The 144,179-nt window shown below is 32.8% G+C and overlaps 10 protein-coding genes across 13 annotated transcripts; 4 read left to right on the top strand and 6 right to left on the bottom strand.

Annotated features, from left to right (window-relative positions):
• Positions 1–58,538: 58,538 nt before the first annotated feature.
• Positions 58,539–61,516, bottom strand: LOC132716034 (hemagglutinin/amebocyte aggregation factor-like). The gene is made up of 5 exons (XM_060699178.1): positions 61,401–61,516; positions 60,724–60,955; positions 60,084–60,215; positions 59,185–59,314; positions 58,539–58,747 (listed from the first exon to the last, which is right to left on the bottom strand). Exons 1-5 carry the CDS (start codon positions 61,401–61,403, stop codon positions 58,645–58,647), a joined length of 600 nt encoding a protein of 199 aa, XP_060555161.1. The 5' UTR covers positions 61,404–61,516; the 3' UTR covers positions 58,539–58,644.
• Positions 61,517–70,249: 8,733 nt separating this feature from the next.
• On the bottom strand, positions 70,250–78,841 carry LOC132716032 (uncharacterized). Of its 2 annotated transcripts, none has more exons than XM_060699174.1 (3): positions 78,704–78,841; positions 71,363–73,044; positions 70,250–70,371 (listed from the first exon to the last, which is right to left on the bottom strand). In XM_060699174.1, the coding sequence occupies exons 1-3, from the start codon at positions 78,756–78,758 to the stop codon at positions 70,312–70,314; spliced, it is 1,797 nt and encodes a 598-aa protein (XP_060555157.1). In that variant the 5' UTR covers positions 78,759–78,841; the 3' UTR covers positions 70,250–70,311. The 2 variants fall into 2 exon arrangements, with proteins under 2 accessions (XP_060555157.1, XP_060555158.1); XM_060699175.1 differs by having other exon boundaries at positions 71,456–73,044.
• Positions 78,842–79,750: 909 nt separating this feature from the next.
• On the top strand, positions 79,751–86,036 carry LOC132716033 (protein lin-37 homolog). The gene is made up of 6 exons (XM_060699177.1): positions 79,751–79,906; positions 81,090–81,165; positions 81,698–81,882; positions 83,057–83,214; positions 83,654–83,782; positions 85,168–86,036. The coding sequence occupies exons 1-6, from the start codon at positions 79,858–79,860 to the stop codon at positions 85,348–85,350; spliced, it is 780 nt and encodes a 259-aa protein (XP_060555160.1). The 5' UTR covers positions 79,751–79,857; the 3' UTR covers positions 85,351–86,036.
• Positions 86,037–88,594: 2,558 nt separating this feature from the next.
• Positions 88,595–92,861, bottom strand: LOC132716040 (agrin-like). The gene is made up of 4 exons (XM_060699183.1): positions 92,724–92,861; positions 90,864–90,981; positions 90,252–90,464; positions 88,595–88,732 (listed from the first exon to the last, which is right to left on the bottom strand). Exons 1-4 carry the CDS (start codon positions 92,782–92,784, stop codon positions 88,660–88,662), a joined length of 465 nt encoding a protein of 154 aa, XP_060555166.1. The 5' UTR covers positions 92,785–92,861; the 3' UTR covers positions 88,595–88,659.
• A 2,093-nt stretch (positions 92,862–94,954) lies between these two features.
• On the bottom strand, positions 94,955–102,254 carry LOC132716039 (follistatin-like). Its single transcript, XM_060699181.1, has 4 exons — positions 102,118–102,254; positions 96,985–97,099; positions 95,601–95,813; positions 94,955–95,110 (listed from the first exon to the last, which is right to left on the bottom strand). The coding sequence occupies exons 1-4, from the start codon at positions 102,158–102,160 to the stop codon at positions 95,032–95,034; spliced, it is 450 nt and encodes a 149-aa protein (XP_060555164.1). The 5' UTR covers positions 102,161–102,254; the 3' UTR covers positions 94,955–95,031.
• A 1,670-nt stretch (positions 102,255–103,924) lies between these two features.
• LOC132716030 (follistatin-like) lies at positions 103,925–106,322 on the bottom strand. Its single transcript, XM_060699172.1, has 4 exons — positions 106,231–106,322; positions 105,452–105,566; positions 104,509–104,721; positions 103,925–104,083 (listed from the first exon to the last, which is right to left on the bottom strand). The coding sequence occupies exons 1-4, from the start codon at positions 106,271–106,273 to the stop codon at positions 104,020–104,022; spliced, it is 435 nt and encodes a 144-aa protein (XP_060555155.1). The 5' UTR covers positions 106,274–106,322; the 3' UTR covers positions 103,925–104,019.
• Positions 106,323–110,083: 3,761 nt separating this feature from the next.
• Positions 110,084–112,798, bottom strand: LOC132716031 (ovomucoid-like). The gene is made up of 4 exons (XM_060699173.1): positions 112,645–112,798; positions 111,265–111,379; positions 110,837–111,049; positions 110,084–110,247 (listed from the first exon to the last, which is right to left on the bottom strand). Exons 1-4 carry the CDS (start codon positions 112,685–112,687, stop codon positions 110,184–110,186), a joined length of 435 nt encoding a protein of 144 aa, XP_060555156.1. The 5' UTR covers positions 112,688–112,798; the 3' UTR covers positions 110,084–110,183.
• Positions 112,799–114,452: 1,654 nt separating this feature from the next.
• Positions 114,453–132,086, top strand: LOC132716029 (follistatin-like). 3 transcript variants are annotated; one of them, XM_060699171.1, is made up of 4 exons: positions 114,453–114,607; positions 116,680–116,785; positions 117,490–117,705; positions 131,935–132,086. In XM_060699171.1, the coding sequence occupies exons 1-4, from the start codon at positions 114,568–114,570 to the stop codon at positions 132,002–132,004; spliced, it is 432 nt and encodes a 143-aa protein (XP_060555154.1). In that variant the 5' UTR covers positions 114,453–114,567; the 3' UTR covers positions 132,005–132,086. The 3 variants fall into 3 exon arrangements, with proteins under 3 accessions (XP_060555154.1, XP_060555153.1, XP_060555152.1); XM_060699170.1 differs by lacking the exon at positions 131,935–132,086 and adding an exon at positions 118,198–118,353; XM_060699169.1 differs by lacking the exons at positions 114,453–114,607; positions 116,680–116,785; positions 117,490–117,705 and adding exons at positions 130,386–130,560; positions 131,270–131,485.
• LOC132716038 (ovomucoid-like) lies at positions 118,896–121,346 on the top strand. The gene is made up of 4 exons (XM_060699180.1): positions 118,896–119,056; positions 119,716–119,818; positions 120,399–120,614; positions 121,218–121,346. The coding sequence occupies exons 1-4, from the start codon at positions 119,017–119,019 to the stop codon at positions 121,285–121,287; spliced, it is 429 nt and encodes a 142-aa protein (XP_060555163.1). The 5' UTR covers positions 118,896–119,016; the 3' UTR covers positions 121,288–121,346.
• Positions 132,087–132,578: 492 nt separating the features above from the next.
• On the top strand, positions 132,579–134,993 carry LOC132716037 (ovomucoid-like). The gene is made up of 4 exons (XM_060699179.1): positions 132,579–132,739; positions 133,424–133,526; positions 134,097–134,312; positions 134,860–134,993. Exons 1-4 carry the CDS (start codon positions 132,700–132,702, stop codon positions 134,927–134,929), a joined length of 429 nt encoding a protein of 142 aa, XP_060555162.1. The 5' UTR covers positions 132,579–132,699; the 3' UTR covers positions 134,930–134,993.
• Positions 134,994–144,179: the final 9,186 nt, after the last annotated feature.

Genomic DNA, 144,179 nt, shown 5'->3' with positions numbered 1-144,179 from the left:
TTAGAAAAATGTAATTATAACACGTGTAACATTAAACTAGCAGTTATGTGCAAAAATGAAGATGAAGGAACACTTTGTAAAAGCAAGAATTACATATAAGAAAATATTGCCACAAGTTTACAGCGGTGCATTTGAAAAAAATCAGTTGGCGTAGGATTAAGTTTTACCGTAACGAGCACTGTGCCTTTTAATGATGGCATCTTGTAACTATAGCTTCTGTAGCATGCTACTTTCTACCTTAATTTTGTCTGGAATTCTCCTGTTAGATGTAATGGTTACAATTTTCAAAAGGAAATGTCAATTCAAATTAAAGTCATTCGTTTATTCAGTCTGTTTCTGTAAAGTACATTTTAAATTGATAACGAAATTAGTTTAAGTAACTTTGTCAGAAACAAATATTTTAAATGTGCTCTTGTTTTCGTTTTTATAATACCTTTTTGTTTGTTTGTGTTTTGTGACGATTGTTTTTTTTTTTTTTATTGTGTGTGTTTTGTTTTTTTGGGGGTTTTTTGTGTTTTTTTTTTTTGGGAGGGGGTGCTGTTGCTAATTCTATTTTAACAAAACAAACATATCATTTTTTTCGCAAAAAAATATAATAATTGAGAAAGATTATGAAAAGTTACAGATGTAATATACATACCAAAAAAGTATCACTTAAGTTTCAGTGTAAATTATAATTTCTATAAAATAAACAGTATAATTGTAATAGTAATTAGCCTTCAAATTGACAATTAAACAATTTCGGTTACACTGCAAGGAATTTATTGAAACACTCGACAATATTTTTTTCTGTTTGAAGACTCAACTGTACTAATAAACTTTGATTTTCGAATCACAATGGCACAATTGTTGCAGGCAAAATATTAAAATTGTTTGACTTGTGGTCGCATTCCAGGTACATGTGGCAAGTTTAATAGTGGGTATTTAGAACAATATAAATTGTGGTAAAATTAATTTTGATTTACGATAAGCATTTAAAGATAACTGTCACTTTCCTTTTCCAAAGTAGCTCATATTATATGGTGATTGCCACACGCAGTTACCAAATGCAAATGAGCGTTTCCAAATTTAGTCTGTAGCTATCGCACAGTTACACGACAGAGTTGTATTAGCCTAGAAAAGAAATTGATGTAAAAATGCGTTCATCAACGGTTACTATCGTATAAACATCATTTCATTCCCTTAACATTACTTTAGACAATCTATGGGAATAAAGCGCGCTTCAGTTCTAGATGTTTTGAGTAGAGAAAGGAGACTTTTACACCATATTGCTGTAACAATTACACCATGTTGCTTCATTATGTTGCATTTAGTACATTTCCTTCGAGTGGAATGTCATTCACTTCAAGTATCGTGCTCTTTCATACAGAATCCATCGTAATCGTGTTGTCTCAAGCAGTTTTATCAATCAAACGTATGCTTCAAACGTTCAATTCTAAGTTAACAAAGACAATTACGAGAACGGTAAATGTGCAATATAATGTCACAACTATCATAAAGTTGTCACAAAATGTCTTGCTGATATGTGTTTAAATGTGTGTTACTTACAACCATTGTTTGTTTGAAAATACGACACCTGAGACAACTGGAGTCTACAAAGCTTTAATATACGAACAAGAAAAATAATGCTGTACAATTTCCATACGTTCTTTCAAATGTCATCCGTGTAAGATAATGCTTATCAAGTAGCTATCAAGAAATGCAAATATCATCACTTCCTATCAGACAGTGACCTCTCTAGGCTCGTGGAAATGTCTTATGATTAATATGTTGCGACAGTAGATGTAATTATGCCATCAAATTACCATGTCATTATTCTTTTTGTGTTCTTATTACCCAGAGAATAAAACAATTTAAAATAGTCATATTTTTTAATCTATCAACATTTGAAGGCTTACATTGAATCCATTTGCAACCAAACTACTATTATTCAGTTATTTAAAACTCAATTTAATTTTTTAAGTGTAGAAAACATCTCAAATACACCATTTAATCAATATATAATTAACATCCTTATCTTTCTGTGATGCACTTCTTGTTTTAATGAACAAATGGAGATTTTTATTGTGCCAAATAACCAGTACAAACAGCTTAAAACTAGTGTGCCAAATATATGTTTGCATACAAAGTGTGATTATTAAAATAAACATTGCTTATATTATTCATATTGTAGCAGTATTTTTGAAAAAATAATATAACAACAAGTTGTCTCGTGAATGAATGAAACGTGTAAATATTTTGTAATGAAGTTTGCAACAGAAGAGTGGACGCCATTTCAGCCAAAATAACATAACTTGTTTCATTTCCTATCACGATATATACTAAAGGAATGGAAACACCAATTTTGATCGCATGTCAATTTGCTGACAGTACTTTGTTATTAATAATGTCAACAAGGTTGCGAACCACCAAATGGCCTTAATGTCTAAAATCTAGAAAATCTATATCTCTTGTATCTCTTGGATCTCGTGGAGCATCTAGGTAAAAGTTTAATTTCTCAACAAAATTGAAGACCTATTACATGTACATTAAATTGAACTGTATTCTATAAAATCAACACAATCTCACTCCATGTTAGGACATCAAACTTGATTTTTATGATGCTCGATTTATAATTAGAAACAAAAATTATGTTTATACGAAATATCAATCTGACTAAAGTTGAGACCAACTTATTTCATACATGCAGATCTGATTGTCATATGTTTCACTTGCATTCCCGAGAAAGCTATTTTAGCCAGCAATGAAAGCGTTCTTTACAGATGGGCATTAGAAGGATCAAAATATCGTTTTCCTTGGAAGTAAATAAAATGTTGTTTTAACAAGGTAACTGGACACAATACTCAATATTCAACGGGCAAGATCGTTTAGTCAGTTAATATGCCGGCTATATCAACAACTCGAAATCGTGAAAATAGCCTACTCAGTATTGGTTTTCCAGCGATTGAAATAAAAAACCGCATAGCTTTCAAAATTATTAAAGCTCGCCGATGATTGGTTGTTTGAAAGATCACGAGAAGGTTGCAATCTATTTTGGTAGTCAGATCCCAATGCATAACGTTATTTAGGAGCTGATTTTAATCAGATTGTACGAAATATGTACTTGGTTGCAAAAATCGAAATACTTAAAATTGCACTAATAGTACTTATGTGTTACCTTTTTTCGGTCATTACTTATTTCTGCTAGATAAGAATTATACACATTATGTATGCCAATAACTAAAAAACAAAGATTACAGGCTTCTTAAACATCTTATTGCTGAGAAATGTCTCTTTGTGTGCACGTTTGTTTGCTTAGAATGCTGTAACATATAGTGTAAAATAAAAACAAAATTAAAAAAAGCAAAGGCGATGCAAAAATGCCAAGTGGTTGAAAATACTTTATGCATTATCTCAGGTTAAAGTGGTTCAGTTTTATCTAATCTGAGATTTTTTCTTTACCCATTCAGCAATTATAAAGTAAAAACATTAAAACTATATGCTTTAACAGTGTCTATGGATTTCTTTAAAATAATGATTGTTACACTTGCAACAATTTGTTCTTAGAAATGCTGTATCCATCTGCCAAGGCTATTTAAAATCAATGTAGAAACACATTTAATCACGTTCATTTAATCCCTATAAACAATCTTACTCATGAGTGCCGATGTCCGTTCGGTTGGTTTTGTTTTAGAAATATGTCATATTCCAATGGATATTATAATATCGAATGACTTTTATATTTTGCTGAAGTATAAAAGTTATAAATTAATGATTGTATTATAATAATTATCTAGAAAATCTATATCTAATTATTGATTTTTTGTGGGGGATGTAAATTACCTGAATCTTAAACTGGCTTCCGGTGCAGACTGGAATATCTACCTCTCGGGTAACTGTTTAGCGGAAACCCGGCAGAGCCTCGTTACCAGAGTCACCCCAGAGCTAGATGTTCCGGTCTGTACCGGCAGCCGGTGTAGGATTCATATAATCTACAATACATTTTGCTAAGGTAAATGGGTAATCAGTGTCCTTCATAAAAGGGGCACTACTCGAATAAAAATATATCATAATTTCACACAAGGAACTATAGAACAAAGTCTGTTTCAAAGATTATTTCAATCGATAAAACAAGAATCATCTAATCATCACTGTATATATCGAAATATCGAAAAATATTACTATTAAGCACAAAATGTGCCGAATGCGCAATATAAGGCCGACACGAGCAACGTTGTAAGAAATCGTATCTATTCATTTTATAATAGATCAAATTAAAGGAAGGTAATTGGCGCATACGTCTGTTAAGGTAATATTTTTAACTCATACATAAACAAAATTCAGGAAGATGATTGCTTTTCTAATTCATATAGGGGGATAAAAACTAGCATCAAAAGGTAAAACGACTTGTGATTCGATGTTTGTTGATACAATAACGCCAATACTATTTTATAGTGTTTGGAATCTTCGATACATTTGCTTAACTACTTGTGTTTTATTATTCTGAAATATATAGACAACATGTCATTGAGTATTTTTGTAAATAACTATGATTACGCGTATGAACCACCGCAGTAGCACTTGCAGCTTCATTAAAAATCGACTTCACATTTTATCTGCTTCTTTCGAGTGTTATATGACACTTGAAGATCAATAAATGTCTCCGGTATACCGAATATTTAGAAACAATAACGCTTTAATGCCAAACCACAAACGATATGTTATTCCTTAATGTCGCGTTACAAAAGGGAAACATTACAAAAATGTCACTTTGCATTGTCGAGTGTCGCCGTCGCAATGTCAGTGTGTATTGTCGCTCTGTAACTTCGCGTTGTCGTGATGTCACTCTGCAATTTCGAGACAGTCAGTGTCGTGGTGTGTATTTGAGCCGCGTCACGACAAAACCAACATAATGGGTTTGCGACCCGCATGGATCCAGACCAGTCTGCACATCCGCGCAGTCTGATCAGGATCCATGCTGTTCGCTATCAGTTTCTCTACTTGTTATAGACTTCGTAAGCGAACAGCATGGATCCTGATCAGACTGCGCGGATGCGCAGGCTGGTCTGGATCCATGCTGGTCGCAAACCCATTATGTTGGTTTTGTCATGACGCGGCTCATTTCTGCTGCTAATACGATACGACACTCTACAAGGCCGACATTGTCACAATGTCAACTTAAATTTTGAAATTTTGTTCTTCATTCAATGCAACACCAGCCAATGCGAAGCGACGCTTGTAAATACGAAGCGGCACTTGATGATATAAAGCGACACTCAACAATGCGAAGTGACATTTTAGCAGTTCAAAAAATGTAGTGTAATGATAAAACACGATGTGTAATATTAGAATTGTAAAGAATTGAAGCCTTCTTTATTTCGCATGGATACGGCTTTTCAATGTTTTATTTTATTAAACCTTAACTATTAGAATTGTGTAGGAACTGTTTTAAGAATCATACATATATACATTATCTATACATTATTAGTTGTAATTAATAATTCAAATGACACAGGACATCGAACTACAATCCAGGATATTGATAGACTTTGTGCAAGAGTGAGTTATTATTTGTTTCCAAAGTATTATCTTTTTGTAGATGTGTTTTTAATTGGAACGAAAAACATTGACGCCATCATGTTATTTTTTTTCAGATTTTAATGAAAAATTATACCCACATTACCCTGGGTGCATTGTTTAAGACTTATTCAACCCTATGTCCATTGTTTGCATGCGTACGGATGCTTTGCGACAAGTTTATGTCATTGAAATTTTGTCTTTATATTTTCAGATGAAGGCTTATTGCCAATGTACTTTTTGTGGAAGGGAATTTAATTGTATTAGTCACTGACAAGTGACATATTCGAGCTTATGCTGGTGAGAGGTATCATCGATGTTCCGTGTGTGGAAAAGGATTTTAATTTAAATATGATGCTTTTAATCATATGAAAGTGTCTACAAGCGACAAGTCACACCTTTTCCCAACATGTGGTAATAAGTTTGATCACAGACATACACTTCTGAAACACCACATGACACAAAGTGTCGTCTATATCAAAAACAACTTCACAAGAAAAGACATACTGTAAATTAATTACACTTTTATTCTTTTTTTAACATTATTCCTGTTCCTCTTATATTCATTTTGGGAAGAAAAAGGTGTTTAGTTTTGATTATTTAATTAATGTAGGTTTTTATTGGCTGTATAATGCTAAAATTTATGACAAATATGGTACCTGTTGTTTTCAAAGTGCAATTAAATCAAAACTAGACAGTAAAAATATTCATATTAGTATACTTTTGAAAATAATTAGGAAAACTTTGAAAACTGGCACTCATTTTAGTAAATTAAGGGATTTTTTTAATCAGGCTCTCTTAGCAGGAAATAAATCAAACACGTGTTGAAATGGTTGGGTAAGGGTAACATTTTATAGATACTTCATAAATTTTAAAGTAGAAACAATAATTTTGCCTATGTGGATTGTTAGATGAATGTTACATTGTGTTTATACTAAAAACAAGTAACGGGAAAATATATTTCAGAAGGACGAAAAATCATTTATATGATATTTTAACTTATTCATTTTTTCTTCAAAAGAAAAAATTTTGTATTAAACCCGTTACAAATGAAAACTGTTGATTTATAACCCCACCAAATGTTAAAAATCAATCGATTGAAGTTTCTTAGTACTATATAACTCAGAGCAATAGAACGTTACTAAGCTCAAAAGAATAGCATTTGCAGTGCCAAGCATCAGGATATTTTTGAGGATGGATTTTCGTTGTTTCAACGCAGTAGAAGTCATACTGTTAAGGCAACTTTCCAGCTTTACTTGTCGTGGAAGACCTAAGATCCCACCTTGCAATATTTCAGACACAGGCAGGAGGGAACCTGCATCGAGCCATCTACGTTCCATAAGCTAGCTAGATGGCTTTCTAACTTTAAAAAATCCCATTTCCTGTAGTGATCTGAGCGGTCATGGGCAAGTGGTTAGAAGTCAACAAACTTAACCACTCTGCCATTGGACGTCCCGCATAAGGACATGCATTTGATAAACCGACACTTTTTACATTATTTTATGTTATTTGGTCTGTCATCTAATATAAATAGTTTACACCGTTAATTTTCTTCTTTGTTTATAGCGACAAATTCGCGAAGCATGTAAGAATTGTATATAAACCAAATGACGTAAGTCAACTGTAATTTAACTAGTGTTATATCGTTTTGATTAATGGTTTAATTAAAAACTTTTAAGTGAAAAATTGAGAAGCGTTGATAAAATTAAACACATATTCTAACTTAAACTGTAAAATACTCATTTTTCACTGCAGTAAACCATATTTTCCGTAATTTCAGTGGTATTTTGTTAATTACTTTCATCTTAATTCAACCATTTTTTTTTAATTATTCGGGTTTTAATTATCCTCTTGGAATGAAAATTTCAGACAATCATGAAATATCTATTTCCATACGACTCGATGACACTAATAACGACTTCTATTATTTAAAGTTGAAGGCCCTGTAACTGAGGGAATATCAATGTCTTGTCATTAACTGAAATTGTCAGCCGCCAGGTTGTTTACGTATTCCGTAGATATAAGCTTCTTATAAATAGAAATTTAATGAGTGTTTTTGCTTCTAAGAAATTGAACTGTTTGATAATATGAAACACTATATTTTTATTATTGAAAAACTGTTCTTGAAAAGAATTTATTTATGTTTTGATTAATTTTTTAATTATTGCACTTTGAAATTTGTCTGGAATATAACTCAGAAACTACAAGAGGTATACTTTTCTGTGTCTAAAACCTATTCGGGGAGTATCAACCGGCTTTTATCTAATTGGAAACCAATTGGTTGCATTGAAATTGGCAACCTAAAGGTTACATTGACAGAAAACATATTTTCAATTTATGCGATCACCAGAACCTAAATATATTTTGTTTCCATCAGAAGAAATCGTTTTCATTGGATTTTGAAATATGTAATAAATGGAATTTGTTATTTTTATTTTTGCATAAAATTAATGCCCAAATAAAGATAATTTCGAGATCAAAATTTTAAGCAAAACTGGCATCATTTAAAAAAAGTTTACCAATTTTTTTTGACATTTTATATAAAACAACAACAACAAATTCAGGCATTTTGAAAAACCATATGTATATGATGATAGAGCTAATATGAAATTAACACACACTGACAAGTGTTTTCACACCTTCATGGATAAAGCAGGTGACCATCAACTGGTAATCGATAGAACTATACGCTGACCTTTAATTTGAATAACAATAGATTTAACCACAAACATTGATATGTGCTCTTTTGATAACAAATATGTTGCTGTGAAATTCTTATTGTATCCACTTATCTGATAATTAGACAGGTCAGATATTTATATGTATTGAACATGTCATCTGTTTTGGGTATATCTTTGTCCACAACAAAAATACACAGAAAGTTGACACTTAAATTGCCGCCCGGTTTTCAGAGGATTTTTTTATATGCACGTTTTAGCATTAGCAGCCCATAGAAAATCGTCCGGTTTTCGGAATTCATAAGTTCCCGTATTTGGAGGATTGTTTTCAATGAACTCGTAAGGAAAAAATACGGTACTTTTAAAGTCGTCCGGTTTTCAGTCCTTCTACTGTACATGAGTTTACATGTAAAGAATGTGCGAGATACTTATACTAAATATATTAATGATGATATCAATAACATCCTGAGAAGGTGTGGCAATTTTATACAAAGGTAAAATTAATACCAAAGAATGTTTGTATTATTATATATAATATATATATATATATATAGTAGGATCATTATTGGTAAACTTGTTCGATTCTCGCGAATGTATCTGTGACATCTTATAGACATCGAGGACAATTTTTTAAAAATGATTAACGTATTTTTTCTAGGATTTTCCCCATTACTTTCAAATTGGTATGTTGTATATTGTTTGTAAATGTATATGTTTAGTTGTATGTTTTTAATTTTTCATGCGGAGAAGACAGTCAGTCTTACATGTTGGGTAATATTAGTGGTTGTTGTTGTCGTGTTTGTTTTTTATTTGTCTCAGTGTTTGTTTTTGTTTTTGCTTTTTGAGCTGTTTTTGTTTATCCTTGAGAAATAACCGCACATTTATTATTATTATTATTATTATTATTATTATTATTATTATCATCATCATCATCATCATCATCATTATTATTATTATTTTAAGCAGTGCCATTTCTTTTGTTTTATTTATTTCTTTTTTTTATTTTGGGTCGAGTTTTTCCTTTGAGTAATCACTATTACAAACACGTATAAAATTATTTTATTCATTGTTTTATTTTAAAGGGTAAAAAGGAATATTTCTATGAAATCTATAAACTGTGAAATTACGTTGTTACTATTTGTAATATAAAAATGTTTCTGTAATTAAATCCATATAAATATTTTTATTACACTGAATAAGATGAACAAAATATTTTTTTCTGTTATTTCAAATATGGCTTTTACTAAATTACGATGGTTTCGTGCATACTCTTAAACAAATAAACAAATATATATATTATTTTATACCGGTATTTTCAAATTGGAATAATTCTTTCTTTTTAAATCAGTACATTGTGTTTTTTGTTGTTGTTTTTTTTAACGAGTAAATCATAAATAGCAGATATATTGCTTTACATGATTTTAATATGTAAATTTTGATATTGCTAATTAACACGATGGACTTTATAGAAATTGGTTTATAATTAACAGCGTTTAAAACGTACATATTGTACATAAACTTTATATTCTGCTCCGTTTAGTTGTTTTCGGGCGAAATTATCATTTATATATAATCGAAATATGATCACGTTTACATGAGGATGATCATACGAGATTGCTTGTGCTTAAAAATACTAAATGTGGCCTTATGCTCATATTTTTATGTTTGTCAAGATGAAATGACTATATATTTAGAAACAAATCTGACTGTTATAATGGTGATAGATTGGAAAATGTTTAGTGTAAAAGAAAAAAGTATGTCTAGTATATAAATGAGCCGCGTCACGACAAAACCAACATAATGGGTTTACGACCAGCATTTGCATCCGCGCAGTCTGATCAGGATCAATGCTGTTCGCTACTTGTTATAGGGTTTGTAAGCGAACAGCATGGATCCTGATCAGACTGCGCGGATGCGCAGGCTTGTCTGAATCCATTCTGGTCGCAAACCCATTATGTTGGTTTTGTCATGACGCGGCTCAAATAGACTGCTCAGATTGAAAATTACAGGTAATTTCCGATGGATATTAATAGGAATGTTCATGGGTTATCATTCACGAGAAGTAAATTATAAAATTCAAAGGAATTGTAGCAAAATGTAAACTTATTTTAACTTTCACTTGTTTAATTACTATATACATAGTGTGCATTTAAGTCAGTTAAACTAACAAAACTTTGGATATTCGTACTCATTACTAAGTAACAAAGGTAGCGGGAAAGATGTCCTTACTTTAAACATATTTATTTCAATATTTTACATATATAGCATTTTATATATATATATAATTGATACATAAAATTGAAAGGGATTAGAACGAAAGAAAACTTATATAATTCCTCTCCCTAGATAACATATAACAAGTGATATTTACACAAGTATATATAGCATGAAGGCTATTTCATTTAAATTATAAAGTAAGAATATTGCAAGATTTATCGCTTCAGAAAGTTGTTGAAAAAAGCGTTAAGCTTTCGTAGCAATCAAGTTTAAACGGTTTAGAACAATATTTATGTTATTTTGCCTGGGCCCCAAATACTACCGGAATAAGTTAAAAATAAAATGTCTACTGTGTAGTTACCAGAACTAACAATACAACACTTGAAATGTGTAAACATTTCGTTACATACATTGTTTTAAAAAGTAAGTGTTGATTAGCATGATTAGCATTCTCCAGCTATATTAGCCGTGTCATGACCAAAATAATGGGTTTGCGACCAGCATGGATCCAAACCAGCATGCGCATCCGCGCAGTCTGATCAGGATCCATGCTGTTCGCTATCAGTTTCTCTACTTGTAATATGGTTTGTAAGCGAACAGCATGGATCCTGATCAGACTGCGCGGATGCGCAGGCTGGTCTGGATCCATGCTGGTCGCAAACGCACTATGTTGGTTTTGTCGTGACGCGGCTCATATCATTTCTTCTCTCTACGTACGGGGATAAAGTATGCTATGTTTCGTTTACATTGAAATTGTCACCACTCAATTGAACAATAGTAATAGTTTTTATTTTATGTTATAGAACCCTGTGTTGAAATAGATGAGCAGGACTGTTTGTAAATAAAAAGAGAAATATGTGTACAAATAGTTACCTATTAAATTTACCGGGTTTTTTGTGTTCCTTTTTTCCAGGTAACACCATATTTTTACACAAGAACCAACCAGGAAAGCATTAATGCAACCACGAAAACAGTTCAGTAAGTCGCGAAAAAAATTCAGCCAGTCACGATAATTGAATGCGGCATCAGTCCAGCCAACCACAATTGAAACAGTTCAACCCGATAATAGGTCAGCCATCCAGAGTAGACAGTTCAGCCTACGACGATATCAGTCTGAATATATCAGCCAATTACGATAACACCTCAACGTATACGATAACACTTCAACGTATACGATAACACCTCAACGCATACGATAACACTTTAATGCATACGATAAAACTTCAGTCCTTACAATAACAGTTCAACGCATATGATACACTTTCACTCAGACGATAACACATATGATAACAGTTCAACGCATAAGATAACACTTCAACGCATAAGATACCACTTCAATCCATACGATAACACTTTAACGCTTAAGATAACACTTCAACGCATAAGATAACACTTCAACTCATACGATAACACTTCAACGCATTTCAATACACACGACCACTTCAACCTATTCGATAACACCTCAATCCATACGATGATACTTAAACTGATACGATAACTCTTCAGTTGCCAACGGTAACGGATAAAGCAACAAGTAAAGAAAATAACGATGGAAAACACAAGCGAGATTCCATTGAACAGCTCTTTAAGAAGTGATGAAAACTCTTCTTTAGAGGCATATGACATGTCTATAAAAGTTTTGTTTGCTGTTTTAGGAGTCGTTTTTATGTTCTTCAGTAGTATTGCAATAGTTGCTTTAAACAGAACAAGACAGACGCCTCCAACATCGAGATTCCTTTCTAGTGGTTTAATTTCGTATGATATATTGGCAGTTGGAAGCTACACCATTCGGAAATTTATAGAGCACCACGATATCAACATATTTATACAAGTTTTTGGTACTGGATTTTGCGTTCTGGCTTATGTAACAGTTGGTATCATGTCTTTGGAAAGACTTATTATATTCTATTCGCCACATTTTTACCTGCGGCACATAACTCCGGAAAGAGTGAAGAAAATCGTAACGGCTGTTTGGATTGTCTTTAGTATCTCGTACTATTTCATCCGGTTCGGAGTTTGCTACCTGAACAGTGAAACCTTTTCCATGTATAATGTTGTCGGATCTTGTAACGGCGCGTCATTCTTGTTTTATGGGGCACTTATAGTATGCGTGGTCGCTATTTCCTTAGCTTGCTATATAAAGATTTTTATCATAGTCAAATATGAAAAATCCAACACTAATGAACCACAGTCTTTGAGCGCCGTTGCAAAAAGATTGCATGCCTATAAGTCGACGTCCTTAGTTTTTGTTTATATTTTAACGATAATAATAACGTCAGTAGCGTATGCTTTCATCATATTACTAAATTTGGACACTGTGCCTTTGCGACTCGTAAATGACGTCGTCAACACTTTTAACTGTATGATGGACCCGTGCATGTATATTCTGTGGTACAAGGAATGCCGACTAGAAATTTTAAAAATGCTCAGTGTTTGCACACCATCTCTTACTTTACGTATAGAACATATGAGGATGAAGGTTTTCGACATTGTCACTGTGGAGAATATACATAAATTTCGCTCTAATACAGTTCATCCGTTAGAATCTAGGGACATTTCTGTACAAAGGGTTTAGAATATTGATGGTCTGCAGATGGTTATACATTTGAGCCGCGCCATGACAAAACCAACATAGTGCGTTTGCAACCAGCATGGGTCCATACCAGCCTGCGCATCCGCGAAGTCTGATCAAGATCCATGCTGTTCGCTTACAAACCTTATTACAAGTAGAGAAACTGATAGCGTGTTTGAATGATAACGTAAAAACTGTGATTAAATAAAAGAATTGTAAGATTTTGTCTTACAGTCACACATTCCATAGGATTTCTTTGGCATGGAAATATAAAAACATATTTACTGCAACAATAAAAAGGTTTGAAATTTTACAGGTGAATGGGAAATGAATTATGAACAGCAATTTAAAATAATGAATGGAAGAACAAATAAGATATGTTATATAATCTCAAATTATATTCATAATGACAAAACTATAGTATGACTATATTTGATCTTATGACAGACTTGAGCAAAAAAAAATAATAATAATAATAATTCATTTAAAATGTCAAATTAAAGAAGAAAAAGAAAATTTACAGCCGACGCCATCTATATTATTTACAGAAAATGTACAGAGAAATTGTTTTAATTAGAAACAGTGCCTTTTACATTGACTATAATAATGTTTATTGATTTTTATAAACGTTTTTCGTGATAGTTTGTCTCTGTCTTCTATTAATTGTTGTAAAAGTTTAAAGCCGCTTTTCTTGTTTTGACATTAGAAACAGTTTTAACTGATGAAAACTTCCACTAATTTACTACATAAGCACTGCAATAACAGCAATGAGTGTCTTTTTTTCGTACTGCTTATCAAATAAGGGCATAATATTCTTTTTAACAGTGAGTTGATTACAAGCCAATGATGTTAAAATGTGATCACTTCTTTCAACAGTACGAAACACTAGTCTCATTGCTGAGTGAAGTTCAAAAATCGAATATATCGTATATATTTGCAATTAACTGATAAATGTGAAGGCGATTTGAGGATGGTTCTTCATTCTTTATCTAAAACACCAAGTTCCTATTTAATTTATGTTTAAACAGTAGATAATGTGAGTGGGAGGGGCGTTGGCGGTATCTTGCATTTATTAACAGTCCCAATCAAACCATTCTGTCAACATTTTGAGTGTTGAGGTTTTAAGTGTCCTTTAAGGATTCCCTGCGAATTGAAACAGGACGAACTTGTACCTTGCAAGCGCCTCTACCAATATAGTTTTGACAGCTGTGTAATAGCACAGGAGATTCAGTATATAGTTCTTAAAGATCCTGTATGTTGTTATTAAGGATGTTACCACACTTACGTGATATTTTATATATGTATATAATTATGTTTCTAAAACAACTTTCAAACATCGCGAAGAATATGTAAAATATGTACTGCAAATATTTGTCCACATTATATGTAATCATTAAAATACATGTATATGCATTCATTTCTTATTGGAAAAAAAATTGACTGAGTGTTTTTAAAAATGACTATCCTATTACCTCCTTTTATTGACATGAAATGTAAATTCGTAAATATATTTACAAATAATGATTTTTGGAACTTACAATATTGATAAATCTTCAATTGAGCATTATATTTATGATATAAGACCATAAAAAAATTGCGTTACAGGATCTTTCACAATGTTTAATAACTTCATATAATTTTGCATGTGGTAATAAAACTTCATGTACAAATGTGTGTGTGTTTTTAAGTTTGTTTATACTCGGCGCCGGAATAATCATATGTCCGAGATTATAGCATCCTTACCGGTCCACTACGGTAGTCACATAGGGGACGTCTTTTTCATGCCGAATCTTCTGGTTGCCCGTTCTTCGTTCAGTGGTGGTAAAGGAGACGACAATACTGTCAAGGCATCAGCTTCCTGACCGACGATAACAAAAACGGCCTTCGTTAGCGCCAACCCTCCAGAGTTAGTCACGACAGGTCAACCAATCATCTCTGGTACTTAAGGTGGCTTGACCTTGACCTGCCGTGTGCCTTCTCCGCGACGTGCACGCCTCTGAAGGGATTTGGAAAAGATTTTTAAATCTGTTATATCGGGTACTATGTACTAATCCACTGGTATTTTGGTAGCATGTATGTGAAAGATGTTTGCGGCAAGCTGCTTTAATTATTGCAATAAAATTCTAAAATCTTGCAAGAGTGAAAAAACAAATTCGCAGTTCAGTGTAACCTAGTTCTCTTAAATGAAATAGAAAATTGAACAAAAGACAAAATTAAACTGTGCATGTAATGAAATATTCCGTATCATTTACGTTTAGAAATAATAACTATGCAAAGGAAAAGGTGTCCAGATGTGTCCAGAAATTGTCTCCGCCAGAGTGATCAGTCTGATCGACAAACTGATTCTAATTGATAAGATATAAGTTTATATTTCATTTATTGGAATGACTCGTTTTTCTTTTGTTGTTGTGTACAAATATGAAAAATTAATAATAGATAAAGTGCGAACATAATTTCTCAGTTGTATACGATCATATAAAGGTTGTAGGATTCGACTTGCTAATTTTCTCGAGGCTTTGTTATCACGCAACAAAGAACTTTGAATAGATTTAAAAACATGGCATTTTGTTCAGATGATTCATGGTTAATAATAAGCTTCCACAAATATAAATAATAAACGTGGTAATATAATACCGCCCAAGCATTCTGATAATGATGATAATAACGAAGTGGTTTATGCCAAATTAGATGGGTTTTTTTAATTAACAAGTAGCATTTATATAAGAGTAGTAATTATGGGAAACACGTAATACTTAGCCGTGGCGCACGTGTTACTTAGCCGTAGCGGTGATAATGACCTCTACAACATTACAGATAGTACAATTATGTCTTTTTATAAAATAGTTAAAATACAAGTAAAAGATGCAAGGATTATTCTAAGTAAAACATCAAGATATACTGAAAGATATCATTATCATTATTATTATTATTATTATTATTATTATTATTATTATTATTATTATTATTATTATTATTATTATTATTATTATCATCATTATTATTATTTAATGTTACAAATAAACTTCACGCTTTGAAACTAATAGTTATGCTTTCGTAAACTTGTGGATCCAGCATCAATGAAATCCGCTGCCCTATTCTTTTAACAGATTTGTTAAGAAAAACGCAGTATAAAACAAATATGTAAACCCAAGTGAAGTAGTTTTTATTGAGAATTATTCAACTGAACAGATGTCTTAAACGTGTCCAAAAATGTTTAGCAAATTAAAATATGTGCGCATTATCGTCATACCTTTTATAGCCGGAAAGACAAAAACATCTGCCCTTTAAATATCTGAAAGAAATGGCCACTAAACATTACCCGCGGCTTAATATTTGCTTTTATACGCAGGGGTTATTGGAAAAAACAAAGCACTAACAACAAATTGCACACGAGTAAGCAAGTAAGCATTAACCTTTTACCCCATGGGCATATTGCGAAAAATGGCCATTTTCACTGAAAAGCCTCCTGTAACAAGTTCAAACTGCTATGAAAGTATGAAAAATGCTTCAATACTAATGAAACTTGGCACAAATGTTGACTACACCATAGCCTCTGTAACAGCATGCTCAATGGAAAATTTCCTGTTACCATGGCAACGGGGGGGGACGTCTCAAAATTGCCAAAAATCACTATTTGGCATTGTTTTTTTCCATCAAAACTGATTTCAAAGTGCTGCAACTTCTCAATGAATTGAGATAGAGTAAAAGGCTTTTCAGCGTCGGTTACTAGTTACCCTAAGATCGACCTGAGGCCATTTTTAGCCTGTCACATGTCCAAAATTTTCTTGGAGATGAGGGGGACTCCGCCCCCTTCAAACCCCCCAAACAGAAGGGGGCACATCCCCCTTCTGGCAACCCCCTGATGTAATATTTGGATGGGGAACGGCGCCGAAAAAGTGGTCACTTTTTTAAACAACATTTCTCAAACGAAAAACAGTGTTTGGGGCCTAAATAGGGCATTTTTCCACTGTTTGAGGCCTCAAAAAGGGGGGGGGGGGCAAAAAGCCGTCGAAACACGCTTATATAAGGGAAAAGGTTAATGTCCATTTTATTATTCAAATAAGTAAAGAAGACGATTAAATGTGCGTAGACTATTGATCTATCAGGTTTTGTACAAGGCAGAGTAGGTATTGAACGTGACAAAGGGAAAAACATATATGGCAATACCAGTAAGAGAATGTCAGTTTAATCTATAGTAATGTTTGTTCTAAACCGTGCAATGTAATTACAATGTATAAATCCTACTAAAGTAGAAGTGCGACTGTACGCATATGATTTTCGGCCGAAAGTTGTCTAAAATCAGTTTGACTTCCTGTGAAATTTACAAGGAAGAACGGAATGTAAAAAAATTATCATACAAATGTCATAGGTCATTTTAAATTACAAACTGAAATTGACAGTTCTTGCAATTATAAAATAAAATGTAAAGGATAGTTGTAATTATAAAAGGTACAGGAGAGGTCTTTAACTTTCTAGTTTAGTTTCTCAGATATTTTACCATACTTCCTCCGGCAAAACATTTTACACGGCGTTTAGAACTTATTACATATTCTAGTGTACAGTTTATTTTACACAAAAACTTACTGAGTTTATTTTACACATGAACTTACTTAGTTTTAAATTTTATCGACCAAAAATAACGTTCAGGATCCTGTAAGTTTACTCATGCACATGAATGTTCGAAAAAAAAACACAAAAATCCGAACATATCAGCTACCCTCAGTTAATGATGTTCAATAAGTGTCTCAAGTATATTGTATTAATAATTGATGTCCTCAATTTTTATGTTTATAATTTTCATATATTTTTTTATTTAATCAACTGTTGATAAATATAATTGCTCACCGACTGCGTTAATGTTGGTGTTAGAAATTCACTCACCGAAACACGGGTTTTATTAGGAAGAAATAGATCTTGTGTTCCATTTTTCAAGATTATTTACCAGAATGATTGTTACAAAGGTGTGTTTACATACGGGATTTTTTTCATATTTTCAGTGTTTTCAGTATTTCCCTCTGTACGTGATTTATCATGTTCTCATTTATAAACTTCCTCTTAAAATTTCGTTTTGATTAAACTTCAATTATTTTTTAAATCTAAAATGACATTCAGTTTACACTGAGAGTAAAAAATGAACTGTAACAAAAATATTGTGAACAAAAAAATAAACTGTTATATTTGTATATGGAGTTTAAATTTAGCTTCAGGCCCCAAACCTAGATTAGTTTGGTGGGTCGTGTTTATGAACCACTTTTAGGTCCATCTTTAGTTTGTATTAAATTAAAGTTAAAACGTTAATAAGAAGTTTTTTGATTTTATACTTTATCTATTATCCTTTTATTTCTATTTGCAATAGTTCATATGTGATTCTTGATAGTAACAATATAACATATGATTAATAAATTTATAAAGTCAATCGTAAAAACAAGTAATAGGGCCACCTGAATAAATACTGTAAAATAGAAGTTGTCCGACTTTGAAAAGACATCAATATCAATATGCTTATAATTTAATTTCTATCTTTACAAAATGGGTTGTTTTTATCTTGGCTACAAATTATGTCATTAGTATTCAAGCATTTCTAACATTTCTAATTGTATCGAAAAATTAGAAATAACATATGCAAGTTAACCAGTTTTATTTCGACCGAGTCTCTTTTTAAAAGATAATTCTTGCTTTAAATGTATGGAAAAAACGACAAGCAATGCAGCTTAAGTTCAAAACGGAAGCATATTGTGGTAGCCAATACGATCGTGCGTTGCTTAGTCTAAAGAACTTACAGCACCCTATCTCCATGGTGTGTGCATGTTGTATAATTTCAACACCCTATCTCCATTGTGGGTGTGCGTGTTGTAAACTTTCAGCACCCTTTTAACATAATGTCTGTGGGTGTTGTATACTTACAGCACCCTTTTAACATAATGTCTGTGGGTGTTGTATACTTTCAGCACCCTTTTAACATAGTGTGTGTGCTTGTTGTATACTTTCAGCACCCTTTAAACATAGTGTGTGTGCTTGTTGTATACTTTCAGTACCCTATCATCATGGTGTGTGTGCTTGTTGTATACTTACAGCACCCTATCATCATGGTGTGTGTGCTTGTTGTATACTTACAGCACCCTATCATCATGGTGTGTGTGTCGTGTTGTATACTTACAGCACCCTATCACCTTTGTATGTGTGCTTGTTGTATACTTACAGCACCCTATCATCATGGTGTGTGTGCTTGTTGTATACTTACAGCACCCTATCACCATGGTGTGTGTGTGCTTGTTGTATACTTACAGCACCCTATCATCATGGTGTGTGTGCTTGTTGTATACTTACAGCACCCTATCATCATGGTGTGTGTGCTTGTTGTATACTTACAGCACCCTATCATCATGGTGTGTGTGCTTGTTGTATACTTACAGCACCCTATCACCATGGTGTGTGTGCTTGTTGTATACTTACAGCACCCTATCATCATGGGCATGTGTGTGTGCTTGTTGTATACTTACAGCACCCTATCATCATGGTGTGTGTGCTGTGTTGTTGTATAATACTTACAGCACCCTATCATCACGGTGTGTGTGCTTGTGTATACTTACAGCACCCTATCATCACAGTGTGTGTGCTTGTTGTATACTTACAGCACCCTATCATCATGGTGTGTGTGTTTGTGTGTGTATACTTACAGCACCCTATCACCATTGTGTGTGTGCGTGTTGGTATACTTTCAGCACCCTATCATCACGGTGTGTGTGCTTGTTGTGTATACTTACAGCACCCTATCACAATTGTGTGTGTGCTTTGTTGTATACTTACATCACCCTATCATCATGGTGTGTTGGCTTATTGTATACTTACAGCACCCTATCATCATGGTGTGTGTGCTTGTTGTATACTTACAGCACCCTATCACCAGTGTGTGTGCTTGTTTGTATACTTTCAGCACCCTTTTAACATAGTGTTGTGTGTTTGTTGTATACTTACAGCACCCTATCATCATGGTGTGTGTGCTTGTTGTATACTTACAGCACCCTATCATCATGGTGTGGTGCTTGTTGTATACTTACAGCACCCTATCATCATAGTGTGTGTGCTTGTTGTATACTTACAGCACCCTATCATCATGGTGTGTGTGTCTTGTTTGTATACTTACAGCACCCTATCATCATGGTGTGTGTGTGCTTGTTGTATACTTACAGCACCCTATCATCATTGGTGTGTGTGCTTGTTGTATACATACAGCACCCTATCCATCATGGTGTGTGTGCTTGTTGTATACACAGCACCCTATCATCATGGTGTGTGTGCTTGTTGTATACTTACAGCACCCTATCATCATGGTGTGTGTGCTTGTTGTATACTTACAGCACCCTATCATCATGGTGTGTGTGCTTGTTGTATACTTACAGCACCCTATCATCACGGTGTGTGTGCTTGCTGTTATACTTACAGCACCCTATCATCACGGTGTGTGTGCTTGTTGTATACTTACAGCACCCTTATCAATCATGGTGTGTGTGTGCTTGTTGTATACTTACAGCACGCTAATCACCATTGTGTGTGTGTGCGTGTTGTATACTTTAAGCACCCTATCATCACGGTGTGTGTGCTTGTTGTAATACTTACAGCACCCTATCACAATTGTGTGTGTGCTTGTTGTATACTTACATCACCCTATCATCATGGTGTGTTGGCTTTATTGTATACTTACAAGCACCCTATCATCATGGTGTGTGTGCTTGTTGTATACTTACAGCACCTAATCATCACGGTGTGTGTGCTTGTGTATTACTTACACACCCTATCACAATTGTGTGTTGTTGTATACTTACATCACCTTATCATCATGGTGTGTTGCTTATTGTATACTTACAGCACCCTATCATCATGGTGTGTGTGCTTGTTGTATACTTACAGCACCCTATCACCATTGTTTGTGTGCTTGTTGTATACTTTCAGCACCCTTTTAACATAGTGTGTGTGCTTGTTGTATACTTACAGCACCCTATCATCATGGTGTGTGTGCTAGTTGTATATACTTACAGGCACCCTATCATCATGGTGTGTGTGCTTGTTGTATACTTACAGCACCCTATCATCATGGTGTGTGTGCGTGTTGTATACTTACAGCACCCTATCATCATGGTGTGTGTGCGTGTTGTATACTTACAGCACCCTATCATCATTATGTGTGTGCTTGTTGTATACTTACAGCACCCTATCACCATGGTGTGTGTGCTTGTTGTATACTTACAGCACCCTATCATCATGGTGTGTGTGCTTGTTGTATACTTACAGCACCCTATCATCATGGTGTGTGTGCTTGTTGTATACTTACAACACCCTATCACCATGGTGTATGTGCTTGTTGTATACTTACAGCACCCTATTACCAGAATGTTCGTCCTGAGGATTTGTACCAGCGATTAATTAATTTAGTTTTGCTAAAGACAACCTTCTAAAGACAGGTGGCAGTTTAATGCATCATGAGGATGTCCCAACTGACGATGAAGATCTTACACCATCAATGGAAAATTTCATTATTCTGACATGGCTTCGCTTGATTCACCCAAATCTTCCAGCCTTCTCAAACAACCCTATGGAGCTGACCTCCCGTCAGAGTCTTTCGCTTCAATCAAACACGCTATCTCTCAGGCGTTAGACAGTTTACTGGATTAAATCAAAATTACTAAATCAATGAATCAAAGGTTCAAAGAACTGCATTCAAATCCAAATTTCCGTCAAGTTCTAAACGCACACCAATCTTCCTACTCTGTAATAAAGCTTGCAGAACACTCTACCAACTTTTAACCTGACTCTAATAAACAGTTCTTGAATTCCAGGGTGAGGCAGACCACTGAAGATAATGATTTTATTAACAATCATTATCAAACCGATGACCAATATGATCATCATCATCTTCGCCTAGAGGAAGTACTACTTTATCGTTTACGATGAATGATTTTCATAAATATTAGGCGTCAATTGTCACGCTTGATACTGATGTATAAATTAGCATGACCAAGAGTTCTGTTGCTAAAAACATTGGAGCAACGATTTCAATTTACCAGTTCGGTGCATTAACGTACACCCGTGAAATGACTTTTGCAATCAATTTGCCAAGGTATCATGTTGTTTTCGTTTTCATTTCATGTTTGAACACCCACATTTTCTATGTATTATAGAACTAGTCTTTGTCATAATTTAACACATTTTATCTGAATAGAAAAAGCAATGGCAAATTACTAAATCTAATTAGCTTGCAAAAATATGTTTACTTGCACCTGTTGCCTGGTATTTTCTATGAGACTGTTATTTACGGAGATGCCGTGAATTATTTGACTTATTTCTCCTTTATTAACTGTAAATGATCACTTTACTTCTGACGTCCTTTTTTTTGCTCCACCTTCTCACCTGTTAATACCTATGTCTTGCTACTCGGCATTAATTTTCCATAATTGGCGATTAAATGAGCGCACGTGCAAAATGACGTAATTAACTTTCAGTGACTTTGAAGATGACTCTAGTCGATGAATGAACTGTATTCACTTGCACAAAAACTTTTGATGACATAATCAATCGCTTTCAACAAAGCATAATTTGAAGATCTATAAACTCAAAAATAAATCAATTAACTGTGCCCAAGCGCAAATTGTGACCCGTAAAAATTCCTAAATAACTTCAGAATGACGGTAGATCTACTGTGTAGACATAAAGACAGCATGATTTCTTAAACAATACTAAAACTAATGAATTTGCCATGTATAATTCTAGGTCAAGGGCTATATCTCCAGACAGATCAGACAATTTGCGACAAATGAAGTACTAGACCCATCAACAAGAAAGGGGCAAGATATAAGCTCGGGGCCATTTTTAGCTAAATTTGTGACTTGACAAGATCAGATCCGTTCTTGAAAACAAAGAATGTCTTAAAAAACTAGCACTAAAATTCATTCTCACAAATAAAGAACTCTTATCAATATTTCTATAACAACAATAAAATAACATATTCTCATCACTTTTTTATGTTTTTATCATGTTTTCTTAGTTAATCGATTAAGCGTTGTCCGTTGCTTTGTGGGCTAAGCAGTCCTCTAAGTTATCTTGGTGTGGATCTTTATAAAAATCATTTGTGCAATTCCAGTGATAAAGACGCCGAACATTAGTTTTTTAAACAAAATAATTTTCCGCGTAGACTGGTGCATATCCCAAAGAAATTGGTACAGAACTAAAATACTTACGGTTTTTTTTGCTCTTCCGAATCGAGAAATATTTGTCTTAGAAATGATGCCATAAATGGCATGATGGTCACGTGGTATTGCTACACTGCTTTAGAACGCCAGTAAGATTCTTCGAGAAATAATCTAAAGCAAATGGGTATTTCTTTTATTATTTTCATTAACAGAACCGACAAAATATTGAAAAGTTTAAGCAAAACATCAACATTGTTTTTAATTTATTTAATGTTTTGTTACATAGCAGTAATACTATTTTCGTGTGGTTTTTTTTGTGTGTGTGTGTGTTTCTTTAAGCTGGGATATTATACGTATATTCCAAATTAGAACCCAGACAAAAACGTGAAGGAATAATAATTTTGATTATCATTTATAATAATAATTCACGATTTGTGCATTTCGTGTTTATACATATTTACAATATTTATAAGATTGTAAAGATTTAGTTTATATTTTCGTGTAAAAAAACATGTGTTATATTGGTGATTAATATTTACACATTTCTTCTTAAGTAACGATATATTGAATTGACTTCTCTTTAGTTCAAAGTTGCAATTATTTCATTTTAATAACATTTTCATTATAAAAAAAAGAAACAAAAAAAACAATCAATTTATAACAGGTTGTAATTTGAAAAAGAAATCCTACATCATGTTTTGACTTGATACATGTATATTTTACAACTACATTGTCTATTATGATGATTATGTAGAATTGTGAAATTGATATTGTTTCAATTATTTCTTATATGATATTTTGACAATTAAATTCTCAAAATATTTATTGATAAGGTTTATATCTCGCATTTCAGACATACGAATTTTTTCTCTCATAATTTGGAAGCGATGGTGGTGCTAAAATAACCGTTTTTGTTTGTTGCCGTCAAGAAACATGATGTGTTGGCTGTATCGTCGTTCCTCCACTAACGAACGAAGAATAGGTTGATGAAGATCAGCATGAAAACGACGTCCCCAATGCTACTTCTAGATTGGATCAGCATGGACGCTGAGACCTCGGATACATGGAATTTCCGGCGCCGAGTATTAACAAAACTAAAACACACGCACATACACACACACACACACACACACACACATTCATTTTCAAAGGGGTTTGTGAGGAATTTTTATACGTATCATTACATTATTTATAGCGCATTCCTTTTGGTCATTTTATTACCTTTACCAATTATTTATATTACAGTTCACATAAATAATACAAATATCTCCGACTCGTGTAAGAAATGTTTTTTTATTCAATATAACTAAATTTTGAGACTACCATTTTTGAAAAAAAAAATCAATTATTACTACAAGTTATTTCATATCTGTATTTGAATGGTACATGCTCTGTAACGCGATAAATATTACCTTGTCTTATCTTATCTACTATCTAATATCATAATAGTGTTACTTTGTACGATGTACGAAATTCTATTTCTGATTGTCATCAAGAAAATATAATTTTTTTTATTTCATGTATAACAATACACATACATGTACTTTTTGTATTTTCATACATATTTTGTATACAATGTATATTGTAATTACTGTCATTTATTATTACATGTGTTCATAAATGCATAATATATTTTCTGTTCATTTGCAATGCCTGTGATTCTGTTTCTTATATAAAAGTTGCGACGTTCATTTCAAGTCAGTCACGTGTTTGTTCTTAAAACAGAGACTCCATAATCTCTGTTCTGTAACTAACAGCTTTCACTTCAAACGATAAATTTAGCACAGACAATTACGTCTGAGAGTGATTATAAAATTATTTGCAGTATTGTTGTACCTATTGTTAAGTTATAAAAAGTGTTTCTAATGCACTGACTTATTTTTACATGCATGTTTCCTTTGCTAAGTCCTATTTGCACTTTGATTAGATATAAATCAATTATCAATTAGCACAGCATATTTGATGACAAAAATATTGCTTGCAAAATTCACTATGTTTAAGTAAGTGAACATCGATTTATTATATTTTTGCGGTTTTTTTTTTGTGTGTGTAAAGGTATTTGAAATCTCCAACCACAATACGTTTGAAAGGGCGAGACCATTGCTAAAGGTTTGGAATATAATTATGACAATTCCACATTAGACATAATTAAGTTATATGCCTAATTTTTTAAGACAATGGAAATGAAATTAAAATGAACTAACTCTATAAAATGAATTTATTACAGCCAATATGTGATTCTAGGAGAAAAAAACTTTGAAATATTAACAAAATCTTAATTAACATTTAATATCTTAAATACGGCATTCCATAATAATAAACATAATCATGTTATATTCATAACAAATTAGACAATTTGTATCATTCAAAATTGTAACTATCAGTGGCTCTGTACATAAATATCATTATGTCTTTAAATCTTATCAGAGGAATAATTTGGATATTAAAAGAACAAGTAAAAATACTGTTGTTCTGAATAGTTTTCGTATCTTCTACGTGAAAGAAAATGTTTTTCAAGAAGCTATCTCAAGAAATGCAAAGAGTATCGTATACTTCTCCGTATCTATCAAACATTGAAATGTCTTCGAAGTGACTGGTATGGTTTCAAAGTGTCTTATGATTTTATATGTTGCGACAGTTGATGTTATTTTCACGTCAAATTATCATCACATTGCTATTTTACATATGTTTTAGTGTAATCTATCAACCAAGAAAAGCAAATAATTGGCAACAAATACGTTTTTATCAGTCAGAATTTGAAAGTTTTGAATGATTTATATGTCAGATGTGTACCTTTAAAGTGAATATAGTTTTAAAGATCTAAAGTGATAAGATTAGAATACAAATTGATGGTCACATGCATACACAAGTTTAATAAGGATATAATCATAGGGTTCAGATATATATGTGATTACATTTTATGTTTCATATAAAATGCTTCAAATCAGTATATTTTACTAGCCTATTTACATAGTTAACTGGTCTATGTCAGCCAACAGCAAGTTTCATATACCGAAATGTTCGTCAAGACATGTTGTTTCTGGAATGTATATTCTATTTAATCAACCCGGATGCGAAGCAGAGATATTTAAGATGGCGCCAAATATAACCGCCAAATCCCTAAAATTCTTGAACATTTTTGTTGGCCTATTTTTCAGTATTGTAAATCAATTGAAATTTTACACACACGTTCTTATTTTTAAAAACCCTCATGCATATAAATTTAACTTTGTTGCAATTTTTAAAGTTTTTATCGTCTAGTTGTAACGAAAGAAGAAAAATATGCTGCAAACTGGGTGTCCTTTCTTAACATGTCTAACTTGTTATATTTTTGTTTAAACTGAATAACATTCATGATTTCGTTTAATAATGCTTTGAAAATGTACATACATATTTTTTGAATAAGTGAACTATGCTATATATGTCTAACTGTATTGTTTTAATCTTAACCAATAAGAGTGGGTGGGGGGTATAACGAAAGGCACTCTCTGTTTTGTATTATAATGGAAAAAAAAGTTATATTAAAATAAACATGCATTTACAATACTTGGTCAGCAACGACACGTCTTGCCTTTCAAAGATAATGCCCTGTATGTGTGTCCAAATGTTGACATGTCTCTTTTTACTCGATTTTGCGCAGAATGAGAACTGCTTTACTCATCTCATACTCAGTATTTGCATTGGCCTTGTGCTCACAATTGGTTAAGGATTTGTTTGCAAGTTTCTTTCCCCATAAATTTCGTTGTTAGAATTTTGGATTCTACTTTTAGGTAACTCTACAGGGCCCATAACTCAAGCATGGGTTTGGAAATAATTATATCCCTTGATTAACTTAATGAATTTTTCGGATAAGATTTATCCCCAAAACCATTGAAGTAATCCACTTGAAACTGTATATATTTTGGTATCACTATTGTAGGTCACCTCCCTCTAATATGTTTTTCCAGTAAATTATACCACTGTGTGAAATAGGAGTATTCCTTTATTATGCAGGCTCTTGATTGTGGATATTCGACCGTGCTTTCCGACTTGCAGCTCTTGTTTTAAGGCAATGTGATAATTAAAAGAATATTTTGGAGTTTTGTCATTACGGATTTGCAAAGAAAATTACATCCAGGCAAGTCATATAATAGATACACTTATATACGAAAATGTAATTTGGCTAAACATTTGAAATGGGTAGGGAATTCATTTTACAGTAAGGTACTTGCCTGCTTGACCGGATCTGTATTATGAATAAAATAATGAGGGCAGTTTCATTTTTTATGATTTTGAGCAAATTTGTAAATCAATTTTCCAAGTTTGTTGAGCAATTGGACAACAATAGCTAAATTTTCCACGGTGCTTGCTGGTACATATAATACTATTTGTTTGTGGGGGCGTGGACGGTAACTTACACTTTCCATTACAGTCTATAAACAGGTCAATCAAACCGAGCGTGCAGCTGCATGTATCATGTACCGTGTGGCAGCCGTAAAAAGTTATAACTTACTTAATGTCAGTGTTATTACATGTTACAGGGCCTTCTGGATCATTGATTTCAAAACTTTTATAGTTGATGATTGAATAAGTACTAAGCCCGTGCTAAGAGGCGTGACAGATGTTTGAATTTACATTATTTCTCATTAATAGCGCAATCAAACCGAGTCTGCAATTGTCAACTTTGCCTTGTTTAATTGATCCAAAGGATATTCTCTTTTCTTCATTGTAATAATCATAATGCCAATGACATGTTAGTGTCACCCCTGATAGTTGATTTATTTTTTCATAACTACGACAGTACTGTGGCTTATTTGTATCATTCGTGTTTTCGCGCCGCGACCCCGCCAAAAGAAAGGTCGCCTTCCTACAGCACTGTGAAAAAATGGGCTGCTGAATTTAAGAGGAACAATGAGAGCATTGGAGATGATGAGCCGCCTCATAAGCGGCCTTATAACGATGAATCTGCCGAAGCTGTGCACGATCTGGTCATCTGCGACAGAAGGTGAGACCTGCGAAGCATTGCTAAGGAAGTAGATATAAGCTTTGGTTCAGTTCAGGCAATTCTGACTGATGTATATGGCATCTCAAAGGTTTCTGCCAGATGGATCCCCAGACAGTTGACTGACAAACAGAAACGGACCAGGCTTGTATTTCAAGGTATTTCAATATATCTTTTGCCTCGCAACTAGGATGAACCTGATTTTATCTACCGGATCGTTACTCGGGACGAAACTTGGGTCCATGACCGTCCATCACTTTGATCCATAATCCAAAAATAACAGAGTATGCAGTGGAAGCACGCTGGCACACCCCTTCGAAGAAATTCAAGAGAGGGAAGATGATAGCATCAATTGTTTGAGATAGTCAGGGGATAATCACGATTGACTATCTTGAGCAAGGTCATACCATAAACGGTACGTACTATGCAGACGAACTGAGACGTCTGCGTCAAGAAATCGCGCATAAAAGGAGGGACAAACTGACTCTGCTCCTGCACGACAATGTGCCAGCTCACACATCCCAAGTTACGGTGGCTGCTGCAACTGACTGTGACTTTGAAATTCTTCCCCATCCCCCATATTCTCCGGACTTGGCCCCCTCTGAATTCTACCTGTTTCCGAAACTAAAACCATTCTTCAAAGTAGACGTTTTGGAAGCAATGGAGGTGTCATGGAGGCGGTCAATGACTTCTTTGAGGACAAAAATAGAGAGTTCTATTTTGAAGGGTTAAACAAGTTGGATCACAGGTGGACAAAGTGTTCTGATGTAGAGGGCGATTTTATTGAAAAGTAAGACCATTAGTTGGGTTCTCTGAATACCGGAAGTACATCGGACCAAGAAAAGTTTGGTCAATTCTCGTACACACTATTGAACAAAGTTGTTTAATAAACTTCATTATCTTAAAGATGATAGATACATTAATCTAGATACGCATGCCATAAGGTATTTATTGCATTAAAGTGCAAAATGCTTATAAATATTATGTTAAATATGTTTATTCTAATATCTCAACACATACAAATAATTTCTTATTACTTGTAAAAGTTGAGAATGTTATTAATCTGAACCCATTCACTGTACAATTCATTACTTATGTCTTGAGTAGTTTAATTCAGCTGAAGAATTGCAGAATAGTTTTATCTGATATTTCTAACCAATATTGATAGGAGCAAAGTAATTTTTACATCAAATGTTACTGGATCATGTTTTCAGACATTATAAATATTTAGAACATTACACAATATTTTGTTTGGAAACGTCTGCTAAGAGAGGTATATATTGCATCATTTATACCTGGCCATCGTTTATCATTCCTAACTGTTTGTTAATATTTTACAACTTTCTTCTTTTCAAGATATAAACCTTGCAATGAAACAAATTACTTTAACTAGGATTTTCGACACTTATTTTATGTAAATCTTGCTTTAAAATTCTATTACAGTTATTGTTGTTGTTTTTTGTTTTTTTGTTTGTTTGTTTTTTTTGGGTTTTTTTTATAAATACTTTTTACTTTTTTTCTCAAATGAAAAATAAGCGAATACTTAAATAAAGAACAATCCAAATATAACAATTTTTCATTTTTCATTTAAATGCTGCTATATATTTGCAAAAACAATATATGTATTGAGGGTGTCTACGGTGCATTTGAAAGTATGTAACATAATTGGAAGTGACTTCGAAACGAACTTAACAAATTTATCTTATACCGTATTAAAATGTTAACATATTTTTTTTTTCTTTAAAACATCAAACGCATTTGCTGCTCTAACATTTTTGCTTCATTGTAATATTTTCATCTTATGAATTCAATGCTTTATGTTATAACCGACCTTGTATTTTAATCACTTAAAACTGTCATTAATTGTGTATAAACATTTTAACAAAATGTAAAAATACTTCTTGTAAGAATGCGCAATAAATTAACAGAGCAAAACAATGAAAACAATTTATATTTTATTAGTTTTGGCATATAATAACGAAAACAAACCAGTCTGTACAAATATTAAACAACAATATAAAGTATTTACGATACAAATACAAAATAACTACATTCATAAAATTTTCATTAATCTATTAAACTTTAATATGTGAAACAGATGCTGCTTTTAAAGTCTTAGCACGCTTTATTTAATATAAACGGCTTAAATTGTAATTGTGGTTTTGTTGTTAATTCTTAATGGTTAAATAAACCTATAAATATATGTTTAACATAGTTATACTTTTCAAGTTCAATTTTCGCACATCTGTATAGCATTGGCAAATCAAATAAAATGGTTCTCGTCTTCAATTTCCTACTTTTCGCAGTATTTACAATAACATTGATCTCTTTCGATTCTCTGTTCACCGTATCGACCAGTTTGAGTTTTCAAAGATTTTGAACAAAACATTTATTGTGTTAGATGATATCTTAAAATAACTTGGCAAAATATCCAAGTAATTGTCATACTCAAAAGTACATTTTACATTTCTATAAACTTCTAAAACGGAACTATTTTCTATATTACATATTACCATTGAATAAAACTACGTCTACTCTAAGTATAAAATACACGCTTAGGTATTTAAGTTTTGCGTGACAATTCGATGAATGTCGCGACATAAGCGTGCTGTGTGGCAACTTTGACATTCCAGATGAAATAAATTTACGTTGAATGTATGGATTCACTTAAATTCCATAGCATTTAATAGACAAATATTTTTAAAGCTACTAGCTGTCGTCAATACATATCTGATCAGATTATTCAGTGTCTACAATTTCTGTAGAAAATTTTCGTCTTGGTACATTATTCAGTAGAGATAAATTTCCATCGTCTGATAGTGTTGAATCATCCAGAAAATCAACGTTATTTTCACAGAAATCTTCTCAAACTTAAATAAAATTGTTTTTGTACATTTTGCGAGCGCAAGGGTGTGCGTGCATGCGCGTGAGTTATAATTTTGCGTCGCCATTTAGATATAAAATTGTGTTTCTTTGGCAGCATTCAAATGGTCATTGTGTGTTCATGTTTGCAATTGTAATTGTAACTATAATGTCAATTATCCATATACTAGTAATTAATAATAGTTCAACGCAAATTTTTATTTCAACTTTTTTTTTAATAAAAATAAATCAACATACAACAATAAAACCCAGTAATGTTTCTTGATAGAAATAAATCTACAGTTAACATACGATAAAACCAAGTGATAATTAATTAACACCGTAAACAGTTTGTTTATATTAAATTCATAGATTGAAAAAAATATTTATTTAGAGTGCGTTGTTGTAGAATAAAGCATGGTTATAGTGTTCAGAGGGTCCAGTAATATAAACACGAACGCCTAAGTGATTAACTAGAATGCAAAACAATAAGTATCCATTTTCATTCTATCGTAATAAAAGAAATAGCAGAGGGAAATTTCATGACGTCATTAAGGTTTCTTTTTGTCATATCTGGTGTGTAAATATCTCTCTTTTGTCGTGTGAAAAAAACACTATTGTACAGAAAATTACTGTGCTAGAATATTGCGGTGTATATTACAAAGGCTGGACAAAGTTGATCAGAAACTTAGTCAGTTAAATTCAATACAAAAATCGGTTCATGATATTACGTCACGTTTGAAATATTTTCAATCTCAAATAGATATACTTTAGTACAGATCACAAAATACCTTCATACATACATATGTGTAGTTTGACAGAAACTTAGAAAACCAAGCGCCATGTTTTATGCAATAATTTAACGAAAATATTGCTATTAAAAATAACAGTTAAGGTAGACCATGGGTAATGGGCACCATAAGGAACTGTAAAATTGACAACATAGGACAGTTATATGTCTTCAAGGTCAACTGTATGCAAAATTTAAATAACATTTATCGTGTGATTTATGAGCTATGGATATATTTCTAAACTAAGACTTTGCCATTAGAAGGGCTTATTTTCAGAAATGAAGAAACTCTAAATAATTTGTAATATCATCATTATAAAAAATGTTTTTCTATTACCCATTGTTAAGAAACAAAAAGTAACATTCAGGTAACAAATTACACAAGCAAAATGTTTGTTTCTAAACAAAATGTTCTAAATATGTATAAAAATGTTACCCTACCCCACCCACTTTAAACACTAATTTTACCATTTCCCTATCTAAAATGCCTTATTCAAAATATTCCTAAAATTTACCATAATGAGGGGCTGTTTTCAAAGTTTCCCTAAATTTTTTTAAAGGTATATTGGTTGATCCTGCGAAGTATAAAATACTTTTACCGTGTAGTTTTTATTTTATTAAACTTTAAAAATATCTGGTATCATATTTTCTATTAATTTTGTCATTATTTAGCAAATAAATACCTACAATAATTATATAATTTAAATCAAACCCTTTTTTCTTTCATATGGGATCAGAGACATACATAAAAAATGTTAAAAAGAAAATAAAGAAAGAAAAAAAGTTGCCCCTTCTGGGGCTTGAACCCACGCCCCTCAATTTCAATGTAGTTTGCAAGCGATTTTAGCCTATTTGAATACTCTTCAAAGTGGAGGTAATGCATTACCCATGGTCTACCTTAATATACTTTTTCTATACTCATACCAAAGTCTATACTTTTTGAAAAAAGAAATAAGTGAAATAAAACTGATTATCTCGAATTATTTGCATTTTCAGCACAATTTTACGTGAAAAAGGAATAATTCGTCTATAATTTGACAGTAAACTGACCAGAAACGGCCACAATATATAAATCATAAACAATGCTGAGAATCGTAAATGTCACTTAACTGCAACGTCTAGTCTTGATAGATAATAATTGCACCTGAATTACATTTCAATTTGTCTCATCTTTGTCTATCAATGAAATAAATCGTGACAAAGAAATGACAAAACTATAGGGAATACAAGTATTTTTGATATAAATTGAATGTGCATTACATCAGCTAACAAAATTTTCTGGATATTTTTTTTCTTCAAAAAATACTAAAATGGGATGTGCACAAAAATTCGAAAGGATGAGACACAAAAAAAAATATTGTAAATTTCCTAGCAATGCATATGTCTATCATTTATAATGTTTAATATTTCAAACCAGTATTTTAGCTTAATGTTTCTATAGTCAAAAAGTGTTGTTTTATGAAACTGGTACTGGTTTATTTAATGAAATATTTAAACAAACAATAACATACTGAATAATCATGTATTGTATCATTTTCTTACGTTCTATGAAATTTGCCATGGTATTTATATAAACATTTCGTTATCATATTTTGTTTTATTGTTATTGGTGAGAAGAAATATCTTTTGAAATGAGTTTGGTGTTGATTATATATAGTTGGTAAATTGTCATACAGATCGTGTTAGAAGGTTTGCCTGATTTGAGACTTATACATTATCATTCAGCTGCAAGTTGGATGTATCTACAAGTTAATTTTACAAATAATTATTTTTAGGCTAACTGGCATTTTCATATTCTGACACGAACTTTTGTGAGATTTACTCAAGATTATTACGAAATGGACGCATCTTTTATTTGTCATTGGTACTCATCGATTTGCCAATCAATCCGTCTTGCAAATTTAAATAAAAAACAAATTAGTTTAGTTGCAGACGACTCTTTTTCAAAAATGGGACGAACCTCCTATCCAAACGTCCTACCTTCTCAAAGAAATCAACATTATTAATTCCTTAAAATATACACGGATTAGATTTAGGAAAAATCTCAGAACAGGAAAAGAATGTTGAACCGTACCAAGGTATCAGTAATCCCGCGATAATTGCTCGTCAGACCAAGTAACACTGCCTGCATTGACATAATTATCACTATTTTACAATGATTGATAACTTCGACTACCCCTGAAACGTCAGTACACACCTTCATGCAAAAGGAGGGTTACAAATGCACAGTGGGATTAAATCATGTTTCATCAAGTAACACCAAGATAAATAGACTAGAAACAGAATTATACATACATGTATAAAACATTTAAAGACAATCACGCTTACAGTTTATTTCCCACATTCTTCTTAATTTTTGGTATCTTGTTACGACTTCAAAAAAGTTATTCATTTGCCACATAGATGAACTATATTTTCTCATTTTGCTCTTAAGCAATTGGTGTATACTTACAGTGATTTAATATTTTGTATGGAAGACAAAATACTTCTTTGTTTACATTTTTACTTTTATGACAATATCGCATATTCAAATCTACTTTTCTTGAGGTAATAACATCTAAAATTCCCCAAATCAAATATTAAAACATTATCAAACACAAGTCATGTTTGACTTTCCTAAAGAATAAAAGAAATGATTGTTCTTTGAGGCACAATGTGCCTTTAACAGCACAGAAAGTGTATAATGGTCGTAGAAAATATGTTTATTTCTTGCCTTTTTGTTGCTTTCATAAATTTCATCTCCGATGATGTCGATAACTTTGCATTTACCAAAAATGTGTTGTTATTACAGTACAGAATATTCAAATTATCAAATCACAATATCCTAGTGGTTAAAGTGTTTGATTATAAGCGGATATCTTCTGTGTGCGTCGGTTCAATCTATGTCAAAGACAGGCCCGTTGTTGCTAAGTATCGGTTGCGTCAGGGTGCCCCATATATTCATAATTACTACCCGTCTTTCTTTGTCTTTGTGTCATTCCCGTTTTTGTTTGGTGTCCTGCTGGGCTCCTTGGCGATGGTTCGATGTTGCTGCATTGTGTTTGGGAATGCGTTCATTGATTGTCGCCTTCCCTTGTTGATATTTGTTTCATATTTTATAAGCTTCTCAACACAATCGAACTTTAAAAATATGTTTAACCGAAATGATCAAATGTCAGATAGAGAAGATAGTTTACAGCATTGTAATCTTCCACGTTCGTTGCTTTCTCAAACTTTGGCCTTAAACCTATCACGTGTGTAAGAGTTCTAAATTTTCAAATCATAAAAAAGCAATGTTAAAAGTTTTTAAAATCATGATTCAATCTGATTATCAATCACTATTGAAAGATGAAGAGTAAAAATATTTCAACTGTTTATCTTGATACATATTTTAAAGACATTGAGAAGGAAATGCACGCATGAAACAATGTTTTGTTGGTATTGAATAGCGTATGTATGAGTTAAGAAAGGCATAGCATAATTTTTCTAAAGATCCAACCTGATAAAAATAAGATACTTCATTGTGTATGTTTCTATGTGTTTAAGTGTATTTTGTTGCCTTGGTTTACATTAAAAACTATTGAAGACATGTTTTAGATGTTTCAATAATTTTGACACATGAAAATTCTTACATATTGTATAAAGTATTTTATTTGTGACTATCTATTTTAATGATTTGTAAAACAAACAGACATTTATTTATTCCAATTCAGTTGCTATGTATACAAGACAATAAGTGTCCTTGCATGCCATGCATTTATGCAACTCCCGCACTCCTAAAATTTTGTCTCGATTATTTAATTTGTAATTATAAAAAGTTTAAAGTTTTGTATTTGTATGTTTTTCTTACGCTTGTTTCAAACGAAAATGATTGATAATTAACGATGTGCCTTTTTGCCTTTGCATTAGCAAACCGTTCGTTTTAGTAATTTCAGCAACGTCAATAAACCACAGGAAATTTTTGACACTTTTAATAGTGTCTCAGCAGACTTCGGGAAGAAAAACTACCAAAATAAGTAGCAGTGATGTTTTATTTATTTATTCTATCTAATTTATTTTTTATTTTTTATTTATTTAGAGATCTACTCATTTAAAGAATGGATGGCTTATTTTAAACTTTAATGGCCACAATAAATGTTCTTCAATTACATTGTAGTAAATCTAATTTTTGAGAAAAGTCGTCTATTAGGCTAATTCAATTTTAAGGATAATCTTCAATAGTATTATCACAGAATTAAGAGAATAGCATATCAAAGTAAGACATCCCAAAACAGATAATTAATAATCAAATTATGTCTCTCAATCGCTTACCTTTGACACATTCGTGAACTAATGGCGAGTCAGAGACGCTTTATTCTGTCAAATTAATTTGATATTTCAAAATTCTTCCCAGGACAATTAAGAAAAATTAAACTTCATACTTAGAGTGTATTATATCAAGTACTAGCTCGTATAAATAACTGCGGCGTACTTTATAATTGATTTTCACATTACCCCGGTAGTGTAAATCATATCTAAAGATCGTATTCGATTTTAAATTGAGAACTTCCTTAAATAAAATTAAAAACTTAGTATAAATAGAGAAAAACGAATATTATTACAATTCATACATTTGCTTCTTTGATAAAACGTTTTTTCTTTTCTGTTTTTGCACATTTTGTAAATAAATCTATAAATCTCATGAAATAGCCAAAAAGAGACTTCCCTAAAGAATGATCAAAACGGCAAAATTGATAATGTTGCATCTCGGTTTTTCTGACTGACTGACCGTGTTCGTATTTGCAAGCTTCCGTCCACGTCTATAGCAGAGGTTTAAGCAGTATTTAACATTAAAACAAGAAATGGTAAATTGTTTGTTAAGAAACATCCTCCACAGATGTGTTCATTCGGCGGTTATCATGAAACCTTTAATGTGACAATACGTGCTATTCAGTGAAAAAACGGCGCATGATCCGAAAGTGAAAAGAGTGCATATGCCCTAAATGAGAAAACATTCCGATAAACTAAAAGAAAGTAGAATTTTTGAAAGGTGATCAGAGGTAACGAAGGCCTGTATATTACGGTAGTTATTGGGTCTTTCTTTCCTTATAATATGATAACGATAAGTTGCATGCTTTTCTTCAATTTAAAAGTTAAAAATCAATTTAGAATACAAACATTAAAATGGAAATGGATAATGTTGTCTACAGTTATACGCTTTATAGCTTATTCATAATATTTTTGTTAATGCTAAACGTCTGAACACTATATATAATAGATAAATTGAATTGTTTTGAACAAGATTCACACACTTTGTTTCTAGTATATCACAATGATTATATACGGTTTACACCGAGGTTCTAAACTGTTTTATCTATACCCGTGTAAGAAAAATTGTGTGCTTTAAAACGACTTCATTTCCACAAAATTGCGTTCATATTGCTGTAAAGAAAGATGTAAATCATAAAAAAAAAACGTTTTGCACCGCATTTCTAAGTATTTTGTCAGAAAAAGTTTTGCGGGTTTTTTTAAAGTAAAAATTGCATTTTAAATTTCTTCGGGCCAGACAATTGTAATGATGATTTGATTGAGAAAAAAACGCCATTGTAACTGTCGTATTTTTTCTCTTGAATTTCCTTTCCATTGCATCGTTAAAAAGTATATCATGTCAGTTACCAAACAAATTTCAGACGAATTTAAATCATTCTTGACACGAGTGAATGGTATCGTCTCGAGACTTTGGAGACACTATTATCTTGATTATATCAGTAACATTGTGACCTTTTATAACAAAAAATGGATAGGAAAAGTATGATAAAAACTGTTGTTAATTTATCAAGACACTAAACACTGAGTAATAATGAAACAATACACATAGAAGAACATACAGGAGTTCTACAACATAACGGTGATACAATTTTGTTTTGGAGAATGACTTTATGATTATTTCAAATATATACCAAAATTAAGAAAGCTCATATCTCAAAACAAGAAGCATAATGAAAATGCTAATTTGACAGATATACATGTACATGTATACAAGAGGTTAAATAAGGAACCTTTTGTACATGTTTTTCGAAAGATTAAAGGACATTGACATTTCTTTTAAAAGAATACATACATTTGTATCATTTGTAGATCAAATTGTAGATCAAATTTAATATTCTTGTCGAAAAATGTTTGTTTTAAAAAAAAACACACACATTACAATTATTCGTTCATTAGTCTGTAAGCCTCAACGAAGATCCTAACATCCGGGGAAAAATCTGTATATATTGTTATGCACCTGGCTTGCAGTCCGCCCATCTGTCTGTCCCTCTGTCCGTCCTTCATTGAAACTACACTTCAGAATTGTTTACCATAATAAGACGATGTACAGAAAACAGTTTGACCTTCCTCGGGTCATGGTCAAGGTCACAATTAGCCATAATGTATAAATTTCAAAATTTCATGTCCGCTCTGTATTTTTTAAACCGATCGGAGTAAACTAAAAATATTGGATAACAATATCACTAGAACTGAGACGATATGTATAAGATTTTAGATAATAAAGGGAGATAACATTGTATGTATGAACATTATTGATATACTACCTCACTATGTATTTAATTTATATGTGTATTGGTATATTACGCCCCGTTTATTACCCTTTCTTTCTTTTAATAAACATAACAACAGACATCTTAAAAAAGCATGCAACAATTTTAACACACCTTGGTGTCACTAAACAAACCAAAAGCACGTCGGCTAACGGTTTGGGTACAGTATTTTCATCAGGTTACCAACAAACCTATGTGTTATTTATACAATGCTTATGAAATAACTAAAAGCTAGTAACTATTCGCAATAAAATGTGCATCATATTTCATATAATGCGTATAGACGATTTATGGAATAATAAAGAGTAATAATATTTCGCAAGATGCGATCTAGAAAAACTAATCTTTTATGTGTTTCAAAATGTGTAGTGTTATGGAGTTGTTAATATTTGATTACATTAAGATACTTTCAAATTAAAATTTTGCAAAAATTCAAAGTTTGAAAAATTCTTGGAATTGTGTTAATGTAATTTTACAATCAAACGCATATTCATTTGATTTCCTTGTTGCATTTAGTGTTGGTTTTAAAATTGTAATGGAACGATGAAGTGCCTTGTAAGCATATGTTTGCTTATTTTCAAACAGTAAATACAACGATTATCTAGAGAGCGTGTGCTTTAAAAGAGCTTCAATAAAGTGCAACATGTAGCGTCTGTTTTGTATATTCATTTTAGATATTTTTTTATGAGTTAAAACCAGTTGTTTAAAACAATTGTTTCTATAAATTTTACAAGAGTTGATCAAGTTTTACATGATGCGATTTTAGTATTCCAAATTACAATCAAGCAAATCGCACGGTTATATAGTATTTGTTTGATATGGCCATTTATTCATAACATTTCAGATGTCGGCTCGGCATTCTTTAACAAGTTCTAAATCTGTTTCCTTATAAATATACCAAATGCTTTTAGACATTTCAAGTTTCAAATTCAATCTGCGTAGATTTAGAACAGTAGTAAAGCCTTTATCTGATTTTGACAATCAATATCGAAAACTGAAATTGTTATTAATTTTTCAAATGCTTATCTTTATTCTCCATTGAAAACAATATATTATTTATAATGAATAGAATAAAATTCAAAATATGAATAGTATACATCATCGGATGTGTCTGATAAACTCAAAGATATCAAAGTTTTACTGAAAGAAGCAACGCTCCTATCTTGAATAAATCTAAGATAACAATGAGACGACATATTTCAAATACATGTCAAACAATAGAAAAAAGAATAAATGATATTGTAAACAAAGAAAAATATATGATATCGCAAACATTGGAAAAAATGAATGATATGATATTCTTAACAGTGGCAAAAAAATAATAAAACAAAAAATGAAAATTATACAAATTCAGACAAAGTATTATTTGAAATGATTTTTTTTCTAAAATTGTCTTGAGCTTTTATATTTTTATATTTGTTAAATTCTTAGACCTTTAGTTTCAAAGTTAATTCTCTATTAAACTTTTAATGTTTAATGTACAAGTGCCACATTTCACAGGTGTGGTCTTTTCAATCGAATCAAAAGGATCAGTTCTCAACACCCAAATGTAATGATTTTATATGATATTGTCAGTTACTATTAAAAGCTTAAGTGTAAACATTTCAACTGTTTTATCTTGATATTTATTTTAAGACATTTTGAATGAAGAGAAGTCTGTAATGAATGTTTAAAGCGGCATGCAATTAGATGAGTGAAATAGATCTTCCTAAAAAAACGAAATGATATGATAACACGCCCGTTTAACTCACAACGAGTGAAAAATGTCCATCGGTAAAAATGTTGTGAGCAACTTCCGTTCCTCGTTGTGAGCACCCATCTATGACGAGTGACACGATAAACAAGGTGAATTTTTCATAATTTTTGAAGATTACAGACATTTATGTAAAAATATCGGAATGCAGTTAGCTAGCGATGTGTTTTCCGAGTATGCACATGTAAAGATATTGCCTGTTGGTGGACAATTTGATGGAAATACCGTGCGACGCAGTCACTCGGGGTAGCTGGAAAACTGGAGACAACTTCTCTTTGGACCTAATTTAACATTGAAAACGTCGATTCTGGTGACGTTTTGTGCATTCTAACCTAAAACAGATGCCCACAAGTCTTCAGCGTAAATTATTATCTGAAAGTCTTCGTAGAAACGAAGATATACTCTTTTTTGCTTTAATCCTCGTTGTGAGCACCATAACCTCGTTGTGAGCAAGACAAGCGCAGTGCTTGTCTGGTTTTAATATGTAATTCAAATGGCAAGAATACAATTTTCAATCTACCAAAAGCAATCAAAACGTTTTTGTACAATGGTTTTTCTGTGCAATAGTTCTTCTTTTCTTTTTTGAAAATTATTCCTCATAACAGAAGAACTAATCAGTGGAGGTAAATCAGGTACATGTATTTTATTTCGTATACTCTAGTGTGGCACGAGTGAACATCACGGGGTGTTTATGAATATTTCAACAATTTCACAATCTGTGTGATACACACATACATGTGTTTATCCTGAGCTGAAGACTGACCAAGTTATGTAAAACAAGAACTATCACGGTAAGTTGACAATGCCCCTGAAATGGTGCTTTGTCCTTTGATTTATGGACTGCAGATAGATTATTGTTTTTGGACAATTAGATCTTCAATGTGAAGGTAATTCAAGGTCAAGGTGAAATAAATATAGGACAGTTGGAAGGTCTTGTCCAAAAGGGCATTGTGTCCAAATATGAATTAATTCCACTTACTTATAAAGAAGTTATGACCAATTTTAAAGTTTTTTGATGTTCTAAAAGGTCATTCACGGTACAAGGTAAAAAAAATACAGATCAGTTTGAAGGTCTTGCCTAAAGGGGTGGTGTTTCAAAATATGAGTAGAATCCGTATACTAATAAGGAAGTTATGACCAATTTCTAAGTTTTTGGACAATTTGACCTTCAAGGTGAAGCTCATTCAGGGGTCAAGGTCAAAAGAATATAGGATAGTTAAAGGCCTTGTCAAAAGATGTGTTGTGCCTAAACATTATGCCAGGACATTATGGCCAATCTTAAATGTTTTTGGACAATTTGACCTTCAAGGTAAAGGCCATTCAGGGGTCAAGGTAAAAAAATACAGGTCCGTAGGAAGGTGCTAAGGGGTGTTGTGTTCAAATATGAATCAAATCTGTTTACTAATAAGGAAGTTATGGCCAATGTTAAAGTTTTCGGACAGATTGACGGACTGACAGACGGACAGTCTAAAACTAATATGCCTCCCTTTGGGGTATGCACAACGTCTTGCAAAGAAATGCTGCTGTGCAAAAACGTTTTAATTGCTGTGGTAGATTGAAAATTATATTTTCACCATTAAAACCATACACGCACTGCGCTTGTCTTGCTCACAACGAGGTTATGGTGCTCACAACGAGGATTAAAGCAAAAAAGGGTATATCTTCGTTTCTATGAAGTCTTTCAGATAATAATTTACGCTGAAGACTTGTGGGCATCTGTTTAGGTTAGAATGCATATAACGTCACCAGAATCGACGTTTTCAATGTTAAATTGGGTCCAAAGAGAAGTTGTCTCCAGTTTTCCAGCTACCCCGAGTGACTGCGTCGCACGGTATTTCCATCAAATTGTCCACCAACAGGCAATATCTTTACATGTGCATACTCGGAAAACATGTCGCTAGCTAACTGCATTTCGATATTTTTACATAAATGTCTGTAATCTTCAAAAATTATGAAAAACTCACCTTGTTTATCGTGTCACACGTCAAAGATGGGTGCTCACAACGAGGAACGGAAGTTGCTCACAACATTTTTACCGATGGACATTTTTCACTCGTTGTGAGTTAAACGGGCGTGTGATAAGTAATTTTGTATTTAACGTGTATTGGTTCAAAATGGAATGTCTGTTTAAACATAAATAATTATCCTGATAGTATTTACGAGTATTAAAATTAACAACAAAGCATGAAATAATTATATACCGATGTTGTTGATAAGGTAGAGAAACACTATTCGTTATCATAGTTATGTTCTTAAATAGCTGCAATCTCATTAGTCAAAACAGAAGTCAACAGAACAAATTATACAATCAGATTCACCACGAGGACAATATGTCATTCTGCCGGTGAATATCAAATGAATATTCAATGGCTTAGTAGTCGATATTGTAAATATTTCAATGGCTCAATATTCAACAATTATTGTATAGTACTGTATATTTCTATATAGTAGATAATACTTTGCTCAAGAAACAAAATAATGATTTTTGTCACACCAATGCTCATTCTAAATGTCTTAGAACTATATCAACATTTTATTTTTCAAGAAATAATTCATAAGAATACCCAAACCATAAATTTCAGTTCAAAGCAATGATTTAATAATAGTTGAAATACCTTGTAGACCAATCCACTTTAAGAAATGTATAAATAATCACAACACAGGGTAAATTTGCTATCAAAGCAGCAATTTAGTGCAATACATTTTCATCAAGTCATTTGTTCTGCAAAAGTCTCAAGGGGGACAAAATGATTCAAATTCTAGACGAAAAATGTAATTGAATAGTCCGCATTTTTCATACTCAAAAGTACTTTTAACATTTAAATAAACTTTTAAAACGAAACCATTTTCTTTATTACATGTTATCACTGAATTAAACCACGTCTACTCTAAGTATAAAATACACGCTTAGGTTTTTAAGTTTTGCGTGACAATTTGATGAGTGTCGCGACATAAGCGTGCTGTGTGGCACCTTTGACATTCCAGATAAAGTAAATTTACGTTGAATGTATGAATTCACTTAAATTCCATTTTATGTAATAGACAAAAATGTTTAAAGTTTCTAGCTTTCGTCAATACTTATCTGATCAGATGATTCAGTGTCGTCTTGGTACATTATTCAGGAGATATAGATTTCTATCGTCTGATAAGTGTTGAATCATCCATGGAGGTGTATGAAAATAAACGTCATTTTCGTAGAAAAAAATTCTTAGAATTATATAAAAGTTTTAGGGGTTCTCTTTTACATTTTGCGCATGTGTGTGCGTGCATTTGCGTGCTTGCTTTTTCAGTTCATATTTTTTCGTAGCCATTTAAATCTAAAATGCGTTTATTTAGTACATTCAAATTATCATTGTGTGTTCATGTTAGACATTGTATTTGTAACTATAATGTCAAATGACATAAGAGTACTTTTAGTATAACGACATTTTTCGATAGAAATAAATCTATTTATAACAATATATCCAGAATCATTTTCTCGATAAAAATAAATCAACATACAAAAATAAAACCCAGTATTGTTTCTTGATAGAAATAAATCTTCAGTTAACATAACAATAAAACCAAGTGATAATTAGTAAACACCGTAAACAGTTTGTTTATATAAAATTCATTGGCTGAAAAAAGTGATTTGATATTTATTTAGAGTGCTTTGTTATAGAATAAAACAAGGTTCTGGTACATACGTGCAGTAATATGAATGCTAAATGATTAACTACAATGCAAAACATCTGGTATCCATTTCCATTCTATCGTACTTAAAGAAATAGCAGAGGGAAGTTTAATGACGTCATTAAGATTTCTTTTTGTCATACCTGGCGTGTATCATCTCTTTCCTCTTTTGTCGTGTGAAAAAATAATTGATTGTACAGTTCCTTCGATGGGAGAATAAATGTGCTAAAATTTCCTATTCAGTAATCGATACTTAAGCTTATAAAATATCTAATTATCAAAACCTTTGAAGTATCAAATATATCAGTAAAATGTATTGTTTGCCAATGTATATCATTCACATGTGAAACATTATATCGAATGCATATTTGTCAAGTAAATGTCTACATCGATGTCCTAAAGCTTAAAATATAATACAATGCTATTGAAATTCTTACATAGACCAACTAGGGCGCTTAAAGTAAAAAGATACCAAGTTTTTAAGAAAAACTTTCAACATGTGGCGCCTTATCTTGGAAAAATATTTAAAGTTCCCTCATGTCCAAAATAAATCAATGTATTCCCTTTAACATAATTGTCGTTTGTAAACGGTTTGTGTAAGGAACAAGGTTGAAATTTCCAAATTTTTGATCTGATTTTAATCTTGCAAATTAGAGGTAGGGTTGTTTTCCAAGGGTATCTAACTAGTATCCTGTGGACAAACTTCATATCATATTTAAGAAATGACAAACAGAGCCATTTGCACAATGTGACACAAAAATGTACATGTATGTATATATTGCTTTGCCGATTATTGTTATACCATTAATCAATATTATGCCAAAATTTATCGTACCAAGTATAAGGCCAATTTTAATTTTTAATCTCAAATAGATAGAATTTAGTACAGATCCCACAATACCGTCATACATACATAATTAGTCACCAATGTATAGGTTGTCATAGAGTTAGAAAACCAAGCAGCATGTTTTATGCAATAATTTAACGAAAATATTGCTATTCAAAAATAACAGTTAATATACTTTGTCTATACTTGTACCAACAAAGTCTATATTTTTTGAAAAACTACACGAGAAATAAAACCGATTACCCCGAATTATTGCATTTGCATTTTCAGCACAATGTTACGTGAACAAGGAATATTTCGTTGATAATTTGACGGGAAACTGAACAAAAAAGTTCCACAATATATAAATTATAAACAATGCTGAGAATCGTAAATGTCACTTAACTGCGACGTCTAGTCTTGATAGATAATACTTGCACCTGATATTACATTTCAATTTGTCTCTTCTTTGTCTATCAATGAAAAAAATCGTGACAAAGAAATGACAAAACTATAGGGTCAATAATAGTCTTTTTGGTATAAATTGTACGTGCATTTTATCAGCTAACAAAATTGTCTGAATATCTATGTTTCCATTAAATAGTTAAAAGGAGTAAGCCCAAAAAATCAAAAGAATGAGTCATAGAAAGTTACCAAATGTTTTTCCTTCATTTCTTATACCTCACTCAAACCTCATTCTTAACCATAAGACGAGACAGTATAAATAAAATGAATACTTGCTAAGTGAAAGTCTAACAAATGTCATGGTTATGTTAGACAAAATAAATAAAACACATAAAAGATCATGTAAATATGTACAAAGAGGTTCAACCTAATAACCATAACAAAAGTACTCGGTGCCTTAAAGGAAGACAGGGCAACAGGAAAATCACCACAAGGCCCGGACGAAGCCAGACAGGAGAAGAAAATTAAACAAATTCAGTCCAAAAGGCCTTAAAACTGTTCATCATAGAGTCAGTCTTCCACTTTGTCCTCAGATGCAATCAAAAGAGGAAAACATAGCGTCCAACTTAAAAGGTTTGAACACCGAGCATGCTGTATGCCTTAAAATATTTAAAAGTTATAACTGGTACTGGTTGACGTGTTGAAATATTAAGGCAAACAAGAAAACATTTAATTATCATGTTTATTATCATACTTACTTTGAACTATTTCGTGGTAATGGTAATTTAATGTAATCATCTTTTGACTCTTTGGAAATGATTTGGCGTTTATCGGGCATATAGTTGGTTAATTGCCTTACGGATCGTGTTGGAAGGTTTACTTGATTTGAAACTTGTACATTATCACCTGAAATCCGGATTTATCTACAACAAGTAAACTATACAAATAATTATTTTTAGGCTATCTGGCATTTTTATATTCTGACACGAACTTTTGTTTGATTTACTCATTACGAAATAGACGCACCAATCCTTGGTCATTGTTACTTACCGGGTTCCGATTTATCCGTTCTGCAAATTAAATGAAAACAAATTAATTTACTACTAACCTAGTACCATAGCTTGTTGCAGACGACTCTTTTTCATAAATGAGGAGAACTTGCTATCCCAAACGCCCCACTTCCTCAAAAGAAATCGACTTTATATCAATTCCTAAACATATAAACAGATTAAATTTAGGAACATCTCAGAACTGGAAAAGAATGTTGAAATGTACCAAGGTATGTAATTCGCGCTAATTTGCTCGTCACCTTTACTGTCAGACCAAGTAACACTGCCTGCATTGACATAATTATCACTATTATAGCATAAAATCGGCTATTTTTTCCTCTTTTGCCCATGTTATAACGGGACCAAAACCCATGTGTTAACATAGTCACGCGCTCTTGTTATAGCCCGGTTTTACCTAAGCGCAATACATAAAGGGCCAAGTAAAAAAAAGGACGAGTTCACCTGTTTGCCAAAGTTTTATATTGAAATTATTGATTCGAGGGCCTCAATCGCATAACGACGAGCAGCATTCAAGTAACTATGACGGAAATACGGCGTATAGACATCGCCGATCTTGGTTGTCGCCCTTTCTAAGAAACGGACAGTTGTCAATGAAAACAAATAAATGTCATTCAGTTTAACCCTCAAATTAACTTACAAAACAAGATAACACAAAATGAATATGAGAAAATGTTGTTTAATTGATGTTTATATTGATAAATGCTCTTTATATTTCTTTATGGTAATAATGTTTAGTGCCTGTTATCTTTTTATAAACTTGTTAGCTTGAAAAAAAAACGATTCTGATGTCACGTCACAGATCTTTTTTCTACCGTCAATCTGAAATCATTCTAAGAATTTCTGAGGGTCATGTTTTGTCTTGAGCAGAGAAATTTAATGTGTTTTTTTCTTGAGTTAATAAATCTCCAATGTTAAGCTTTGTTAAATCAATTAAAATTCGAATTTTCGAACTGTACTGAGCATTTGAATTTCCCAAGTAGTTGGCCCCGGAAAAATAAAACGCATATGTAAAACATGTAGAATTGGATAAATACCGTCCAAGCACAAGGATTAAATGTATGTGATTTGTATTTGTTATATATCATGAATCTTTTTTTAAAAAATGATGCTATAATAGCGTCAACGCACGTTTATTTCGCGTTATAAAGTCTGCAGAGTCCCTTGGAACCGTTCCTCGGGATCCTGCAGACGTTATAACACGGAAAAACGTGCGTTAACCCTATATTGTACAATGATTGATAACTTCGTCTACCCCTGAAACGTCAGATACACACCTTCGTGTAAAAGGAGGGTTACAAATGCATCATGGGATTAAATCATGTATCACCAAGTAACACCAAGATAAATAGACTAGAAACTGAATTATGCATGTATTTAAAAATGTAGAAAGTGTATCATGATCGTAGCAAAAATGTGCGTTTCTCACCTTTTTGTTATTATCATTAATTTCATTTCCAATGATGCCGATAACTCTGCATTAACCAAAAATTTTGTTGTATAGAATATTCAAATTACCAAATCAAATTAGCCGAGTGATTAACGTGTTTAATTGGTAATGAAGACCTTCTGTGTGCGTGGGTTCAAACCATGTCAAAGACAAGCCCGTTGTTGCTAAGTATTGGTTGCGAGGGTGGCCCATATATTTATAATTACTACCCGTCTTTCTTTGTCCTTGTGTCATTCCTTGCTTTTGTTTGGTGTCCTGCTGGGCTCCTTGGCGTTAATGGAGTGCCGCCCTTCCTTGTTGATCTTTGTTTTCATATTCTATAAGCTTCCCGACACAATCGAACTTTAAAAATATGTTTAACCGAAATGATCAAATGTTAGATAGAGAAGATAGTTTACAGCATTGTATCTTCCACGTTCGTTGCTTTCTCAAACTTTGGCCTTAAACCTATCACGTGTGTAAGAATTCTAAATTTTCAAATCATAAAAAAGCAATGTTAAAGTTTCAAAAATCATGATTCAATCTGATTATCAATCACTATTGAAAGATAAAGAGTAAATATTTCAACTGTTTATCTTGATACATATTTTAAGACATTGAGAAGGAAATGCACGCATGAAACAATGTTTGTTGGTATTGAATCGCGTATGTATGAGTTAAGAAAGTATAGCATAATTTTTCTAAAGATCCAACCTGATAAAAATAAGATACTTCATTGTATGTTTCTATGTGTTTAAGTGTATTTTTGTTTGCCTTGGTTTACATTAAAAAACATTGAAGACATGTTTTAGATGTTTCAATAATTTTGACACATGAAAATTCTTACATATTGTATAAAGTATTTTATTTGTGACTATTTAATGATTTGTAAAACAAACAGACATTTATTTATTCCAATTCAGTTTTAAAAAAAGTTTAAATTTTTGTATTTGTATGTTTTTCTTACGCTTGTTTCAAACGAAAATGATTGATAATTAACGATGTGCCTTTTTGCCTTTGCATTACAACGTTCGTTTAGTATTTCACGTCAATAAACACAGGAAATTTTTGACACTTTTCAATAGTGTCTCAGCAGACTTCGGAGACAACTACCAAAATATAGCAGTGATGTTTATTTATTTATTTATTAATTTATTTTTATTTTTATTTATTTAGAGATCTACTCATTTAAAGAATGGATGGCTTATTTTAAACTTTAATGGCCACATACTGTTCATACAAAAACATTGTAGTAAATCTAATTGGAGAAAGTCGTCTATTAGGCTAATTCAATTAAGGATAATCTTCATAGTATTAACACAGAATTAAGAGAATAGCATATCAAATAAGACATCCCAAAACAGATAATTAATAATCAATTATTGTCTCTCAATCGCTTACCTTTGACACATTCGTGAACTAATGGCGAGTAAGAGACGCTATTCTGTCAAATTAATTTGATATTTCAAAATTCTTCCCAGGACAATTAAGAAAATTAAACTTCATACTAGAGTGTATTATATCAAGTACTAGCTCGTATAATAAGTGCGGCGACTTTTATAATTGATTTCACATTACCCCGGTAGTGTAATCATATCTAAAGATCGTATTCGATTTTAAAATTGAGAACTTCCTTAAATAAAATTAAAAACTTAGTATAAATAGAGAAAAACAATATTATTACAATTCATACATTTGCTTCTTTGATAAAAGTTTTTTCTTTTCTTTTTTGCACAGTTTGTAAATAAATCTATAAATCTCATGAAATAGCCAAAAGAGACTCCCTAAAGAATGATCAAAACGGCAAAATTGATAATGTTGCAGGCTCGGTTTCTGACTGACTGACCGTGTTCGTATTTGCAAGCTTCCGTCCACGTCCATAGCAGAGGTTTAAGCAGTATTTAACATTAAAACAAGAAATGGTAAATTGTTTGTTAAGAAACATCCTCCACAGATGTGTTCATTCGGCGGTTATCATGAAACCTTTAATGTGACAAATACGTGCTATTCAGTGAAAAACGGCGCATGATCCGAAAGTAAAAGAGTGCATATGCCCTAAATGAGAAAACATTCCGATAAACTAAAGAAAGTAGAATTTTGAAAGGTGATCAGAGGTAACGAAGCCTGTATATTACGGTAGTTATTGGGTCTTTCTTTCCTTATAATATGATAACGATAAGTTGCATGCTTTTCTTCAATTTAAAAGTTAAAAATCAATTTAGAATACAAACATTAAAATGGAAATGGATAATGTTGTCTTACATTATACGCTTTATAGCTTATTCATAATATTTTTGTTAATGCTAAACGTCTGAACACTATATATAGATAAATTGAATTGTTTTGAACAAGATTCACACACTTTGTTTCTAGTATATCACATGATTATATACGGTTTACACCGGTTCTAAACTTGTTTTATATACCCGTGTAAGAAAAATTGTGTGCTTTAAACGACTTCATTTCCACAAAATTGCGTTCATATTGCTGTAAAGAAAGATGTAAATCATAAAAAAACGTTTTGCACCGCATTTCTAAGTATTTTGTCAGAAAAAAGTTTTTGCGGGTTTTTTAAAGTAAAATTGCATTTAAAATTTCTTCGGGCCAGATAATTGTAATGATGATTTGATTGAGAAAAACGCCATTGTAACTGTCGTATTTTTTCTCTTGAATTTCCTTTCCATTGCATCGTTAAAAAGTATATCATGTCAGTTACCAACCAAATACAGACGAATTTAAATCATTCTTGACACGAGTGAATAGTATTGTCTCGAGACTTTGGAGACACTATTATCTTGATTATATCAGTAACATTGTGACCTTTTATAACAAAAAATGGATAGGAAAAGTATGATAAAACTGTTGTAAATTTATCAAGACACTAAACAATGAGTAATAATGAAACAATACACATAGAAGAACATACAGGAGTTCTACAACATAACGGTGATACAATTTTTGTTTTGGAGAATGACTTTATGATTATTTCAAATATATACCAAATTAAGAAAGCTCATATCTCAAACAAGAAGCATAATGAAAATGCTAATTTGACAGATATACATGTACATGTATACAAGAGGTTAAATAAGGAACCTTTTGTACATGTTTTGTCGAAAGATTAAAGGACATTGACATTTCTTTTAAAAGAATACATACATTTGTATCATTGTAGATCAAATTGTAGATCAAATTTAATATTCTTGTCGAAAAATGTTTGTTTTAAAAAAACACACACATTACAATTATTCGTTCATTAGTCTGTAAGCCTCAACGAAGATCCTAAACATCCGGGGAAAAATCTGTATATATTGTTATGCACCTGGCTTGCAGTCCGCCCATCTGTCTGTCCCTCTGTCCGTCCTTCATTGAAACTACACTTCAGAATTGTTTACCATAATAAGACGATGTACAGAAAACAGTTTGACCTTCCTCGGGTCATGGTCAAGGTCACAATTAGCCATAATGTATAAATTTCAAAATTTCATGTCCGCTCTGTATTTTTTAAACCGATCGGAGTAAACTAAAAATATTGGATAACAATATCACTAGAACTGAGACGATATGTATAAGATTTTAGATAATAAAGGGAGATAACATTGTATGTATGAACATTATTGATATACTACCTCACTATGTATTTAATTTATATGTGTATTGGTATATTACGCCCCGTTATTACCCTTTCTTTCTTTTAATAAACATAACAACAGACATCTTAAAAAAGCATGCAACAATTTTAACACACCTTGGTGTCACTAAACAAACCAAAAGCACGTCGGCTAACGGTTTGGGTACAGTATTTTCATCAGGTTGCCAACAAACCTATGTGTTATTTATACAATGCTTATGAAATAACTAAAAGCTAGTAACTATTCGCAATAAAATGTGCATCATATTTCATATAATGCGTATAGACGATTTATGGAATAATGAAGAGTAATAATATTTCGCAAGATGTGATCCAGAAAAACTAATCTTTTATGTGTTTCAAAATGTGTAGTGTTATGGAGTTGTTAATATTTGATTACATTAAGATACTTTCAAATTAAAATTTTGCAAAAATTCAAAGTTTGAAAAATTCTTGGAATTGTGTTAATGTAATATTACAATAAAACGCATATTCATTTGATTTCCTTGTTGCATTTAGGGTTGGTTTTAAAATTGTAATGGAACGATGAAGTGCCTTGTAAGCATATGTTTGCTTATTTTCAAACAGTAAATACAACGATTATCTAGAGAGCGTGTGCTTTAAAAGAGCTTCAATAAAGTGCAACATGTAGCGTCTGTTTTGTATATTCATTTTAGATATTTTTTTATGAAAAAAACTTTCTTTTCAAACAAATTTGAGTTAAAACCAGTTGTTTAAAACAATTGTTTCTATAAATTTTACAAGAGTTGATCAAGTTTTACATGATGCGATTTTAGTATTCCAAATTACAATCAAGCAAATCGCACGGTTAAATAGTATTTGTTTGAAATGGTCATTTATTCATAACAATTCGGCTCGGCATTCTTTATCAAATTCTAAATATGTTTCCTAATAAATATACCAAATGCTTTTAGACATTTCAAGTTTCAAATTCAATATGCATAGATTTAGAACAGTAGTAAAGATTTGATCTGATATTGACAATCAATATTGAAAACTGAAATTGTTATTAATTTTTCATATGCTTATCTTGATTCTTCATTGAAAACAATATAAATAGAATAAAATTTCAAATATGAATAGTATTTATCTTGGGATGTGTCTGATAAACTCACAGATTTCATAGATGTAATTGGGGAAACACAACGTTCCTATATGGAATGAATCTAAGATAACAATGAACATATTTCAAATACATGACAAACAACAGAAAAAAAGGATAAATGATATCGTAAACATTGGAAAAATTGATAATATGATATTCTTAGCAATAGCAAAAAAAATAAATAATGACCATGATAAAATGTTAACAAAAATTAAAAATTATACAAATATTAGTAAAGTATTATTTGAAATGATTTTTTCTCCTATTGTTTTGAGCTTTTATACTTTCATATTTGTTAAATACTTAGACCTTTAGTTTCAAAGTTAATTCTCTATTAATCTTAATGAACCTTTATCGTGTTTAATGTACTAGTACCACATTTCACATGTGTGAACTAATCAATTGCATCAAAAGAATCAGTCTCAAAATCCAAATGTAATGATTTTATCTAATATTGTCAGTCACAGTTGAAAGCTAAAGTGTAAACATTTCAAATGTTTTATCTTGATATATATTTTAAGACATTTTGGATGAAAAGAAGTCTGTTATAAATGTGTAAAGCGAGAAAAAAAATCTTCAAAAACAATCAAAAAGATATGCAAAGTAATTTTGTATTGAAAGTTTGTTGTTTCGTTATGGAAGGTATACCATAAATAATTAACTTCCTGTATTCTTTAAAGGTTTGTGCATGACTGACAATCGTTAAATTTTAATCTAGTGCTATCTTCGAAGCAATGCTTTTAACAGATTCGTATTTTAAAGCGATTTTTATATTGTAAACTTCTCCTATGTAACACTAAGATATGATTGAATTTTATAGAAATGATTTTTAATTTTGATGATCCTTACATCTTTAATTCCCCGTGTATTATGTGGTAATTTCAGTATTTCATGTCAATTACTATACAAATTTGCAACGAATTTGTTTCATTCTTGTCACGTTTTTATTGTGTCCAAGAATACTTTGAATTACAAGCATAACCTGAATATTTCAGAAACATTGATATCAAGAGAAATTTATTTCAAGATCAAATGAACTTATCAAAAATACAGTTATTTATCTATGCTTTATCACATTTAGACATGGTTAACCCTCAACTTGCTGGATTTCTTTAATGCCCAACGTCCATTTTTGGAACTGTCCTATCGGGATGTCAAGAAACTAAAATAGAAAAAAAACTGAATCCGTAAAGATCGCCCATATCGACAAAATGTTGCAGGTTCGATTTGACGGAGTATGTTCATGGACGTTACTGGAAACTGGAAGCTCCGGTTCACGCACCCTTGTACAGTCAAAAGTATAGAATCAATGGATGTGCTGGTTTGTCTGGCTCTGTACTGATGGCAAAAGCTTAATAAACTCTCTGTTCTAGCAGTGTTAATATTGATTGTTAAAATCAATGAATTATTTATTATACGGTATGTTATCCGCGAAACAAACTAGAGACAAAATGGCACTTTACCCAAAATATAAATAACGGAACTGAAATATATAGTCTTATTACATAAATGAATGATATTTGAAAGGGACACCATGTAGGTGTTTTGACATGACGGGTTTGAAAATAATGTTTCGATATTTGTGTTCCAGTTGGTGTAGGCCAATAGCTTGTGTGCGAAATTTCAGATCATTTGGTCACTTCATTTTTTCAAAAATAATTATTCAAACTGTGAAAAATGACCCAAAATTGAAAAGTATTGCGACTCTTTCCACTCAAACCGGGCTAAAAACAGCACAAAAATACGATTTTCAATTCATTTTTAGTATATTTTTAAATAATTTTTTGTATATCTTTCTATTGAAAGTACCAAAACTGATCTTTGAGTGAAATTCATTTTTTACGCTTATGGACCTCAGAGTTCCTTTAAACACCACCCAATATTTTTATCTACTTTGATGTACTTCTAGCATATTTGTCTCTGTTGCATCCGTATCATCGAATGATGTTCTATTTCCTTCGTCATAAATTTTCATCAAGTCATTTGTTCTGCAAAGGTCTCAAGGGGGATACAATGATTTAAATCCTAGACGAAAAATGTAATTGAATGCTCCGAATTTGTATTAATTTTGCTAATATAATTTAATTCGTTAACGGAAGAGAATAGCTGTCAAATAGAGAATGCAAATCAATACTCGTAGAAGTAATTTTAGAAACTGTTGACCATTTTTACGTTTTAACACAATGTAATTGTTATTTAAGGGTAATTTATAAAGACAAATTTAGCTGCTGATATATCACCAACTGGTATACCACGGCTCAATGCCCAAGTCTTTTTTCCCCAAAGGAAGTGCAAGATGAATGTCACAACAACAAAACAATGACTTTTGTTTCTGCTAAAATGTTTATTAACACATATTGAATAGGTCCTTTTTAAGCAAAATCAATGATTGCAACATTGAAAATTGAAATATTTGTTAGCTACCTTGAATTAGACAATATCCTTTAAGGTAAAAAAACAATTTGATTATGTGTAACAGTACAATCTAGCTAAAATGTTAGTTGCATATAGAAAAGAACCACATTGTATTTATTTGAATGATCTTTTCTTTTGGCAAATTCAGATGAAGGGAACGTGTAGATGTTACACTTTACATTTATTTCTTGTGAACAATCTCAGTCAAACCGAGTCTTTTACTTCACAACAACAGTGTTCAAGTGTTGTGTTTCAGCTTGTACTTCGCTTCTGTGTTGTTATTTATTTACTTATTTATTTTTATTTTTTTAAGTCCTTCGGAATTATTGATTCTAGCATTTTTAAGTATTGAAAATTGAGTACCATTCAAGCCGGCACTAGAGGGCATGAGGGATCTTACAATTTTGCATTATTCCTTATGTACAGACCCAAACCGGGTCTGCAATTTTCATATATTTTTATTGTGATTTATGCTTCTGAGGTATCACACTTTATCCAGATTTTTATTTGCTATTGTAGCCATTGCTCTCGATGGATGTTTCTTTTTTCACATTTTATAGTGTATGTAGGACATAAATAGTCCAATGACATTTTTTGAATCACATTGACAATTTTGTGTTCCAATAAGACTGTCGTTATTCAATAACGACCAATGACACTTAGTGTACTTTTAATTTCAGGGATGGTGTTATATATCTTACATCTTTTATTTTGCTTACGAAAATATAAAAGGAAAAAACAATTCCAGCTTTAGTACTTATTTCCTGCCCGACAGTCATTTGCAATTCAAAGGCAAGTAATTTTCTCACGATAAACAATGATGGAATGTAAAGTACATTTGACAAACCGTGTAATTTATGTTCATTTTGACTCCTCCACTGTTTCTCAAACAATACTACAGCATGCGATTAACGTAAAAATTTAACAAAATACGTATTTTAATCGTATTTACCCCTTAAATGGATTTTGTTCATTTGTCAAAGAAAACAAAACCATTTCGGGAAAGTTTCAAAACAAGTTCTGACTGTAGGACGAAAAGTGCAAACCATGATTTCACGGTATATATGTTTAGAATAGAAGATAAAGAAAAAACATTCCTCCTAATCAGTTAAAAGGTGTTCACTATCTTTTAATAGCGAGCTCGTACAGCAGACCGGAAGTACAGGGAAATTTTGCGTAATAAGGTTGCCTGCTCTTCATGTGGAGGTTAATTTCGTTCCATTTCCTATTAAGTTCCCGGACTCATTAAATTTATATTCGGAAGGCACACCTTGCAAATTACCATTCTAATACATGTATGACTTGAAATCCTTACTTGTTTAAAATTTTCATAATTAGCTTTTTTAACTCCTTAAAGAGAGTAACAAAATTAATTTCTTCTAATTTGAAGTAATTAAGCCCTCATTAGGCTATTATAACTATTATTCAAGAGTTGATTTATTTTCTTTATAGAACAAATTCATAGATTATATTAAGAAACTTACTCATAAATAGGAGTTTGCAGCTCATAATCATGGGGTTATAAGTACTATTCAAAGTCATGAGATTTTTCTTCTATTGTGTTATTAAATACTCTTAATTAAAAATTTGTTTCGATAAACACAAGTAAGAAATTAATTATTTGTACCAAGTCGCAAGTAAGGACTCACTTATTCCAAAATAAAAGTAACCCTTGCTAAATCCTGTTTAATAAGGGTTTTTTTCTTATCAGCGTCTATTTATCTTTAAACAAAAAAAGATGAGTGAGGGCGATTTGCAGGGGAAATAATGTGAGACATTTTTCAATGCAACAATTTGATACCTTACCTCTAAAAGTCTTCAGGACAAGTTTATAAGTTTCATTAGCTTACAACATTTTACATTTAATACCAATATGTCCCTCAAATAAGTGAATTTGGGCCAATGATCCTCCTTTCTAAAAGTAAATTAATGTTATGAGTTTAATGCAAATACTCTATAAAACATATATTAAGATATGTAATTACATACTGTATAAATTATGCCACACTATCAGATAAGGTAAACCTTTAGAGTAAACGTTTCTGCAATTATTAAACTATACTGAATATGAGACCTGACAAAGTATGTATATTGTACACGTGAAGACATAACCCCTCCCTTTTCGAAAATTGTACTAAGATATATATTAAGAGCTGAGAAATGAAGCACTTTTAGATAAGGTATTTACTCTTTATCCTCCTTTATAAAATTTCGAATCATAAAAAAATAATACGGACAAAATTTTGTTAATTGATTTCTTTCTAGAGGCAAAAGACGTGTTTCAGTTTTTAATAAAACTGCATTCACAGTATAAAATGAGCACAGTATAAAAAGAGGAGTAAGTTTTGCTTACATACAAAGAAGTATTACTTAAAACTTTAAACAATTTTTGTTTATTGACGTATGCACTTTGTATGTCATTTTTTTCCTCAAAATTATTTTTGGAAACAATTTAAGCTGGAAAACGCATTCTTATTTTACATTTCTTTAATCTTCACCCATATGTTCTTGTCCAGCTGAAGTTTCTTAGACTGTCTTTTATCAATTTGTGTGAAGCAAAATAACATATTTAATATAAGAAAATGGCAGTATAGAGTTTTTTTTAAATGATCAAATGTCCACAGGAAATTAGATCTGCCTTTTAATGTGTTTTTCTGTTTTCATCGACCTTCTTGTGTTTTTTTGCTGTATCATTACTCATTATATATGTCTGTTTTAGCAGTCTGGGTTTTTGCTGTTAAATTCGCTTTTTGTGTTTAATATTTGTCAGTTATTATTTAGGATAATAACATTTGCTTATATAAAATAGTCATTCTTGAACATTCATTTGGGTTTTCTGATTTGAAAAATAAATAATTGTAAATTGTACTTTAACTTTACACACTGATTCGACATAAGCTCGTTGAAATATTCATACATATGTATTACAATCGCCAAAATTGCATGCGTTACATGGTCTTCTACCATATAAAATCTGTGAACCAGTGTTAGCATTATGTCAGTTACACCTTTGTAAGATAAGAAAAGATAGGAGAAGAGAGGAGGAGAGGAGAGGAGTGGAGAGGATAATTGTTTATTGCAGTGACTTTGGTTTTTGGCGGTAATTACAAAACTATATACATATATAGCTATAATAATAATAATTAAGAATAATTAAGTCGCAGGTCTGTGAAGTTGTACTAGTTACATTTCAAAATAATACAAAGCATAGATTAGATGCTGCTTAGTTATTTTGCGTAATATATAACCGCTCAATGTCATTTTTATTTTATTTTTATTTAAATTAATTTATATTTATTTGTTATTGTTGTTGTTGTTGTTGGTGGTGGTGGTGGTGGTGGTGGTGGTTGTGGTGGTGGCGGTGATGGTTATTCACGTGAATCCTCAATTACCAACAGAAAGTAGTTGATTATTCGAACATTACATGTATTTCTCTCAAAACACAAAGTAATTTTCAGTAATATAAGTCTGATAGATTAATTCTACCAAATGCACTCCGTCTACCTTTACATCCACATTTATTGAATGGAATAAAAATAGATAATTAACATGCTATTTGTGAAATATCTAATATTTTTATTACAATCTTCAACGATCTATCTTTAGTACAATGTAGAGAAATCTATCAAGTCTTGTATTCAAATATAGAAAGATGTAATTCAGAAATTAACGAAATTGATACTTTTATCTTATATTCTCAATCAATAGTGAAAACAGAAATGTAAATTTCTCTATTGCTTATCTTGAAGAGAATATAAGAGAGAATTGATATAAATAAATCAATTCAAAAAGGTGTATAACATAACGTAACAAAATGTTTTATGATATTTTGCATTGCTTTATTTCTAAAATATTTATTCTAAGCATTACAAAACATTGGTGAATTAAATCAACTGGTAACTACTTTTTATCAAAAATCAGAATCAATTTTGTTCCACGTATAATGAAGTATCATTCTGGCGTTGCAATATGTTTGTCAGTGTACTTCGACTCGGTCTGCAAACAAGATAATTCCAACGTCTGTCCCTGAAATATTATATGTAAATGAAAAACAAACAAACAATATAATGTAGATAGTCCGAAAGCAATATTATTAAACTGAAATAGTTAGTTAATAGGAATCATAGTTTCATTGCAATCGATTTTAAAATATGTTGTTTTCTTAAATATATTTATGAAATCATATAATTACTCACTGCATGCTCATAATTATAAGCATATAATTAATAAAACAATGCTTTCTTTAAAGATATCTGAATAATTGTGACCTTTTAAATGGAGCAAATTTGTAATTTTGAACATGAAACTACAGTGGATGAAATTTTTGAGATCCTCTTCTTATTTATATGAGAAAATAGGAGATTTAGCTTCAAATGATCCCATTACATAGACACACTTGAAAACGTCTACAATAAACAGACATATCAGTATTCATTATCATTTATGAAGAATGAGATTCATACTCGTGGTGATTGCTATGTTCTGACCAAACACCTGCGGTTATATGATTATGCTGGGTGGTAAAGTCTTGGTGACCATCCCAATTGTTTGTCCATCCAGTGAATGTGAATTCGTGAGAAGGAAGGTACAAGCCTAAAATCAAAAGAGCATATGAATTTATACTGTTTTTTGTTCAAAGAGAGGCGACTCCTTGTTTATTTTGATTGGTTATAGATTTTCCGTTTGCAGTTATGTGCCATTCACACAATATGTCATCATGTATAACAAATAAGCATCATGGTGAAAACACAAACAGTCATTATTTAAGTACCGTATTGTAAACAATTTTACGTTTTTTAAGATTTTAGTGAAAAATTATTGTGAATAAAATGATATTATAACCTATCAATACAGATATATGTATGTACTTTTGTCATAAACATATTTTCAACGTAACTAATAATATTCACTATAATAGGTATAAAATAAAATGTACAGGATAGTTCTAAATATCCGTTCTGCAACCCACAAAACATGCATACACTGCTTATAATTAAAAGTTTGTTAATTTTTTTTCTTAACTGCAAGAAATTACAATGGATTATGTCATAATTATTCATGCGTTCCTAAATTTCCTATATGTAAAATTTAAAAATAACATATTCAAGTTAACCAGTTTTACTTCGGTCGAGTATATTTTTTGAAAGATACTTTTTGTTTCCATTGATTTCTGACATCACCTTTGGGCATTTGTCTCCCACTGCTGATTAAGAAATCATGTTGGATATGTAGCCGGTTATTTGTGGAGAAATTGTTTATTTCTGATTAGTATTCAATAAAAGCCTTTTAAATTGACAAGCCGCCGAAATGATGAAATAAGTGTCAAAGACAGACAAATAAAATATGAAACAAAGGATATTACCTTGAACCGTGCAACAGCGAATTTTCCATTTCCTATCCTCGTGATGATTGCTATGAATACTCTTAAACCCATTTATGTAACCACTGTTCCCGCAGGTAAATGTTAGAAATTCATCATAGTTGTTGAGGTAATCTAAATATAACATTAGAATATGTCTTGAAATACCGTAACAATTAAATCATTTTGATTTATCACCAAAATTGAGGTCTTGTTTTTCTTAATCCGCAGTTTTTTCTGAGTAAAAAAAAGTGAAAGGTCTATTTGCAGCCATAAAAAAATTTAGAAAACTGAAAAAAGTGTTCCTGGGTTTAGTGAACACACCTATTCGGTTACTTATTGAGTGATTAATATTAGGGGGAAAAAACAGACAAAACGAGCAAAAATGTATAACACAATTTTCAGTAAAACCAGGACCCACTTTTATTAAAAAATTACAATTTGTATATCTTTCTAAACTTTTCTGTAACGTATATGAGTTTTCATTTATTTATCTTTTATAGTGGCTTATAAATATTTTATCATTCTTATTGTGACTACTTTTTGATGTTCTAGAACGAAAAATGACATATAATGTTTATGACATTATATTCATGGCACGCATTATTACTTTTAATAAAGTGTTTTAAATTAAGTTGCTTACCTGTCCAATGGCATCTTGTTGTTTCGAATTTGACATATCTAGGTGTTTGTCTGCAGCACATTTTGTACCTTCTATCTTCTTTATCATTTCTATGATCACTCTCGATATGTGATACAAACTGGTCACTCCCACATTCAAAATTTAACGGACCATCCCAATCATTGGCCCATCTGCAGGCCAGCAGTGTTGGACAGAAGTACAACCCGAACAGAGCAACAACAAACTTAAGCGTCTATGAATACAATGAAACAGATAAATGTTTTTTTATTAGTGATATTGTTAAATGGATCGGTTTAGGGTAGTTTACATGGAGATCGTGTTTAATTATGTGATAACATGAAAGCATTTTAAAATAATATCACTTTTGAGATTTTAAAGAAATCATTTACTTGGAGATCGAGTTTTTAATGATAACACGAAGGCATTCTAAAGCATTTTATACTTTATAAGAAACGCTCTTAAGGTATATACAATAAACGTGTTGCTGAATTTTAAGAAATAGACCAGTACAAATTCAAATTTAGATAATGTAATTCATTTTAATATGAACTGTTGTAAAATCTAACGTCTTTAAACATTAAATGAAATAATTTACTGAATAAGCATTTGAATTAAGCAAAACAACGTTTACTTTTACAACATATTATGCTGAATGAATTAAAATAATCTTTACTTACCATAGCAATGTTTCAAATGTTTTCAGCTTTTTGTTTGAATTTCTGTCCATACTCACATCTTTATTTCGTCCTATATATATATAGTTTGCGTTTGACTAACATTACAGGTTAGTTCAGTATATTCATTTTAACTTTTAAAACTAGTTTTTGTATATATGATAATATATCGTTTCATGTGTAAAAATGGTTATTCATATCATATTTTAAAGGCACGCGTAATTTTTATTCCTTAGACAAGTCAAACATGTGTTTAATAATGTTTCAATAATGGATTCGAGCATTTTAGATGTTAATTGCCTCAAGAAAGTAGATTTCAATGAGCAGTAATGTGTCATTAAAGTAGCAAAATATAAACATATTAGTATTTTGACTACCATACAAAATACTAAATGACTGTTACCAATGTCCAAAAAGCAAAAAGGAGAAAATGTAGTCCATCTATATGGCTTTAGATATTGTATCAAAATACCAAATATCATAATGACAAATATACATTTCTGCATATTGAAAGCTTAATGGGCTTTTATGGCGATTTTGAAACCTTTTGAAACATGTCTGTAAATGTTACTTAAAAATATGTAGATATTTGGTTTAGTGTAACCATTTATCTTCTTTTATGAAAGACAGAAAAAGAAAAACGTTAAATTAGTTTAAACATATTTCATTCCAGAACATATACAACACAAGATATACATAAATTCAACTTTACACTGAGGGAATGTATTAGACCGAAATATATAAAATTTTGTAGAATTCTTTTCCAAAAAAAGAAATTAACATATGTTTACTTTTATACATTTACAAAAGCCATCATTTTTTAACTGCATAATAGAAATACTGGTGGAACTAATATTTTGATATGAACAGTATTCAATAATAATCAATCATCTTAACTATATATTTATCAAAATTGATTGTCTTAAAGGTCAACGTCCGAAGGAGGATTGAAAAACAAAATGCATCCTGTTTGTAAATTATTATCGCTTTCATCTTTGTCAAAATGTTATGACTTTATTTGATTCAAATGTTTATGTGCGTATGTCTCTAAATTATATCCTTGATTGTTTTAACCTAAATAACAGATAACGTGATTGCACTTTATAAATGTATAATCTCAAGGTCAAATGAATTATTTTTTTATTTTCGTTAAAACGTTTTTACTCAGAACTTAGCATTAAAAGTTTTATACGTAATAAAGGAGCCGGACGGTGCTTAATATTAATCTTAAAAAAGTTAAATTAGAATGAAATCTATAATCAATCAATCAAAATTGTAATGTAATGTTCTGTAATAATTTTGTTTTATGTCTTTCAATCGTGTAGCTTTTTATCTTGAGTTGTGCATATTAAAACTCATTAGGTCTAAAAATATGCTGTTTTTATTTTTTTCAAAATTGCCCTGTCATATTGTCCAAAAAGGTTACTCATTGGCCATATAACTGAGCCATCTTTTATTTCTTCTGCGCTTTGGAAAGAAAAACAATTATTAGTGATTTGATATTTGTGTATGTATTTACTAAGTCGAAATACTACCGGTACTTATTTACATGTTGCTAATTTTATCAAAAATTATTCCTCATTCAACCCTATTATCTTCAGGCAATGGACATCTCGCATGTTTTATTGATATAAAGATTCAACCATTTATTGTCAAAGATAGTCACTCGGTTATGGACGTCTGCCTGTGCTTAGCTGAAAAGGGTAAGCATCGAATTCGAATCCTGTGGGTCTTTAAAAACTAAGATAAGGTCATGTTGACATCTGAGACGAAACATAAACGTAACGTAGTAGATTTTATTAAGGTTAGTGATGCGTCATGTTCAATTATTTTCATTTTTTTTTGCTTCGAAAGTGTTTAGATGTCTGAAGATGTCTCATCAAATTATTCGGACATAAAATACTTTATGCATAGGTTATGGTAATTTCGCGATAATTGGACATCTTTTATGTCGGCTTTAGATAGAGTTTTTCTCATATTGTGTCTGTTCGGTAACCATAAAGGGAACTCATGCATAAATTATAAAATCACCAGTGACTGCTTATGAATAAGATATACACAATTTGCGTTCTTTTTGAAATAATAATAAAAATGAATAAATAAATAATGTGTTTTTATCAATATATGTATAATGCAGTTCCCTTGTAGGTAACGTATTTTCATTAAACTCTTTCGAATATATATGTTAATGTTTGTTCGAAATATAAAAGCCTCTACGGCTCAGCAATACCAGACACTTGTCCATGGCCCCTAGAAAAATAACAATTTCATTGCCCGAATCAGCACTTATGTTTGCAGCACATTGCTTATGAATCATTACACATATGTTGCTTAAAAGCTCGATGGAATACTTAGCAACTCAACTTTTAGCCTATATAAGGCATTTGGCCATAAGTTGTGTTACCTCACCTACATATTTGAGAGTGAAATAGGCATATACGGGTGGTACTTTTATATTCCTTAAGCATACACTTTTAATTTGTAAGTTTGTGGCGTGCTCAACCGTCCATTGTCCTATACATCACTATACATCAATTTCTTTATATTAGAAAGCTTGTGGCCTTCACATAACGTCCCAATAAGGCGAGGAGAACTTTTTTTCTACATTGATATATAGATATATAAACTGACCTAATGATATTTGCACAAAATGATTATGAAAGATCTTAACATATAGAAATTCATTTATTGGTTATTTGTTGTTTGCGTAATCTATCATTTTAACTCCCGTAGAAATGTTGAAAAGAGAACCCTTGTATAAGATTACGAACCGTTTACTTTCGAGTGCAAAACAAACACTTCCTTATCAAATTAAAGTGAAATAAAATACGCAAAGCAAATAAATAGAACCAAAAGCATTTGGCATGTTTTAAACTCCATGTAAAGATGTAAAGTTTTTTGGGTTTGTTTGTTTATTTGTTGTTGTTGATGTTGTTGTTGTTGTTGTTGTTGTTGTTGTTGTTGTTGTTGTTGTTGTTGTTGTTGTTGTTGTTGTTGTTGTTGTTGTTGTTGTTGTTGTTGTTGTCGTCGTCGTCGTCGTTGTTGTTGTTGTTGAAAATGTTATTGTTATTGTATTGAATCGATATAGAATGGACCTGAATTTGGAAGATGTATCTTATAAAATTTTCTACTTTCTATTTTCTGATGGCAATTAACTTTCGGTCTGGAACAAGGAAGAGACAATTTCACAAACAATTGTTCTCACGATCTATCAAACATTGTTTTTGCTGTAAGTGACATTTACGGTATTTTGATTGGTTGGTGATTTATATATTGCGACATTTTGTGGAATCTTTTCCGACAAATTATCAACGCGGCGTCCTAAATTTATGTCTTTCACTGTGGTATTATTGTCTAAAATGCAAATAATCAGCCCTTGATATATAAGGAAAGTGTCAGAAAAATTTGGTTTGATTTACAGCAGAAATGTCTGATCTTTGAATTTTCTCCCTCATTTTTCTCATAACAGTTCTGCTGATCAAACAATTTTCGCAAATGAAGACGGATCATTTCTAGAATTTTGAAACACTTGAACATAATTACAATTAATATGTACCTTCAAATTTAAAAACATAACTGTACATTCAAAAATATTTTAGTTTAAACTTATACAAATGTTATAATTCACAGTATTACTTGAAAAAAAATGTAGTTTTCTATAAATTGTGATATCTTTTCTGTAACAGTATCTTGTTTGAATCAACATTTCTTCGTAAGCTAAAGCTAGTTTATTTAATCTTTGTTTGTTTTAAACTTTCCTTGATTATTTTTATATTTTATTCAAAGTAGCATTTGAGTTTTTATGATGTTAAACAATCCAGTGGTTATATAACATATAATCTGCTGAATATATTAAAAATAATTAGTTTAAACATACTTTTATTAGTTTATTTCGAACAAATTCACAATATATATACAGACAATAATGTACACAATACAAACATGAATTGTTGAAAAGGGATTGGGTCCGAAAGCTGAGCTTATAAAGGCCTTCTCCTTATAGATTTACAGTGCATAAAATACGGTATGACAGTATACATGACTTGCTTGAAATATATCTGATTTTACATTATCAAAAATAATTGATTAATCTGTGGTCAATTGGATATATACATGTATGTGTTGGTTTTTCGGCTGTACTAAAGAAAAATCTTAATACTACTTTAGTATTTATATCGTCTCACCGATGTAGATTTGAATCCCATCGGATCTTTCGGATTCTTTCATATCATAAACAATTCGGTTTGCTTACGGAACGTCGGTGGTTTACTCAGATGCCCGTTTGTGTCTGAAATAATGTACAAATTGGCACTAATGTCTTCCTCCACCAGTTAAGCTGGAAAGTCGCCATATGGCACTGACAGTGTTGGCGCATATACAACAATGTCAACGAATTATTTTCGACGAAATTTTATTGACCTAAATATGAGAAAATAAAAAGGTAACCTTAATATTCCGATACATTCCTGTCTGCATGACAAGAGGTATGTTAATTTCTAAAACTATAAACCCATTTCCAAGGCGGCTCATTGCATGTAACAATGTCATGACATAAAGTCAACAATATTGTTCAAACAATTCTAGAAAATAGAACCCTTATTTCTTAAAAGATAGTCTCTAAATATTGACATAGTAGTACTAAACCATATTGCAAACATAATCTCATTTTTTCCAGAGAAAAACAAACATAAGAAAAAACTGTAGTGGTATGATTTCCCTAGAGATTCACACAGACACTACACTGTATTTGATTAAACTTGTAAAGCCATCTCGATTATAGATATGTGGCTTTTAGAACGATTTGTGTGTATTATACTGTCTTATTTTCTCTGACAGTTTTGTAATCTGCAATGAACAATGGATTAAGACTAATGTATCTTCAAACTGATCTATTTAGGCGGTGAGAAATGAATTCAGTCTGTTACACATTGGTGCAGTCTGGCTACGTTCAATACAGTATTTTTGGGGAAAGGATGTGTGCGTCCTGACTGTGGGAAACAAAAACTGATGGTATGAATTTAAATCTTATGTCAACCGTATTTTTGATGTTGGTTATTTTGGAAACTTAATCAAAACTAAAATAAAAGTGACAAATACTGTTTATATTTAATAAAATGTGTTTGATCACACTTAGCATGGTAGTGGATAATTAATAAATAACTATCATGATCATTTTTTCTATGAAATAATTTAACCGGTTAAAATCTGTTCAAAAAGTATTTACCTTTAATATCCTAAATATGTGCAAAGGGATTATCATCGATTGAACTAAGAATCATATGTTGTTGTTGTTATCCCCCGCCGATGGAATTGGGAGGGGGATATTGTTTTGGCGTTGTCCGTCCGTCCGTCCGAATTTCGTTTCCGGACTAGTTCTCTGCAACTACTGCTTGGAATTAAACGAAACTTTATTGAAATCATCAATATCAAGAGGAAATGCTCAAATCGTCAGCTTGTTCCAGTCGGACCCTTAGACTCAGAGTTATGGCCCTTGATTAGTTATGCAGTATGGATATAGAACAATATTCGTTTCTGCACTACTTCTCTGCTACTACTGGCTTGAATTCAATGAAACTTTATGTTAACCTTCAATACCAAGCGGAGATGCGCATATCGTCGCCTTGTTCCGGTCAGACACTTTAACTCAGAGTTATGGCCCTTGATTAGTTATGCAGTATGTATATAGAGCAAAGATCGTTTCCGCGCTACTTCTCTGCAACTACTAGCTGGACTTCAACAAAACTTTATGGGAACGTTCAATACCAAGAGGAGATGCCAATATCGTCGCCTTGTTCCTGTCAGACACTTTAACTCAGAGTTATGGCCCTTGATAAGTTATGCAGTATGCATATAGAGCAAAAAATCGTTTCCGCGCTACTTCTCTGCAACTACTGGCTGGAATTCAACAAAACTTTATGGGAACCTTCAATACCAAGAGGAGATGCGCATATCGTCGCCTTGTTCCGGTCAGACACTTTAACTCAGAGTTATGGCCCTTGATTAGTTATGCAGTATGCATATAGAACAATATTCGTTTCCGCGCTACTTCTCTGCAACTACTGGCTGGAATTCAACAAAAGTTTATGGGAATCATCAATATCAAGAGGAGATGCGCATATAGTTGGCTTGTTCTGGTCAGACACTTTAACTCAGAGTTATGGCCCTTGATTAGTTATGCAGTATGCATATAGAGCGAACTTTATGGGAACCTTCAATACAAAGAGGAGATGCGCATATCATCGCCTTGTTCCTGTCAGACACTTTAACTCATAGTAATGGCCCTTGATTAGTTATGCAGTATGCATATAGAGCAATAATTGTTTCCGCGCGACTTCTCATCAACTACTGGCTGGAATTCAATTAAACTTTATGGGAACCATTAATACCAAGAGGAGATGTGCATATTGTTGCCTTGTTGAAGTTGTTCAGACCAGACCCTTCATTACAGAGTTATGACCCTTGATTAGTTATGTAGTATGCATATAAAGCAATATTGCTATTTCTTTGCAACTGCTGTATTGATTTCAACCATGGATACACAAAGGCAATTTACATCTCATTGGCATGTCCAGATATTACTATTTAACACAGTTATGGCTCTGTTAGTGCCCTGAATATTTATCAAGTACAAAAAATATTACTGTTTATGCCATGATAAATATATAAATAAAGCCTTATGTCTTCAGTTGTTGTGTTAGTGTGTTAGTAATAACCAGTACTCGGCGGGGGACATAACTTCAACGAATTTGCTTGTTTTGTTTTGTTTCTTTTCGTTTTGTTTTGAGGTATTTCAAACTGACTTGGCTGAAATTCAGCATAAAACAAACCAAAGTTTACGAACCTTAAACTTCATATATTCAAGATATTTAAAACAATGCTGATAAAGTTCCAGGAGATTTTTGTATGGACATATAATGTTTTGTTCTTTCAGAATTGATTATCTGTTATATATAGAAACACTATGGTAGAAAAGACCTTCCATTGTCATCCCATTGCACTTCAAAAATAATGGAGGGAGGGAATAAACAAGATAGTCAACTATGAAACCTAAATATATGGATAGAAATTGTGTAACATCATAAAGTAATAAGGGGAAAAATTATATTTACTTTTCAAGGCTGGTTCAAATGTCGTAAAATAGTTCTCAAAAAAATGCTATGAAATCCATTTAAGTGTGTTATTCCATATCTATGTCTTCGTCATTTCGTGTGTGGAATTCCCCTGTCAGTTTTGAAGAATGATCTGCCTAGGATATGCAATAAACGTTAATGTTAACTTTAACTGAATAACGGGTTTGGTCACGCTTTAAAAGGAAACTTATTATTTATCTTGCATCATTAACATATAAATTTTGAAGTACGTTTTGTCGGAAAATATTCATTTAAAAGTGTCGAAAGTGGATGATTCTCTTAGTTCAAAGAAAAAATTTCACAGTACTCCGTTTCTTTGAGACTGTGCCTGATTGTGAGATTATTTTTGTGGTTGGCTTCAAATCACTTTCCCCTCTGTAGGTTCGAATCCCGCAAGGGGCATTGGTTTCTTTCAAAGGTCTAAGGTCGCCGTATGATTAACAGTGTTAATGCGACGTAAAACCTAACAGAAATGTGTTTGAGAGATGATAGAAAGTACCATAAAATACACATTGTATTTTTATTTTTTCCGATCACATTTAAGTCTACAAACGGCTGAAATTCAACGTGGTAGATTTATGTTGAACGTAAAATAGGTACTCTCGAACAAAGTAGCAATTATAGACAATTCTGAATTTTACAACAGTCGCTCCCTTGGCAAAAGCGGCTGCCCTTTGTGGTGCAAGTATTCAATATATAGAACTAAATGATATTTTTATGTAAATCATCAATTCCTTAATGTATATAAAGAAACATGTTATTATACATGTAGCACAAGAATTTAAAAGGCTTTTATCTTCAAAAAATTGAATCGAGAGATTTTATATAATCCTAGGCCTATAATATAGTGGCAAAGAACGATGGGAGGTAATTCTTGCTATAACAAGCTCATTTGTTGGTACACAGTCATGGAACATTCATTTTGAATGGTGCCGAAAGCGAATTAACTAGCAACTGTTTAACATGCGAGTTAAAGTTGATAAATTCAATGCCTTGTAGCTTTGGTTGACAAGTTATATGCAACATTTTTTTTAAATTTCGCCGCGTTTGGCGACGTTCATTGTTTCTTCTTTTAATTATTCCTGTCAGAAAATTGGTTGTTTTGAAACAAGGACAAGTGTTATAAGAGTTTAAAGTGATAAATGAAGTTATCAAGAATGTATTTCTCGAGTCATCAAGTTATAAGTAATGTCAAAGTTTCTTATTTAAAAGTACTCGTATAACCCTCCCCCCGTCTAATCATGATCTGCATTGTTCACTATTCAGTCAGTACATATTTTGGCATTTTCCATAAAATGATACATGATTTTGTCCAGATTGAAAGATAGGCAATAAGCGTGATAATGGTTAAAAAATAATCTAAACAGCCAAAAATAAATAAATCTAAAAATACAAATTGCTCAATAGATAGAGCGTTGAACTTTGAGTCGGGCGACCCGGGTTCGATTCCAAGACGATGCAAGTCAATTTCTTAGTGGTTGAACATGAAATCCTTTCTACGGTCATTCGCTCTGGCATATACAGAAGTTTCAGTTCCTTGTGAAAGTGAAGGCAACTGGTTAACAGCTTGACAGCCTGTCCAAGAACGACGCGGTGACTTTACTTTGCTCTGGTAAATTCAATTTGGCTTACTGTCGTGATCCGGAGTGAAAACTACCAATACCACCACTGCCTGATTAAGACTCCCTCTTAACATTAAATACAAATGAAACAAACGCATGCTTTCAAATTTTACATCAGCTTTTAATCTTTCTAATTATTTTAGTACAATATATATTGTTAGTTTATCTATAGAAAGTTGACAAAGAAAAGAATCTGTATCCGAAGTCTTTATCTATTGCAGCCTGAAAATACAACGAATGTATGATGAATATTTAAATCTACGGTAACTCATCGGGGTCATTTGTTTGTTGCAACGTCTATAAAACACATAGAGCATATTCAAGTTTTTTTCTATAAATACAGGATTTTTTTCACCGAGTGGCATGAAAATAAATATTTCACGAGTGGTTGTAGCCATGAGTGAAATATGATGATTTTCGTGTCACAAGATGAAAATAAATCCTATATTTATAGAAAAGAATAAATTTCTGTCTATTTTCTCTTTTTTACATCATAATTTGAAAACTTTTCACTAAAATTTTGAGTTTTGGCTGAATTAAGGATAAAGTAGTCCAGCAAGACACCGATGAATATACGGAAAATATGTTTCATTGCAGTGACAGATTTTTACAGTGAAAATACAGAAAATGAAAATACCTATTTTATTTCATCAATATTTCTCATTATTTTATTTATTAGTACATGTTTATAATAAAGATTGTTATACAGGTATGTGTTTAACTGTAAGTTTTCGTTTTCCGAAAAAAAGATATGCTTTATTAAATTGCTTAGAGGCACATTATGTTTTTTAAAAATGTCTTTAAGAATGTTTAAATTATAGTTTAAGAGCATGTTTAGATGTTTTACAACCTAAAAAGTAGCGCTGAACATGCAGCTATGTGTCGTGAAGGTAGCAAATTGTAAATGAAGTAGTATTTTGACTTCCGTAAAAAAATACTAATTCCCTATGATTATAATAACTGCCAACAGAGCTAAAGATGCAAAAGATATTTCAGATATATAACAAATGAGTATATTTTTGGAAACTGTAGCAAGATACCAAAAATAAACAGATTTTCAGAAATAAAAATGATATAATTTCTGAGGCATAATGGGCCTTCAAAAATTGAATAAATATTTGCTAAAGTGCAAAATACATTATATATATAGAGAGAGCTTAAATTTCGGAACTAAAGGTTAAAAACACCAGTCATCTGAGTATACAAAACTTACTTTGTTTATTTCACAGTGAAGACCACTCCTTTTGTAGATTGTCAAGATACCAAAGATGCTATCATCATCGTCACACTCATCGTCTTCGTTAGCTTTGTTTAGTTCACAGTGAAGACCACTCTGTTTGTAGATTGTCAAGATACCAAAGATGCTATCATCATCGTCACACTCATCGTCTTCGTCAGAGGAAATATCAACGGCTCTATTCTGTTCAGCTGTTTCATCTGCTTCAATATTATCTCTGATAGCTATTCGTTCTATATCGGCAGCTGCTTCTTCTGGTTCGAATTCTATATTTACTCTTGCCTCATCAGTTACGAAATTTTTATTTGCGTTATCTGATTCTATGCATTCCTTTCTGTTGTATAACTCTTTCTCAACAACAATGCCATGTGACAATTCTTCTAAATTTGCATTACTAGTCTGTGGAACATTGTCTAATGTCATTCCTTTCTCTTCTTTGTGAGTAATTGCTTCACCTGACACAGTTTGAAATGTGTCAAATGTTAAGAATTCTGATTGATCACTTCCAATGGATAGTATACCACTATCCTTTTCATCAACTTCCGCTGGTATTGCTCCTTCAGATAGTAAAGTGACATATTCTGCTGTTTCAATTTCTACATTGTCAGTTTCTGAAATGTAGGCTTCGTCGATATCGTCATTTTCTGCAACTCGGCCTTCGCTTAGATAATTAATCATAACATATTTCTCAATGAAGCAGGGCTGCTTTGAAAATGAGACGTCATTAATTGTGTAGGTTTTGTTATTTTTCCGTCTTTCTCTCAGTTTTTGACGTCTTTCTCTCAGTTTTTGACGTGCTCCTTTGTAGTTTTGTTCCTGTCCCTTTATTGTCAATAATGTTACTTCACTAAACATTTGGGAATCTTGCATTGACTTTTCAAAATCTTCTTCAAAGTTCGTGTCGTTTGCATTTATCGAAAATGACCCAATTTGAAATTCAGGTGTCAAAAAATTCAAAAAAGCTCGACTTATACCTGTTTCAGCGTCAATTAAAATTGCTAACATTTCATTTTGATAATCTATATCAATTGTATCTAAAGATTGTCTGTCCAATGAAACAGCGGCGTTTGTTGCATTGAAACTGTAATTAGGACGCGAGTACAATTTCATATCAATATTCATATTTGGTACAGTCGGGCCTTTAAAGTCTTGCTTGGGTTTTAGTAATGAAATATTTCTAATACCTGGTATAGAAACCATTTCCATTTCCAATGCGGCATGCATGCTGTCAATGACACTTCTAACATCTTCGGATTGAGCTTGTCTTAAAAGTAGTCCATTTTTTGACAATCCCTTTGCAGCTTTCGATATTGTCTTACCATAAAATGAGTAAACATACCGAAGCAAGTATCTGTCAATATCGTGTCTGTTTGAAATGTCTCCGATAAACTTATCTTCATCTTCGACCAAAGGCTTTCTTAATTCTTCAAGTTTACTTTCTATAGCATTCTCATTTTTAGCTATTCCTTTATACATTCTTTTCATAAACTTCTGGGTAGCACGTTTGACTGATGTTTTGATTTCTTTCCCATCTTTAACATCAGGCTTCTCTATAAAGATTCCTCGTCCATTTCCAATACCAATATGTAATGCAACTCTGTCGAAAGTGGCACTGATTGGAATAATTATGTCATCATTGTTTGGACTTATGAGGATATCTGAAAACAAAAATATGTTTGCATTTTTTTACTTTATATTGGAATGCATGAAAATAAAAGTGTAAACATGACTAAACTATTCACAACTAACGTAAAGATCTGGTAAAAAGAATGGAAGCGAATTGTTAGAATAATAAAAACAACATTAGTATATAAAATTCCCAGTGTCCGCATGAATTGCATAAATATGTGAACGCTGTATAGATAAGAAAATTGAGCTTTCTACATACAAGCCCCACACACACGAACAATTGCATATTGCATCTTGCAGACGTTTCGACTAGATACCTTAATTAGTGCAAAACGTAACATATATTTTCCTTTACATATATCCTAGAACTACGTATACGATTGTGGGGTTTTCTACATATATTCAATTATTGCATGAACATTTAAACAGTTGATAAATATTATAAGAAAGTCGGATTTTCTACACATATTTAAAAATGTGATGAATATATTAATGTTTTATTTTTCGGAATATCCATTTTCTTTTCAAGATGTATTCAAAAACTGCTTAAATATATGAACATGATTTGAATTACAAAGTCAAGTTTTGTTTTATTGAATCCAAGAATTCAATAAATATGTAAACCTTATAATATAAGAATAAGAAATTCCTAGTTTTCTATATACATTTGTCTATTTAAGAATGCCATAAATATTTAAATATTTTATTATTAGGAATGTCGAGGTACAAATATATTCAATAGTTGCATAGATATGTGAACGTTGTATGAATAAGTTATTCAAGAATTGCATATAATATAATTATGTGAATGTCGTATAAGTCATTCAGGAATTACCAATCATCTTTTCTATCGAAAAGACTTACGTGGACATGTACGTGTAAAACAGAAATAGCAGACGACAAGACATTGTTTTACAAAGTGAACTGGTGGATTTAGAGCGGTAGTAGTAGTTGCCAACAAAATAACTCCCTGACCTATAAGCTGGACCATATTTTGTTTTGTTGCTTATAAGCAATTAGTTAAGTTATGGTGATTTAATAATTTGTATGGAAGTCAAAATACAACTGTTTTATTCAGTATTCAGTATTGAACCTACACTCATTCAATATCCTCTATTTTTGCATGCAGTAGTGCGAAGCGTTAACGAGAAATTAATTTAATTTAGATTGACTCATTCAGTATGTGTTTCACAATTGTCATCTAAAACACAAATAGAGAAAAAGGCGCGAATATTGTAATTTCTAATGTTTAAATATACAATGAAATTCCTTTAAATGTGCATTTATTTAAACGTCCGTCATGATTTTACAACTTTTCTTCCATTTCTTAAATAAATACGTATCTGCTATCATGTGGAGGCATTTAGCCGTAACCATGCTCTATTTGTTACGTCACAGACAAAACTTAGACGTCCAATCCCATTTCATTTGAGAGTTATTGTATGTGACGTCAAACATCTACTACCGAACAAATTTATTAAAAGACATTTTTACAATGCGATTTTCCCTAGCAACGGAAGTAGCAATTCGCGCGTGCGCAATTTCCAAGAGCAAAATAAAACGAAACATTTTCTACCAGCAGTAAAATTAAATTAACTCTTTCTTGTATTTAAATAAGTGTCATTTTAATGCTTAACTGGGACACAACTTCCTATAAAAAAAGAGACTCGGTAAAGATGTGCGAAAGTAGGCTAAAGCCATACAGCATTGAACTCTTTATTTAGAAGCCTATGGACTTTATTCACTTTTTACTCTCGCACTCAAGGCTTATGTGATTTTTTAAGTTATGTCACCCAGAAACAGAAGCTTGACATGACTAAAAGCGCATCATTTGATATTTATAACAGTATATTTCATTTATAGGGGAAAATTGAATTTTCTGTTTATTATATTTTGATTTTTTATATTCTCTTCTTTCCTTTTTACGTTAATTTGAAATGCTTTCCCTTAAATTATGTGTACTGAATTTAGAAGGAAGTATTCCAGTAAGACACCAGTGAAAATACGAAAAATGTGTTTCACTAAATAAATAAATACCTTTATTTCCTCCAATATTGAAGAGCATAACATATTTACAGAGGTGAACATAGAAATATACATAAACAAGTATAATACATATTAACAAAATAGTATATCCAATTTAGCATCGTTCATATAAAACAAATATAACAAAATTAATTTAACATACAATTTGTCTCATGAGGTGTTATTTTGTCTTAAATGTTAACTAGTATACTTATCAAGGATCGTATATAGCTCAAGAGGTAAGTATCAAATGTACAAACAGTTATCAAGGTATCATATATTGCCCAGGAGGTAAGTATCAAATGTACAGACAAATATTAACTAGTATACTGTACAGACAAATATAAACTAGTATACTTATTAAGGTATCATATATAGCTCAAGAGGAAAGTATCAAATATACAGACAAACATTAACTAGTATACTAACCAAGGTATCATATATATCTCAAGAGGTAAGTATCAAATGTACAGACAAAAATTAACTAGTATACTTATTAAGGTATCATATATATCTCAAGAGGTAAGTATCAAATGTACAAACAAAAATTAACTAGTATACTTATCAAAGTATCATATATATCTCAAGAGGTAAGTATCAAATGAACAGACAAAAATTAACTAGTATACTTATCAAGGTATCATATATCTCAAGAGGTAAGTATCAAATGTACAAACAAAAATTAGAGAAAAAAGAAAGTCACTAGTATCAGATATACAGGTTGTGTTGTGTGGATTGCAATATAGTTTGAATGTAATAGTTGAATTTTTATAATAGTTAACATGAAATTGTATATATTTAACCAAATATTATAAGAAGGTATATATCCGTGTTCTTGTGATAAACATCATTATGTCACATAGATTACAGTAATTTAAATTAGAAATAAAAAAACTGCTTATAGCATTAATTTTTATCCTTATAACATTATGTTGGCATATCTGTCATATTTGACAAAAGTCTATGCGGACGAAAACGAAAACGTATAGACTGATGAGATGACAATTACATGATATCATGTTATATATAAATATAGTTATACTATTTAGAGTTGGTTCCTATTTTGTTAGTTTTACAAGTCCTGTATTAGGTATTTATTACACCGAGTTAATTCCGGCTTTTTGTTCATTATAGAGACCTGGAACTCTATAAGATTTCACAGTCACCCTCCAGGTACCAATCTTTTCTAGTTTGTGCGGATCTTTAAGAGATTACGAATAGACTTCGCAACTCTATAATTGCGCAACGCTAGACTGTCATTATCAGATGCTAGCCGGAAACATTGCCAGCATTGTTCCTCAGGTGACAACGCAAGAAGGTCTATAAATGTTGTCATTCCGCATTCCTCAATGACTGAGTCCCACAATCTGATTATATTGTTGTTGTTTACCGTACAGAAGCACATCAAGTGTACGATTTGATTTTCGCAAAGCCTGTTGCATTTTCTACATGTTACAACATATGACTGGGACATAAAACTACCTATAGTTTCCATTAAAAAAGAACACATATACGCCGTTTTAGGGTTGTTTCTTGATACATACCACAGCGTCGCTGGCAATGAATACTGGATTATTCCACATAGCTCACGTCTTGACATTATTAATCGGTCAACACGCGTGTAAGTTGCAGTATTTGTAATGGCTGAGCGTCAAGTAACTTTCCATGCATATTTCGAAGGGAATACGCCACTTTCTAAATATGAGTAAAGGACACTTTCAAGATTATATTTCTGCAATAGTCTGTATACATCGGGTATAAATCCACGACTCTGATTGTCAAAGTTCAAAATAATACTTTATCAGTCGCGTAATGAACACTTGTTTTGCCAAATATTGGCAAAGCAGACGACATAATTGGCCTAAGAAATTTAGCTTTCTGTAGTTTATAAATTCTTCAATACTGTCAATATTTATTGAACTTAATGCAAAGTCAGTGGATGTATGGCGTTTAAATGTTTGCATAAACTTAACACAAAAGCGGTGAGACAATTCAAGTGTCCGAATGTCTGATGCTGAGTAAACATTCCATAACTCACAACCGTAGAGGGCCTTTGGGAGTACGACTGAGCGGTAGATAGTTCTGGATGTTATTGGGTTTATATGAGCTGGGTGAATGCCACTATTAACGATACTAAGCAATGTCCCACGTAGTTTGTTAGCAGCATCATAAAACAATTTCTTTGTCGACATATACTTATCACATTCGATGCCCAAGTGAGTGTAATATTCGACCTCATTAATACGCTCACGCCCAATATAAAATGTTCTATCCTCACTCCCCTCATCCTCATTGAAGACTATGATCCCACACTTCCCCGCATTGTATCTGTATCTCCACTGACGAGAGTACTCATAACATATATCTAACATCTTGTCCATACCTCCTTTGGAAAACGATACTAAATACATATCATCTGCAACGGTTGGTGAGCTAAGTTTAATATTATACATAACAAAGCCATAATCACTTGCTTCCAATTGTTTTATTAATCCGTTGATATAGACGAGGTAGCAGAGCGGAGAAGTTTTGCCCCCCTGACGGGTACCTTGAAGAACAGGGAAGCTGTGAGATATTAATCCTTTATGTCTAACACAACTAGTAGCGTCTCTATACATTTCCCGGATTGAGATAAGCGATGTTTTGTCAATGTTTATTAAAACCAACACAATAATGATTCAAGTGCGCATACATATAAAATATATCATCAGGCGACTTTTTAAATGGAGCAGCATATGGTGTTTGAGATATGAAAATATATATTACATTATGTTATATTATATAATTGGTACTGTATATTTTCTTTGATTATGATGACTACCATGCAGTATTACTTTCATTTTAATTTTTAGGGGTTATGCATATTCACTGTCACCAAGTCATTCAACTTTTTGTCTAAATTGCAATATAAAGCATAAAAGGCACATTATGCCTAAGTAAAAAATTTCACCCCCTTTAGAAAAAGCTGGGACATACGATAATCGTGTATCCCAGGAAAAAGCAAAAGGTTTTATAACGTTTGAATAATGGTTCTATGTATGTTACATGCTTATAACATAAAGAAAGCAGCACTGAATGTGAAATTATAAAAGTAACGAAATGTAAACAAAGTTATTAGTAGTATTTTGACTACCATACAAAATACTAAATGACTATATCTGTACTAATTGCTTAAAACCAACAGACACAAAAGATGGTTCAGGTAAATGGGCCATTAATTATAGAGAATATGGTAATGTAGGTTACTTCACTGACAGTCTAGAATCGAAAACGAAATACCAATAAGACACTGGTCTACTTTATTAGAAACTATGAATATTTTGTTATACTTTCGTCCAAATCGTCATGTTTCAGGAATCATAAATAGGCCTACAGTTATAAAAGCCCAGATATAAGTATAATTATATAAATATTGTTATTTTTTATATATCCGGAAAATTATGCATTATGCCTAGGTCACAAATAAAACGGGAGCCGTCCGATTAAACGATTTTTATAAAATCGGCAGATTTTTTGATGTCGTGGACGCCGTGCGATTTTAAATCTGATACCTTGCGTGGTCATGAATGAAACAGTCGTCGGGCGATTTTTTGCCGAGTGGATTTTACCGGATCATAAATCACATATTGTGATTTCTAATGTTAGAATATACAATAGAAGTACCTTTATATGTGTTTTTATCTAGTTGTCTGGTATTAATTCTCACATTTTCTTCCATAATTTACGTCTCTGTTAAAATGTGGCCGCATTTTGCGGTTACCATGCTCTATTTGTTACGTCACAGACAGAATTAGGACGTCCAATCACATTTGAGCGGTACTGTAAAAAGACGTCAAACGTCTTTTACCCAACAGACCGGTTAAGGCATATATATGTAAATGCTATTGAATACAGTCAAAATTATATTTTGTCTTTTAATTTTTAATATGTTAGAAAATATAGAAGAAATAAGTGAGCTTTAGGGGAAAGAAATCGGCATAATTGTGTTTTTGTCCCTACCCAACACAAAGGGAAATTTTAGCCGCTTATCTCAAATGTTGTTTTAATATGAATAAGTTGACAGCCACAAGTGACTAAAATGGTTTAGAGCTGGAATATTTGTTAGTTGTATAACAGGAAAAGGTCTATAGTAGAAATACCCGCAAGGTTAAGAAGGATATATTAATCGCTGGGAAAGAATAACAATTATCACAGTCAAACTGTCCCAGGCTGCACGTGAACATTGATCTGTATAGAAGCAAAGACTTAAATAACAGATATCATGGAGCTTTTTTATAGATGTATGTATATCTGTGCAGATATTAAATATAGATCTGTGGTAGAAGCATTATAAAATATAGATATGCAGCGAATTATTACTTAAATTGCATTGAAAAAAATCAGTTCCTAAATTTAGATATTTTCTTTCTTTTTTTTGTATATTCAAAGAAATAGATCTATGTATATCTGTTATACATCTAACTAGCTGGCCCTGCTTTAACTAACGTCCTCAAACAGCAGATCTCAATCTAAGTTGAGTTGAGAAAAATCTCAAATTTGAGCTGAGATTTTGACTTTGAGAACGTTAGTGCAACCCGGGCGACGGACATGAAGATGAAACTCCATGATCTAACAATAATATGGTATATTTTGTGTTGATTTGGAAAGCTACCACTGCTTACATTTTAGATTTAAATACTTTGTGACCCGCATCTACTTGATATGTAAAGACGACAACGTCCGTGCGTTAATTTTTCATTGACGACATATTAGCCTTGTTCTTTTTGAAAACAACAACAACAATTGCTGTGAATTTTTTCTCAAATAATTAATGAACTATGTATTTGTCGACAAAGGCAAAACCTGGTAGAAGTCTCTATACCAAAGGTAAGTATGCGAATATATCATGAACAATGTTTCCTTGATATAAATTTATCTGTTTTATAAACAAGCAAACAGGACGTTTCGTCCACAAACTAACTCGGCCCCAAGACGATCCGACCCTTTTCCGTGAGACACTTCGGCCCGTATGTTAGTTTAATTTTCAATTGTTTTAACTATTGTTTTGTTTGCCTTCTCTTGTAAATGTATTATAGTTATTGTCTAACCTTTTATCTCGTGACATGTTCTCTGGAAACTAAAAAGTTCATGTTTAGTTAAAGGGGTATTTCCAAGCAATATCATATCTATAATTGGGAAAATTATTAAGCATGTTTTGAAATTTGATAATTTATTTTAAAGGTATTTAATATTAAACTACATGATGCATGTATGACTTTTCAACGATTTTTACAGGTAGGTATACTTTGCAGATAGACTTTGCAAGCAAGTCTATAACTATTAATACTACTTTATTAGTTTTATATTTTTATTATTATTATTTTTATTTATTTCACATTGCTACATGTATCATACTTAAATTTCTAGACTACAGTCATTTATTATTTTTATAAACTGTTATTACCTTTAATACAATATGTACTGTGCATGTCATCAAACTATGCCTTAATTTACCATCTTATTGTAAAGTTCTTCTTAACCTTGATACTTTTATTTCATGCTTAATGCTGCTACTAGTTTTATATTTTTTTACTTTCAGATCTGTTTTATTTTAGTAAATATGTTTTATGCCTTTGTTATTGTCGGTAAATAGCTTATTAGCTAATGTTTCTTGTAATATGTAAACCGACTTAAAATAAACTTTCTTGTATCTTGTAAGTTAAACAAAGACACATTTTGCAATCTATTTCTGCAAAAGCTAAACCCCTTCTTTGTTTGACTTGTCTGCAAAGTATACCAACCTTTTTTTTAAAATAAGAAATACAGTATTTCAATATTTTTGGCTGCTGTTGTGAATTTTACTTATTTGAAAATGGAGATTAAAAGAGGGCAGCTATTTTGAAATAAGAGTGAGGCCTTATTTCAGCAGCTAGTGATAGGGTGAAAATGCCCTGTAAATATAATAATAATCAGTTAAGGAAACTAACACAGCTTTTTACAATTGACAATAAGCACCTGAATGTCACAGATAGCATGAAACTGTTTCAAGAGACATTATCAAATTTTTCAGAGGTGAGCAATGCAAGAACACGGTTAGATGCCACCTTACAATTACTGGTGGACAAAAAAGATGAAAGTGCTGAAAGGTATGCCAAGTTGCCAACATTTTTTTTTACCCAGTTTGTGCCGGATGCCTAAGGCATGTAAAATCATTTTCAGGCCTGCAAAAATCCAAAGATTGGTTTGCCAAGACATTTATATAAAAGAACTCAACTGAGGTCCACTCCACTGATAAACAAAAGCCTAAAATATTAAATTTGAATTTTTTTCACTTATCAGCTGGAGCACTTAAAACAGAATGGTATGCAAAAGATAATGTAGAAATATACTTCGACTTTATTTGGAAATCATGATTTTGTATTTCTCTTAGACCGATTCTGCAACACTTTTCACTTTTGGGTAATTTTTCACTATCAAAATAATGGAAAAAAGATGTGACCTCAAGAGCTGAAATTGTAATAACACTAGTTATTGGTCTAGACCTACATTGATTCAAAAGTTTAATCTTGAAAAATTATTTTCAAGTCATGCCAAAATTAAGCTCAGTAAAAACCCTTTAGGATTATTTTTATGTATATACACATTAGATAGTGATTGTATTTTGCTCGACCATTTTAGCACTGCAGAGAGTGATGATGAGCCAGATATTCAGTTACCAATTAATGTACCAGTTGTTAGAAGTAGTGGATCCCCGGCAGCGTCGCCAGTGAAGCGCCTCATCCCCAGTAGCTCACAGAGATCAAAGAAAAGAAAACGTAAACATGATAGCATGGATGCCACTGACGCAGGGTCAAAATATCATCGTAAGTAGAGAACTGTATATAGAGGATATTGAATATGTGTAAGTTTAATACTGAATTATTGAACACGTTGAATAGATTTATATTATCCGAACCTCTAGCAAGCATGATATTATTTTATTGAACAAGTTCAATAAATTCAGTATTAAACTTATACAAATTTAATATTCTATTTATCAAATTATAAATACCAAAAATATAGACCATTTGAAGTGAAAAGAACCATTTTTCATTGACAGGCATATAGTATAACGCTTACTTAGGGCATCTTGAAGCCATGTTTATATAAAGAAAATGATGTCACGTCAAAATATATGCACAGCCGTGCAAAGCCATTTCTAAGGAGTTGTAAAACCGGTACTGTTGTGTGATAAGTGTTATTATTATATTCACTGCACAGCAAAGGTACATGTGTTAGTGGGTTCATTGGTTGTGACGTGTCTAGTGGCATACAATGTAAGTTCATGTGTGCTTTTGGAAGTAAAACATAAACCTTTGTGGCATTTAAAATGATTACATTTTCGGAGTAGCATAATGAGTTTAAGGAAGCCTTTCCTATTCTGGTTCATGAAATTGTGAATAAAGCTCAATAAGCATTAAGGTCTTTTCCCATAAAAATAGCTTAAAAGATACCATATAGCCTTGACATTGATGGTGTTACTGTAAAACCCTAACACCAAGAATAAGAATTTTACAGTTAAACTATTATCTGTCACTGTTTTCTGTATCTTTTCAAGTTTTAGCTTGGTTAAGAACTGTCATTTAATTTGGCATTTTACACATGTTGCAAGGTATAATGCACAACAGATGCTATTTTAATATTTTGATAGTCATAATAATTTTTCTGATAGGAAACCAAAGCAACATAGGTATTAAATAATAAAAAAAGTCATCAATAGAAAATGCCTTAATAGCAATACAAATCCATGTAATTTATAGGAATTCCACCAATAAAACACCAGAAATCAGGAAATCCTCAATTGGACAGACAACCGGATTTCTGAATCTGAAATCTAGGATTTCAATGGCAGCCTTATTGAAATCACATATAAAATCTGCATACAAAAATTGTTAATACATAGACACATGTAGTAAATTTCTTCTCAAAGCAAAAATTCTTAAGGTATATATTCCCATTTGTATAATTTTATTTAATGAGGTAAACTTTCTGTTATAGATACAACTTATATCATGAAGTTATTTGACCGAAGCGTTGATCTAGCACAGTTTAATGAAAACACACCATTATATCCCATTGCACGAGCATGGATGAAGGACAATTCTGCCACCGACGAGGCAGAGTCTTCACAAGGAGAAAGTAGTGCCGATGAAAAGGTTTGAAGCAGACTATTTCCAATTAGCTTAATAGTTTTTCACTTAATACAGGCTATGTATGATAGCAAATTAATTTATTTATGCATGTTATTAAGAGTTTTAACTTGTATCCAAAATGAAAAACTTTTGAACTTTCTGTAAGGATAAAAAAATCATATTTATTAACATTAATAAAAGTGATTGTAAGATATCATGAAAAAAATATTATATTATCAGCTGATTCTATCCTAGTGGTACTGCAGAACAAGTTCAAGCACATCTATGCTGTCTGATCATGGTCTGCACTGTTTGCTGTTCAGTCTGTACATATTTTAAAATTTTCCCTAAAAATCACTGAATGCTTCAGTCCAGATTTAAGAATTGACAAGTCTATTTAAGATATTTCGTGTAGTAAGGGCTAAGCAAACTGCTAAGTGTTATCTAAACTTATACAATTCAGGATGACCCAACTAATGTGTTCAAGATGCCCACACCAATCAAGCTGAAGTTTGAACGAGGAGTTGGTTACCAAGACACGAGAATACCACCACCTATTCTGTCCAATGATGCACCTTTAGATATTCACAAGGTATAGTTTAGTGCTTGGTTTCTAGATGAATTATTCCTAATGCTGCAGGACAACTGTAAAAAGATGTCCCATACTTCACTTCAGTGCCTATATACATGTATTTTCTGGTCCTTCAGAATCATTTAATATCACATACCCTTGCCGGTTTTGTGACTCCAAAAAAAATGGTATTGCACTGCCATGCATACATTCTGACATGAATGTCATTTGCGCTATACAAACATAGTGTTACACTATAACCTCGTCAATTGAAAATGATTCTTTTTCACTTTAAATACATGTAGTCTATATTTTGGGTATATGATAAATAGAATATGATAATCAAGTTCATTACTGAATTTATTGGACGTGTTGAAGAAAATATTATTATGATTGCATAATATTATTCTATTCAACAAGTTCAGAATCATTTAATATCACATACCAATGCTACTTTTGCAACTCCAAAAAAATGGTATTGCATGACAGTGCATATATTTTGATGTGGATGTCATTTGCATTATACAAACATAGTGTAAAGACACGCTAATTGTTAGTGTTATACTTCAAGCGCGTCAATGAGAAAGGATTCTTTAAATAGTCTTTTATTTTGGGTATGTGAAAAATAGAATATTATAATCATGTAAGTTCATTACTGAATTTATTGAACTTGTTGAATAGAATAATATGCTTGCCAGAGGTTTGCATAATATTATTTTATTCAACTTATTCAATCAATTCAGTAATGGACTTAAACTCATGCAGCAACCTCTATTTACGGTCCTTTATTGTGTTTAGGATTATTGAATTTTTCTGAATCCGGTGCTAGGTGGGCATGATATAAGTTGCATTTTCCATTGTCTGCCATGACCAGACTTTAACGGGTCTGCAATTTTCACTTTTAAATCTTGTTTAATATGTTTCCTTACTCTCAGTGGATCTTCTTTAATTAGATATTTATTACAAATTAAAGATCCTGTAACACATTTTTTTCATGGTTTTGTTTAATAAATATGATGCTCAAATTAAGATTTGTCAATATTGTAAGTTCCAATAAGCATTATTTATAAAGATATTACCGAATTTAACATTTCATGTAAATAAAGGGAGGTAATTAGAAATTTATTTTCTATAAATTTTAAGTCAAATTTTCCAATAAGAAATAAATGCGTATAATTTAATGATTAAATATAATGTGCATAAATATTTGCAGTACCCAATTTACATATTCCTTGATGTTTGAAAATTATTTAATTTGCATAATCATATAAATATATTATTTTTTGCAAGTGTGGTATACACTCAGTAACAATATCAATCACAAAACATACAGGATCTTTAGTTATCTTTCATGAAAGAAAATATCAGTGCTTGGAGATAATTGGTGTGAAATTTCCTATTTGCAGGATCCTGACCTAGGCCCAGCACCGGAGGAGCTTTTATTACGTCACATGGCACGATGGAAGAATATCCGACAGTCGTGGATTAACGCAGCACGAATAAATGAACTCAAATATAACAATAGTATAGTGATACTGAAAGACATGTTTGAGAGGAACTTGCAGTCACAAGAATCGTCCCAGGAATGATCAGTATATTGTGTAGTGACGTACAAACATGTATGAAAGTTATAGAAAAAAAATAAGGCATGTTTATTTCAGTAAGCATTCATTTCTTAACTCCTTACAAACTTCAGTACAGGATTAGCATCTTAGCTATTGCAAATAAGCATGTTTTATTACATAAACATTGTGAATGGTACACGTAGCCATTTTGAATGTTATTACACAATCTATATGTTCTCTTACATGAAAGAAATGGTAGCGCTTTTAGCAACTGCTCTTAGCCATGTGTTCATATGGTCTAAAAGTTAAAATGGTTAAACAGTGCAATATGAATTAAAATCATTACATATTTTGACATGTCTTATAAAATCACTATTTTAAGACAGTTTCAAGATAAATCATGTAATGTAAGGAATATCAAGAAGCCTGATAATGTTTTACATTATCATCTTATCATTATATTAGTTTAAACATATTTTATGTTTATGTTATCATTATATTGATGTTCCATCAACTTTATGGTTTATGGATTTTGTACATGGATGTTTTTTCTGAGCCACAATGAAATTTATGGTTTAAGTTAATAAGTTTATATTGTTTGTTAACAATTTTTGTCAGTGAGCTTTGTTTGTAATCAATTTTGATCATTTTACTTAATTTCTGAAATACATAACAATATAACAATGTATTAAAGATATTTGTACATTTGTATATACATGTATTTAAATAAAGCAATGAATGAAAACCAGTTTTTGAATCACACTTGAAAGAAAGAGTTTTGAGCATATAAAATTTATGTATGACAAGTTCAGTACCATTTATCTATTAAATTCATAGGATAGATTGTGCATGACAATGGATATTTAGGGCTTGTACACCACTTGCCTGAGATATTTAATTATAAAAATTGTCATACACTTGTTGATCTCATAAGAATGAATTTGTTTAATTCTAAGTTTGCTGACATCAAATTCATGTTGACTGGTTGCCCAACAAATTGTGTGTCAGAGATTTTTATTATCTATACAATAGTCGCCCTTCATAAAGACCGACATCTGGGTAATATCAGATGTAAAATCGGTCGGTCTTGCAGTCGAAATATTGAGACTAGTTGACAGGTAAACAAATTGTATGTGTTTTGAAATGATCAAATAAAGCTGTTTTAAAATGAGGACAGATTTTATGAAACACCCTGTATAACATGTTTATTAAAGTTCAGCACATGTCTCTGAGGCCATAGTTGAAGGTCACTTTCCAGACCCATGCTAAAGTAACTTTTTCCTGGATGATGACTAAAGAGTATTCTTTTTGAGGGCATTCTGGTTAAAGTTTTGCATTATAACCACTTCAGGTATCATGTTAATTACGTCTTTGAGGTCACACGTGCAGGACCCATACTTCTAACATGAATTTTGATATTTTTGTAATAACTATATTTTAGTGAAAAGTCTAGTTTTCTAATCCAAGTTCTATATAACTTAACAGTTTATAGGTGTAGGTCACTGTCCGAGGCCAATATCATGACTTTGTGTATATGAAATACTCTCCTTTTTCATGTGACACAGATAAAGATATGGAAAGTTGTCATGAAATTTTTAATTAATTTTGTAATTTAAGTGTAAAGGTCACTGGGACCTTTATACAATGCAACTTTATAACATTACCTGGCAGAAATAAGTTGGTCAGTAACGTTTTGAAGACGAAGGCCTGATATCTAAGATTTATTAAAAGCCCTTAAATATTCTATTTAAAGCATAACGGAAGTGTCTTATCTATGTACTGTATCATATTGTACCAATGCGTCAGTGTTATACAACATTAAAAGATAAAGATGTTACCGAAATAATGGTTTCAAAATAAGAATGAGTTCATTATAATCACGGTCACCTATGTATTACCACATTATTGTATCATAGTTTGGGGACCTTTCTGTTGAAAATGTGTCAGAGTTAAATCGTATAATATACATGCACAGTGCGGTAACTGGAGTGCAGGTATTAGTTACCCGCACTCCAGAGCATGGTCATTGATTGGTTCATTTTTGCTGGGGTTTACTTATTTTTAAGGCAGAGAAAGGGAAAGCAACAGAAATATCATATTCCGATGCTCGTTCATTGGTTTCTTTTTATCAAGGGTTTCATATTGTGACAACAGGGAACGTGTTTTTATGTTTGACAATGATACAAAAGAGAAAGAACATTTTTTCTAGAATTACTGGTACTTTTTTATACTATTCCAACACTATATATCATATATACAGTATATTTTTTTTAGAATTACCTTTTTACACTATCCCAACACTATGCTGGGTCCCTGTGAATTTTTCCCGGGGTTTCAAATTGTGACAACAGGGAACGTGTTTTTATGTTTGACTATGATACAAAAGAGAAAGAACATTTTTTCTAGAATTACCGGTACCTTTTTATACTATTCCAACACTATATATTATATATACAGTATATACAGTATATTTTTTTCTAGAATTACCTTTTTACATTATCCTAACACTGCTGGGTCCCTGTGACTTTTTCCCGGGGTTTCAAATTGTGACAACAGGGAACGTGTTTTTATGTTTGACTATGATACAAAGAGAAAGAACATCAAAACACTCGGCAATCTGATTAATACTCGGGGGGGGGGGATCGTACAAATCAGATATCCTCGTGTTTCGATGCTCTTTCTATTACTAAAATCATAGTTTGACGTTCTTTAGTTAGACATATGAATTAATCATTATACACGTGACGTAACCACTAAAATTTGACGCGCTGAAAATAAGTACGGAAACAAATCCGGCGCAATTTAGGTTTATATCAGGTGCCGCAGCATATATTTGTTGATGCCGTGTTAGAATCGAAATAATATATCCAAATTGGTGATTTTATCGCGTGATAAAATCACTGTTTGTCGTTCGGATGTTCATCATTATATCGCTCCGGCTATACACCTTCGTCATTCGAACTCCATACAGTGATGTTAATGAGCGATAAAATCACTGTTTGGGATATATTATTTCTTAATTAAGTGATTTTTCACCTTATATAACAGGGACCTATAAAAGACCTCACCCCAACGGTAATTTTCTTTAAAATCATGCAGTTTTCCCAAAAAGCTGATTTTACTTCCCAGCTTTTAACGTCCCAAGTTAGCAAATTTAGCGATAACCCTTCGTTAAAGAGATACACACACAAAATTTTCATTTCTTCGTTTTGAATTTTTCGTTCATTTATCTGTAAATTGGCCTCAAAATGAACTACATTCTACAAAATTTCCATCAACACATTTTATTACATGATAATGTTACATCAAATTTTATTCCAGCACCAGAATTGTTTAGTGCCTTTTAAGATGACAGTCTACGATCATGATATTTCTATGTGTACACATGGCTTTCTCGTATTCACACCTGAAATAAAACATTAAAGTTGTGAAGCTGGTCGACATGTTTTCATAGGTAAAGATAGTGTATCACTCGGTTTTTACGAAAGACCAGTGGGGACATTTCAACTTCATAAATTCCCAATTTCATCTTCATATGTTCACAATTTCAACTTTACGAATTCACGATTTCAACTTCATCATGAATTCGTGAAGTTGAAATAGTGAATTCATGAACTTGAAATCGTGAATTTGTGAAGATGAAATCGTGAATTCATGGACTTGAAATCGTGACTTCATGAATTTAAAATCGCGAATTCCCGATGTTGAAATCGTGAATTCACGAAGTTGAATTCCTGAAGTTGAAATCGTTAAATCAAGAAGTTGAAATCTTGAATTCGTGAAATTGACATCGTGAATTTGAGAACTTGAAATCGTGAATTCGTGAACTTAAATTCGTGAACTCGTTAATTACGTCAATTCACGAAATTAAAATTATGTATTTACGAAGATGAAATCGGGAATTCATGAAGTTGAAATGTCCCCACCGGTATTTCGTAGTTTTGGACGATAGGGTGCTTCCATTCCCTTTTATATCTTCCCATATGACATTATACATTTAAAAATGATAGAAGTCTACTTTTCGTCTTACTTTAAATTAGGTCTATATCCCGTACGTTTCTATCATGGAATATTTTGATACCACGTGACTTAAAGCTGGAGACAGGATATATTATATACTGTTCTGTAAGATTTTAAGTCATTTCGACTCTGAAATTAAGGGTCAAACGGCGACTTTACTGGTGGAGGAAGATCTCAGATGCCTTTTCGTACAATGTTTCAGGCACGAGGGGGCATCTGAGTAGAACCACCGACCTTCCGTAAGCTAGCTTCTTCTGATGTAAGAATTCAAAATCCCTACCGGGATTCGAACCTACAGTGATGAAGGGTACAGGAGAAACAATGTAAAAGCCGCCTATCAAGAGAGAGGATATTGACTGTGGCTTCCAAAGGTGTGAGTAACAGGGGGGGGGGGGGGCAAATCTAACTAACTTCAATTGGCCACAGTCCAAGGAAACTAAAATTCAAATGTCACGATTAAAAATCAATAAACATCTACAATGGACACAAATTGCCTTCATATGATATTCGGCTTGATAATCTTCGAGTAAAAATATGCAGTTTTTGGACCACCCCAACCCCATCCCATCCTTAAATGATCACCCCATCCCTAAATGACCATCCCATCCCTAAATGATCATCCCATTCCTAAATGGACATGATTAAAATACCGCGTGCAGCACTATAGTATTTTGTCAATATCTGATCAACAAATGTAGAGCTTTAAAATTGTAAATTTAAACTAATTTTGCACGACATATTTGCAAATTAAATTGGCCATTTAGTTAGTTCGCCTATTAGCCATCGAAATATTTTTTTACGGAGACCAAATAAAAAACACTATAAAAATAATACGATTGGAAATGATAGACGTAAAATCACAAGGTGTATGTGCTCTAAATATACAGAAAAAAATAATATCTTACGCGTTGTCATAGATTCGCCCGTCCGAAGCACAGATTTTAGTCCCTCCGACCGGACAGTTAGTGTGACTTAGATGTGTACAAAAGAAGTCGAGAACGTGGTCAGACCCTGCTCCATTTATGGGTGCAGGTGTTGTGCCATCAGCACTTGTGCAATTTCCGTAGTGCTTTATATCAATTGTGCTGTCACGACAATGGGCTTTACTGAATTCGCATCTACAAAAGAAGAAGTTTCAAGTTTCAAGAAAAAAATCACTTTTAATTAATTGTATAAAAGATCTTGCACAACGTATGTTAGAGATGTAAAGTATTAGTTGTACATTAGAATCCAGACATCTGAACCTATATCCCGTTGAAATGATCTATTACTAGTCACCAAACTTTCTAGGTACGAAGTGTTGTCCCTATTAATTTATTTGAATGGTATGATAATGAGAACCAGACAACAATTATCATACGGGAAACCTTTTTTTAAACGACCAACTCATGTAATTTATTTCTGTACCGGAAGTTGCTATAGATATCCGGAAGTAACGCCATTTCCTAAATTTAAAATCGCTTGAATCAACGAATAAAATAATAAAATCAAAATTAATAGTACAGGACGTAAATTACTTGTTTTTGTATGTGACAAGGTTGGTTGCACAGGTTAAATCATCAGAAAATCGACTACAGTCCACACTGGGAGTGTTGATGTAGGAACATGAGTAGTAAATGTCGCCGTTCACAACTCCTTCAATAAAAAGATAAATCATAATACTGTGTACCCGTTGACCGGTCACTACCACAACCACCCCCTACAACCCTTATACTTTGTTCTCACCGCCGATCAGATCAACTCTATCGTCCCGATCACATTAATTCCCCGATGAAGTCCGACCAAGCTAGATTAAATGCACATTCACGAGTCCTACACGACCTCAAGTCGACCCTACACGATGTAATACGACTTCATCTCGACGACAACCCGACCAACACCCCGACTTCTTCTCGATCACCCAGACCTATACGCGAGTCATACACGATCTCAACTAGACTAACTTGACCTCTGCTCGATCGTTGCCAGATTCCCATCCGACCAGATCGTAATTATCGTAATTGCGTCGTGAATAGTCGTGTATCGAATTGTTTAGAATACAATCTAAGTTCACATTAGTTCATGGCGGAGATTGAGCAGTTGCAGTTGCGGTCCAGATGGTCCTACTACTCGTACTGCATGTTGCCTTTTTGCCCTTTCTGGACATTTTTGTTGTCAGAATTTGGAAGTTGCTCTATCTTCAAATTTGTAACAGCTAATAAGATACCAACAATAAGTTTACATCTATATATTGTTAAGGTCACGTAAACTCGTGTATGGTCGAATAACTATCGGGAAGCGATCGTGTGTGGTCGTGTAGCAGTCGGATAGTAGTCTAGTTATTCTGGACAATAGATCGAACAGAGGTAGAGTTGATTGGGTTGCGATCGGATAATGCTCGAGTAGAAGTCGAGATGATCGTGTACAGATCGGGTAATATCATGTATACCCGATCAAACTAGATCATTACACGATTTATTCTCGATCAACTAGATCTTCTACTCGATCACTATACGATCGCTTCTGGACCGCTTATCTACTCGATCGCTACTCGAGTTTTTTTGACATGTCAAAAAAAATCTGGTAGGAAGCCCGAGCCATGCCGACCAAGGTAGACCGCTCCGACCACCCCTGACCACGCATGCAGACCGAGCTAGACCGGTACCCGATCACTTGATCGAGTTGATCTGATCGGCGGTGAGAACACAGCATTACATATCGGTGCTACCGAGTGGTAAACGCGTCAAATTAGTAATCTAAGAATTGCTCAAACCCTGTCCGTGAAAAATACACTTTACACCCATTGCTAAGTACTAGTGGGTTTGAGAGTGTTTCAATAAGCTTATAGCTTCCAACACAATCGAACTAAAATAAATAAGTATAAACTAAGTCCTATCTTTCCTAAGAAGTTAAATATGCAGTTTTTTTTATGCAAAATTTGATATATGATAATTAATGGTAGGGGTGTTGAAGAAAATTGAATGAGTTGTCCTAAATAAAAGAAAATTTATAATTATTTAAAAAAAAAGAAATCGGGAAATGAAATATCATATACCAAATATTTAAACGCATTTTGCATGTTGTGGTGTTGGCATTTTTCACTATGGATCACGGTAGTAAGCCGCATTGAATTTACCAGAGTGCAGTTCAACCACCGTTTTTTACATGAAAAACATTTCAGTTTATATGCTATGGGAAAGGAGCGGGGGTTGGGACCAACTTGTGGGTAATGACCAATCAACGGTATAGAACAGTTCACTTATTAAGGAAGCGGCCAAATAGCCCAGTTGTTAGCGCTCCGGAACGGTTTACCGATAGTCTCGGATTCGAGTCCCTGTCTCTTACTATGTGACACTTTATCTTGTTGAATATAGATATAAAAACGCTTTCATATTTACCGTTAAAACAACACAAAATCGCAGCTAGTAAAACAAACATCGTCCTCTTTCCGTACTTCATTTAATTTGTTGAACTGTTGTTCAAATGTGTTGAACTCGTTATCTTTATAGAGATCTCATCCCATAAGTCTTAAAGATAAGGGTTTTTAAATCCATATTTAGTCACAATTCTTTAACCTATTGAACCTTTTATTAAAAAAAAAATTCTTATACTTGATAACATTTGTTTATTTTAAAAAGCTCCAATTTTGAAATGTACACTTTATATTTGAATGTTAAAACAGCAGCCATTTTGTTCCTGGACGGTTTTTATCAAAATAAGGTTGGCGACCACTAATATGCTGGCGATTATCTGTCTTGAAAATGATTAAGCTGTAAAAGATTTATTTAACAGTTATCGTCTGATGATGAAACGTTCAAAAAGAAGTAATTAAAAGAGCGATAATAAAGTAAATATCACATGCAAGTGTAATGGCAGACATAAACTTATAAGACTTCATATCCCGGACAGTTTGGAATTTCTTTAGATGTTTATTTTTTTAAACTGTCTTACATAGGTCAGACATGTATTTTTCCTGACAATGTGAAGCATAAGGGATATAGAAATACATGTTATTGATTATGATATTTACAAACGAATGCTATATTAATTTTTATTGTCAAAGGGAAATAACTGCATTTTCATTTACAAACGTAGCGGTTTTGAGTTATGAATCTTAGCTGTGAGACCAAGTTTCTTTAACGAGTTTTACGTCACACCAACAAAGAATATTGTCATATGGTGACGGACACCTGATAAGAACCACTGACGATCCGTAAGCTAGCTGGATAGCTTCCTCACATGAAAGAATCCACATTCCTGTCGGGATTCGAATCAACAGCGGTGAGAGACGAGTGGTTTGATGTCAACAACCATAACCACCCGGTCTATTGGTTAACCTTTGTTGACCATGCATTTGTATTATCAAAAAATCGCTGTATAGCTACAAAAACAATTAATCTTAAAATGCCTTTTTAAAAGGTACTTTTCCATAAATCATTTATCTGCAAAGCAATTTTAATCACATCTACATTTTTGTATATGTCTATGTTCCCGCTCAAATATTCTTTTTTTTTTAAGAAGAAGAAGGATAGAAAATTTTAAGTCCTGTAAATGACAGGATTCTATGGCTGCTCAAAAAACGAAAAATAATAATAAATAAAATAGTGAAAACGCCTGACACAGATTCAACGGAAATACATGTATGTATAGAATGCACTATTCCTATGACTTTTACTTATTTGCTCATAATGCACGAGGTAATGCATCTTTATTATTATAAAATTGGTATTTTATGTAGCGAGCATAAGTTCTCATATAGTCCAACTTTCTTTCCTTATCAATAGTTTGTGACATAAAGTGGTCCTCGCAAAGTAAGGTCAAGTCAAGAAAGGTTTTAAAAAGAACACACCTACTTTTCTTTCTACTGGTTGCTATTTGCTTCTTTCTGTTTTTCAATCTAATTATCAAAGTAGGAGTATTGGTGTGTACATATATTAAAATATATACGACAAAAGCCGGTGATAGAAAGGCATGGGGATGATGCGCTTTTTCACTATCCCTATGTACATACTCAATCAAACCGACTCTGCAAATTTCATGTAATTTTAATGTGATTAATGCTTCGACGGAATTACCCTTTTCCTGGGTTTTTAATAACAAAGCAGTTAATAGAACTTCTTTGTAAAGTACAATGTATGATCTTTACAACCTTATAGTGACGTTACTTTTTTCTAGTCTTTCAGGATCATTTATTCCACACGTGGCTGTTGAAGATTTCCAGACCGCTTAAGCCGGTGCTTGATGGCGTACAAATGATAAGGTATTGCGCTTTGACATTATTTCACATGAACAGACTCATTCCATACACTATTGTTGTTTTTATTTCTTCCGATGGATCACATTTTTTCTTACCACCTCCTAGGATTTATATCGGTAAAGGATATTTTCAAATACACACAAATATAATCCGAGGATTTATTTCGGACTACTTTTTGCATGAAGGATATTTTCAAATACACACAAATTTAACTGAGGAATTATTTCGAACTACTTTCTGCGTAAAAGGATATTTTCAAATATACACAAATTTAACCGAGGCTTTATTTCGGACTACTTTCTCCGTAAAATGACATTTTTATAAACACACAAATCAAACAATGCGTTAAATTATTTAGTATAGCAAATTAACAATTGTTTACATATTTATTCTATTAGATACATCGATTACATGACAAGTGACTTTGTTCCGGTGCCACGTGATAATTACTAGGGCGTGGCTCCTGCCACTGGACAGTCTAAAACTTGCAACCTACGATGTGTGCATTTTTGTTTCTCATACTCACAACTGAAAGAAACATACAATTATTTCAGAATTTATGAAATATTGGCAATAGCACGTGCATTTTTATCGTCTGCCTTGTATGAACAATGAACAGTTCCGATTCAAAGTGGGACAGATCAAGTAAACAATTTCAGCAAGACAATAGTCCAGAAACGATATACTAGTACTTTTCAAATAAAATTTAATTAACAAAAGACATTCTAAGTAACTGTGTTACTTCATTATCGTTTCATATCGTTTTGTGTCGCCATTTGACCAATCGGAACATCTCGGCTATTATTCTTAATGATAACTTCTTATCAAAGGGCCGAGATGATGCGATTGTCGACTTGACATGAGCAGCTCCGAATCAGGAACATCCAATCTCAATATAAGTCAAAATACGGTTTACTTGTATGCACACATTAAGCATTGGGTAAAATGTCATCAAATATCTAAATAACAATAGAACCACTCATGTTTTGTAAGATTTATACGTTATACATGTACTTACTAATTGGCGTAAGTATATCCATCATCAGCACACACTTTTTCACCACCAACAGGACAGTTCATGTGGCTCAAATTTGTGCAAAAGAAGTCAAACACGACGTCAACGCCATCAACGTTTATTGGCGTCGGTGTTGTACCGTCAGCAGGAGTACAGTCCCCATAATGTTTCACAGATATCTTCGGATCTGCGCAGTGAGCCTTACTATACGTGCACCTTTAATAATTAATTATCTATTTTTAGAAGATACATTTATTTTTAGAACATCATGCGGCACAGAGGAGCAACGCAGTACGTACTCGGCGCATCTCTCGTTTCAGTGACTACTTCCTCTAAAAAAAGAGCTTCATCATTCTACTGAGATCGATTGCGAAATCCTCATTGCTCATTTCTTTGCAAAGCGCTAGGTTCAGCAAGAGTGAAAAACTGCCGTGTCAGAAATTCATCAAAATCTTAGTAAAAGTTCATATTTTTGTGCTTTATCAGAAACAAGAACACACTTGGCGATTATTTTATTTATTTGGTTACCATAACAACCAAGCTTAATTCAGCATTTTTCAATTCAACATGTTTTTCAATTCAACATGTTTCGGTCTCATAATATTGTTTTTTTATCCTCAAATACGCCAACTTATTTTCCTTCCAGAGTTTGTAAGGTTGGTGTTGATATTTAAACACAAAATGAATTCATAAACGAAAAATTCCATGGTAATTTAAAAAATTTCATATCTTTTGACACTGCAAAAAACAGCGAGATTTGCCGAATTGCTTACATTATTGCAATGTGCACTATTGTTAACTTTATCAAATAAATAAACTGTAAGCTCTTAGTACAATGGTAGATTTTACATATTTTTTTTTGCACAATATGGAATGTGAATGTTTCGATGGTCACAATGTTGCTATGGAAACATGAACTAGATTTATAAGTATGACATATTTTCGAAATAAAAATAGAGGAATTATTACAGTCATGGCGGCGTTTAACCTTGATCATAACTTGATCATAACTTTTAAAAATTTTAGTTTCTTGTCTAGTAATGTCTACATACTTGGCGACAACAATCTTTTGGACAATATCTTTAAGTAGACTAGACTAAGTTTGACCTTCATTTATAAATGACCTTGACCTTCAAGGTCAAATGTCTAAATTTTGCTGATTTTTGCTTTTTGTGGCTATTCCTTTGTTAATTTTAAATGAATTGAACAAAACAATCTTTTAGGATAGAATTATGAGCTAACTAGACAAGACCTTGACCTTCAAGAAAAAGAAACATAATCTTGAAGTCAGACAAAACGAACATACTCGATTTCTGTGATCACATGCTGCATTAACCCTAGAACGAACACGGAATTCGGGCTATACAACTGCACATGACTTACTTACCTATTTTTGTAAGTTACAAGATTGGAACCGCATGTGGGCTCAGGTGCAAAATTGTCACAGTCTACGGTTGGTTGAATAATCCAGTAGCAAGAGTAAGAGTCCTGACCGGAAGTGACTGAAAACGTAATAAGATAATCATGCAAACAATTTTTTTTTTCAAGATTGTATTCATTCATCAGGCATAAACTATTCACAGTCTTAGTGGTGCGACATTATTAGTACGAAATACATTAATAAGCTACTACCCCACAATTTGTTCTTCGGGCGTTTTTGAAATAAAATGTAATCAAAAGATAAAATTTCACCTGCAAACTCGCACATTAATATGGAACTAGAGGATTAATACATGTCTTGTCCGACAAAAAAAACTTAAAGTATTTGCAATGTTTATACTGCTGTAATTTTAAACCGTTGCAACGTTTTATTTTGTAAATATTTACTTAAAACACACCCGTTAACTGGTTACATTAAGATCAGTTGTTTACGGGTAGAACAATTGTGCGCTGTGTAAGATTTGTATTCTGCAATCGACTGCTGCCGATACATCATAGAAAAGTATGTCTATAAAAGGAGACAACAAAAAGATTATATTTTGGTAATCAGGTTAAGAACTAAGATTTATATGGTAATTTCTACCTGCATCAAGCTGCCCTGCTCGCAACATGTTAACGGGCGTGATAATAATGGTGTTTATACAGAGATGTAGATAACTTAGATAGTTATCTATGTCTCTGGTTTATATCTGTGTCAAGTGAAACAGTACAACTGTTGATATGTTGATGCATTGAAGAACCTTTTTGCATCCCGAAAGAATACAATTAATTAACGTAAAACCACATCTGCAATTAATTTTTTATTAAAGTTAAGTTTCTAGTTATCTGAATATTAAGTCCCGTTTAGTCTTAAATTGTATATTCTGTTGAGTCCGTTCTTATTGGTCATTTCAAGATATACTAGGCTCAAATTTGGTATTGAAAGATATTGACAAAGTGTTACACTGTCTCTTTGTAAGTATAAAATTAATATGTTCTGACCTCACACAAAGAAGATTTGTTATGAAACTAGCATTTTTTCAAAGAAAAGACCATCTTTAACTTGGCTTGTAACAGGGAACATAGTTTATTCATTATTTTTATTCAAACATATTCAGTAGCATAGTATATATATCTTTAAGTTTTTATTTGTATGTGTCTTTGTTCCGTTTAATGTTTCCTATTTTCTGTTCGGTCGTGAGGGATTCTATTATTCTATTATCTTTTATTTTATGTCAAGACATGTATTAATCATCTATAGTTATATTAGTTTCGTTTTAATGTTTTAGTTGCGTATTCGGTGACTCGTTTTCTCTTCTATTATTCTGTTTATATGCCGTCCACCGTGTCTTTTGTCTGGTCTGTGCAATTAATGTAGCCTCGTTAAGTAATTGTTACCCATTTTTTGTTATTATTCTTGCTATATGTTCCGTGACAATACTTTTATCCGTCTTAGACGTCGTAGTCATTCTTATGACCACTTTATTATATGTATCTTTCCCGTCTATATTGTTCTGTTAGTTGTTGGATATTACGTTTTGTTTCCTGTTTTAGTTTTTTCTTGTCTGTTCTGTCAAGTGCCTTGTCATGTGTACTGTATTGAGTTTTCCGTTCTGTTTTCAGTTTCTTGTAGACTACTCCGTAGTGGACTGTTGTATGGTATGTCTGTGGCTCTTTGTTGGTTGTATGTTACATTAGGTGTTCCGTTAGTCCTTCTGTTATCGGTCCTCCTTTCCTGCTCTTTGCTGAATCGTTGATGCCATTGTGTCCTGTCTGTTCTGTTTCGTGTCTTGTCGTCTGTTCATTTCTGTGGCTTGTAGAATGCTCCGTTAAGTATTTGTTGTTATCTGCCGGTTGACGACCTTATGTCTTTTGCTGTCTGTTCCGTGTTTGTCTCTTTTCCTCTTTTCCGTTAGGTCTTTTGCTTAGTCTCTGTTTGTATGTACTTCTCGTTTAGTCTCTAGAGTTCTATGTTTTGGTTTAGCCAGTCTCGTAGTTATTTCATTATATTAGTGGAGTAGCGGGGGGTCGAACTCACGATCCCTAGATTGGTAGGCAATCAATGTTACCACTGCACCATAGCGCCCGCTCTGAATAAAAACTGTTTTTGAAAGTCCTATATACATACTGACTTTCATGGCTAACAAATAATGTATTGCAATTATATTTTAACACCTCTGCTTAGGAAGTCGACCCACGTGATTTTTATTTGTTTGGGTCGTCAGACCAAACAAATAATGGTAGCGAAATTTCAGAGTCTAATGTTGTTAATTGCAAATGCCGAAAGTAGTCCACTTTTTTGAAGCGGTTACTTCCCTTATGTATGTACACTAAAGCCGAAAAATTCAGGGGAGATCACTGCGTAAAGATGGTCAAAGACAGGCGCATCAATTCAAGCAAAGTAATTCCCGAATGGTCAAAGATTTCTAATATTGTTTTATTGTATTTTCTGATCGAAAATAACTATATACAAAGCGGACATTCAATCTCTGACGCAGAAGTTTGCTACAAACCTAACAACAAGTAGTTCTCAAAACAGCTAAAAACTAGCGATTTAAAAGAAAGAAATATTTTATTTTGTTACAAGTATCCAACAAATTACAACGCATTTAAAGTTAAACAATAGCGTTGGCTTATAGAATTGTCAATAAATGCACAATCACAAATTACGCGGATGAATATGATTTTATCAATGAAAATATTATTTTTAGCCATGTTGATTACCGAATACTACACAAACCGAGTAGTGGAATATATAGATTCTACATGCCGGACCGTTTGGGCGAGAGGATTTTTGCTAAAATATTTACTTCAATTACAAACAACAGGTTTACCCTGAAAAAATACCACGAAATTAATAAGGATTACAAACCCGAACTGCAACGGAAGTTCTAAATTTAGAATGACTTGATATTATTCAGACACACTGTGTATAACTTCTCCGTGGTACAGTGGTAACGCGCTCGCCTCGTGAGTTAGAGGTCCCGAGTTCGAATCCCAGACGAGGAAACTTTTTTTTTTGTTAAAATTCTTTTTTTTAAGTGTTTTTGTTAAGGAAGTAGCCATGATATACAAAGATAAAGTGTGGCTGTCGTAAAAAAAAAGAACATAAATGATTTTTTGATGCAACTCTAGTTATGCAGAATTCCGTATGTATCAAACTCTGGTGCCTTACAAAAGGAATTATAATACATAAAAATAAACTTATGCAGGAAAATGCATACAGATATACAGTACGATTTAGATTGCAAAGATCAGAAAATACCACAGAACTTGCAGCCGTTTGATTCTTTATAAATATACATGCTTATAGTAAGCTCCAGGATTATTTACATCTGTGTTAAACAACAGTTAAAGTCGTTACAAGCCCTAATTTAGAATACATGTAATATGGTTTTCTTCATGCCGTTCACATATAAATTCACCGTGGCTGAAGGGTTTTCGGGCTCGCTTAGGAAGCGAGAGGTCTGGAGTTCAAATCCCAGTAAAGGTTACTCATTTTTTTAAATTGTTAAAGTCAAATAAACATTGGATTGAATATCAGTGTTGCAATTAGTCTTATAGCCAATTTACTACAATATAAAACGCTGGAAAGCATTGGTGGCACTAAACATATAATCTCACAACCTGCACCTTTCTTACATTCTGAGACCCAAACAAACTCAGCGCCTTCTGTGCTTTGATTTATATATCGTCAAGAGAATATTACTCGATTAAAGTAATATTTGTATAAATAACTTTGCTGTTAATTTTAATATACCCTAGAAATTTTGTGGAGGGTACCCGGAATTCCTAGGTATATCAGATGGTGTGATAATCTTGTAGAGTTTTCCTAAAACCGAGATTGAATTTCGAAAATTCCGAGAGCTGCTATGGTATCGCAAGCACACGTACCAATCTGCCGATTTCAGACATTTAAAGCAAATAAACGGGATATTTTGCGTAGTAATGAAATGAAACGTTTTAAGTTCCATGAGAAACTTATCATTGAATTCATTTGATGATAAAAGAAACTGATATAATCGTTAAAACTGCAGTATAGATCAAAGCGCTGAAAGCACTGAATGCGACGGGTTTACTTAGGCTATTATAACACAAATTAAACAAATAAAATAATGCGCGCGTCATTGCGTCATCTAGCACATTTCTGCAGTGAAGGCCCCCTGAAGGTGCTCTATTTTATGCTGTAATGTTAGAACAGAATTCACATTTTCTTACATATAAAATGCATTTTAACAACATATTCTGTTTAACACTGTAAAAATGTTTGATCAAACACTTCAGTTCCCGTTATTTAAATACTTTGCTCGTTGACATTCTGCTAGCTTTTAAAATGGCGCATGCCACTACGCAATGAGTCAAAATTACCTTATTACAAACTATTTTAAATACACCAAAGATTTCATCTGTGACGTAAAAAAAAACGTAACTGCCTCACGGTTCCTGATATGTCTTATTGAAGAGGCATGCAGCTCAAAGAAGGGATGAGTAGTATGAAGAGTAATATCCTCCAAAAGTATATGTAACATGTTCATATCCTGAATGTTACAGTCTATGTTTGTTGATTGCATACATATTATACATGTTTTTACATTAGTCCAACTTCTATGATATAAATACAGAAATGCATAATTTTAAATGCATATATGCCATTGCAAGGAATAGAATTGAAGATTGTTAATGCAGAATTGGTACCATTGTTTTTGATTTAAGTCTTGTGAAAGAAGACAAATTATTGTGTAGAATACATGCTTTATAATTCTGTAGAATTTATAGAAATGTGCAATGAAACAATGTCATGTATTTGCAATGGGCAATGAATCCGGAGTATACATTTACATGGCAGTTAGCAAATCTATGAATAAGAATGCAATCAACATACCGGTAAATTAATTTGTAACATTCAGCTATAATCATGTCATCAAGATACATATAATTATGGCAGACATTCCCCTCCATAATTTCAGGGCTATTTTCTTTTCACATGTACCAATGTCAAAAAGTAGCGAACAACTTAATGACATGGTTCCCAGCAATAATTCTTTGAAATGAATAAGTTTAATTTCTTTCACTGAAATATGAATATTATTATGAAGCTTACCAGAACAACAAAGGAAGCCGACACAGAAGAATAAAATTCTCATTATCGTATTTACTTTTGCTATAGCAGACAAATTGTTATTTATCTGAACCACTTTTTGGCCTTTTCAGTGACGTCAAAAAAAATAAATCACGTTTGTGACCGTATTTTTGATAAATAAAATAAAAGGACTGTTCACGCGGACACATTTTATGAAACCGGGATTTTTTTCCACTTACGCTCAGAGCTTTTCTGTACTAGTTTTTTTTTAATTTGTCTTCTGGCTGCGGTCTGATATAAAAATGGTTTTGCGACTTCTTATATCTTGTCAAAATTCCATTTTAATTATCTCTGCGCATTATTTGACTCAAACGAACATATGCCTCTTTTCATGAAAAAATAAAAAAAAGTGTAACATTGAAGGTTCCATCGTTACTAGCTGACCATCACAGACGGATATGTCTAAATTTGCAGCTTGTACTAAATTCAAAATTTCACCATGTACATGTAAATTGTATAAATGTCGAGTTCTGCTAAAGCCGGTGCTAGGGTGCTTAGAAGGAAGCTTGCATTTATGAACATGGGCTCAATTAAAACGAAAAGGCAATATTTTAATTTTGCTGTTTTGTTTTTGTTTTTTGTTGTTGTTTTTTTGTTGTTGTTTTTTTAAGCGGATAGGTCTACAATAGACAAATTCTCCAAACTTTTCAAATATTGATAAAAACAATAGAAATGTACCATTTGGATATTCTTACAAAAAGTTGTTTGGAAGAAAAGTGATATATTTCTAAGTGACTTATAATGAACAGGTACAATGTATATAATCAAACGTAATATTTTGTTCTAGAATATTTTATTACCATTTTATTATTTGCTATATCGGATCATGTATCTCACACTTGCAAATAAGTTTCATGTATAATTCCTGCGTGATTTGTTGTTAAATACTTTCAGCGTTATTATTCATTAGTACTACAAACCTTACAATACAGACCAATTCACTTTAATCATGCTTAGAGACAGGCATACTAATTGTGTAAAAGTTTCTGAAATATTTTCGGTTGTGATTTCGGTCAATCTGACCTTAAAATGTGCTCATTATCATGTCCCATATCCCTCAGGAAGCATAGAAAGAGATTCGTAATGACGTTATGAAAGACTGTGTGAACGAGCCATGAGATCTATGACCTTATCTTAAAATTCCTGTTATCAGATAGAGAATATCATCATTGCAGACCTATATAGGAAAGTTTGTTTTGTTGGCTAATTTAGTTTGGTTTTACGGCGAGCTAACACAATTTAGGTCCTATGGCACCGAAACAGTTGGTTTTGGGCTAACTTCGGGTGTTACAAACTTAAAGCAACACCAGGAATCAAAACAACAATATAATTCGTTTGAAATTATTTAAACCTCGATTTAGGACAACGGTCAATTATAAGGCTGTTATATGAACTTTCCAACCAAATATTACATTTGAGAATGTTTTGTTTTTAATTACTAAGTGATCTCGTTACGGTTTTACTTGAATTAAAGTCGTGCTCATATAGATGCATACGGAATGTTTCATCTGGTTTCTCTTGTTAAATTACTTAGATTTTTTATTTTCATTGTACACTACTTTACCATCGATTCATCTAAAGAGAAAAATTTTGTAAAAATTATAAAAGTGAATTTAATTTGCAACAAGAAAATGACTTTTGAGACCTATATGTGTTTTTTAAAAAGAAACTCATAGAAACAAAAATCTACACAATTTAACCATTATTTGGATACTTCCTTTAAACAGGAAGAAAGAAAAAAGAAAATAAACACAAACGTTTGGTTTTAATTTATTAGAAATTTGCACATATGAAAAGTAATGCAAAATAAAAACAGAATTGAAAAACAATAATGACATCACGTGGTTAGGTCACGTGAGATGATCAGACGGTGCAGGCAACAAGTTGAAGGTCACGGTGGGTACACTTCTGTTTCTCAAACTCGCAACTGGAAAAAGAACAAAAAACAGTCTTAACTTATTTATGAGTGAACATTCTTAAAGCCATTTTTTTTTCTTTTAAGTAAGGGAACCAGAAAGAGGTATTATTCGTAAGTAACCTCAAAACAAAGAATAAGACGTAAAACCATATAATTACACTATCTAGAAAGTTTAACAATGATGCGAACAAAAATGTTGGGCGGTGTCTGGTTGGAACAAAAGTTGCGGGTGCTATCCTGGCAAATGAATAACGTCAGGTTATCCCTTTTAGTCTTTTGACGGAAAAATTCCACGATAATTTTTGCAGACTTTTATTTATATTGTCTTAATTTCGTTTCTAAGCGTGATTCGTTAACCAAGATATATACATTTTCCTTAAAGAAGCTAATAATGTCACCCAAAGATAAAAAAAATATATTATGCAAATATTTACTAGTTTTGGTACGTGTATCCGTCATCGGCACAGACTTTATCCTCATCTGCTGGACAATCCATATGGCTTAAACTTGTACACAGGAAGTCGAAAACAACGTCAGAACCGGCGGCATTGACAGGAGCCGGTGTTGTGCCGTCTGCGGCGGTACAGGCTCCGTAATGTTTAAGATCAATAGATTTGTCGGCACAATGTGCTTTACTGAATTCACATCTGAAACAGAAACAATGCATGTATAATATTTATATAAATTTCTTTCGAGAAATTATTTTCCAGAAGTTTCCATTAGCAGCACCTCGAACCCATTAAAAAACTTCTTCAAATTGGTTATTCTTTGTAAGATCAGTATGAAAAGAAATGAAATACGGCATCAAAAGTTCCCGCGAAAACCTTACGTTAACAATACAGTAACAATTATTTTCACTGTTAATGAATGTAACCAACCGACCAAATCTAATGTGATCGTGCGAGTTTTTTTTCTGTAAAAATACTCCCAATACTAAGAACTTTGCTTAGTTGTTACAGTTGATGCTTCTTCGACAGATATGTTGCATAGTTTGTCGATAAAAACAAGCAAACAAACAAAAAGCATTACTATATATGCTATGATTGTGTAATCGACGTTTACTAATAATTATTCTGGCACTTATACACTTGTATTAGCTACGGAGTTCCGCTCCAACCATCATTGTCTCGAAATATTGACGTAACGATTACGCAACGTAAGAGCTGACGTTAGAGCTAAATTATGGTAAGAAAATCCATCATTATTGTGAGTACCTTAAAATTAGCGATGCGAAAGTGCGATACAAACATTTTACCTGCTGAATTTGTATAATAGATTTCACCAGCTTAAAATCTGAAACTGTACATTCGAAGTTTAAAGGATTTCGATTTCAAAATACATGAACAAAAAGCTACCAACAGCCTGAACAACACTCACTTGTTCTTGTATGTAACTAGATTTGTTCCGCATGTAGGGTCTGGGGAGAAGTCGTCGCAGTTAACAGTGGGGGAGGTGATCCAGCGACAGCGGTAAAATGTTGCCCCAAAACATCCTAGAAACGAGATTATAAGTTTACTATAATTGCTTATATCCCTCAACGTTTAGTGTGTTTTGTTAGCCCTTTCTACGGTGTCCTGTTAGGGCCATCGCGACACACACACACTCGAAACAACGAAAACATGAAAATTCCATGGTGAAAAATCGAAGATAAGATTACTCTATTTCTTCTCAATCAATACTTATAAGATACTCAGTGTTTTTACACGAAAAAGGGGATAGTTTTTCCAGGAAACTGTTGAAAATACACAATATATGAGCCGTAATATTTGAAGAAAATTAATTTTGGGAAAAAATGTTCCTAAGCTGTTTAGAAAAGTAAAATGCTCCAATATTCAAGTAATAATTTACATGTTATGTGCGATTAATATTTTTTTTGTCATAAAGATAGCAAAATGTAAACAGCTTAGTATTTCAACTTTCATACAAAGTACTAAATAGCTATATCTGTACTAATTCTCAAAAAGAAACAGAGGCAGAAAATGGTTCAGGTAAATTGCTTATAAGTAACATTTTGGGAAACAATAACAAGAAACCAAGAATAAATCGTTTTTAAGCAATAAAAATAAAAGTATATTAGGGCATATTGGGCCTTTAATATCCTAGGTTTGATGTGCCTTAAATGACTTGAATCAGGGCATTGCAAATGTAACACTTACCGGAACAGCACACGAGTCCGACCAGTATTGCTAGAACCTTCATTGTTGTAATCCAACAGCTAAAATGTGACGTTCTAACCAATGAAACCACTACTTATAGGCATTTTTAAAATTTACACACGTTTTTCAACATTTACAGCTTAATTGTTATACAAGAATTATGTAAAGAAAGTTAAGGAAAGGTCAATATAAATTTAGATGTGGACTTACAGTCCATTGAAGGTGAATACTATATATATAAGGTCACTTTGGACTCGTTTTCTCATTTCATAAAATTATTTTCAGCCAGTTAAATGTGACATAAATTAGGGTCACGCATGCAAAGTATCTCTCCAGTGTGTCTTTGCTTGATAAAACATTGTATAACAGTCGTCCGAAATACTAGTAACCCAACCGAAATGAAATTGCTGTCGATATAGGCAGTTATCGCATGGGTGGGCGATTTGTCTTTGATGGTCCTTATCTGTTATACGCCCGTTATATGCTTTTTATTTTATGCTTTTCAGTGCATAACTGATTTATCCGTGAAGATTATATTTGATAATTTGACAGTTCTATTTATTCAAATTCCAATCACCAAATTTCGTCTCTAAATTTTTTTGTTTCAATTTTACAGTCTGAAAAATACATTCAAAACTGCTCTTGATGACATTTAGGCATATTAAAGTATCCTACGAGCAATAACTGCCGTATTCTTTATGAAAAGACAGCCAACAAGTAAACAACCCAGCGTTCCTGAGCCAGCCTTTGAAGTTTTCCATTTTCCTTGCTGCTTTTTGAATGATTTGTCAACACTTATTTTTTGTCTGTTACAATCCTCAAATAAGTTTTCTTTCTTTTAAAAAGGTGTATGACTAACAAATCCAAATAATATCCCTCTGAATCAAACACAATTATTTTCCTCCCGTGAAATACACAACTTAAAAAAATGGCTGCCGCTTACATTTAACAAAGCCAGGTCTAATATAAATTCGCAATAAGTAACGGAAATATGGATGGATGGTTGGACTTTATCTCCTACAAGAATTGTTTGTTTTTATTATTTAAACAAGCGATCATTCATATTTTTTTAATAAAATGAATAATATCACCGTCATTTAACGTTGATTGTCGAACTAATTTTTCAGCTCAACACTCTCAATGGGGAAAACAGATTTTAATATAAACGTTAATAAAAAAATAATTTTTTTTACAAAACAACAATGTTTCTTCAAATTTATATGTTATGTCAAGTTTTGATATGGAAAAACGCGACTTTGGGTAATTTCAGGTATTTTCATCATTTTTTGTTAACCCTTTACCTCATATATACGCGAACCAACGCATTTTCGACCCCCCCCCCCTCTTTTAAGCCTCTAATATTGAAACAATGTTCTGTTTGGGCCCCCAACACATGTTTTCGTGTAAAAAAGTGACGACGTTTTCGGCGCGGCCCCCAAACCAGAAGATTCATAAGGGGGTAGTCAGAAGGGGGGTGTGCCCCCTTCTGTTTGGGGGTTGTGAAGGGGGGACGAGCCCCCCTCATCGCCAAGAAAATTTTGGACTTGTGAGAGGCTAAAAATGACCCCAGATCGATCAAAATGTAACGTGTAACCAACGCTGAAAAGCATCTGACTCTTTCTCAATCCATTGAGAAGTTGCAGCACTTTGAAATCAATTTTGATGGAAAAAATCAATGCAAAATAATGATTTTTGGCAATTTTGAGATGTCCCCTCGTTGCCATGGTAACAGGAAATTTAAGCCTGAGTATGTTGTTACAAATGCAATTGTCCAGATAACATTTGTGCCAAGTTTGATTAGTATTGAAGCAGTTTTTATAGTTTTATAGCAATTTGAACTTGTAACGAGAGACTTTTCACTGGAAACCGCCATTTTTCACAAAATGCTCATGAAGTAATGGGTTAATATTATGGAAACTTGTTTTTAAGCATAAAATAAAAAAAAATTGTTTGTTTGTTGTGTGAGATGTGATTATATTTCATCTCGTGAACTTTAAAAACAGAATTCATTTATTTAAGGGAAGCAATATATAAATTGAAATTAAAATTTCAATCAAAATTTTTACGCATTAAATTTCTATACCTGACTTGTAAACATTTCCAACAATAAATTGAACTATTTTATAAATTTATCTAAAAAATTATCTCAAGTATTAATGTCGGCCATTTTTTACGAATTGTTATAACATAATTTTATCATTCTGAAATTGTCTTTTCCGTAGGTTCTTTTCGGTAAATTAATTGCTTCTTTCTTTTTTTACGGCCCTGATTGCACTTCTGACAAATTTACCGTTTTTTACCGATTTTATTTTGTTTCAAGGCATGGATTGAATGGTGGTATGAGTAGAAAGTTGTTTTGCTGAACACTGTGACATTTAACAACAGAAACGTTCGTCTGTAGTTTTAACATGAGGTGTTATGGGTTTATTGATAGTAGGTGGGTCAGACGAGGTTTTTGAAGCAATTCAACCAAATGGTAGATTGATCTCCCAATAAATCAATTAATCAATAGCTCTGTATTTATCACCAATGTCAGGTAGCTTTTATATCATTGACTCGCATGAACATGATGTTAGTGAATTTCCTCATACCTGCCTAAAATTCAGGTGTTCAATTGTATTGATAAATACTGTTTGACCATAAATTACATGCAAATTTAATCATGATTTTTTGAATATACCATTATTTTTGTTAACACGTATGACAACAACAAATAAACCCTGCTTTTGGTCACTTTGAAATTCATCCCATTTTTTTTTCATACCAGTGTGTGTTCTGCTTTTAGTATTTATATCTGGGACTTAAATTATAACTACTGTATCTTAAGTCCCTGGGATTAATAGAAACCATTTTTTTATTTGACATAAAAATGAAATTAGTCCCTTTGATACTATTTCATATACTGTTTGTATATTTGTTACATTTATAATAAAAACCAGACTTTGTTCATTTTGAGTACTGTTTTGTATGTTTCAAAGAAAATACATTTAATATTCTAATCTCTAGCAAGCCTACCAAAGTTCATGATGAACAATGTCTTTCTCCGCCCATTCATCTATGAAAAAGTATGATATACAATTCTGGTAAAATCTAATTAACCATTGGAAAGTTTATATGAAGATATCTGGTCATCAGATGTCTACTAGTTCAACATCACTTGCTGCATTTCTTGCTTGGACGCCCTTTGATGCTTTGCATCAATGCTTTTATTGTCCTACTTGTAAAAGGAACGGAAAGTATTTAAATGTACTGGGCTGCAAGAAAAAACAGATTAAACTTGAGCAGCCGACAATGTTTGAGACTGGTAAGACAATACATATTTTGCAAGCCTAAGCCTCAACCTGCTGACTTTGTGAATTTTTTCAAGATTCCATATTTCGAATTGTCCGTTGTCAAGATAGACATTTAAAAAGTAAGTCAGCAAACAGTAAAGAGCCTGGTCAGACTGCGCGGATGTTCAGTCTGATTTTGACACTATACTGTATATATATTGTACTTAGTATACTTGAAAGTATACAACTTTCCGTAAGACTAACTATAACTCCAATTAAAACATTCATTACAAGTATATAAAGCATGTATTTTGTTCAAATCCGCCATATTTTATTGGAGCATGTGCGTTATGAGCGTAAATTTGGAGCATGTTCGTTTTGGCTAACCGGTGTTACACTAGGTTGATATGTTGCAACATTGACCCTACAGTGAATTTCATTTGCAACAAGAAAATGACTTTTAGGACCTATGTATGCTGCTAAAAAAGACACTCATAGCAAACACAAAAACTGCATAATTTAACTCAATTTTTCTATACTTCCTTTTATTTGGAAAAAAGAAAATATGCACAAACATACATTTTTTTAATTTATTAGAAATTTTCATATATGAAAAGCAGTGCAAAATAAAAACAGAATTGAAACAACAAAGACATCACGTGGTTAGGTCACGTGAGACTATCAGACGGTACAGGCAACAAGTTGAAGGTCTCGGTGAGTACACTTCTGTTTCTCAAACTCGCAACTGGAAAAAGAACAAAAAACAGTCATTACTTATTTATGAGTAAAAATTCTTAAAGGCATTTTTTTCTTTCAAGAAAGAGAACCAGAAAGAGTTATTATTCGTAAGTAACCTAAAAACAAAGAATAAGACGTAAAACCATATAATTATCTAGAAAATTTAACAATGATGCGAAGAAAAATGTTGGGCGGTGTCTGGTTACAACAAGAGCTGCGGTTGCTATCATGGAAACTGAATAAATTCAGGTTGTCCTTTTTGTATTTTGACGATAAGAAACCCACAGTTATTTTAGCGTATTTTTATTTTTAAAAAAACTTATTTTCGTTGCTTTTCTTCGTTAACCAAGACATATATATTTTCTTGAAAATAGCATACAATGTCTCCCAAAGGTGTAATTATCTCGTGCGCACGACTTAGTAACTCGTGGCCATGTCATATTATCTCGTGCGCATCACTTAATTATCTCGTGCGCACGACATAGTAACTCGTGTCCACGACATAGTATCTCGATCATACGCACGAGATAAATAAAAGCACACACATGTCACCTTTTCGCCACCGTAGCAAACGGATATATTATGCAAATATTTACTAGTTTCGGTAAGTGTATCCGTCATCGGCACAGACTTTATCGTCATCGGCAGGACAATCCATATGGCTTAAACTTGTACACAGGAAGTCGAAGACAACGTCAGAACCGGCGGCATTGACGGGTGCCGGTGTTGTGCCGTCGGCGGCGGTACAGGCTCCGTTATGTTTAAGATCAATAGATTTGTCGGCACAATGTGCTCTACTGAATTCACATCTGAAACAAAAACAATGCATGCAAAATATTAAATCCCAGAAGTATCCATTATTAGCAACTCAAAACCATAAAATCTTCTTCACATTGCTCATTCTTTGTAAGATAAGTATGATACGGCATCAAAAGTTCCCGCGAAAATCTTACGATTTCTTAGAATTGGCAACAGTATAATCAAAGTTAAAGGGACTTCAATTTCAAAATAAATAAGTACTCACTTGTTCTTGTATGTAACTAGATTTGTTCCACATGTTGGGTCTGGGGAGAAGTTGTCACAAATAACAGTCGGGGAGTTGATCCAGAAACAACGGTAAAATGTTGCCCCAAAACATCCTAGAAACAATATTACAAGTCAATCATTGCTATTATCTAATTATATTTAGTGTGTTTTTAGCCCTTTCTACGGTGTCCCGCGTTACGGTCATCGCGACACACACACAAACACACACACACACACACACACACACACTCGAAACAACGAAAACATGAAAATACCATGGTGAAAAATCGAAGATAAAATAATGAATGTCGAAAGTATGATGGTGAAAAGTCGAAATAACGATACCACTATGGTAAAAAATCGTAACGTTAATTGTATTGAGTTTCCACCACCTTGGATCGTTATTTCGACTTTTCACCATCGTACTTTCGACTTTTCATCATCGTACATTCGACTTTTCACCATCGTGGTTTCGTTATTTCGACTTTTGTTCATACAATATTTAAAAAGGCATATCAACTTCAAAGACCCGATTACTTCTCAATTAAAACCAGTAAGATACTCAGTGCTTTTATACATAAAAGCGGGTAGTTTTTTTAAGAAACGTTTGAAAATACACAATATATTTAGCCTCAAGATCAGCTTTAATATTTCAAGAAAATTAAACTTGGGAAAAATAAACTAAGCTGTTAAGAAGAGTAAAATGCTCCAATATTCAAGTAATAATTTACATGTTATGTGCAATTAATAACTGTTTTTTTGGTTTTTTTTTTGTTGTTCTTTTTTTGGTTTGTATTTTTTAATATTTATATCCATATTTCTACTGCGTATCTAACGCAGTAATGGCTGTTTTGAATCTTTTCGGTAATTTACGTGAATTGTCAGTGCCGTTTGCAATGTATAAATTACTTTCTTTATATTTATCTTTTTCATACATTTTCAAAGTGTTTATGAAAACTAGCTTGAATCTGGAGTCTTGCTGCTTTAAAGGCACATTATACCTCAGACATGATAAATGACATATTTTCCTTCAGTTCCTTTAGAAAGGGAACAAAAGTTTATAACGTTTAAATAATGGTTTTAGTGTATGTTAGATGCTTGTACCCTGAAATTTGTTTTTTGTTTGTTTTGTTTTGTTTGTTTTTTTTTGTCATAAAATTAGCAAAATGTAAACGGATAAGTATTTCAACTTCCATACAAAATACTGTATAGATATATCTGTACTAATTCCCAACAGAAGCAGAAAATGGTTCAGGTAAATTGCTAATAAGTAACAATAAAAATAAAAGCATTTTTGGGGCAAATTCGGCCTTAAATATCCGAGGCCTGTATGTGCCTTAAATGAATTGAATCAGCGCATTGCAAATGTAACACTTACCGGAACAGCACACGAGTCCGACCAGTATTGCTAGAACGTTCATTGTTGTAATCCAACAGCTAAAATGTGACGTTCTAACCAAAGAAACCACTACTTATAGGCATTCTTCAGATTTACACACGTTTCTAAACATTCACAGCAAAATTGTTATACAAGAATTATGTAAGGAAAGTTAAGGAAAGGTCAGTCTAAATCTAGTTGTACAATTACTGTCCATTGACTGTAGATACTATATACGGTCATTTCGGACTATTTTTTCTCATTTAATTAAATATTTTCCGCCGGTTAAAGGTGACATAAATTAGGGTCACGCATGCAAAGTATCTTTCCAGTGTGTCTTTGCTTGATAATACATTATAAAACAGTCGTCCAAAATAATCCAACCGAAGTGGAAAATACTGTCGATATAGGCAGAAATGTATTTTTTCGAGGCTTCCGATGATGACAGTCAAAACGCTCTGAAATTGGCTAATATTTCCGAACAGAAAACCAATATTACACTTTTATTAAAAATATTTCTTTATTCGTATTATACATTTATATTTATTTATGAAGGTCAGACATTTCCTTAATGTTATTTATTGATACGTTCGTCCTCCTAAGTTCGCTACAAAATTTTTAAAAACTCACATACAATATATGTAATTTCAAGGAAAATTTTGAGTTTATAGTTGTTTTTTTTCGACTTTGCATTTATGTATATAATATAATTTTTTGTTTCTGCAAAACGTCTACGTTTCGAAAATGTTTTATTATGCATTAAATATAGGTTATTTGAAAATATGAACCTGGGGCATTTCTGCCAAATAACGCATTAAATTTCTATACCTGACTTATCTTACTTGTAATAAAAACGGAACGTAATGTGCTGGGCTGCAAGAAAAAAAGATTAAACTTGAGCCGCCGACAATACTTGAGACTGGTAAGACTTTTGCAAGCCTAAGCCTAAACCTGCTGAATTTCTGAAATCAACTTTTTCAAGATTCCATATTTCGAACTGTCCGTTGTCAAGATAGATATTTAAAAAGTAAGTCAGCAAACAGTACAGAGCCTGATCAGACTGCGCGAATGTTCAGCCTGATTTGGCACTTTATATACTTGAAAGTATACAACTATAACTATAACGCCAATTAAAACATACATTACAAGTATGTAAAGTATGGTTTATAATAACGTACTCCGCCATATTTTATTGAAGCATGTGCGTTATGAGCGTAAATTCGGAGCATGTTCGTTTTGGCTAACCGGTGTTACACTGGGTTGATATGTTGCCACATTGACCCTACATGATGGCTGTTTTTGTATATGACATTTGTTTCCAACGTGAAATAATTAAAACAAAAAAAAATAAAAAAAAACACGTATCTTTCCGAAACTTTCATTTTTAAACCGGTCAAAATATTATATGAAATGGGGAAACAAGTGAAACAAGTCCAAAATTACCTGTAAGTATCTCAAGTCAATGGACAGTTAGTTTATAGCAATGGAATGTTCCTAAACTTGCATTATAATTATGAATATACTAACCAATTTTATAACCTACCTGTAGTAATAATTAAATTTTAGATTTTAAATCTGTCATTACTGGCGCGAGTAATACGGTGTGCACTGTGTATAATAAAGCTTCAGAAAGGGTTGTGGGGCGAAAAATCTATTTGGAACTTAAAGTTGCCAATAATTTCACGAATTCAAATACAAAAAATATATATCTAAAAGTTAATAATGAATGGAAATTGAAAAATAAAATAATGGCCCTCTCGCCATTTCATATACAAAAGGAATACGAATTTAAATGGTAAACATCAATCATAATTTCTCTTATCTAACAACAAAATAGTTCAGTAACACTGAAGTCACGTTTTGTTCTTCTATTCAGAGTTTAGCACAGAATCAAACTTTTTCGCTATCGTAACGTCCGGAAGAATGTTGATCGTAATAGCTGTCCTTTTTGGTGCTTTTTCAGGTAATAACACTATATTTATGCTTATAATAACAATGTGTTTATGCTTGTAATAATGCTTGTAAATATATTGTTTTACCGTGCGAAACAATACTTCTATGTTTGTACAATGGTTATTACAAGTTATGTTATACTTGTCATCATATAGTTTCTTCTATGATGTCATTTACAGTATGTTTATGCATGTTATTACACTTCTTTGCATGTTATTACACTTCTTTGCATGTAATTACACTTTTGTCCATGTTATTACACTTCTGTACATGTTATAACACTTCTGTACATGTGATTACACTTCTGTACATGTGATTACAATACTGTGCATGTAATTACACTTCTATGCATGTTATTACACTTCTGTACATGTGGTTACAATACTGTGCATGTAATTACACTTCTATGCATGTTATTACACTTCTGTACATGTGATTACACTTCTGTACATAAGATTACACTTTTGTACATATGATTACACTACTGTGCATATTATTACACTTCTATGCATGTTATTACATTTCTATGCATGTTATTACTCTTCTGTACATGTGATAACACTTCTGTACATGTGATTACACTTCTGTGCATGTGATTACACTTCTATGCATGTGATTGCACTTCTATGGATGTTATTACACTTCGGTGCATGTTATTACACTTCTTTTTTTGCATGTGATTACACTTTTGTACATGTGATTAGACGTATGTGCATGTGATTACTATTATATGCATGTTATTACACTTCTATGCATGTAATTACACTTCTATGCATGTTATTACACTTCTGTACATGTGATTACACTGCTGTGCATGTAATTGCACTTGTATGCATGTTATTACACTTCTATGCATGTATTGACACTTCTGTACATATGATTACACTTCTGTACATGTGATAACACGTCTGTACATGTGATTATATGCATGTTGTTACACTTCTATACATGTTATTACACTTATATGCATGTTATTACACTTCATTAACATGCTATTTCACTAATATGCATGTTATTACACTTCTATGTATGTGATTACACTTCTTTTTGTGTTATTACACTTATATGCATGTTATTTCACTTCTGTACATGTGATTAGACTTCTGTGCATGTGATTACCTTTCTATGCATGTGATTACCTTTATATGCATGTTATTACACTTCTATGCATGTTATTACACTTCTGTACATGTGATTACACTGCTGTACATGTGATTAGACTTCTGTGCATGTGATTTCCTTTCTATGCATGTTATTACACTTCTATGCATGTTATTACACTTCTATGCATGTTATTAAACTTCTGTATTTGTGATTACACTTCTGTTCATGTTATTACACTCCTATGCATGTTATTACACTTCTGTACATGTGATTACACTTCTGTATATGTGATTAGACTTCTGTGCATGTGATTACCTTTCTATGCACGTTATTACACTTCTAGGCATGCTATTACACTTCTATGCATGTTATTTCACTTCTTTGCATGTGATTACACTTCTATGCATGTTATTACACTTCTGTACATGTAATTACAATCAGTTTATACATATTCTTGTCATTACACTGTGTTTATACGTGCAATGACATAACAGTTAAAGTGACTTGCCCATCCAAAGATACGTAGTGAGTGAAAAGGGTGAAAGTCAAAATAAGTTTACATTTTGCCTTTCAATTTCATAATTTACTTCGCATGAACGATGTATAATGATATATAACTCACGTGGCCAAAGCAATTTTTTGTAAATATTTATCGGAATATACCTTTAACGATATATTAGTCTATTCATATTTTAGCCGAAGTTATATTCTGTCCTAAACATTTTAAAATATATACTGTTGGTTATTTAACATTACAACAGTCATTGTTTTGAAATAAATAGTCAATTCAGCTCATCTTCACTATGAAGAAATGAGCATAATGTCACTTTGATGTTTATTATTACACTATTTATGTTTGTAATAACACTATTTTTGTTTATTATATGTAAATGTTTATGTTTCTACTTGTTTATGTTTGCAGTGACATGCACATGTTGAACTGTATTTCATTGTTTATATATCGCAAATATTTTTCAGTGGTGAATTCTCAGTTTTTAAACTGTCCCTGGGTCAATAGTTTGGACTGTACAACTTACACCCCTTCAGTCGACTGTGGTTCAGACGGTGTCACCTACCCAAACAGGTAATACTTATCTAAGAATCGTATTATAACTGCCAGTGAAAGCTTCTAAAGTCTCGTTGGCCTCCTGCGCATCAAAATAGTAAACATAATAAAAAACGACTTACATACATGTATATACATTTAGTATCATTCAGTGAATTACTAGGTCACCTTTTGACAGACTATTACCTCTAAGCACACGAATGGTTGACATGTGGGCCGTCATTAAGCCTAGAATACATACAAACATGCCAGTACAAGCCGAAATATCTGGCTAGGGTGAAAGATAACATTTCCCAGTATAATCGCAACTTTTCGGTGATTTCCGTCAAACTTCGGATATAATTGATTAATGGTAAAAATGCGAGGTGTTTCGAATTCTCCATCACAATCGGAACATCCTCGCCTATTATTCATATCCGAAGACTGACGGAAAGGGCTGAAAAGTTGCGATTGAAAAAGTCAGTATGAAATGTAATCTTTTTTTTTTTTAAAAAACTACATTGTTAACCAAAAGGCAAATTCATACACTGCGTTAACAAGACTTTCTGTTTATACCTAGTAATAGAATTTAATTTCAAGTACTTGTATTTGGAAAACAAGACTGTTTATTTAGAACGATACATCTAGAATAATATGAATAATCATTAAAAGATGCGTTCATTTATGTAATACTAATTCAATAATCTTTATGTAATATTGAATAACCCTATAACGTATTTTAGGTGCTACTTAGCACAACAAATATGTGTAGATAATAATCTACATATTCTACATGAGGGTGCCTGCCTGTCATCCGAAGCAAGCACGACCCCGTCACCAAACTTTGTCCATGGAAATGACGCTGTGCTTGATTTCTTCTGTACTACACTTAGTCACCAACAATGTGGACCCGAGATACAAGAAGTATGTGCAACCGATGGCAGAACTTACCTAAATTAGTAAGTAAAGCATTCAATCTAAGGATTGCTAACCGAGCGGGTCCAAACCCTGTCAGGGGCAAGCCGTTGTTTCCTTGAGTAAGAAACCTTACATTCATTGCTAAGTACTGGTTGGTTCCAGAAACAAATTCGAGGATGTTTCAATAATCTTATAATTTCCAACACAATCGAACTAAAATAAACTGGTATAAACTAAAGAAAATTTTTAGATCATTCCCTCAACCGGTTTTCCCTGAATCAACATTTTCAATGTGCAAAATGACCTACAAATGAAAAGCGTTGCAACGCTTTTCGCTGAAATCGTCCTTTAAATTACACCAAAAAAATCGATTTTTAATTAAGTTCCGAGCATATTTCTTTTTAAGCCTATTGTTTCACTTGATCTATATACAAATTTCATTTTTTACGTTTTTAGGTTTTTTGACCTCAGTGGAGCTCCTTTACAATCTCATAATGAAAAATCATATTGTTGCATATGTTCAAAATTTTCAGCTGTGAGTACGACAAGGCAAGATGCACGCACCGGAATCTCAGAGTGAAAGACTTTGGACCTTGTGTTTGAAATATTCATATTTCATCAACAATGAATGTATTTTAATTGTAGCAACATGCGACTCAATATAAATATATAAACTTTTGTTGTTGAGATTCTGTCTTTGTCTTTTCTTTCTCAAACACCTGAAAAAATGAGTACAATTGTGTTTAAATTTGACTGCTTGATTTATTGGGATTTAATCTATATTGGGCGATACTTTACGGGCGCCACATAGAAATAATCGCATGCTGTTGTGAGTTGATAAACAAAATTGGATGAACGAAAACATTGGAAATGGAGAAAAAAACACGTCAATTTGCAGAGTTGACGTGTCTAAGTCTATTCATAAGAGGCCATAGCATATGTACAACTGGGCGCCTTGTAGAACCTTCGTAATCCAAACTGGCATTTGTATTTGTGTATTAAAACTTTAATACTGGTAATTGGAATGTATTACCCTACTGGCCAATAAAATACAATTAAAGACTGTGGATTGATTTTTACGGCCGCAAACGTCACATATTTATTAAATTTACTATTTCGAGTACATGTACATTTTATATGAACGACAAAATGCGAGATAATCAGAGACGAAACGGGAGATAAAAGTTTGTCTGACATATATATTCCAAAATTATTTTGAATGGGAACAACACGATTCTTATCTGTAGAAATAACTGTTGTGTAACACTAGGACTAGCAGGGTCACGTTTATGCTCCTTGTAGTTATACATTGCTAATTGAAATCAAAACTTGCAGGGATCACTAACATAACGATGATAGGCCTACTTGTTTTTATTTTGGCGGCCTCTTCAGGTAAGACTTCTTCCGCCTCGTTTTGTTCTTTATGTTTAATTGATTTAAATTCAACACCGGAGGACATATTTATTACTCTTGCAGCATGAAAATTACATCTGTACTGTCTCAGGATAAGGAAGCTTTTATATGTTTTTAAAATTTCTAAAAGAGCTCGTGATACTTATAATAATAACATGACATTACATTACATTATGTTATGTGCACGAGTACATGTTTCTTCGAGGCGTCCGTGGCCGTCTGGTTAAGTGGTTGCTGAATTTACTAGTAAGCCACTTGCCCCTCACCGTTGTTGGTTCAAATCCCGTCAAGCACTTTGGATTATTTCATGTCAGAAAGCTATCCAGCTAGCTTACGGGACGCCGTCGGTTCTACTCTGGAGCCCATATGTGCGGATGGGGGATCTAAGGTTTTCCTCCACCAGTAAAAGTAAAAAGTCGCCATATGGGTTGATGCGACGTAAACTCTATTCAACCAACCAAACAAGTTTCCTCTGCTTAACAATATCTGATACACCGAAAGTGGCAAATTTTGCACGATAGATATTCACGGACAAGTGGAAATTTGTCTACTCATTTAAAATGTTAAACTATTTTTAATATTTGAAGACAACTGAGTATATCAAAATGTTCGAAATTCTTACATTCCGTATTTTGCAGTAAGCGGTCAGTTTTTAAACTGTCCCTGGGTTAACAGTTTGAATTGTTCAGCATACGATCCCCAACCGGAATGTGGTACAGACGGCTTTACTTATGTGAACAGGTTAAGAGTTATTACTTTATAAGATTGGGTTTTTCTCTGTTTTGGGGGATGTGTATTTTATTTTTTTTTTTTTTTTTTTTTTTTTTTTTGGGGGGGGGGGGGGGTATTGTTGTTGTTTTACATTTTGAACATTGTCCGGGATATAACTCTGAAAATACAAGAGGTATCAAAAAAGAAACTTTGCAGGTAGATATATGTCATTGAGTAGACATGCAGTGCACAAGAACCGTAACTCTGCCTTGCCTAATTTTATTATCTACAATATATATGACCAATGCTGCGATACCCTAACAGTTATAGAACTGGCCAATCCTTCACTCTGTGGGCTTGAACTATATGTTGGATTTTCAACAAATGTTTGCGACAACGTTCTATTGTTCTACACAGATGACCAAATACTCACCGTACTACTCCTAAAATGATAATTACCAGTAGACTAGTAAATTAAATAATATCACAATAATGGTTATAAGAGAGACAAATAGTCGTGAAATACTCCATTAATCCAATCGAAACGCTTCGTTTCCATTCAAAATTACTGAATACACTGAAACATTCAATTTGCGGCTATTTTTTCCAGGTGCTTTTTTGCTCAGCAACAGTGTGTTCACCTGGAACTTCATATTCTACATGACGGAGCATGCCTGCCATCCGAATCAAGTACAACCCCAGCTGCAACAACAGTAAGCGGCCATGATGCCGTACTCGATTTCTTTTGCACGGTTATCAGCAAACAAGATTGTGGAACCGAAGATCAACCAGTTTGTGCGTCTGACAACTGGACTTATAAAAACTAGTAAGCCAAACTTTTGTCATTCATTAAGTTAAATCCTTAATTGCAAGGGTAGCAATACAGGACCTCGCTGTATAGGATAATAAAACAAACATATATTTTATTGGTCAATCGATATTTCGCTCGTTCGTTGTTTTATTATTCTGTTCTTTTCTGTTCTGTCTCATCTTGAGCAAGCATTTTATTCAATCTGAAAACCAAGTTCATTTGTATTCATGTTACTGTTGTGTGGTTTCAATGTTTTCCCCGATAGGTCTAGTTTTTAGTGAGGCACTGTATGTAGCACACATAGAGTTATTTGATTTAGAAAACACTAGACTTATAAACAAAGCCGACAAGCAAAAATAAAACTATCAGTTTGCATAATTTTGATTTTCATTGCCGATTATTTCTATATAATAAACAAATTTTACGCTGCAGTGGTCCAAGGTAAACAACTTCTATAAACAAATTTTTCAATTAATGTGTAGTTGCTTCCCTTAGACCACAGGTTGTAAAAAAAATACAGGATATCGCTATCTTTAAAATCTGATATTTAACTCGATAATACATCCCTAATGTTATTGAGGCTAATCAATGAATAGATAAAATATTTCTATTTTTCAGTTGTGAATATGATAAAGCCAGGTGTACTCACAGAAACCTGATGGTGCTAGACTATGCCCCATGTCCGTGAAATGTTACTGTTTGGCGTCAATATATTCTTAAGCGAAAAAATAAATTTGAAATACACAATTGTATATTTATGTTTTCTTTTGATAATTGACCGTTTTTATTTCAACAATTCATATATATGTTTTTCTTGGGGATTTCTCAACATCTGAATGAAAAAATTTCAAAGATTATTATGCAGAACTAATCGCTAAGCCAGGAATGCTTCTATATTTGAGCCGTGTCATGACAAAACCAACATAGTGGTTTTGCGACCAGCATGGATCCAGACCAGCCTGCGCATCCGCGCAGTCTGATCAGGATCCAGGCTGTTCGCTATCAGTGCCTCTACTTGTTAAAGGGTTGGTAAGCGAACAGTATGGATCCTGATCAGACTGTGCGGATGCGCAAGCTGGTCTGGATCCATGCTGGTCGCAAACGCACTATGTATGTTTTGTCGTGACGCGGCTCATTTATTTCTTAAATTTTAGATGAACTTTTGTTTTTAAAGAGCTATTCATTGGCCAATTACTGAGTCATTTTCCCTTCTGTTTCTTTTTGGCAATTGGTGCATTTATAGTGATTTAGTATTTTGTATAGAAGTCAAAATACTACTTCGTTTACATTTTGCCACTTTTATGACAAATTAGTTTACGTTTAGTGCTACTTTCTTCTGGTAATAAGCATGTAACATGGTCGTTAACAATTATTGGTCATAAACCATTTTTTAAATGTTATTAAGTTTTTGTTTTCCCTTTTTAAAGAAGTAAAATTTATTCGTTTCAGAGACAATTTGCATTTAAAACATAAGCCTCAAACTATTTCATGAAGTTTTTAATAATATTATTGTTCAGGAATCAAATTATTTGTCATTACTTTTGTTATAGAGTATCCTCCCTATATTTGGATTTTGTGAACGAATAATATCTTTTTCTATATTTTTCATATTATACAGTAAGCACTGTGTGGCGCCGTTATATGTCGCAACGCCGCTAAATGTCGCATTTACCGCTAAATGTCGCACCAATACCGCTAAATGTCGCAACTGCCGCTAAATGTCGCAAAATCATTTGCCGTTAAATGTCGCAATGTTAACGTTAAATGTCGCACGAATTTCCGCTACCGTTAAATGTCGCAACACTACCGTTAAATGTCGCAAGATATAAATTCATGTTAAAATCATGATTAAAAGTAGTAGTATTTTAATTTAAAACGCTCTCATAGTTATTTTTACTGTAAATATCGAGGATTTGAGCTGCTATATAATGAAATATTGACGCTAGAAAGCGTATTCTAGAAAGATACAAGAAAAGCATTGATGCAAAGCATCAAAGGGCGTCCAAACAGCAGGTGCAGCTGAACTAGTAGATATATGATGACAAGATATTCTTATAAACTTTTCAATGGTTCATTGGGTTTTACCAGAATTGTATATCACTTTTGAATGAACGGACGAAAGACATTGTTCATTATTTATAACTTTGATCGGCATGCTAGAAATTAGAATATTACTTGTTATTTCTTTATGATCGTGGTTATTAATAGCAACGGATATACATGTATACAATCATTTATAATCCATATATGTAACGCATGATCAACACCATACTTGTGTAATTGTCCCTTATTATGTTATTGCTATTAACGAGGACCCCCTCTTAAGGTATCTGTTCACACTAAGTAACAATATGACACTTGTTATATTACCATGTTGATCATGTTGAGCATAATTGTTTATTATACAATAAATGTAATTTCTATTTAATAAAAAAAAATACAGATTTTATGAATATTGTTTTCTTTTTCTTTTTTTGTGTGTGTTTTATGCGCTATTTTAATACTGAGTTTTTACGTTTACTACTATTTTTAAGAATTCAATTGTCATAATGATCGACGATTATAAGTCAAAACTTAACTGGAAAAAGTCAGTAAATCATGGTTAATCTTTCAATTTATAATATTGTTTATTCTTAAACCATATACATGTACATTTGTATTTTTCTTTATCATTTTTTAAATTATCAATCAATTGAATAATTCATAAAATCTGATTTGTAACTTTGAATAATTCCTCGGATCTTTACTAAAACACGAATAACAAATTATATAAAATGTTTTAAAGTTGATAGTGTCATATTAATGCCATAAAAAATGTACATTTTTTCTCAATTATTGTACATATTTATTGTTTTATCTCATATAGATAAAATATAACATGCGATTTGTGTTGTTTGGTTTTTCTTTCGAATTGTATGTTTATGTATAATAATAATCAATCAATTCGAGAGTTGATCTGTGTTTTATTAATTATTGTAACCAAACTAAGTGACAAACATTCATTTTGAAAAAAAGCTTATTTATCTGTAAAATATTTGTTCTGTTCTGTAACGATATCTACTCCAAAACCGGGAGAGACCGGACAATAAACGTGTGGTACTATTCGCCGGTCATTAGTAAATCCCGGGAGAGACCGGGAATAACCTAGGAGTACATCCCTCTATAAATAGATTTTCGGAATATTAAGGTCATCAACTCATCATTCTATTAACAGCTTTCGGAATAACATACCATAATAACCCACTGTGTACTACAAAATGATAAGCAAAAATACCCCGAAGAGCGCGATTTATGACGGAAAAGGTTATTTCATTTGAAAATGTTTGCATTGCGAAATTCTCCAGTTCGCCATTCATTGTACATATCGCGACTTATAAACAATCAAGCGCCCTCATACCGATCGGAATGATCGGCTTTTATTATTGGCAACTATAAAAGGCTCGAGAAGTTGCTGTCGCCCTTTCACAAAATCTAGGCGCCGCGCTTCGGCGCGGACGCCAACAATTGAAATTCAAGTCTCAATAGATAAGTATTTTTCTTTTGTCTCCCTTTTTCATTTATAACCCTGATTAACAACATCTTAAAGGTATTATGATATTGTCGCGATCACAATTCGGTTTAAGTAATTTCATTGATTTGAAGACCTTTTTTTTCTTGCTAGTACTAATAGTAATACAGTCATACTAGGGCGGTCTAAGCCCCATTTACACAGTCCCGGTTTGGTGTCTCGGTTTGCCACAGTTTAGTCAACCATGATCAACCATGGTAAACCGGCGTTGGGTCGTTGAAATTCCGTGAAGTAAAGGCAAAAACCATGGTGAACCAGCCCAAACTGAGAGATCACCACGGTTGTCTTCAAATGTTTAATACAACCGGGGCTCACCGGCACTCACCGAGAGGAAGCCCAAATCCGTGTTCTATCGGTTTGGAACAGGGAATTACCGGGAAACCACCGTATCTATACTGCATCCATACCGTGACAAATCGTAGTACACCGGGATGCGTGTCAATCAATGTCCAAACGCCAAAGTCCCGTATTGACACGATGTTGCCACGGTAAATCAGGCAGAGCTACGGGAGAGCCAGGGTACATTGAGGTCACTGGCAACAACGCTCCGGTTGGAGCCGGTAATGTCCCGGATATTGCAGACAAGTACGGTTATACAACGATGATAGACGGTGGTGTAACGACCTCATGCCGATACAGGAAATTTAAAGAACAGGAATATATAAACTTGAAGTGCTTCTTTGGATCATTTTGTTTAGAGAAGGAACACGAGCATGAACAATTTGTTAAATGAGAGAAGGAAAAATTCTTCAGCTGGTGCATTTTCAGCTTCAGGTACCTCAACCTCTGAAGGTGTTGTAGACACAGTTTTTTCTAACTTCCATCCCCTTTCCTTCGGATGGCATCTTTTTACCAAATGACTGATGTCAACGTGGTCAGTCAGTTTTATTCTCATAAACTTGAACAGGAAGCATCGGTGCATTACCAGGGCGTCACTGGCACAGTACCGGCATCACCAATAGCATTACCGTGGCAAAAACGGCGATGGTCGGGATGGACCGTGTCTAGTCGGGTTTCCAACGGAATCAAGCGGGAATACACCGATTTAGCATCGGCGCTTATCGTATATATCTGTCGGGGATGTGTAAACGCAATTTTATTTCTCAGAAAAACACCACGGAACACCTCGGTTCACCAGCTGAAGACACAGTAGCGATACCGTGGCCATTACCGGGACAGTGTTAATTTAGGCTTTATCAAACGGAACCTGCAACATTTTCAATTTTGCCGTTTTGGACTTTCTTTAGGGGTTCTTTTTTCTCTATTTTATCAATGACTGATGTTCCTCAACACACATCTGAACAACTTAAGTATTCAAGGAAAATATAGCACTCAAACCCACTGATTTAAGTTAATTTCAACATGATAAAAGTTCTAATTTTATGTTTACTTGTAGCGTATCGTTAGTTAGGAGCTGATTTTATTAATCAGGTTGCTCTAATAATTAATGTACATGTGGTTGTTACCTATCTTCCGATAATGTCAAACCCCTCGCGGGGACGTAAAAATGGTTAACTTGGGTTTTGTATGGAAGCCTTGGAGGGTCACTTTTGAGTTTCGACTTATAGATTTATTTTACTATTTTCTTATGACTTTTGATTTATGACTTTTGATTTATGACTTTTGATTTATGACTTTTGATTTATGACTTATGGATTTTGTTATTTCCCACGCGCTTGCCAAATGTAACACTTACCGGAACAGCACACGAGTCCGACCAGTATTGCTAGAACGTTCATTGTTGTAATCCAACAGCTAAAATGTGACGTTCTAACCAAAGAAACCACTACTTACATTCACAGCAAAATTGTTATACAAGAATTATGTAAGGAAAGTTAAGGAAAGGTCAGTCTAAATCTAGTTGTACAATTACTGTCCATTGACTGTAGATACTATATACGGTCATTTCGGACTATTTTTCTCATTTAATTAAATATTTTCCGCCGGTTAAAAGTGACATGAATTAGGGTCACGCATGCAAAGTATCTTTCCAGTGTGTCTTTGCTTGATTAATACATTATATAACAATCGTCCAAAATAATCCGAACGAAGTGGAAAATACTGTCGATATAGGCAGAAATGTATTTTTTCGAGGCTTCCGATGATGACAGTCAAAACGCTCTGACAATGGTTAATATTTCCGAACAGAAAAGCAATATTACACTTTTAGTTAAAATATTTCTTTATTCGTATTATACATTTGAGCCGCGTCACGACAAAACCAACATAATGGGTTTGCGACCAGCATGGATCCATACCAGCCTGCGCATCCGCGCAGTCTGATCAGGATCCATGCTGTTCGCTATCAGTTTCTTTACTTGTTATAGGGTCTGTAAGCGAACAACATGGATCCTGATCAGACTGCGCGGATGCGCAGGCTGGTCTGGATCCATGCTGGTCGCAAAACCATTATGTTGGTTTTGTCGTGACGCGGCTCATTTATATTTATTTATGATGGTCTGACATTTCCTTCATGTTATTTATTGATAAGTTCGTCCTTCTAAGTTCTCTACAAAATTTTTAAAAACTCATATAATTTATGTAATTTCAAGGAATTTTTGTTTTTAGTTTATAGTTATTTTTCGACTTTTCATTTATGAATATTATAGAATTTTTTATTTCTGCAAAACGTCTACGTTTCGAAAACGTTTTATAATGCATTAAACATAGGTTATAATACGGTGTGCACTGTGCATTACAAAGCTTAAAAAGGAGTTCTGGGCGAAAAAATCTATTACGAACTTAAAGGGACCAAGTTGCCAATTATTTCACGAATTCAAATACCAAAAACAAATATATCTAAAAGTAAACAATGAATGGAAATTGAAAAATGAAATAATGACCCTCTCGCCATTTCATATACAAAAGGAATACGAATTTAAATGGTAAACATCAATCATAATTTCTCTTATCTAACAACAAAATAGTTCAGTAACACTGAAGTCACGTTTTGTTCTTCTATTCAGAGTTTAGCACAGAATCAAACTTTTTCGCTATCGTAACGTCCGGAAGAATGTTGATCGTAATAGCTGTCCTTTTTTGGTGCTTTTTCAGGTAATTAACACTATATTTATGCTTATAATAACAATGTTTTTATGCTTGCAATAATGCTTGTAATTATATTGTTTTACCGTGCGAAACAATACTTCTATGTTTGTACAATGGTTATTACAAGTTATGTTATACTTGTCATCATATAGTTTCTTCTATGATGTCATTTACAGTATGTTTATGCATGTTATTACACTTCTTTGCATGTTATTACACTTCTTTGCATGTAATTACACTTTTGTCCATGTTATTACACTTCTGTCCATGTTATTACACTTCTGTACATGCGATTACACTTCTGTACATGTGATTACAATACTGTGCATGTAATTACACTTCTATACATGTTATTACACTTCTTTGCATGTTATTACACTTCTTTGCATGTAATTACACTTTTGTCCATGTTATTACACTTCTGTCCATGTTATTACACTTCTGTACATGCGATTACACTTCTGTACATGTGATTACAATACTGTGCATGTAATTACACTTCTATACATGTTATTACACTTCTGTACATGTGATTACACTTTTGTAAATGTGATTACACTACTGTGCATGTTATTACACTTCTATGCATGTTATTACACTTCTATGCATGTTATTACACTTCTGTACATGTGAAAACACTTCTGTACATGTGTTTACACTTCTGTGCATCTGATTACACTTCTATGCATGTGATTACACTTCTATGGATGTTATTACACTTCTATGCATGTTATTACACTTCTTTTTTGCATGTGATTACACTTCTGTACATTTGATTACACGTCTGTGCATGTGATTACACTTATATGCATGTAATTACACTTCTATGCATGTATTGACACTTCTGTACATGTGATTATACTTTCGACATGTGATAACACGTCTGTACATGTGATTCTATGCATGTAGTTACACCTCTTTACATGTTATTACACTTATATGCATGTTATTACACTTCTGAACATGCTATTTCACTAATATGCATGTTATTACACTTCTATGCATGTGATTACACTTCTATTCATGTTATTACACTTCTATGCATGCTATTTCGATTCTTTGCATGTGATTACACTTCTATGCATGTTGTAACACTTCTGTACATGTGATTAGACTTCTGTGCATGTGATTTCCTTTCTATACATGTGATTACACTTATATGCATGTTATTACACTTCTATGCATGTTATTATACTTCAATATGTGATACACTTCTATTCATGTTATTACACTCCTATGCATGTTATTACACTTCTGTACATGTGATTACATTTCTGTATATGTGATTAGACTTCTGTGCATGTGATTACCTTTCTATGCACGTGATTACACTTATAGGCATGTTATTACACTTCTATGCATGTTATTTCACTTCTTTGCATGTGATTACACTTCTATGTAATGTTATTAACACTTCTGTACATGTGATTACACTTCTCGTTACATGTAATTTACAATCAGTTTATACACATTCTTGTCATTACACTATGTTATACTATGCAATGACATAATAGTTAAAGTGACATGCCCATCCAAGATTACATAGTGAGGTGAAAAAGGGTGAAAGTCAAAATAAGTTTTACATTTTTTGCCTTTCAATTTCATAATTTACTTCGCAAGAACGATGTATAATGATATATTAACTCACGTGGCCAAAGCAATTTTTTGTAAATATTTGTATCGGAAATATACCTTTAACGATATATTAGTCTATTCATATTTTAGCCGAAGTTATATTCTGTCCTAAACATTTTAAAATATATACTGTTGGGTATTTAAACATTACAACAGTCAATCTTTTGAAATAAATAGTCAATTCAGCTCATCTTCACTATGAAGAAATAGAGCTAGATAATGTCAAACTTTGATGTTTATTATATACACTATTTATGTTTGTAATAACACTGTTTTTGTTTATTATATGTAAATATTTATGTTTCTACTTGTTTATGTTTGCAGTGATATTTTTTATTTTATTTTTTGCAACATCATAGATCTGCATAAACATAAAAATACATACATGTATAGAATATACATATACATATAGCAAATTTAAACAAATAAGATAATATTAAATGAAATGTATATAAAATTATAAATAGATTAGAGAATGTACTTTAATATAAGTTTATGCTTGAAATAATAATGTTTTGCTAATTTCGTTAACAAGAATATTTCCTGTTATTTCTATATATCATTATTTCAACTGTATGGGATTATTAATCTGGAAGCAAAACATGGTTTCAATTGTCGAACCATTCTAATTATGTCCTATATTTTTTGTAATTAATCGGTCGTATCTGATGCTAATAGCTGGTCACTCCATATGTGAAGCTGGTCACTCCATGTTTGAAGCTGATCACTTCATATGTGAAGCCGGTCACTCCATATGTGAAGCCGGTCACTTCATATGTGAAGCCGGTCACTCCATATGTGAAGCTGGTCACTCTATATGTGAAGCTGGTCACTCCATATGTGAAGCTGGTCACTCCATGTTTGAAGCTGATCACTTCATATGTGAAGCCGGTCACTCCATATGTGAAGCCGGTCACTTCATATGTGAAGCCGGTCACTCCATATGTGAAGCTGGTCGCTCCATATGTGAAGCTGGTAACTCCATATGTGAAGCTGGTCACTCCATATGTGAAGCTGGTCACTCCATATGTGAAGCTGTTCACTCCATATGTGAAGCTGGTCACTCCATATGTGAAGCTGGTCACTCCATATGTGAAGCCGGTCACTCCATACGTGAAGCTGGTCACTCCATATGTGAAGCCGGTCACTCCATATGTGAAGCTGGTCACTCCATATGTGAAGCCGGTCACTCCATATGTGAAAAGAGAATATGATACGACTGGACTTGAGGTCCGTTTAATTCCTATCCAAAATGGCTGCTTTTAATGTTTGGTTGGCTGGACAGAACAAAAATAGTCTTATCGAACTTCTGCAGAAGCCACTCGTGTATGAAATAATCATCATCAGCATCATCATTATCACCAAATTATTGTCTCCTTCATTACTTGTATTCAATACTATTCATGTTTATATTTACATGTATAATATACGTGGTTATCGCGGCGACATCCAACAAATTTTAGAAATGCTAATATGCAATGTGATGTTCCTCAAATATGTTGTAAAACTCTGTGATATTAATGACAAGTGGAAAGTCTGTGGTCTTTTGTGCATGCACATGTTGAGCTATATTTCATTGTTTATATATCGCAAATATTTTTCAGTGGTGAATTCTCAGTTTTTAAACTGTCCCTGGGTCAATAGTTTGGACTGTACAACTTACACCCCTTCAGTCGACTGTGGTTCAGACGGTGTCACCTACCCCAATAGGTAAGACTTATATACGAATAAGTATCCTATAATAACTGCCAGTCAAAGCTTCAAACGTCTCGTTGGCCTACAGCACATCAAAATAGTAAACATAATAAAAAACGACTTACATACATACATTTAGTATCATTCAGTCAATTACTGAACTCTGAATGTGTATAGGTCACCTTTTGGCAGACTTTAACCTTTAAGGACAGGGGTGGTTGACATGTCGGCCCTCATTAAGTCTAGAATACATACATACATGCAAGTACAAGCCGAAATATCTGGCTAGGGTGAAAGATAACATTCCAAGTATAATCGCAGTTTTTCGGTCATTTCAGTCAAACTTTCGGATATGGTTGATTAATGGTAAAATGCTTCGGTGTTTCGAATTCTTCGTCACAATCGGAACATCCTCGCCTAATATTCATATCCGAAGACTGACGGAAAGGGCTGAAAAGTTGCGATCGAAAAAGTCAGTATGAAATGTAATATTTTTAAGAAAAACTACAATGTTAACCAAAAGGCAAATTCATAGACTGCGTTAACAAGACTTTATGTTTATAATTAGTAATAGAATTTGATTTCAAGTACTTGAAAACAAGACTGTGTATTTAGAACGATACATCTAGAATAATATGAATATTCATTAAAAGATGCGTTCATTTATGCAATACTATTTCAATAATATTTATGTAATATTGAATAACCCTAAAACGTATTTTAGGTGCTACTTGGCACAACAAATATGTTTAGATAATAATCTACATATTCTACATGAGGGTGCCTGCCTGCAATCCGAATCAAGCACGACCCCATCACCAAACTATGTCAATGGAAATGACGCTGCGCTTGATTTCTTCTGTACTACACTTAGTCACCAACAATGTGGACCCGAGATACAAGAAGTATGTGCAACCGACGGCAGAACTTACGTAAATTAGTAAGTAAAGCATTCAATCAAAGGATTGCTTGAGCAAGGAACTTTACATTCATTGCTTAGAACTGGTTGGTTCCAGGAACTGATTCGAGTGTGTTTCAATAATCTAATAGTTTCCGACACAATCGAACTAAAATAAACAGGTATAAACTAAAGCAAATTTTTAGATCATTCGCTCGCCCCGTTTTTCCTGAATCAACATTTTTAATGTGCAAATGACCCACAAATGAATAGCGTTGCAACGCTTTTCGTTCAAATCGGCCTTTAAATTACACCAAAAAAAATCGATTTTTAATTTAGTTCCGAGCATATTTCTTTACACGCCTTTACAGATAACATTTTAATTGTTTCTCTTGATCTATTTACGAATTTCAAATTTCATGTTTTTATGCTTTTTTACCTAAAAAAAATATTATGATTAAACCTTTGTTAAATTCGTTAATATTTTCCAGCTGTGAGTACGACAAAGCAAGATGCACTCACCGGAATCTCAAAGTGAAAGACTTTGGACCTTGTTCCTGAGATCTTCATCTTTTATCAACAATGTTTATATTTTGTAGCAACATGCGGCTCAATCTAAATATATAAATTTTTGTTGTTGAGATTCCGTCTTTGTTTTTACTTTCTCAAGCATACAGTTGTGTTTAGATTTGACTGCTTGACCTATTGGGGGGGGGATTAATCAATATCGGGCGATACTTTACGGGCGCCACATATAAATAATGACATGCTGTTGTGAGTTGATTAACGAATTGGATAACCCCCGAAAAACATTGAAAATGGGAAAAGTTGACCTGTCTAAGTCTATTAGCATATGTACAACTGGGCGCCTTGTAGGACCTTCGTAATTCAAATGTATATTAAAACTAAAATAATTGAAATTTATTATCCTACTGGCCCATAAAATATAACAACAAAAAGGAATTAAAAGATATGGAGTGGTTTTTACGGCTGCAACACATAACATATTTAAAAATCACTACGTTGAGTACATGTACATTGCATACATTGTATATGAACGACAAAATGTGAGATAAAAGGGAGATAAAGTTTGTCTGACATATATATTCCAAAATTATTTTGAATTGGACCAACACGATTCTTATCTGTCGAAATAACAGTTGTGTAACACTAGGACTAGCAGGGTCACGTTTATGCTCCTTGTAGTTATACATTGCTAATCGAAATCAAAACTTGCAGGGATCACTAACATAACGATGATAGGCCTACTTGTTTTTATTTTGGCGGCCTCTTCAGGTAAGACTTCTTCCACCTCGCTTTGTTCTTTATGTTTAATTGATTTAAATGCAACACCGGAGGCCATATTTATTACTCTTGCAGCATGAAAATTACAGCTGTACTGTCTCAAAACTGTATAGGGATGCTTTTTATGTAATGAAAAATTTCTAAAAGAGCACATGATACTTATATGAGCCGCGTCACGACAAAACCAACATAATGGGTTTGCGACCAGCATGGATCCAGACCAGCCTGCGCATCCGCGCAGTCTGGTCAGGATCCATGCTGTTCGCTTACAGATCCTATTACAAGTGAAGAAACTGACAGCGAACAGCATGGATCCTGATCAGACTGCGCGGATGCCCGTCAGGCATTTTTGGATTCTTTCATCCTGTGAGGAAGCTATCCAGCTAGCTAACGGAACGTCGGTGGTTTTACTATGAAGCCCTACGTGCGGAAGGACTCTTGAGGAAAAATTGGAAAGTCGCCATGTGTTTGAGCGACGTAAAAACCAACCAACCAACCAACCAAACATGTTTCCTCTGATAAACAATATTTGATACACGGGAAATGACGTATTATGCCGTATATTAACGGAAGCGTGATAAATGTTTACTCATTTAAATGTCAAACTATTTTCAATATTTGAAAACAACTGAGTATATCAAAATGTTTGAAATTCTTACATTCCGTATTTTGCAGTAAGCGGTCAGTTTTTAAACTGTCCCTGGGTTAACAGTTTGAATTGTTCAGCATACGATCCCCAACCGGAATGTGGTACAGACGGCTTTACTTATGTGAACAGGTTTGAGTTATTTCATCATAAGAATGGGGTTTTCTCTGTTTTGGGGGATGTGTATTTTATTTTTTTTGGGGGGGGGGGGGGGGGGGGTGGGGGGGGTGTTGTTGTTTTACATTTTAAACATTTTCCGGGACATGACTCTGAAAATACAAGAGGTATCAAAAAAGAAACTTTGCAGGTAGATAGATGTCATTGCGTAGACTTGCAGTGCACAAGAACCGTAAATCTGCCTTGCCTAATTTTATTATCTACGATCTATAAGACAAATCCTGCAATACCCTTACTGTTATAGAACTGGCCAAATCGTTCACTCTGTGGGCTTGAACTATATGTTGGATTTTCAACAAATGTTTGCGACAACGTTCTATTGTTCTACACAGATGACCAAATACTCGCCGTACTACTCCTAAAATGATAATTACCAGTAGACTAGTAAATTAAATAATATCACAATAATGGTTATAAGGGAGACAAATAGTCGTGAAATACTTCATTAATCCAATCGAAACGCTTCGTTTCCATTCAAAATTACTGAATACACTGAAACATCCAATTTGCGGCTATTTTTTCCAGGTGCTTTTTTGCTCAGCAACAGTGTGTTCACCTGGAACTTCATATTCTACATGACGGAGCATGCCTGCCATCCGAATCAAGTACAACCCCAGCTGCAACAACAGTAAGCGGCCATGATGCCGTACTCGATTTCTTTTGCACGGTTATCAGCAAACAAGATTGTGGAACCGAAGATCAACCAGTTTGTGCGTCTGACAACTGGACTTATAAAAACTAGTAAGCCAAAATTTTGTCCTCGCTGTATAGGATAATAAAACATTTATTTAGTTATAAAAACTTTTATTGGTCAATCGATATTTCGCTCGTTCGTTGTTTTATTATTCTGTTCTTTTCTGTTCTGTCTCATCTTGAGCAAGCATTTTATTCAATCTGAAAACCAAGTTCATTTGAATTCATGTTACTGTTGTGTGGTTTCAATGTTAATTTTCCCCAATAGGTCTAAGTTTTAGTGAGGCACTGTATGTAGCACACATAGAGTTATTTGATTTAGAAAAACACTAGACTTATAAACAAAGCCGACAAGCAAAAATAAAACTATCAGTTTGCATAATTTTGATTTTCATTGCCGATTATTTCTATATAATACTGCAGTGGTCCAAGGGAAACAACTTCTATAAAACGAATTTTTCAATTAATGTGTAGTTGCTTCCCTTAGACCACAGGTTGTAAAAAAAAATACAGGAGATCGCTATTTAACTAGATAATACATCCCTAATGTTATTGAGGCTAATCAATGAATAGATAAAATATTTCTATTTTTCAGTTGTGAATATGATAAAGCCAGGTGTACTCACAGAGACCTGAGGGTGCTTGACTATGCCCCATGTCCGTGAAATGTTACTGCTGTTTTTTCGTCAGTAAATTCTTAAGCAACAAAATAAATTTGAAATACACAAATGTATATTTATGTTTTCTTTTGATAATTGTCCGTTTTGATTTCAACAATTCATATATATTTTTTCTTGGGGATTTCTCAACATCTGAATTAAAAAAATTAAGAGATTATTATGCAGAACTAATCGCTAGGCCAGGAATGCTTCTATATTTATTTCTTAAATTTTAGATGAACTTTTGTTTTTAAAGAGCTATTCGTTGGCCAATTACTGAGTCATTTTATCTTCTGTTTCTTTTTGGCAATTGGTACATTTATAGTGATTTATTATTTTGTATGGAAGTCAAAATACTTCTTCGTTTAAATTTTGCAACTTTTATGACACATTTTTTCACGTTTAGTGATATTTTCTTCTGGTAATAAGCATGTAACATGGTCGTAAACAGTTATTGGTCATAAACCATTATTTAAATGTTATTAAGTTTATGTTTTTACTTTTTAAAGAAGTAAAATTTATTCGTTTCTGAGACAATTTGCATTTAAAACATAAGCCTCAAACTATTTCATGAAGTTTTTAATAATGTTATTGTTCAGGAATCAAATTATTTGTCATTACCTTTCTTATAGAGTATCCTCCCTATATCTGGATTTCGTGAACGAATAATATCTTTTTCTATATTTTTCATATTATACAGTAAGCACTGTGTGGCGCCGTAATATGTCGCAACGCCGCTAAATGTCGCATTTAACGCTAAATGTCGCACCAATACCGCTAAATGTCGCAACTGCTGCTAAATGTCGCAACTGCCGCTAAATGTCGAAATGTTAACGTTAAATGTCACACGAATTTCCGCTACCGTTAAATGTCGCAACACTACCGTTAAATATCGCAAAATATAAATTCATGTTAAAATCATGATTAAAAGTAGTAGTATTTTAAATTTAAACCGCTCTCATAGTTATTTTTACTGTAATTGCCATTTAACAAAAAGTATCTTTGTTTTAATTGTTTTCTTTTATGAACCTAAATATCGAGGATTTGAGCTGCTATATAATGTAATATTGACGCTAGAAAGCGTATGCTATAAAGATACAATTGAAATTCAAGTCTCAATTTTTCATTTATAACCCTGATTAACAACATCTTAAATGTATTATGATATTGTCGCGATCAGAATTCGGTTTAAGTAATTTCATTGATTTGAAGACCTTTTTTTCTTGCTAGTACTAATAGTTATACAGTCATACTAGGGCGGTTTAAGCCCCATTTACACAGTCCCGGTTTGGTGTCTCGGTTTGCCACGGTTTAGTCAACCATGATCAACCGTGGTAAACCGGCGTTGGGTCGTTGAAATTCCGTGAAGTAAAGGGACAAACCATGGTGAACCGGAACAAACTGAGAGATCACCACTGTTGTCTTCAAATGTTTAATACAACCGGCGCTCACCGGCACTCACCGAGAGGAAGCCCAATTCCAAATCCGTGTTCTATCGGTTTGGAACAGGGAATTGCCGGGAAACCACCGTATCTATACTGCATCCATACCGTGACAAATCGTAGTAAACCGGGATGCGTGTCAATCAATGTCCAAACGGCAAAGACCCGGTGATGACACGATGTTGCCACGGTAAAACAGGCAGAGCTACGGTATAGCCAGGGTACATTGAGGTCACTGGCAACAACGCTCCTGTTGGAGCCGGTAATGTCCCGGATATTGCAGACAAGTACGGTTATACAACGATGATAGACAGTGGTGTAACGACCTCATGCCGATACAGGAAATTTAAAGAACAGGAATATATAAACTTGAAGTGCTACTTTGGATCATTTTGTTTAGAGAAGGAACACGAGCATGGACAATTTGTTAAATGAGAGAAGGAAAAATTCTTCAGCTGGTGCATTTTCAGCTTCAGGTACCTCAACCTCTGAAGGTGTTGTAGACACAGTTTTTTTCTAACTTCCATCCCCTTTCCTTCGGATGGCATCTCTGCTGTATTTTTACCAAATGACTGATGTCAACGTGGTCAGTCAGTTTTATTCTCATAAACTTGAACATGAAGCATCGGTGCATTACCAGGGCGTCACCGGCACAGTACCGGCATCACCAAGAGCATTACCGTGGCAAAAACGGCGATGGTCGGAATGGACCGTGATGAAACCGTGTCTAGTCGGGTTTCCACCGGAATCAAGCGGAATACACCGATTTAGCATCGGCGCTTATCGTATATATCCGGTGCTATATCGGGTTCTGAACCGGGAATACACATGGGCTCTGTCGGGGATGTGTAAACGCAATTTGATTTCTCAGAAAAACACCACGGAACACCTCGGTTCACCAGCTGAAGACACAGTAGCGATACCGTGGCCATTACCGGGACAGTGTTAATTTGGGCTTTATCAAACGGAACCTGCAACATTTTCAATTTTGCCGTTTTGGACTTTCTTTAGGGGTTCTTTTTTTCTCTATTTTATCAATGACTGATGTTCCTCAACACACATCTGAACAACTTAAGTATTTAAGGAAAATAAAGCACTCAAACCCACTGATCCGGGGCCCAAAGACCAAACAATTTTCATACAGTAAACCAGTGACATAACAATTAAGATGATGCTTATGAAAGATTATACTTGAATGTCGAATATGATATCATTTAATTGTGGTTACTTTGTTTCGCTAATATGTTTGTTAATACAACCGCAGCCAATGCATTTAAATTTAATAGACTACAATGTACAGTTAATTTCAACATGATAAAAGTTCAAATCTTATGTTTACTTGTAGCGTATCGTTAGTTAGGAGCTGATTTAATTAATCAGGTTGCTGTAATAATTAATGTACATGCGGTTGTTACCTATCTTCCGATAATGTCAAACCCCTCGCGGGGACGTAAAAAAATGGTTAACTTGGGTTTTGACATTGCCTTGTTTTGAAATGATCAACGGGTTTCCAAATGCAATCACTTACGACTTGCATACTTAAGGCGGCGGAAACTGATATGTGTTTGGTGTTTAATATGATTGTATATCATATGTTATAACTTTCAGCTATTGTTTTACACAATATTTGCATTTATGTCAAAAGGTATGAGGGGACTCCGTGACCAAATGACGGCTAACTATTTACTCCCGAAAAATGAATTTTTTCATTTATGAAAAGCTAAACGTGTCGGCTTATTGCTCAAAAATTCAAACATATTCACCTAAAACATAAAATACTTATTTTATATAAAAGTAAAATGCATTTCTAAAGGAAAGATGATCTTGAAAGACATTTCTCCCTTTTTATATTTTCCCCCAAAACCATGACAAATATTCATTTCAAACTTGAAATATTGATTGAATATCAAGACAAAAATTTCATTTTAACAGAAACGGCAAATACGTGAAAACCATGCACAGTATGAAATGCACGGTCAACACGAAAATCGACAGACAAGCTTGGTCTTATTCGAAATGGGAAATGTTTTGGGCCATTTTGAAATCTTGCATTTAGCATTCGTATAAGTACTCCTTGATCATTTAGTATTCCTCACAGGTTTGCCGATCTGCGATCGGGTGTTAGATATGAGCGAATTTCACGATTAGCAGATATTATCATATTTTATGCCGGTAGTTGAGTAAGCAGATGTCAAAATTAGAAAACGCACAGAAAATTTAGTACATTTTACCATTTGTCAAACACAATTTACGCTTGGACATTGTGGCAAGTGATATTTTACTCGTCAAGTCGCTTTATACTATGATAGATTCTCGGAAATTTGCATTAAATAAGAATAGTTTTTTTAATCATACTGTCAGAGTTCTAATCAGGTTTAAAAAAAACTTGATTTTAATAACTGTCAAATAAAAACAATGACTTATAAAAACAAAAACTTTAATATAGACATAAAAATTCATAGCCCTATAACCCTATTTTAATTTTACAAACCATGAATCAACAAATAAGAACTCTTGCTGAGATTTGAACTCAGAACTCCTCTTATGTATGTGATACAATAAAGAGGCATTTTGACAATTAAACTACAAGAGCTTAAAACTTACTAACCATGGCTTGTTATTAAAAAATTAACATTCTTCATACTTTTTTGCATTTATATATAGTTTTCAAATAGCCAAATTTATGTCTATTATAAATGAAAAAAAAATGGCCAAAATTCATAATTTTATCCTGAAAATTCTTATTAAAACTTATGTAAATGATTTTTCAGAATCATTTCAACTATTTAGTACATAAGAATTTAAAAAAACAACAACAAAAAACACACACACTTAAAATGTTTCTTTTTCATATGATTACACATTTCTAAAAGATTTTGTAAAATATTGTCAATTTTCAATTCCTTATGGTTCTAATTTTACCAATCTAAGGCATGAGCTGTTCTGATGAATAAAAAAACAACACTAAATTGAATTATCAACAGGAATAAATTCTGTCATGACGTAAATTTTGCTTCTATAGGAGAAGCAAGTAAATGACTGCATACATTGTGTGAAAATGTAACAAATTCGAAAAATTTTACGGAACTAAATTTCAACATTGGTACTGTGACGTCATATGATGACGTCTTGAAAAAGAACGCATGACGTAATGCGGCAAAACAAGTAAAAATGACTTAAAATCACTAAAGACTGGTTTGACAATTTTGCTTGTTAAATATATCAGAATGATAAGAACTAGTCGATAACAGATAAAATCGATAACAGGATAAATAGAATGATTGGTCCTATGGATGGAGAACTATCTGACCAAAGGCTCACCCAATAAATTCCTCCGCCTCGCCAGATCCAAGGCACCAACCTATTATTCTTTATCACTTCAGACATCAAGAAAATGGTGAACAATGCAATCAAAAATGTAAAAATGTTTAGTGATATGTAAAATAACATTGATAATACAAATTCAAGATTCATTTCTCCCCCTCTGCTTTTACCATGGCTTGGGACATGCTAGAAGTTAAAACTGCACACATCCAGATATTTTACATTCTACAAAAATCAATCAAAATTTAGGAAAAGTAAAAAAAAACCAGATATGCATACTTCTTTGATTCAATTCAAAATTAGCTCATTACAAAATTTAAAAATATTGTTATATTAATTCTAACCACTTATTAAAGGAATAATATTGACCCAATGTTACAAATATTTGAATACATAAAAGGAAATAAATATAACTCTTACTTATGGCTTAATAGTAAATTTTTGTAGTTTTCTGAACTTTAAATCTGAATATTTAACTTAATGATGGAACATATAATTATTTTCATTTAAAACAATATGAATCTGGAAGTGTGCTGTTTTACAACTAGGCAGCATTGGGAGAAGTGTAGCGATTGACCTTTTTGACACATACAGTTTTCCGGTAGTTACAGATTTAGCTCTGGGGGATTACACCTAATGAAGTATATAGAGTATATTCAAATTTTTTTATAAATACAAAATTCATTTCATTGAGTGGTATGAAAACAAATATTTCATGCGTGGCGGTAGCCACGTGTGAAATATGATAATTTTCATAACGCAAGATGAAAATAAATCCTGTATTATAGAAAAAGACTTGAATTTTCTGTTTATTATATACAATTTTTTTATATTAAAATTTGAAAGATTACTTCTTAAATTTTGTTCATTGGCTGAATTTAGAAGAAAGTAATCCGGCAAGACACAGGCAAAAATATGTAAAATATGTTTAACTGCAGTGAAAAATATATCTTTTACAGTGAAAAATACGGAAAATGAAAATACATTGTACAAATTTTATTTCATATTTCATTTATCAGTATATAATAAACACCATTATTATGTGATATATCTATTTTTTATAATTATTTTAGAGTTTCACGTATCTATCGCATATTTTACACATTTGAGCCGCGTCATGACAAAACAACATAGTGGGTTTGCGACCAGCATGGATCCAGACCAGCCTGCGCATCCGCACAGTCTGATCAGGATCCATACTGTTCGCTTACAAACCCTATAACAAGTAGAGAAACTGATAGCGAACAGCATGGATCCTGATCAGACTGCGCGGATGCACAGGCTGGTCTGGATCCATGTTGGTCGTAAACCTCATTATGTTGGTTTTGTCGTGACGCGGCTCTTTTATTTGTTGATGTTGCGTTAGAATTGAAATCAGATATCCAAATAAGTGATTTTATAGCTTGATAAAATAATTGTTTGTCATTTAGATGTGCTCATTATATCACTCGGGCTATGACCTTGTGATATTATCACATCCAAACTCCAAACGGTGTTGTTTAGCTATAAAATCGCCGTTTGAGATATATTATTTCTTTTAGTTTAAGCAGAAAATCTCATTTTATTTCATGGAATAAATAATACAATGATATTCTAATTATTTTCTAACAATGAAATAATTGTTTTATTTCACTTTAATCCCAAAAAGGCCTAAAACATACAGATTGTTACATTATTACACAACATTTAGGTGAATTCCCGAGAGCTATGTACAGAAAGTACCGGAAATGGTGCTTAGCTACTTTTTCAAATTATTAACCTTTGATTGAAGCTCTGAAGAATGGTAAGTCTGTCACTGTACAGTCTATAGTTTATAAAGTCGTGCGTTTTGGTTTTGCTACACATCCCCCACCATTCCATAATCAGAGCTTCAATATCCAATATCCATGTCTGACCAATAACCGGAGAAAGTTTTGGTCAATGATTGGGCTTTTAAAGTTAATCATGCCAAGTAGTTAAAGAAGTTGATTGGTCAACTAGGGAAAGCCATGGCTTATGGTCATCAAATGAGGTGGTCAGGTTGGTAATGACTGGTAGATTTACCATTGATTAAGTTCAAGTCAAGGTAAATATCATCATAAAGGTGTTCAGATCAATAATTCAGGACCTTTGACCCATTAAGATTAGATGTACAGGTTTGTCATGACTAGTAGATATCTGGTCAATAAGTGTAGAACACTGTAAACATAAGTAAAATAGATGAGTAAAGATAAATAAAAGTCAGAACAGTTTATTAAAGAAATAACATTAAAAACCGCATGGTCTGCACTTCCCCTTCATGGTAGAACTGGCCTAAAAGTGTAGAACAGTTGTTAAAGATAAAAACACTATATAAAATTGAGCTGAAATAGAAAAAAAATTAAAGTAGATAAACTGCATGGTCTGCACTTCCCCTTCATGATGGACCTGGGCAAAAAGTGTAGAACAGTTGTTAAAGATAAAACACTATATAAAATTGAGCTGAAAAAGAAAAAAAGAATTCAAGCAGATAAACTGCATGGTCTGCACTTTCCCTCATGGTAGAACGGGCCAAAAGTGTAGAACAGATGTAAAGAAAAGTTATACAATAGAAATGTGTGTAAAACAGTCCAGAATGAAAAAGTGGAAGCCGAGCTGATTGTCAGGGCTGTCCAGGGAATATGATGGTGTTGTATATTAACGAATGTGAGTGAATAATCAGTCCAGAATGAAAAAGTGAAAGTCAAGCTGATTGTCAGGGCTTTCCAGGGGATACGTTTGTGTTGTGTTTTGATGTATATGAGTGAAAAAAACAGTCCATAATGAAAAATTGGAAGTCAAGCTGATTGTCAGGGCTTTCCAGGGGATACGTTTGTGTTGTGTTTTGATGTATATGAGTGAAAAAACAGTCCATAATGAAAAAGTGGAAGTCAAGCTGATAGTCAGGGCTGTCCAGGGGAAATGTTTGTGTTGTGTAATGATCAATGTGAGTGAAAAAAACAGTCCAGAATGAAAAAGTGGAAGTCAAGCTGATTGTCAGGGCTGTCCAGGGGATATGTTTGTGTTGTGTAATGATAAATGTGAGTGAAAAAAACAGTCCAGAATGAAAAAGTGGAAGTCAAGCGGATTGTAAGGCCTGTCCAGGGGATATGATTATGTTGTGTTTTGATGAATGTAAGTGAATAAACAGTCCAGAATGAAAAAAATGGAAGTCAGGCTGATTGTCAGGGTTGTCAGGGAGATATGTTTGTGTTGTATATTAATAAATGTGAGTGAATAAACAGTTCAGAATGAAAAAGTGGAAGTCAGGCTGATTGTCAGGGCTGCCCAGGGGAAATGTTAATGTTGTGTTTTGATGAATGTAAGTGAATAAACAGTTCAGAATGAAAAAAATGGAAGTAAGGCTGATTGTCAAGGCTGTCCAGGAGATATGTTTGTGTTGTATATAAATAAATGTGAGTGAATAAACAGTCCAGAATGAAATAGTGAAAGTCAGGCTGATTGTCAGGGCTGTCCAGGGGATATGTTAATGTTGTGTTTTGATGAATGTAAGTGAATAAACAGTCCAGAATGAAAAAAAAATGGAAGTCAGGCTGATTGTCAGGGATGTCCAGGAGATATGTTTGTGTTGTATATTACGAATGTGAGTGAGTAAACAGTCCAGAATGAAAAAGTGGAAGTCAAGCTGATTGTCAGGGCTGTCCAGGAGATATGTTTGTATTGTATATTAATAAATGTGAGTGAATAAACAGTCCAGAATGAAAAAGTGAAAGTCAGGCTGATTGTAAGGGCTGTCCAGGGGATATGTTAATGTTGTGTTTTGATGAATGTAAGTGAATAAACAGTCCAGAATGAAAAAAATGGAAGTCAGGCTGATTGTCAGGGATGTCAAGCTGATTGTCAGGGCTGTCCAGGAGATATGTTTGTATTGTATATTAATGAATGTGAGTGAATAAACAGTCCAGAATGAAAAAGTGGAAGTCAGGCTGATTGTCAGGGATGTCTGGGAGATATGTTTGTGTTGTTTATTAATAAATGTGAGTGAATAAACAGTCCAGAATGAAAAAGTGGAAGTCAAGCTGATTGTCAGGGCTGTCCAGGTGATATGTTAGTGTTGTATATTAATGAATGTGAGAAAAATGAAAAAGTGGAAGTCAGGCTGATTATCAGGGCTGTCCAGGAGATATGTTTGTGTTGTTTATTAATAAATGTGAGTGAATAAACAGTCCAGAATGAAAAAGTGGAAGTCAGGCTGATTGTCAGGGCTGTCCAGGGGAAATCTTAATGTTGTGTTTTGATGAATGTAAGTGAATAAACAGTTCAGAATGAAAAAAAATGGAAGTCAGGCTGATTGTCAAGGCTGTCCAGGAGATATGTTTGTGTTGTATATAAATAAATGTGAGTGAATAAACAGTCCAGAATGAATTAGTGAAAGTCAGGCTGATTGTCAGGGCTGTCCAGGGGATATGTTAATGTTGTGTTTTGATGAATGTATGTGAATAAACAGTCCAGAATGAAAAAAATGGAAGTCA

The sequence above is a fragment of the Ruditapes philippinarum genome, unplaced genomic scaffold (assembly GCF_026571515.1).
Source record: "Ruditapes philippinarum isolate M1 unplaced genomic scaffold, ASM2657151v2 ctg957_1_1_1_1, whole genome shotgun sequence".
Classification (NCBI taxonomy): Eukaryota; Metazoa; Mollusca; class Bivalvia; order Venerida; family Veneridae; genus Ruditapes; species Ruditapes philippinarum.
Note: the sequence above shows the minus strand (reverse complement) of the source record. Positions and strands in the feature narration are given on the sequence as shown.

Excerpts from the sequence above, each read along its gene's own strand:
- LOC132716034 (XM_060699178.1), bottom strand. Across the intron at positions 60,216-60,723 it reads AACAAGATGCCATTGGACAG|ATTACCTCAACAACTATGAT; the intron begins GTAAGCAACTTA and ends TGTTATATTTAG. Across the intron at positions 59,315-60,083 it reads TCGCTGTTGCACGGTTCAAG|GCTTGTACCTTCCTTCTCAC; the intron begins GTAATATCCTTT and ends TTTTGATTTTAG.
- LOC132716040 (XM_060699183.1), bottom strand. The coding sequence starts at position 92,784 with ATGAAGTACGGAAAGAGGACGATGTTTGTTTTACTAGCTGCGATTTTG. Across the intron at positions 90,465-90,863 it reads CTTGTCACATACAAAAACAA|ATGCGAATTCAGTAAAGCCC; the intron begins GTAATTTACGTC and ends CTTCTTTTGTAG. Across the intron at positions 88,733-90,251 it reads GGGCGAATCTATGACAACGC|GTGTGAATACGAGAAAGCCA; the intron begins GTAAGATATTAT and ends GTTTTATTTCAG.
- LOC132716038 (XM_060699180.1), top strand. The coding sequence starts at position 119,017 with ATGATAGGCCTACTTGTTTTTATTTTGGCGGCCTCTTCAG. Across the intron at positions 119,819-120,398 it reads GGCTTTACTTATGTGAACAG|GTGCTTTTTTGCTCAGCAAC; the intron begins GTTAAGAGTTAT and ends TATTTTTTCCAG. Across the intron at positions 120,615-121,217 it reads AACTGGACTTATAAAAACTA|TTGTGAATATGATAAAGCCA; the intron begins GTAAGCCAAACT and ends TCTATTTTTCAG.
- LOC132716029 (XM_060699169.1), top strand. The coding sequence starts at position 130,403 with ATGCACATGTTGAGCTATATTTCATTGTTTATATATCGCAAATATTTT. Across the intron at positions 130,561-131,269 it reads GGTGTCACCTACCCCAATAG|GTGCTACTTGGCACAACAAA; the intron begins GTAAGACTTATA and ends AACGTATTTTAG. Across the intron at positions 131,486-131,934 it reads GGCAGAACTTACGTAAATTA|CTGTGAGTACGACAAAGCAA; the intron begins GTAAGTAAAGCA and ends AATATTTTCCAG.
- LOC132716039 (XM_060699181.1), bottom strand. The coding sequence starts at position 102,160 with ATGAGAATTTTATTCTTCTGTGTCGGCTTCCTTTGTTGTTCTG. Across the intron at positions 97,100-102,117 it reads CGGCTTCCTTTGTTGTTCTG|TCACTTCCGGTCAGGACTCT; the intron begins GTAAGCTTCATA and ends TTACGTTTTCAG. Across the intron at positions 95,111-95,600 it reads GGATATACTTACGCCAATTA|TTGTGAGTATGAGAAACAAA; the intron begins GTAAGTACATGT and ends TGTTTCTTTCAG.
- LOC132716031 (XM_060699173.1), bottom strand. The coding sequence starts at position 112,687 with ATGAACGTTCTAGCAATACTGGTCGGACTCGTGTGCTGTTCCG. Across the intron at positions 111,050-111,264 it reads CTAGTTACATACAAGAACAA|ATGTGAATTCAGTAGAGCAC; the intron begins GTGAGTACTTAT and ends TTTTTGTTTCAG. Across the intron at positions 110,248-110,836 it reads GGATACACTTACCGAAACTA|TTGCGAGTTTGAGAAACAGA; the intron begins GTAAATATTTGC and ends TTCTTTTTCCAG.
- LOC132716033 (XM_060699177.1), top strand. The coding sequence starts at position 79,858 with ATGTATTTGTCGACAAAGGCAAAACCTGGTAGAAGTCTCTATACCAAA. Across the intron at positions 81,883-83,056 it reads CGCAGGGTCAAAATATCATC|ATACAACTTATATCATGAAG; the intron begins GTAAGTAGAGAA and ends TTTCTGTTATAG. Across the intron at positions 83,215-83,653 it reads AAAGTAGTGCCGATGAAAAG|GATGACCCAACTAATGTGTT; the intron begins GTTTGAAGCAGA and ends TATACAATTCAG.
- LOC132716030 (XM_060699172.1), bottom strand. The coding sequence starts at position 106,273 with ATGAAGGTTCTAGCAATACTGGTCGGACTCGTGTGCTGTTCCG. Across the intron at positions 105,567-106,230 it reads CGGACTCGTGTGCTGTTCCG|GATGTTTTGGGGCAACATTT; the intron begins GTAAGTGTTACA and ends TCTCGTTTCTAG. Across the intron at positions 104,084-104,508 it reads GGATACACGTACCAAAACTA|TTGCGAGTTTGAGAAACAGA; the intron begins GTAAATATTTGC and ends TTCTTTTTCCAG.
- LOC132716037 (XM_060699179.1), top strand. The coding sequence starts at position 132,700 with ATGATAGGCCTACTTGTTTTTATTTTGGCGGCCTCTTCAG. Across the intron at positions 132,740-133,423 it reads TATTTTGGCGGCCTCTTCAG|TAAGCGGTCAGTTTTTAAAC; the intron begins GTAAGACTTCTT and ends CGTATTTTGCAG. Across the intron at positions 134,313-134,859 it reads AACTGGACTTATAAAAACTA|TTGTGAATATGATAAAGCCA; the intron begins GTAAGCCAAAAT and ends TCTATTTTTCAG.
- LOC132716032 (XM_060699174.1), bottom strand. The coding sequence starts at position 78,758 with ATGGAAGAAAATGTGAGAATTAATACCAGACAACTAGATAAAAACACA. Across the intron at positions 73,045-78,703 it reads AGATAAAAACACATATAAAG|ATATCCTCATAAGTCCAAAC; the intron begins GTACTTCTATTG and ends TTTTGTTTTCAG. Across the intron at positions 70,372-71,362 it reads TTCACTGTGAAATAAACAAA|GCTGCAATAGATAAAGACTT; the intron begins GTAAGTTTTGTA and ends TTGTATTTTCAG.